At 43.8% G+C, this 144179-nt stretch overlaps 1 protein-coding gene across 1 annotated transcript; it reads right to left on the bottom strand.

Annotated features, from left to right (window-relative positions):
- Positions 1 to 47601: 47601 nt before the first annotated feature.
- Positions 47602 to 118091, bottom strand: LOC309555572 (uncharacterized protein). The gene is made up of 3 exons (XM_082257632.1): positions 118032 to 118091; positions 108667 to 113427; positions 47602 to 52482 (listed from the first exon to the last, which is right to left on the bottom strand). Exons 2-3 carry the CDS (start codon positions 113412 to 113414, stop codon positions 47718 to 47720), a joined length of 9513 nt encoding a protein of 3170 aa, XP_082113758.1. The 5' UTR covers positions 113415 to 113427; positions 118032 to 118091; the 3' UTR covers positions 47602 to 47717.
- Between the last annotated feature and the right edge of the window lie 26088 nt (positions 118092 to 144179).

Below are 144179 nucleotides of genomic sequence, written 5' to 3'. Positions count from 1 at the left end.
ACTCTCTTGAGTGCTAGGAGACAGAGCATGAATAAGACCTATGAGAGAATCTGGTCCAGGTTTACTTCTTTCCTTTGCGAGTGCAGGTTTCATCTATCTCCGCTTTCACGGGTGTTTCATGGGCTGTCCATCCTCTGATCCGGCAGTTCTTCAAGGGGGCAGTAAGGCTGAGGCCACAGAAGAAGTTGAGGTTCCCCAAGTGGGACCTCCCTTTGGTCCTTGACTTTCTTTCTTCAGTTGGCACAAATCCTGGGGAACCCATCTCGGTTAAACATCTCACCCTCAAGGTGGTCTTCCTGGTAGCTGTTACATCTGTGAAAAGAGTTTCAGAGATTCAAAGTCTCGGAAGTAAGGAACCTTCCCTGACATTTTTCCCGGATAGGGTAGTCCTTATCCCGATGCTCGGGTCAATACCTAAAGTCACCTCGGTCTTTCACGAGAACCAGGAAATTGTCCTTCCTACCTTCAACTCATCTTCCTAGTCTCTGGAGGTTCATCCGCTGGATGTGGGCAACACGCTCAAACAATATCTGGAAGTTACAGCTCCTTTCCGGAAGACGGATTACCTCTTTACCCTTTTTTCAGGGAAGAACAAGGGTATGCGTGCCTCTTCGAGATCAATTGCCTCCTGGATAGTAGAGGCCATCCAGTGGGCTTATAGAGAGAAGGGCTTTGCTCCTCCTAAAGCGGTGACTGCGCATTCGACTCGTGGTGTCGCTACTTCATGGGCAGTTTCAAGACATGTCACTCCGGTAGTGGTCTGCAGAGCAGCGTCTTGGTCGTCTATTCACACGTCTCCTCTCATTATTGTGTTGAGCCAGCGGCTCTTTCCTCTGTTAATTTTGGTACTCAAGTTTTGTCAGTTGCAGGTGTTAATTACATTTTTTGCTCAGTATCTGCCCAACCTGTTGTGTTTTGCGAGTTATTTCCCGAACGTATGCTTCCATGGAGTCTGTCAGGAAAACGGAATATTGTTATCAAATACTTACCGTAATTTTCCTTTCCTGATGGACTCCATGGCAGCATGAGCCCCCTCCCAGTTCCTGAGTAGGCTAGTTACAGAACACTGATGCTGAAAGGGAGCAAGGATTTATGGGGGTCCTATGGGGTAGGAGTGGAGCCGGGGATACCCCAAACGTATGCTGCCATGGAGTCCATCAGGAAAGGAAAATTACGGTAAGTATTTGATAACAATTTTCCGTTTTCCTTTGGTGGTATTCGATCACCTGTGCGATTTTTATTTTTTGCGCTATAAACAAAAAAAGTGCGACAATTCTGAAAAAAACAAAACAATATTTTTCACTTTTTAACATTTTAGGCCAATTTGTTTTCTACTACACATTTTTGTTAAAAAAAAATCGCAATAAGCGTATTTTGATTGGTTTACGCAAAAGTTATCGCATCTACAAACTAGGAGAAAGATTTATGTCCGTTTTATTGTTTTTTTTTTTTTTTTTTACTAGTAATGGTGGTGATCTGTGATTTAGTGGTGCTGCGACATTGCGGTGGACAGATCGGACCCCTGACTGAATTTATTACACTTTTGGGGGGACTAGTGACATTACTACAGTAATTAGAGCTAAAAATATGTACTGTTACTGTAATAATGACACTGGCAAGGAAGGGGTTAACACAGTGGGTGATCAAGGGGTTAAATGTAAGCCTAGGGGAGTGTTTCTAACTGTATGGGGGATGGGCTTTTGACATTATCACAAAGACCTGTGATCCTATACAGAAGGATCTCAGGCAGTCTATGATCATTCCAGAGAGAAGAATGGTCAACTGTGTTTACAACAGCTGACTGTCCATCTCTCTAAGCGGGGAACGATCGCGGGTGCCCGGCGGCAATCGAAGCCGCCGGCCCCGTGCATCGGAATCCCTGCTGCCGAGTGGGTGGCAGGAGCGCACCGCCGGCAGTGCATGCTCGCCCCCTAGCTGAAGGCGCGCGACCAACGTAGGGCTACGTCGGTTCGCGCAGGAGGGGCTGCCTGCCGCAGTAAATCTGCGGCGGGCAGTCCTCAAGTGGTTACGTCAATATGGGTCTTAGTGGATGGGCATCAATTGACGCTGCATTACTAATGTGGATATCAGAAGATACTTCAGGCACTTCTGCCTGTCACAAGCAATAAGCGTCCTCAGCCCGACCTCCAGCTCAGTCAAATGGATTGCTTATCTTATAAGTGGAACAGAGGAACCAACCATAGTGTAATGCCATTTAAAACGTTTAACAAAACATAAAATGTTGCATTTACATGATAAAACAGCATACAGGCATGTACAATCTAACTGGAACAAACAGATCATGTCGCAAGTGACCAAAATGGCCACGATTGGTCGCACATACCTTGTAAGTTTCCCGTTGCACGTCCTAGCTCCACTCTACGCATTTCGTCATAAAAGACATCAACGGGGAACTGGACTCATGATGCTGCCATGCAGTTAATATAGAAAAACCTACAGGGAGGGTCCAGACAGTCCCCAATGATCATCCAGATCAGACAAAAGAGGAGGAGATGTTCTCTCCTCCTAACTAAGCTGCCAAGATAGCTATACTTCTCTTATAGGGTTGCCATCTAGTGATTGCAACCATTATTGATGGTATTAGTTATTTGAGTGTCTACAATTATAATGGTTGGAAAAATTGGTAGCACGTAGTCCCAGAAAAACAAAACTAGTACAATAAATATACAATAACATGTTAAACTCACTCGGGATAACTACATGTACAAAGCCTGTATGTGTATATATATATATATATATATATATATAATATTGTACATGTTAATCCCATGTGACAATAAATAAAAAACATATTAAATTAGATCCATATATAAATCATGAAAGAAATATATAAAAAATGTAATAAGATAAATAGAAAAGATCATAAATTGTACTAAACTGTTAAGGAGCAATTAAAGTAATTACATATTCTATCTTTTCCAGCAGGGGGGAGTGTCTGGACAAGTCTGATCATTGGAGTGAGTGCTCTCATGCCTAGTGTGGTCAGCATTTGGATTTGTGAGTGAGCCCGGGGTGATGGGAGCACTAATTGTTTAAAGTATTATTTTAAAAATGTTTTTTTTTATTTTTTTTTACATTGTCTCTTTACATTTTTTATGTATCAACTTTATTGTTATTGCAAGGGATGAGCAACATCCCTTGTGATAGCTGGGCAGTGACGGATACTCTTTATGGAGAGATCTGGGGTCTAATAGACCTCAGATCTCCCCTCTGCCCTCAAAAGCATCTGATCAAACTGAGATTGGTTTAATCATATGCTTGCCTAGCCAGAAAACCCTATTTTCGCCCGATAATTTTCGGCAGCTGAAATTTCGGTACGTCACTAGACGTATACAAATTAGTGGTGCACCGAAATTTCGGCAACCAAAATTTTCGGCCGAAAATGGGCTTATTCCATTTCGACCGAAAATGGGTTAAAGATGCCGAAATTAATGATGGCCGCCGTGGGCGCAGCACAGGTTTAAAAAATCCCGCCTCTGGCCGGCCCCGGTGATGTCCCTACTACGACTATGTGTATGAATGAACTAACACACCGGGTGGGCGAGCAGCCGCTAATAGCTGTGACTAAGTGAGCCCTTCACTTCCCTGTCTGGCGGGTATCTCCGCTGACAGGGAAGGGCTCACTTAGTCACAGCTATTAGCTATTAGGTGGGCCGCCGGCCAGAGGTGGAATTTTTGAAAGGAAGGACACAGGAGGAGCGGAGAGTTTGCCTGCCTGTGACATGGATGTGTCCACGAGTAAGGAGATTGCCATCATTGGGGTGGGGTGGGGGCGCTGAGGCGAGGTTACCAATGGGATTTGTATTATGCAGCATGAGGGGGTTAATGTATTGCCACTGGTCACGGATGCATTAGTGACCGACCAGTGGCAGTTAATTAACCCCTTTGTGCTTCATTAGTGCAACCAGTATCAGTGTCAGTGCAGTGTTAATTAACACTGACACTGGTTGCACTAATGCAGCACAAAGGGGTTAATTAACTGCCACTGGTCGGTCACTAATGCATCAGTGACCAGCAGTGGCAATACATTAACCCCCTCATGCTGCATAATACTAATACCATTGGTAATTAAATTAACCACTTGCCAACCCGTCACAGTACATATACTGCCACAGGGTGGCAGCTACAGGTGTATGTCGCTGCCTGTTTCTGGTGTATGCCCCTCTTCTATCTATTTTAAAATCATTTGGGGGGAAAAAGACATTTTCGGTTTCGGTTTTCGGCCAAAGGCATCCTGCATTTTCAGTTTCGGTTTCGGCCCAGAATTTTCACTTTGGTGCATCCCTATTTAATGGGCATTAAACAAGCACTCTTGATGCCTTGGTAACGTTTTAAAAAACACAACAAAAATATGCCAAAACACATCATAAACGTAGTAGGTGCATTAGTAAGCATTGTGAACGAGGCCTAACAGTTACATTTTTAAGACAACAAAACAAAATGAGGAACATGGACCACTCTTCAGAGAGCATAGCTCCTGTGACCAAGCCCTAAAAACACTCAGCTGAGGAGCATTTTTACAGCCCCCCAACCTCTCCCCCTTAAGCTGCAAAGGAAGCATGGCAAAAATGATTCCCTCTGTTGCGCTTAGGTTAAGGCGACCAGATTTTTAAAAGTAAATCCGAAATCCGGGGACATATATATATATATATATATATATATATATATATTGTTTTTTTTTATTGGCAAATGGCATAGGACTGCATAATACACAGAGCGCTGGGCACAGGACTGCATAATACACAGAGTGCTGGTCACAGGACTGCATTATACACAGAGCGCTGGGTACAGGACTGCATAATACATGGAGCACTGGGCACAAGACTGCATAATACACAGAGCGCTGGGCACAGGACTACATAATACACAAAGCGCTGGGCACAGGACTACATATTACACAGAGCGCTGGGAACAGGACTGCATAATACTCAGAGCACTGGGCACAGGACTACATAATATACAGGAGGGTGTTGGGCATGGAGTACAGGGTTCAGAGGTTTGCTATGCACAGAGGACACTTCTTCCCCCACATCCATAGCTCACCTCTGCACCCTTCTCTCAAAGATTATGTTTGTAGCCACCTCTTAGCCCTTCCCCCACAACAGCTAAACTCTTCATCTCCTTCTGCAGCTGTATCAGCTCTGACTCCTGCTCCCCCACTGCCCTCACCTGTCTACAAACAGACCCCCCCCCCCTCCATCTGCTCACCTCCGGGTCTCAGCCCTCCACACAGTCATATTTTGGCTCTGCCTCTCCTCCACTGAACAGCAGCAGGGGTGGCAGTGAGATCGTCCAGCAGGGGGCGTTGGTATCCGAGCCACCAGGCTGTTTCTCAGCCAGCATGGGATGCCCTGTCTACATTAATCCGGGGACAAAACTGGGGACAGACTTGGACTGGGGACAGTGTCTTCGGTCCGGGGACTGTCCCCAGAAACCGGGGATGTCTGGTCACCCTAGCTTAGCTGGCAGTAAGCCCCACCAAATTCAACCCATTCACCTGAATGGCACTGCACCACAATGGCCCTGCAACCATGTGCAATGCAAGCGTTTACAGCACAGTGATACGGGTTTTCAGCGATAATCTGACAATTTAATAATAATAATATTGTTAAGAAGTTTTATCCCAATTAGACAAATCTTTACATGCATTGACTTTTCCTCTTCTGACGGTTTATATTCAATCCTTCATGTCTTCCGAGAATTGTGCTCAACCATCCTTCAGCCGGGAGCGGGACACGCTGTAGACTCATTAATACAGCTCATTACGTAATTCCAACCATTTTTCATAAAGAGTTCTGGAAAACGGCAATTAGCATCACAAAATCCCTTACAGGACTGTTATTATTGGAAGGCCGGCGGACACTTTTCTGGCGCAGATCTCTGCCTGGGGTTGAGGGGCTCCTAAAAGCTTTCTGCAAGCGTTCCCATCCTGACTGTCTCACCGGCTGGCGCTGAAAATACATGGCACCCCAGAGATAAAACCCTAAAAAAAGGGGGCGAAATTACAGGAAGACGGAGCCAGACCAAACATCTAAATATTTCCTTCTTTATGATATTAAAGTTCAACTCTAAGCCAAAAGTCAAAATCGGTCTCTGTACTGATATTGCCATCCAGGAAACACCAAATTGGTCAAAACACCTCTAAATCTGAGTTTTATGTAAATCGTATCAACCAGATTCACCAGGTTATGGTCGCTGGTCACATGACCCTGGCCTGTGCAAGCTCCCTTCTATTAACCCCTCCCCAAGCTTTAAGTGTCCCTTTAAGTAGGTCTTTATGCCCGGGTGGGTGGGGGCAAGGCGGGATAACCTGCCCAATCTGTTGCAGTGGTCACATGATTGGAAGCTGGTCCTGATGGCTTCTGATCATTACTAGAGACCAAAAGCTGTCTATAGCAGCTTGGGAATGGGCAATGAGTGTGTTCTGCCTCCCATAGGCACATATGCATTATGTGGTTGAAAACACAGTCATATACTGTATACCCAGTAAAGTGACTGGCCTCGGGTGATACAGAAAGATGAAACAATTCCTCCCACGTAGGTTGTACCTTTTTCATCTGCAACTTCTCTTCTCTACATCCATTCAAAGTGTAAAATGTATAATGCTTGTCTGGGATGTCAGAAAAAAAAAAGGGGGTGGAGATCTGAAATTACACTCTGCAGAGCTCAATGAGGAGAGCTCTGATAGCTGATTGGAGGGAAGGGACACACCCCTTCACACAGCACACAGGAACAGAACTGAGGCTGTCAATCAGCTGGAAGTCCCTCCCCCATCACCATTTTTCTCTTGGTGTCAGGAAAACTTGTCAGAAGTGATTCATGCTGATAGCAGAAGAACTAAGCAGCAGACAGAAATGACACCCCATGTCCTTAGGGCCAGTTCACACCAGAGAAACGCTATCCAGATGTGTTCCAGATTCTTTTCTGCATGCACATTTTTGATGCATTCTAGTGCATTTTTGACTCATTTTTTGGTGCGTTTTTGATACAGTCCAGTGTACCCCCCCCCCCTTTTTTTTTTTCTTAACCTTAAGGGCCAGTTCACACCATAGAAACACTGTCCGGATGCATTCCAGATGCTTTTCTTTATGCATGTTTTTGATGCATTCCAGTGCATTTTTCACACTTTTTTGGTGAATTTTTGATGCAGCCCAGTGTATCCCCCCCTCTCTCTTTTTTCTTAACCTTAAGAGCTAGTTAACACCATAGAAACGCAGCCTGGATGTGTTCCAGATGCTTTTCTGCATGCGTGTTTTTGATGCGTTCCTGATGCGTTCCAGTGCATTTTTTGCCCTCTTTTTTCTTAACTGTAAATAAACATGTGCATTCCAGTGCATTTTTGGTGCATTTAGGTGTGTTCTGGTGCGTTCCAGTGCATTTTTATGCTTTTTACTGCGTTCCAGTACAGTCCAGTGCAGGAAAAATGCAGCATGTTTTACTTTTTTTTCTGGAACTGGAACGCAGTGAAACTGCAAGCACTGGTGTGAACTATGCCATTTAAAACCATACAACCTACTTTCCATGTGTTTTGATGCAGAAAAAAAAACGCACTGGACTGCATGTGGTGTGAACTCTCAAAGCTGGATGGACAGAAATACAAATCTTTTGGCAGGTAAAACAGCTCCCATATACTGTATGTGTATTACATCTGTACAGTTAGCTGGAGTTGAGCTTTAACTTGTTCAGTAAAGCTGATACTTGGAGTAAATTTAGGAAAGGATTATGTAATTGGGATCCGTCCACTAAGCACATTCCACTCATCACTCCCACGGACGTGTCAGATCAGCACAAGCCATCAGTCGTCATTAGGGTTTCAATGGTTAACCAAAAAGAGACGGGCACAGGAAGACACAGAGCACATAAGAAAAGGAAAACATTCCTTGACTTGGCGGTGGGTCTGTGCCAGTCACACCCAGTGTGTGGGCTGAGGAATGTATCCATACTGGGACTGGCAAGAGATTGTCCTTACAGGAGACGGTTATAATTCTTCAAAGAGGAGCTGTCACTTTTCCTATTCAAAGCAGTCTCCTAAAAAGCCCATCTTATACATACTTCAGTCATGCACGGCTGACCCTCCATGGCTACCCTTGGGAAATCCCTTGTGGCAGGGGCGTAACTACAGGGGTTGCAGGGGTTGCAATTGCAACCGGGCCCCATGCTCCAGGGGGGCTCTGTGCAGCTCCCCTGTACACCTGGATAGGAGGGGCGGCGGGGGCAGCATATAGAGAAATCACTATCCTCCTTTTTCCTCCTGTAGCTGTAGGAGGACAATGGAAGAGACTGGTTCCTCTGTATGCTGCCCCCACCACTCCTCCTATAAAGTTCACTTGTCTTCTTCTGTCTTTGGGCCCCTGTATGCTCCCCTGGTTCCAATACCCCCCCCCCCCACCCACCCACTGTGCTCCCTCCCCTCTCCTGCCGGCTGTTGCAGGGGATGTGTCACAATAGAGAACCAGGAAGGGGACGGTAAATATGTAATTTACTAGCTCCTTCCTTTTCTGAATGGACAGAGTCATAGTCAGTGACATTGTAAAAAAATAAAATAAAATGATAAAAAATAATACAATTAAAATACTAAAAAATAAAAACTACTGACACCAGTGGGTGAACTTCCAGGATCGCAAAGGTCACACTTGCAACCGGGCCTTGGCATTCCACCACTGTGTGGAGGCCCCAAGATGGCAAGAAGGGGGCCCACTGCAGAACTTGTGAAAGGGTCCTACTGCGGGATCGTAATAAAGGGCCCCGCAATGAGAGTAAAGGGCCCCAGGATCAGTGGGAAGAGTCCCAGGCTTATAGGGAAGGGCCTCGGCCAGGGGTCCGGGGGGCCCTTCATGGTTTCTTGCACCAGGGCCCTGAAGGTTCTAGTTACGCCTCTGCCTTGTGGTTCCAGGTATAGAGGAGCATGTGACCTTCTCTTATGATGCAGTGCTAGTGTGAACAGCCAACTGGCAGATCTGAACACTGACACATGAGGGGTGGAGAATGATGTCTTCAATCCTGTGTGAGCTCTGACACCATCCAACAAAGAGCTTTGGACTAGGGATCGACCGATATAGTTTTTTTGTTGCCGATACCGATACCGATATTTTGGCCATCGCATATCGGTATCGGCCGATATGGGCCGATATTTTTGTACATCCTATGTCAGGGTCGGAGACTAGTCTTCTCCTTCTCCAACCATTAGGTGGTGATGCTCATGTAAGGGTAAAATGATGTCACATAACATAATTCCGTTTACAAATGTTATTGAATATGCCTCTCACATTTGTACAATTTAAAGCTACTGTATAAGCAATTCCACACTAGCAGATCTGCTGGCAGATCGGTATCTCTCACCCACTTGCCGTAAGTGATACCCAGGTGATACCGTTCCGTTCGGCATCCACTCAATACTGCTCTATCTCTCACCTGCTCCCACCTGGGTAGATGACATTGGCTTGTTGTATACATATTCCAGTTTTCCTGAGATGTCACGCACTATGTTTGCTGGTTATGTCACAAATTGTTTCTATTGTACATGTCTTTCTTGGCTTCAATAAACATATATTAAACAAAAAAAATCTCTCACCCGCTCCATCTCCCACCCACCCGATACCGCTTCGTCTCTCACCGACTTGCCGTAAGAGATACCTGGGTGATACCGCTCCGTCCGGCATACGATGACGATCTTGGAGGTCACGTGGTCGCGCCGGGCGGAGCGGTATCACCCGGGTGTCACTTACGGCAAGTGGGTGAGAGACGGATCGGTATCGGGTAGGTGGGAGATGGAGCGGGTGAGAGACAGAGCAGTATTGAGTGGATGCCTAATGGAGCGGGATCACCCGGGTGTCACTTACGGCAAGTGGGTGAGAGATACCGATCTGCCAGCAGATCTGCTAATGTGGAATTGCTTATATCTTTTGTACATATGTGAGTAGCATATTCAATAACATTTGTAAACAGAATTATGCTATGTGACATAATTTTACCCTTACATGAGCAATATTTGGAATATCGGCCAGTTCCCTGGCCGATACAGATATATCGGCCTTTCCGATAATCGGTCGATCCTACTTTGGACTGCTGGCTCCAATGTAGGGTGGAGAAGCATGGACAGCTTAGTATTGTTGAGAGTGAGGTGAGATTTCAAGACTTTTTTTTCCCTAAATAGTAAGATTACTATCCGTCTCCAATTCCCGGGGACAGTCCCTGTTTTCAGAGGTCTGTCCTCGAAAAATAGGTGTTGTTGGATCTCTCCTGAAACTGTAAATGTCACATTGCATGGGCTCCAACTCATCACACTGTGCAAGTGGCAGTTAAAAAATGTCAACAGAGCGCTCTCTGTGTGCGCGGCCATTAATGCTGCCACACACACACAGACCACTTTAGCTGTGCTGTTTTGGAATGATGCTTGCAAAGTGTGATGACTTGGAGCCCATGCACTGTGAAGTTTACAGTCTAGCCATCTCCCCAGAACAATGCTGGGCCACAGGGATGACAAATACAAGTCACAGTAACTGTATGATCCCTTTTCTCCTTATCCTGACCTCTGAACTCTCTGTGTTATTTAATCCTGATCCCTGTACTCCTGGCATTACTTAATCCTGACCCCTGAACTCCTGGCATTACTTAATCCTGATCTTTGAACTCCTGGCATTACTTAATCCTGATACCTGAACTCCTGGCATTACTTAATCCTGATACCTGAACTCCTGGCATTACTTAATCCTGACACCTTAACTCTGTAGATTATATAACTCCGACCCACAAACTCTGTTTGTTACTTAATTCTGACAACTGAAAACTGTGTATTACTTATTCCTACCCCCTGAACTGTGTGTGTTACCTAATTCTGACCCCTGAACTCTGGCCATTACATAATCCAGATCCATGATTTTTGTGCATTACATAATCATGACCACTGTACTCTATGCCTTACATAGTTCTGACCCCTGAGCTCCATGTGTTTCCTAATCCTGACCCCTGAGCTCTGTGTGTTCCTTAATTCTGTCTCCTGAGCTCTGTGTGATCCTTAATCCTGACCCCTGAGCTCTGTGCGTTTCTTAATCCTGACCCCTGAGCTCTGTGCGTTTCTTAATCCTGACCCCTGAGCTCTGTGTGTTCAATAATCCTGACCCCTGAGCTCTGTGCGTTTCTTAACCGGTTGCCGACCGCCGCACGACTATATACTGCGGCGGTCAGCCCCGGCCAGGCAGAGTGACGTATGGATACGTCACTTGCCTGTCACTGACTTGCGAGCCAATTGCGGGCGGGTGCGCGCCCGCCGCGGCTCGTTCACAGACAAGTCAGTGCGTGTGACCGGCGGACTCGATGTCCGCCGGTCACACTACGATCGCTCCGGTGAAGGGAGAAAGGCAGAGCGGCTTATGTAAACAAGCCGCCCGTCATTCTCCCTGGTGTAAAAATGAAGATCAGACGGTTCTACTATGTAGGACCGTTGATCTTTGTTTTTACACCAATAGCAATGTCCCTGCACAGTTAGAAGCACGCCCCTAGGACACACTTAACCCCTCCCTGTCCAATAAAGTTAACCCCTTCCCTGCCAGTGTCATTTTTGCAGTAACAGTGCATATGTATAGCACTGATTACTGCAGTAATGTCACTGGTACCCCCAAAAGTGTCAAAAATGTCAGTCAAGGGTCCAATCTGTCCGCCGCAATGTCGCAGTACCGAAAAAAAATCGCAGATCGCCGCCATTGCGCGTTAAAAAAAAAAACACCAAAAATGACAAAAATCTTTCCCTTTGTTAGTAAATGTGATAACTTTTGCGCAAACCAATCAACATATGCTTTTTGCGATTTTTTTTTTACCAAACATATGTAGCATAAAACAAATTGGCCGAAAATGTTAAAAAATTTAGATTTTTACATTTTTTTTTGGGGAATTTCATATAAAAAAAATGTGAAAAATATTGTTATTTTTGCAAAATTGACGCTCTTTTTTTGTTTATAGCGCATGATCAAAAAATCGCACAGGTGATCAAATACCACCAAAAGAAAGCTCTGTTTGTGGGAAAATAAGGACGTCAAATTCGTTTAGGTACAGCGTCGCACGACCGCGCAATTGTCCGTTAAAGTCACGCAGTAAAAAAATCGCAAAAAACCCCCTGGTCTTTTAGCAGCCAAATCCTCCGGGGCTTAAGTGGTTAATCCTGACCCCTGAGCTCTGTGCGTTTCTTAATCCTGACCCCTGAGCTCTGTGCGTTTCTTAATCCTGACCCCTGAGCTCTGGGCGTTTCCTAATCCTGACCCCTGAGCTCTGTGCGTTTCTTAATCCTGACCCCTGAGCTCTGTGTGTTTCCTAATCCTGACCCCTGAGCTTTGTGCATTACATCATGCTAAACACTTGACTCTGTACATTACATAATTCGGATCCCTGACCCCTAAATTCTGTTTGTTACATAATCCTGACTCCTGAACTCTCTGTGCTACTTAATCCTGACCACTGAATTGTGTGTTTTTTATTTCTGGACCCTGAGTACTCTGTGTTTCAGCGCTGTCACATTCTGAATGACAATTACAGCACTGTATTCAAAGGAAATCATTTTTTTGAGACAGATTGTATTTTTTGGGTGGTATTTAGTCACCACTGGGGTTTTTATTTTTTGCTATATAAACAAAAAAAGAACATTTTGAAAAAAATAATTATGTTTTGTCTAGTTTCTGTTATAAAATTTTGCAAATAAGTAATTTTTCTTCTTCGCTGATGTGCGCTGATGAGACTGCACCGATGGGCACTGATGAGGCTGCACCGATGGGCACTGATGAGGTGGCACTGATGGGCACTGATGAGGCGGCACTAATGGGCACTGATAAGCTGCATGTGTGGCTACTGATGAGCACTGGTAAGAAGGCACTGACGAGGCTACACTGATGAGGCAACACTGATGGCCACTGATAGGCAGCACTCATGGGCACTGATAAACTGCACTGATGGGGCTACACTGATAATCAGTGCCCTGATTAGCAGTGTAGATGCTGTACTCACTGTGCCCCGACAGATCGGCTCTCCTTTCCTCACACAGTGTCTGAGAGGCGATAGGAGCCGATAACTGGCAAAGGCTGTTTACAATGTGACATTGTGCTGTTATTGGACACAGCTGATCACATGGTAAAGAGCCTTGGTACTTTACCTCAGTCTGGGATCAGCTCTGTCCAAAGCACACAGCGGTCACAGAGCGCGCCTGATGTGTGCAGTGCACGTGGGAGGACGTCAATGGACGTTCTCCCAGAAATGGAGGCCTGCGCTGTAGCCGTCTAAAGTGGTCAAGTAAAGAAATAATTCTAGGTCCCTCAATTATAGTTAACTCTAAACTGACAAACTGTAAAAGCATTTAAAGTGTCACCTATTAATATTTTTGGGTACTGCAATTTTTCATCATTTTGTGTCCTGACTTGTACGGTATCTATTTACTCAACTCTACCTCTGGGGAAGAATTAGAACCCCAGTCAAGTTTTTACTGTTATTCAGGGCTTTGTTAACCACTTGCCGACCGCCGCACGACTATTTACGGCGGCGGTCAGCCCCTCACAGGCAAAGCGACGTAGGGCTACGTCGCTAGCCTGTGAGGCTCTAGGGAGCGAGTGCTTGCCGTCGGAGGCACGCTCCCGCTCCCCGCTCAGTCACGGACCCCCCCGCGCATGTGCCCGGCGGACCCGATGTCTGCCGGGCACACGCGATCGTCCGTTACACCGGGAGAAAGGCAGGCGGCTAATGTAAACAAAGCCACCTGTCATTCTCCCCTGTGTAAGAATGGAGATCAGACGGTTCTACTATGTAGGACAGTTGATCTCTGTTCTTACACCAGTAGCCACATCCAATCACAGTTAGAATCACGCCCCTAGGGACACACTCAAAAAAAGTTAACCCCTTCACTGCCAGTGTCGTTTTTACAGTAACAGTGCATATATAAAGCACTGATTACTGTAGTAATGTCACTGGTAACCCCAAAAGTGTCAAAAATGTCAGTCAAGGGTCCGATCTGTCCGCCGCAATGTCGCAGTCCCGCAAAAAAAATCGCAGATCGCCGCCATTACTCGTTAAAAAAAAAAACAACAAAAATGACAAAAATCTTTCCCTTAGTTATTAAATGCAATAACTTTTGCGCAAACCAATCAAAATACACTTTTTGCGATTTTTTTTTTTTTTTTTTTACCAAACATATGTAGCATAAAACAAATTGGCCTAAAATGTTAAAAAAATGTGATTTTTACTTTTTTTTTGGGGAATTTCATATAAAAAAAATGTGAAAAATATTGTTATTTTTGCAAAATCGACGCTCTTTTTTTGTTTATAGCGCATGATCAAAAAATCACACTGTTGATCAAATACCACCAAAGAAAGCTCTGTTTGTGGGAAAAAAAGGACGTCAAATTCGTTTAGGTACAGCGTCGCACGACCGCGCAATTGTCCGTTAAAGTCACGCAGTGCCGAATCGCAAAATAGGCCCTGTTCAGGAAGGGGGTAAAATCTTCCGGGGCTTAAGTGGTTAAAGGAGTTTACCCACACTTACCGAAGTTCGTAAGTGAGTGAAACTCTCCAACAGCAGCACAGACAGAAATATGAATGTTTTTTCTTAACGTGGATGCCTTGGATTCTATACAAAGACACCACAAGCCCAACTCAACAGAAAAACCATAACCACCCTGTAGGCAACCTCAATTCACTGCCAGCTCCTGCCAAGCTTACCAGGGGCACCACTTTTCCTTTCCAAATGCAGGACTTGGGAAGGGTACACACATAACTAAATTGGGAAGCCATTCTGCCATCTTGGTTGCTCATAATCTAAAGGCCTGAGGCCTGCACTCCATACACCTGAGGGTTTCTTGTAATAAATGATTGTCTACCATTACCTTTTCAGATGCTTTACTTGAATCACAATGATCCATTACAACTACACAGTACCAAGGCCTTATCCTTCTTCTCTATTACATTAACAAAACTTATAAGAACTAGGGAGTTCCATATAACAGAGGCAAAACTAGAACCTTCAGGGCCCTGGTGCAAGAAACCATGAAGGCCTCCCCAGACCCCTGGCCGGGGCCCTTCCCTTCAAGCCCAGGGCTCTTCCCACTGATCCTGGGGTCTTTACTCTCATTGCGGGGCCCTTTATTACGGTCCCGCAGCAGGACCCTTTCAAAGGTTCTGCAGTGAGCCCCCCTTCCTGCAATCTTGGGGCCTCCCCGCAGTGGTGGAATGCCAGGGCCCAGTCGCAAGTGTGACCTTTGTGATCCTGGAAGTTCACCCACTGGTGTCAGTAGTTTTTATTTTTTGGTATTTTAATTGTATTATTTTTTTTTATCATTTTATTTTATTTTTTTACAATGTCCTCTGTCCATTTAGAAAAGGAAGGAGCTGGTAAATTACATATTTACCGACCCCTTCCTGGTTCTCTATTGTGACACATCCGCTGCAGCAGCCGGCAGGAGAGGGAAGGGAGCACAGTGGTGGTGGGGGGGGGGGGGTGTGGCGGGGGGGGCAGCACAGTAGGGGGGGGGGGACCAGGGGAGCACACAGGGGCCCAGAGACAGCAGAACACAAGTGAACTGGATAGGAGTGGCGGGGACAGCATACAGAGGAACCAATCTTCTCCATTGTCCTCCTGCAGCTACAGGAAGAAAAAGGAGGACAGTGATTTCTCTACATGCTGCCCCCGCCGCCCCTCCTATCCAGGTGTACAGGGGAGCCGCACAGGCCCCCTGGAGCACGGGGCCCGGTAGCAATTGCAACCCCTGCAACCCCTGTAGTTACGTCCTTGCCATATAATAAAATTTGTACAGTAGCAGTCCTTAAAGCGGAGTTCCAGCCTAACCGCACACTCACCTGTCCCACGGTCCAGTGATGCCCCGTCTTCTCCCTCTCTGCTCTGCGGCGCCGGCATCACTGATGTGGGCACCCGGCTGTGACAGTTTGCGGCTTCACAGCCGGGTACGCACTGCGCATGCGCGAGTTGCGCTATGCGTCGTGATTGGCCGGCAATCTTCTGGGACCTCTGACATGTCCCAAAAGATTGCAGGGAGGGAGGGAGAGAGGAGAACTTCCGCTCGGGGCGGCGCGGCACTCCGAGCGGAAGTGGGAGTGGGTACCTGTCAAAACTAGGTACCCGCTCCCCCCCCAAAAAATGACTTGCCAAATGTGGCATGTCAGGGGGTTAGGACTATTTAAAGCGGAAGTTCCACTTTTGGGTGGAACTCCGCTTTAATGTAGGTCCCTTCTAACAGGAGTGCCCAATGGCCTACCCCAGAGGGGTTTTTTCTTAGCTTCCCTTCAGCCTACATCAAGACTGCATGAGACCAGTCCTTCCCACACATCTCATGGACTGTACCCTAAGAAGGTAATGTATATACAACAGGGGGATCCATCCCCAAGACATACCCCTAGGCAGGACTTAGACACTTACCCCCTGTCTACAACCCAGTCTCATAACTCCTGATGACCATCACCCACCATGGTGGGGACCTTCCAAGGGGAAGTGGAGAACCCTACCTTAACCCCCCCCCCCTTTTTTTCATCACCCCCACAACATTCTCTTTCTATATGGCCATCTTATACTTAGTCCTACTCATATCCCTCATACCTTATTTCCATAAAGCGACTCCCTTACCCCCATTATAAAAGGAACACATGAAAAACAGCCAGAATGTAGTTATAATTCTTTATTACTTATCCTCTTAGAATTATAGAAATGATACGTACCGTATATACATGTTAATCTCATGTAAACGGACTGTTAGGCTGATGTTAGGCTGATAGTACCCATGGAAACTGTATACACAGTTTAAAATACCTTAACTCTCATGTGTGCTATAGTTAACTAGAAATCATATGTATTCAAAACATATACGGTATGTATATAAAACATATTATATGTATACAAAGCATATCTAATTATATGTATAAAAAATATGTTGTCAATTTCTATTTTAACCTCCTAAAAGAACTTATAGAAAACAAAATATTAAAAAATAAATTCCTTTAAACAAATACATACCTGTGTGTGTGTGTGTGTGTGTGTATATATATATATATATATATATATATGTTTTATTTTATTTGTACTGTATGTTTTTTTGTGGCAGTTAGCAAAAATCTCTTCAAATCACAGGACTCTTGTGCGTTGTCCATTACATAAATAAGAAAAAACCAACACGTTTCTGGAGCTGCGTTTCTTGAGACCTTCCTCCAACCAGACCTGCGAATCAAGTAAGTACCCTAACTCGATATTTTCTTTTAATTTACAAATCTCCTTCTATGCCAAACCCCCTTTTTACCCAGTCATGTAGACTCTAAGGGCTCTTTCACACAGGCGATCCGATCAGATCCGCCTGTCAGTTTTTTAGGCGGATCTGATCGGATCCTCCATGCAGCTCTATGGGGCAGCGGATGTCAGCGGAGACACCTCCGCTGACACCCGCTGCCATCCGTATCCGATCCTGTCCGTGAAATCTGGACGGATGGAAACCCTATTTTTCCATCCTTTCAGGGATCGGATCAGATGAGAGCGGACAGGCGGTCCGCTCTCATCCGATTCCCCATAGAGAGCAGCGGGAGCTGTGACACCTCCCTCTCCGCACTGCAAGCGGAGACGGAGCTGTCATCCGCCGGCTCAGCGGGGATCGGCGGATCGATCCCCGCTGAGCAGCACGGATCCGCCTACGGAGGCGGACCGTGTGAAAGAGCCCTAAGGGGTTGATTTACTAAAGTCAAATAGACTGTGCACTTTGTAAAGTTCAGTTGCCCTCTGCAAGTGCAGTTGCTCCAGAGCTTAGTGTAGCACTGCCCCCTAGGGAGCTGTTGAGAATTACACTTCTTGGGTTCCCATGGGTTACCATTAGCAACTGATAGCAGATACACGGCATTAAAAGTTCTTGACTCAGACAATTAACAGTCCAGGGGATTTTTTTTTTTTTTTTTTTAGTTTTTATTGGAACTTGGATGGGAGAAGGGATGAGTGGGATACTCCAACTTGAACTATGCACAATGCTTGAGGACAACTGACTGTAGAATGCAACAAGGCCGCTGCTTCACCTTGCCACTAAAGTGAAGATAAAGAACATGTACTCTTGTTTAAGTTCCTCTTCAGGGTCTAACTTGGCACCCCCATTCTCACTGACCGTGTGCGCTGTCCACTGTCACCCTACTGGAGTGGTCCCCTTCTGGGCAGACCGCTGGCAAGCTCCCCGGTACTCATGGACACTGTTTTTCCCTGGGTCGCTCTGCCTCCAACTTCCTTGTCAGCATCCACTGGACCTCCTGGCTCAGCACCCCACTTCTGGCCCACAAGGCCGACCTCCTGTGACCACCTTCCTCCTGGGACCTGGCTTCCAAAGACACCCTGTCACATGTGCCCGTGGCTTTTATAACATATCCCAGGATACACCATTGATGTGCCGACCCACTGGGATAGTCATAAAAGCCTGTGTGTCACTGACTGGCAGATGGAGCAAACTATTCCTTTTCCTAGCGCCTACCTAAGAGGGTGCTACATTGGTAAATGAGTTAAAGCTTCACTTTGCAAAGAGTACCCAAATCATGTGCAAGGATAATAAAAAAAAAAAACAGCATTTTTGCTAGCACATGATTGGATGATGGAAGTCAGCAGAGTTTCTGCTAATTTACCAAGCTCTGAAACAACTGCTCTTTGCAAAGTGCACAGTCTATTTCCCTTTAGTAAATCAACCCCTTAGTCATTGTCACTCTTTTCCCCTGGGTCTAACTTTAAAATTCTTTATTTTATTTTTAAAGGAAACCATTGCTGACCATTCTGTTACAGAGATCCAATCCCTGTTTAACATTCATGCAATTAGGAGCCCTAATGACTTGGACCTTATTAACCTGTGGGATTGATTTATTAAAGGCAAATAGACTGAACACTTTTGCAAGTGCAGTTGCTTCAGAGCTTAGTAAATAAGCAGAATCTCTTCCATCACCCAATTAAGTACAAGCAAAAATGATATATATATTTTTTTTACTGGCATGTGACTGGGTGTTCTTTGCAAAGTAAACTTTGACCTCATTTACTAAGCTCTGGGGAAAATGAGTGCAACTGCATTTGCAAAAGTGCACAGTCTATTTGCCTTTGATAAATCAACCCCCATGCATCTTTATGTTTAACCTCTCTTTACTGGTTTTAGAGTGCAACAGAGGTTATGTTTTACCTCTCTTTATTGCAGGGGTGTCAAACTCAATATAATCAAAGGGCCGCATAAGCCGTATGATTGCCCTCAAAGGGCCAGTTGTATCTAGGGTTCGCTACATACAGAGTGCAGAGTTCAGGAGTACATTAGTTACAGAGTGTAGGGTTTAGAGGTGCACTATGCATAGTGTGCAACCCAATCCCCCAAAGCTTTCTTGTATCTCTCTTCTACCTGGCCTGGCTCTAGTACCTACCTGTGTAGGCGGCTCTGCCTCTCCTTTCAAAGAGGTTGTTCTCTCTCTCGGCTTCTGGAGATCTGTCCCTGCCATTTGTGTGTGCAGGGATCTGTTATTTCCGGAACTGCTGCGTTTGCAAGTGACAGCGGGGAGCGGAGCGCCAGAGATGGAGGTGGTAGAATAGAGTTTCACCATGTTTGGGCTGCAAAACTGGCTGCGAGGGCCACTTGATAAGACCTGGAGGGCCAGATTCGGCCCACTGGCCTTGTGTTTGACATGTGTGCTTTATTGGTTTCACAGTGCAACACATTACTGAACATCTAGCAAGACATTCCTCGGCAAAGAAAACATCCCAGATTATAGCTGTATACATTAAATAGAATATAATCATCACTAATTGTGGTAGCATTGCTAAAAATACTATTTATAGGAATTTTTTTTTTATAGAAAAAAGTGTTGGACAAATGTGAAAAGCGTTCGCCCATCCTTGACAAATTCTGACAGCATTTTTGCCTAATACAGTGATTTGCTATGATTGTTAGCGCCATCTAATGGCCATAATGAGGTATTTTTTCTCATTGTATTATTTCAGGAAAAATACAGCATTATGGCCACTAGATGGAACTGACAATCATAGGAAATCACTAAATTGAGAAAATACAATCAGAAATAGTCAAAGATGGGCAAATGCTTGTGACATTTGTCCAACAAATTTTATACAAATAGAGCCCTAAATTATGTGCTGATGTAAAAAATCGAAGTGTACGCTGTGACAATAGATTTCCCTGAACCCTTTTGCCACCACAGCCATAAACCTTATCTCGATGGCAGCTGAGGGTTTTACACACACTCATGCCGGGAATGTGTAAATCTGAAAGCCAACTGTTGGCTGAAATTGGAAGTGATCGGGCAGCTGTGCAGCTACCCGCTCGCTTCCACAGACCCTATAAATGCAGGTCATCCTCTTCACACCCACCATGTTTCCCGGGGCTCTGCACACCTATCGACAGACCCTTGACCAACATGGTGGGTGCTACTGGATAGGGAAGATCAGTGAATGTTCGTTTGCTGATCTCCCCTTCCTGCTAATAACCCAAAAGTGATGAGTATAACATTACTGCTAGGTCCTGGTGTCACTTTCCCCAGCCAAAATGGGCAGGGAAAAAGTTAATGGAGTTTGATCAACGCACCATTAGCTTCAGTTGAGGCAGGTCTTTTAGATTCTTGATGTCTCATTGAAGAACCTGTAACCAAAAAATGTCATGACATAGGGGACATTTTTTTCCACTATGTGATAAAAAGTAACTTTTAGTGAAAATAAAGTGTAAAAAAAATATAATAGTTACAACCAAGCACTTAAACCCCCCCCCCAAATATTTTGAGCCCCCACTCCACATACACATGGGTGCCTACGCACAAAAACATCACTTGTGATACATGTTAGGTATCGCTGCGAAAGCGTGAGTGAGTGCAATAATTCTATGCTCACTAAAGTACCGAATTTTTACACCGTTTTAATGATGGAAATTTAAGGCTTGGCACGTTGGGCATCTACTTACTTGCCACAACCTCATTTTTTATATTTTACCCCCCAAAAAAATTAGAATTTGATAATATATTGTGTTTGTGTGCCCTAAAATTTACTTGAGTGTATTTTTCACTGAAATGTTGTGTTTCATAAACCGTTACGCTAATATCATGTGGCATAAAAAATCAGAACTACCTTCTCTGGAAACAGGATATCTCCCCATCGCTCTCCATGTGGTTCAATAAATTAATAAAATTTATTCCATGGGAAATATCACGGCCTCGCTTTGGGGTAAAGAGGAAAAATTCAACTGCAAGTGGCGTTGTTCTATTGGACCCTATTTACTTTCTCAGGGGACTATGCTTCGGTCATGCTAGTGGGGGAATGAGATTTCCCATCCCCCCCTCTTTTTTTTTTTTCTTCATTTCTCTTTTAATTTCTGGTTATTTCTGAGTGATGCTATGTTGAATGTCTGTTTATATATTTTTTTTTTTTTGCTGTTAAAAATCACAGATGAGATGCATGCACTCTTTAATTTGCCATTTGGACTTTGGTCTTGGTGAGCAACTTTTCAATAGTCGGGATGGTTGGTTTTCTGTGTAGTTTTTTTTTTTATGTTATATGGCTTTTGTTTTTGCCTAGCAGAGTTCCGGCCTCGGGGGAGAAATTTTGATAAAAATACCCCCGGGACAGTCAGGGCTAGTACATTCCATAATGGGTAGCCTCTGTACTGTCCCGGGTCGCACTTACCTTTTAGAAGAAATACTTACCTTTAAAATTTCTTCTCCAGCGCTGACATCTTAGGTGTGGGCAGCTGAAGCCAGCGCGTCCTCTTCGGTGACGTCGGAGTCCCAGAATGCACTGCACCGGCCCCGCTCGTCACTTCCGGTGCAGGCGCGGCATCCCTGCACAGCTTCTGGGCATGCCCAGAAGCTGTTTAGCAGGGAATGGCATGCCTACACCGGAAGAGATGAGCGGGGCCGTTGCAGGTACATTGACTCCTGGGAGCGATGACGTTCAGCTCCCAGGAGTCACCGCAAGCTGGAAGAGACCGCAGAGGGAGGAAGTGGAAGGAAGGTGAGTATATTTTCTTCTATAATAAGGTAAGTGAACAAAAAATAAATAAATCGGGAGCATCCATTTCTTTTTCAGGTGACCCTCAGCAAGCGGATGGCCCAAAATCGATTTTTTTCGATTTTGAGGCCGGAATTCCGCTTTAAGTCTGTATACGATCATTCAGCATTCCTATCTGTATGAAAAATTTCCTAAATTAAAGAGTGTTAAAAAAAAAAATCAGAACTACCACTACTTTATTCTCCAGAGTGTCTTATTTCAGACAAGGTGCCACTGTGATCCACTGCTCTTTGCATCATTAAACTATGAGTGCAGCGTGGTGTGGTGACCCCAAAGACTGTGGCGACTCCTCTCAGTCTTCTAGGTAAAGTGACAAGGCGCAAATATCCTGGGCGACTGAGGGCATCTTGTGGTGGAGAAGAGGTACTGCGAAGGAGAGATCCATACTGAAGTTGAGTATTACAGGCTAAACTAATTTTTTTGTTCATTTTACACTGCCTGGGGGACTTTAAAAAAAAGTAGTGAGTTATGGGTATGAAAGTGCAGTAGGAAAGCCTGAACACTAACATATACATAGGTGTGTGCAGCCTATTGGATTAGGGTGTGCATCCCAGATACACACACACACACAACACACAAGCTTATAAATAAATGTAAACAAACATTTTAAAACGTATTAAACATGGACGGTGTCAGAAAGGCAGTGGTTGGTGTCATTATGACAGTGGTTGGTGTCAGTAGGGCAGTGGATGGTGTTAGTCAGTAGGGCAGTGGACAGCGTATTTTTTTCTATTATTTTTTACAACTTATTTTTTTTTTTTACATTATTATTATTATTTACAATTGTTATTAGGAGCCCTGTTGAGGGGCTTTGATTGAAATATCAAGGGTCTGAACTAGTGATCGACCATAATAGTTTTTTTATTGCCGATACCGATATTTTAGTCATCGCATATCGGTATCGGCCGATATTGGCCGATATTTTCGTACATTAAAAATGTATTTATTTATTTTTTTACAGGTACTCTTGTGGAGTGATATGGGGGTCTAAAATACCCCCAAACCCTCCACTGCACTTAAAAGCATTCAAAACGCCAAGTTTGGCTGTTTTGAATGCTGTAATTTTTTTGAATTTGGTGCAGAGTACCCGGTAGTGATGTCTTGACATCACTTTCGGGTTTTTACATGGAGACCCAATCACAGCCGAATGCGGCTTTGATCTGGTCTTCTCTTCGGCGGCCGTGCAGGCTGGTTGCCAGGGTCTCCCAGTGGGACGGGAGACCGGGGCGAGCCGCGGAAAGCTGCGGGAGTGGGGGGGGCGTCCCCTCCCGCTCCTGGAAATGACAGCCGAGCGGCTTCTAAGCCGCATCGGTTGTCATTACAAGACAGCCGACCGTCGGCTATGGACGCCGGTACCGGGGTGATGCCTCTAGCTGCAGGCATCACTCTGGTACATGCACTTTCCCAAAATATCGGCAATATCGGTAACCTCAGGGGCCGATTCCGATATATCGGGGAAAGTGCATATCGGCCCCCGATATATCAGGCTTTGCCAATAATCAGTCGATCCCTAATGACCAAGGTACGTGACATCTTAAAAGATGCAGCATACATGATTTTGATGCGCTTTCATGAAAATGCACTTTCTTTAACAACTGTGCACCTAAAAACTTGCTTAAAATGGACATAACTGCACTGATGTGATCAGGGCCTTACACCTATCTCATCCCCCTCCATCGGCAAGATCCGAGGATTAACATTGCCAGGAGGTATAGAACGCTCTATTGGAGATTCCACCATCCATCCCAAAGCATAAGGAGTTAGTGCTACATCTGAGGGAATCCGGGAACACCCTTATTTGAGTGTGCAAACATTTGCTGGATACAGGAGTAACACTGAATGTTTGTCAACAATACCACAGGGGATTTATATTTATTTTAGAAGTCACAGTTTTTGATCTTTCTGTCACGGATTGATTTTTGTGTTTTGTGGTGGATTTCACAAATTGACATTATTTGGACGTTTTTTATTTACTTTATTGGATTGGATGTTTTTTATCTAGTTGTTCATTCATTTATTTAGGAGCGCTGAATGCTTTTTTGGATTCACTGTATCTGCACTATTTAAGCACCAGTCATTTTCATTTAGACATATACATATTATTTGTTTGCTTGATTTACATTCACTTGCACTACTATATGAATTAGCGCCTATTTTCTTCCATCATTATCACTCCGGTACAAGCACTTTCCAGAAATATCGACAATATCGGTAACCTCAGGGGCCGATTCCAATATATCGGGGAAAGTGCATATCGGCCCCCGATATATCGGCTTTGCCAATAATCAGTCGATCCCTAATCTGAACAGACCTCTGATTTCCCTCTTTTGAGTCAGAGAAAGGGACTGAGGACAGAGATACCCCAGCTGCACTGGACAGTGAATGAATGGGAAGTGCTCTATGCTGAGCGAATTTCTGTTTATTCAGAGACACATTTTACTATGCTTCAGTTATGAATGAACAGAGTGAGTGATTGGTACCAGGGAGGGAAGAGGCGGTAAGCCGGCAGCGCTATGGGGGACCCATTCAGCAGGGAGAGTCAGCACTGCACAGGGTGATTAGGGTGTGCCTAGGCAGATCTGGCACACCCTGTGCGCATTATGCCTATGAACACATACAGTACAACTAACCTGGGACATGCGGTGATGTCAGTGGCGGGTGAAATGTGTGATTTTTGCTCCTAGAACACCAGACGGGGCTACTTGGATGTTGGGCCTCTGTATGTGACCAAGCTGTGTAATAGTCTCACACATGTGGTATTGCCATACTCAGGAGGAGTAGCAGAATCATTATGCCTCAAAGATTAAACGTTGGGATGTTTGCTTTCCAAAATGGGGTCATTTTGTGGGTGTTTCCATTGTCCTGGTGCTCCATGGCCTTCAAAAGTGTGATAGGTCGTCATGACATTAGATGTGTAATTCATGTCCCTAGAACATCTGATGGTGCTCCTTGGATGTTGGGTCTCTGTATGTGGCCAGGCTGTGAAAAAGTATCACACATGTGGTATTGCCATACTCGAGAGGAGTAGCAGAATGTGTTTTGGGGTGTAGTTGCAAGTATGCATATGCCATGTGAGAGAAATAACCTGTTAATGCGACAATTTTGTACAATTTCTACAGGAGGCCTTTGCTGGCCTCCTGTAGAAAATGCTAGTTGTCTGGCTTTGTCTGATTTAAGTATCTTTGAGCGAAAGACTTGCAACCAATGTGCTATAATTACATTTGAGAAAAGTGCCAGAATTCCTCAGAATACCTGTTTTGGGTCATTAAAGCAGAACTCCAGCTAAAAATAACAAGATAAAAAAAACAGTCCATCAGAAGCTAAAATAACAGCAAGTTTCTTCTGCTGCTATTTTCACCTTAAATTCAGAGATTTCCCCCACAGTACTTTTTTTGCTGCTAATAGATGTCCTCAGTCTGATGCCCAGCTTCCTTCAACTCATTTCCTCTGAGCCCAGGTTGACCTTAACTTGCCCCCCCCCCCCCCATGATGGGACAGTAAAAGAGAAAGCATCACAGAGATGAGCTCACCCCTCTGACATCCTGCTCTCTTCCTATCAGCACACTGATTGTCAGCAGAGCTATTTGTGCTGCCAGCCCTGCTGTACAGGGAGTGCAAAAGCCTTATACCAGGACACATTCAGGTACTTATGCTGATTGCATTTAAAAAATAATTTTAGTCAGACATTCCAAGTCTCCCACAGCTTGCGGGAGTCTCCCGCCTTTGGCTGGTGGCTCACGGACACCCGCAAGTGCCGTGCGATCTCCTGGCTGCCGCAGGAGACTTAGGATGTCTGCAGTCAGTGACAGAGCCGCTGTTTCCTGTATAGTTCCTGTATAGTTCCGGCTCTGTCACAGGGGGAGAGATATGAAATGCACTCCGCCTGTGACAGGAGCCATACAGGAAGCAGCGGCTCTGCTCTCTACTGCAGCCGCTGCTTCCTCCAGCAGTACCCGACGTCATGACCAGCAGTACCCGCATGACCAGCATTACCCGCCAGCAGTACCAGCATTACCCACCAGCAGTAACTGCCAGCATTACCTGCCAGCAGTACCCACCAGCATTACCCACCAGCAGTAACCACCGGCATTACCCACCAGCATTATCCACCAGCAGTACCCACCAGAATTACCAGCCAGCAGTAACCGCCAGAAGTACCCGCCAGCAATACCTGCTAGCACTACCTGCCAGCAGTAACCACCAGCACTACCGACCAGCAGTACCCACCAGCATTACCCGCCAGCAGTAACCACCAGCATTACCAGCCAGTAGTAACCGCAAGCAGTACTACCGCCAGCACTACCTGCCAGCAGTAACCACCAGCACTACCCACCAACAGTACTCACCAGCAGTAACCACAAGCATTACCAGCCAGCAGTAACCTGTCAGGGTTATTGGGTGATTAAATAATAGGAAAAAAATGGATTTAAAAAGCCATGTGTATTCCATCTTATGCATATAGATTTTGAACAGTGCAGCTTCCATTTTGTTTGGAGGTGGATGAAAGTTCATATATGTTCTTTTGCAAAATGTCTCTTACAAGAGACATCTAGAAATTCAACAGAGATCTTTGTATTTCTCTTAAATCGTAAATAAGTGATACATGGACAACTCATCAGATAAGACATAATGGTAGTGCCAGCCTGTCTGTAAGTATTGCAACAATGGACAATAGCTCAGTGTATTCATCAGACTCATTTAACCAATTAAGCCCCGAAAGATTTTACCCCCTTCCTGACCAGGGGGTATTGCGATTCGGCACTGCGTGACTTTAACGGACAATTGCGCGGTCGTGCGACGCTGTACCTAAACTAATTTGACGTCCTTTTTTCCCACAAACAGAGCTTTCTTTTGGTGGTATTTGATCACCTGTGCGATTTTTTGATCATGCGCTATAAACAAAAAAATAGCGACAATTTTGCAAAAATAACAATATTTTTCACATTTTTTTTATATGAAATTCCCCAAAAAAAATGTAAAAATCTTTTTTAACATTAACATTAAATTTTTTAACATTTTCGGCCAATTTGTTTTATGCTACATATGTTTGGTAAAAAAAAAAATCGCAAAAAGTGTATTTTGATTGGTTTGCGCAAAAGTTATCGCGTTTACTAACAAAGGGAAAGATTTTTGTAATTTTTGTTGTTTTTTTTTAACGCGTAATGGCGGCGATCTGCGTTTTTTTGCGGGACTGCGACATTGGGGCAGACAGATCGGACCCTTGGCTGACATTTTTGACACTTTTGGGGTTACCAGTGACATTTCTACAGTAATCAGTGCTATACATATGCACTGTTACTGTAAAATGACACTGGTAGTGAAGGGGTTAACTTTTTTGAGAGGGAGGGGTGGTGTGTGTCCCTAGGGGCGTGATTCTAACTGTGATTGGCTGTGGCTTGAGCTGTAGGAACAGTGATCAACGGTCCTACATAGTAGAACCGTATGATCACTGTTTCTACACAGTGGAGAATGACAGGCAGCTTGTTTACACTAGCCGCCTGCCTTTCTCCCTCTCCACCGACGATCGCCGAGTGACCGGCGGACATCGGGTCCGCCGGTCACACGCGCGGGGGGGACCGTGACCGCGCAGGAGCGCGCCTCCAGCGGCGCGCACTCGCTCCCCACAGCCTCACAGGCTAGTGACGTACCGGTACGTCACTTTGCCTGTGAGGGGCTGACCGCCGCAGTATATGTACTTGCGGCGGTCGGCAAGTGGTTAAACTATATTTTTAAAAGATACATTATTATGTGTGAGAAGATATTAGCAATAATTATGTCCTTATATTATGTAAGGCATATACATATTTAGAAATTATCTGTCTACCATATGTTGGGTTTATATTCTTGCTAAATAACAAATCTTAATAGGTAAAACTAATTCCACTTAAATTACTTCATTTTAAGGCATGTGGTAGGAGTGTTTATATAAGAATTGCTTTAGACTGAACTAAGTGATATAAATCCTACAAATGTCTGACAGCATATGGCATGGTCAAATAATTAATGGACTTTCACTTGCAAGAGGTCAAACTACATCCCTCGATATACTCATCTAGACATACTCCATCTTGCTCCATCATTTATCTGAAACTTTGAGGTAAGCCAAACGAAACTCCTCCCTCACTGCCCACCATCTTGGGAAGGCATCCATCTTAGGACTCTGGTAATGACCATTTGAAGCTAGCAGCCATCTTAAGTGTGGTAAATATACCTTGCGTTTATTTGAGTTTATTCAATTGTTTATTTCCTTCCTTATATGTTTTATATTGCATATTTAAGGGTAATAAGATTACAATCCCAGCCGTATAAACCATAGTAGATTTTTTTCTAAAAAGCTGATTTTTGTTTTTATACATTTTTATTAATATCAGATTTAGTGCATTATTAGCGATTTTAGTCTCCCATTTTGCATAGCTTATTTTCGCTCCATCTGCAGTGGAGTGACTGTCGGCAGTGCGATTCGCAGACAATTGTGGTCTGTTTATATAGAACACTTACCTATGGTTTATGCTATATCTGGAGAAAATTTGTTTGAAGTTAGTGCAGGGATGGGTGAGGGGGCGCGGGAAGGGTGCAGCGGGGCGCGCGAGGGGGGGGGGGTTTAGGGGTGGCGGCGACGCAGAGTGCCACCTCCGTGAAATGAGTTTTTGCAGGTTGGGATGCCTGTTTTATTTATGCAATAATATTTACAGAGCTGTTATTAATTGTTACCTTTATAAATGTGCTGGAAATTTAGCTTTGAAGCCAAAGCATCAGCATGACAGCCAGGGAACTGGGACCTCTGTTTGGCAGTTGGAGTGGAATTCCCCCCACTCCTTTTGCTGGTGGACATTTTGGACCCTTCCTGGGACAGTACATAAGATGCTGACCTGCTGAAGCTGAATCAGCTCACTTCCAACTGCTGGGTTTCAATAATTCCACATACTTGACAATACTGACCTCTTGTGGTTATCAAGTGTACAAGATTTGAGCCTAACTAATCACATACTGTAAAAAAACATATAAGTGTCAAGCATGGCCATTTGGTCCCAGTACTTCCCATAATAGTTCATGTGATAACTTGGAGATAATGATTGTTGTCCTAGACCTAAAAGAATCATGTTGCACCAGCTTCTGTGTCCCCAGCAGTCCCCCCTCCCCCCTCCAGGGATTGATTACATCCTTGTATGGTAGCCCATTTGCATATATGATGAAGAAATTCCAAATATTCCTTTAGGCCTGGTGCATACCAATGCAAGTTGCTGTTGATGCGTTTTTTTGCGTGTTTTGTGTTTTTTCCCTTGTGTTTTTTGATGCGTTTTGTGTTTTTGGAAGGTGTCCCTTTTATTGCAGGAAAAAAAAAAGAAAAATGCAGCAGAAACGCATCAAAAACAGAAGCACCGCATTTTTTATGTATTTTTGATGTGGTTCCGTTGCATTTCCATTGAAGTCTATGGAATAAAAAATACAGCCTGCTGTGGGAAAAACAAGTCCCTGACCCTTTAAAAAAACAAACACACTGGTGGGAAACGCACAGATGTGAAAATGACCCATAGGAAACCAAGTTAAAAGGACTGTATTTCGTTTCTGCAAAACTGAACACCCACGCATAGGTGTGAACCAGGCCTTATAGTCTGATGACGCAGAATGGGTCTGAGAAACGTGTAACCGCAAAGCCACCAATCTTGCAACCAGAACTTTGCTACATTCTGTGAGATAAGGCCTGATAACTTTTATGAGAAGGTGTTGATAGTGAGTTGTAAAGGGCAATTGTATGGGAATAATATGCTATTTATTCATAAAATGATGGTAGCATTGGTGGTGATAACAAAATATATATGTACTGTATTTTATGTAATTATATTTTTTTTATAAAATTGTAAATAAAGATGATCTGTTTTTCCCAGAAATATTGTTGATATGTATAGAAATGGTGCGACACCTTAAAATTATTTTTTAGTTACACCTTTCAAGGTCTTTAAAGCCAATGCATCAGCATCAAAAAGAAACTACAAAAGTGCAATCCCCTCACTTCTCCCGTGACAGGTGTCCTTTAAAACTTAACTAAACCAAAAAACAAAAATGTAATATATCATAGCCTACCAGTCCGGAACTGGATTGAACAGAAGAAACAAACTGGTTTCAGTGTTATCTGTGATGGCTTAGCATTTGAAATGATAAAAAAAAAAATGTAGTCACCTATACTGGAATAATAAACTATAATAAAAATGCTTAAAGCTACGGCAGACACATTACATATGGGATCGTTCACTTCCCTCTCTATCTAAATACCTGAGCCCTCTGACTCTGTTTTTTTCCACCAACTTTTCGTTCTTCTACCTTTGGTCCCTGGAATAAACAAGTTCACCGCCAAGTCTCCCAAGTCCTTCTTTCCGACCAGTCACTGCCCCCAGCTAGCTCCTTTAGCAGCTCCCCTCATACCCCCACCCCACTCAGTGTTTACAGAGACGACAGACCATATCATATACTGCACATGTGTCCAACACAAGGCCCGCGGGCCAAATCCGGCCCTCCAGGCCATTTCATGTTGCCCTTGCGCCCAGGGTTTTTTTTCAGCTGGAATGTGGTGGAAACTCTCAAAGATCCCTGCCTGCCCCGCACTCATGGCAGGGACTAGGAAGATTCAGATGGCAGGTGCAGTGTGGGATGGGGCACCACATTGCACAGATTAGAACCAATGATCCTCCTGCAAGTGAGAGAGAGGGGTGGAGCAGCCTACACTGGTACTAGAGCTGGGCCGGGTAGGTGAGATGCTAGGAAATTTTTTGGTGCGGGGGGGGGGGGGGTGAAGAGATGTGTGCATAAGTGGGGGATGGAGGAGATTGGTGCAGACGTCAGAGGCGAGGAGGGGTGGAAGTGAGATGTGGACAGCTAAGAAAGCTGAACTCTACACATTGTGCATAGCACATCCCTAAACTCTGCACTCTGTTTGTAGCACACTCCTCAACCCTGCACTCCGTACACAGCGCACCCCTTAACCCTGCACTTGTCACATAGCGCACCCCTGAACTCTGTACATAGGGCACCTTCAAACTCTGCACATAATGCACTCCTGGTATTTATTGCCCCTTTAAGATCCTCCCACTGTAATTTGGCCACACCCACCACTGGATGGGGTTCATCAGAGGAAGGTGTGTTTGAGTTCCTACATCTATTTTCTGAGACAAAAAGCCCTGGGTGAATTTATATAGGTTTACAGATACAACCGGCCCTTTAAAGGCAACCATAATGCTGATGCGGCCCTTGATGAAATTGAGTTTGACACCCCTGATATACAGTATGCGATCTTTTAGCCCACTTTTGGATATAACCTTTCAAATCTCTTCTTCTACGGAAGGACCCGCGGACACATGCTATTTCCCTGCTATACTCCATCATCTTAGCGCCACACATCTAGACCTCCCTGCCTATATTTGCCTTTTCATGCGAGTGAAAGGCAATTCCATCTGACCTTCTGGGGAAGCAAAGCTGACATAACATCTCCTGACTCCGGCTCCTTTTGTTTTCACATGTTACCATTGAGGCAAAGCAGGAAAAAGTTATAGAGGCATCCGTGGGGACATCTATAAACCGCTACTGAGAATGCGGGCAACCCCTTTAATGGGGAGATCCATCTGGTGAGTGCAACTGTGCAACCACACGTGGGGGAAGCACGAGTGTTACACGGACACAATAAATGTTGTCTTTTGGCCAAACATCCTTCAGTATGAGCTTTCCATTTGTTATATGGGTATGCTCCTTGTGATCGGTGAGTTCAATCGAGTGGCGGATTGGTAACAGTCATCTATCTTGGATCCACTCCTTTTTTACCTCTGATCCAGTGTGATTCTTAAACTGGCCGGCTAGAGTTTTGATTCGTCCTTCTGGTGTTGACTATTGAGAGACCCATGACATACTGCCTATGTTTTCCTGCCTTCTGGTAAGGAGATAATATTACCTCACGGTGGTGTGGTGTGCCTCTTTTCACACTGAAGATGATGGAGGAATTTCTTCTCTATGTAGCACTACTCCCTTGGGACCTGCTGGTTACGGATTCCCCTGGGTTACCCATAGCAACAACTTGACAAAATAGCATATTCTAAGAGCTCGGCTCAGGCAGAAAACAGTCCAGGGGTTTTGGTTTTGGCTGATTTATTTGAGAACTTGGATGGGAGAAGGGATGAGTGGGATACTCCAACTAAACAAACTTTGCACAATTGCAGGGACTTCTATGTAACGCTGAGTGCCGCAAGGCCGCTGCTTTACCTTGCCATTTTTGTGAAGAATTAACTGAACTGTACTGCACTGTGAATCACTCTTCAGGGTCCTACGTGGCACCCCCTTTGTCCCTACTCTTCAGGGTTATAAACGGCACCCCATTTACTCTGACACTCTGTGTGGGCTGGCCCCTTGATCCTCTGACTTCACTTGTGTGGTCCCCCTTCCTGGGCAGACCCTTTGGCAAGTCCCCTGGAACTCACGGACACTGCTTTTCCCGAAAGACTCTGCCAGCAGCTCCACTGTCAGCTCTACTAGATCCTCTGCAGCTCAGCTTCTCACCTGGTTCATTAGGCTGACTGCTTATGACCACCTTCCTCACACAGCAGGAGGAGAGACAGCCGTCAACCTCCTTCTGGGACTCTGCTTCCCGCCAAAAACGCCCTGTCACATGTCCCCCTGGCTTTTATGAGCAATCCCAGGATGCACTGTAGGAGTTCCCTCCCACTGAGACTCCCACAAAAGCCAATGTGTCACTGGCTGGGTTTCCTCCACTGTCCAACAAGCTTTCTTTTAGGATACAGTGGGGACACTCCCTTAGACCCAATGAATCACACCTGGAAACATGCAACAGGCAACCTATTTGATCAGGCTCCCCTGATAAACAGAAGGAGCATAAGATGCTTTTACCTAGCACCTACCTAGGAGGGTGCTACATCTAGATTTGGACTTTATACACCTAGCTTTAGTAAGTGCTGCATGTGGACTTTTTAATGCTATATACATTTTGTCATCAACAAAATTTATGCTGGCTGCTAACTGACCATTTATTTTTTAATTGCTATTAGCTTGAGTGCAGATATTTCCTTTGTATTTTTATATGTCATGTGTTCACAATATTCACCTGATGTTTTATCACTTGCCCAACTCAGGTCCCATTAATTAAGATTTAAACATTTCAGATCATGCCCATTTGATTATATTGTTTGGTTTTTGTATCTGATTTCACAATGATGTTTATGTTTTTTTTTTTTTTTTTCTGTTCAAACGGTTTTTATTAAGGCAGAATTTTTGGTGGTTTATGGCACACTGAAGGTACACACGCAACGATTATCGGCCGACTGATCGTCCAACTTTTGTCCAGAGTGCTGTTTTGTTGGTTGGAATGTGCCTAGACTGCACACAAATTTTCTCGGCCAAAAAAAATCTACTTCTGAAGTGATGTCATGTACTGGTTTACTTTCCGTGTGTTTTTTCTTCTCTGAGCATGCCCAGTCTTGCTCATCAGATTTTTGTCTGCCGAAATCTGTACTGACTGACGGAAAATCGCCCGTTGTGTTGACGGCCAACAAAAATTTTATAGCCTGCACACCAGATTTTTTTCGGCCGAAAAGTCGGAGTCGGTTGTCGAAAGCATCATACTAATCAGCCGAAAATCGGCCGATCGGACGTTGGCCGAAAATTCCCGGCCAATAATCGATGTGTGTGTACGAGGCATTACCATTACACATTTATAGGACATTTTTTAACAGTGCCACACCCACTCCCCATTACTACTCCCTGCATATACACAGGCTTGGGAAAGAGAACTCAAGTCACCAATGCAGATTGGGAAAAGAGATTTATCTTGACCCACAAACTATTGTTAGCAAGGAAGATACAGAAGAAGAGGTTCAAATTAATAACTACGTGTCATAATTGCCCTTCTGTTCTCCACCACTTCAACCGTGCAAGCTCATGGCCACTCAAATTCCGCTGTCTCCCACGGTGGCTCTCCACTCCATGATTCCTGGACCCCTCAGGTCCACTAACAAAGATGTCCTCAGGCATTTCCCAGCTGCAGCCAGGACTGTCATATGACACTACTGGAAAACAACCTCTATACATTCTCTTGTGGAATGGGCAAATTAACTTGACAGCATCAGAGACCTGGAACGTTTACTGGGGTGCGCGTGGGAGCGGATGGTGAAGGGATATTCATGAAATCTGTCCTCAGCCCCCCTTTACATCACAGTTCCTCCTTTAAAGCCATCCCACAGTGTCCTCAGTTCCCCTTCAAATCACAGCCCCCTTTTCATTGTGCCCCTTTACAGTGCAGTGCCCTTTACCTCATAGTGCCCCTCTACAGTGCAGTTCCATTTATGTTACAGTGCCCCTATACAGTGCAGTCATCTTTACATCAATATAACGCAGACTGCACTGTAAAAGGGGGGCTGTGATGGCAAGAAGACTGCACTGTAAAGGGGCACTGTGATTTAAAGGGTACTGCACTGTAATGTAAAGGGGGGCTGTAATGTGAAGGGGACTGCACTGTAATGTAAAGGGGGGCTGTAATGTGAAGGGGACTGTGCTGTAATGTAAAGGGGGGCTGTAATGTGAAGGGAACTGCACTGTAAAGGGGTACTGATTCATTACAGCACCCTATTACAGTGTAGTCCCCTCCCCTTCATATCACAGTGCCCCTCTACATCACAGCCCCCCCATCACAGTGCTCCTTGCAGTCACGCCCCCCCTTTCTCATGAATCACAGTCCCCCCTTTCACACTTTGCCTCCCCTGCTCAGTCCTACCTTTGGCAGGGCAGAGGCAGGATTCAGTCTGTGTGTCCTCTTCAGGGTCTCCTGTCCCGCCGACGATGTCATCCAATCAGCAGGGCTGGGAGCAGGAGGAGCTGCGGATCTGGATAGAGAGCGGACCTACCCAATTTATCATATTACCAAACAAGTGATTACCCGCTTGTTATTATGGGAAGACTCCCAATCTCTGTGCAGATCTCCGGCTCCTCTCATCCCCTGCCCTACTGATAGGATGACATCGTCAGCGGGATGAGAAAGTCGAGAGAGGAGACACAGTCATGGCCGCACAGTGGGAGGTGAGCGGTGACCACAGTTTGTGATAGTCCTGTCAGGACCTTCTATTCCCGCTCAGTCATTAACAGGCCATGGACCAGTACTGGTCCGTGGCCAGGGGGTTGAGGACCCCTGCCATAAGAGATACCACCCGGCTTCTCTAGTCAGGCCTTTTAAGTTACCTCCTAGATTATCCCAGAGGGTATTGCCTATCTTCTGATACTTTTTGACTGCTATTATCTGAATCGGAACCTGCCATTTTGTATGCTATAAATACTACAACCTCTTTACTTTTTATGTTCCTTGTACCTGTATCTCCTATTTGAAACAACTTTAATAAAAAAAGATTGAACTAAAAATCCTTAAACTGAACTCCAGAAATTCAGCCACCTTGTAAAATGTGATGGCATACTATGAGTTCAGTCCAATGTGGTGTATGCCACCTCATGGACTTATCTCTTTAATGTGCGACTGACATAATTTTGGGAGTGCAGCTGTCACTACAATCCCAGAGCTCTGGCAGGAGAGACACTGCCTTCTCACACACAGCATTTCTGCCTGCCCCTCCGCCCTCCCCCCTCTGCTGTTCATTCACAGAAGGGTATGTATTCTACATGTTTACTTAATACTTAGTGTTCTGTGATTGGACCAGAGGAGAGGAGGGGCAGGCACAGCAACTGCATGCAACTCTACGGCCTCCTGAGCTGCGACCAGAGGGTCCATTGTCCAAGCTCCAGAAGCATTAGAAAAGAACAGGCACCACTGTAGTAAGCCAAAGATTTATTGCACAACAAAACGATGTAGTAACTTACATTAAGATTAGCATCAATCCATATTCCATGATGTTTCCTAGCGTCTAGTCCACACTATTCCGGCCGGTGTTCCGTGAAAAATCCATACCCGTGAGAAAACCATACCCTCGTCACTTCCGGTTCCGCTACGGAGGGTATGGATTTCTCACGGTAGTTACACTTGCGGCGCTTACATTAAAACAGCTCATTTGAAACGTAAATCATCTCCGCTCTTCGCCCTGTCACTGCCCTCATCTCCGGTAATAAATATAAAAGCGGATCACGGAGCCACGATCGCCGTCACATTTACATCACATACACCCGCCACCGCTTTTATATTTATTACCGGAGATCAGGGCAGTGACAGGGCGAAGAGCGGAGATGATTTACGTTTCAGATGAGCTGTTTTAATGTAAGCGCCGCAAGTTTTACATTAGACACAGTGCCGTGAGAATTTCATGCCCACCGAGCATGCGCACTTGTCTAATTCTTTAATGTTCAATCACGTATCCGGGACTCTGAGCATGCGCACTGCTGCGCTGCTCAGCTGTTTCAGCCCGGAAGTGACGACGGTATGGTTTCTCCACGGGGTATGGTTTTTTAACGTTACACCGTCCTGCAGCCCGGAAGTGACGTTCTAGGAAGCTGGTCCACGGAGCTGGTTACACCGGAAGCCGCAATGGAACGCAGGCTAACCGGAAGTGACGTAATGCGTTTTGGAGCATGCGTACTCGGCTCCTTCTTCAGACGTAAGAGACCGCCATCTACAGTCAGGCTTATATAGGGCAGGCTCCAGGGGTAGTCATGGAGATGGTAAACACGGCGGAGCTTTACACAACGGAAATGGCTGCTGACTTAGTGATTCCGATGTGTATACAGCGGTCCTCATTATACGGATAAACTAATGGACTAAAGCTTTTTTTAAAAAAAACCTACTTAAGTGAATTACTATGACGAATATGATTATACTACATATCTAAAAATACATACGTATATATATATATATATATATATATATATAAAAAGAGGTGTCGCATCCCTAATAGGTGCATATGGAGTAGGTGAAACATAAATAAAAAATAATAAATAATAAATTAAAAAAAAAATGAAAAAAAATAAATAATAAAAAAATAAAAAATAAGAAATAAATAGGAAAAAAAAAAAATATATATATATATATATATATATATATATAATAAATATATAGAATAAAATAAATTAAAATAAAATGAAAATGAAAAATGAAAAACATAATAAATAAAACACTGTGTCCTTATACTGCTAAAAAGATCCATCATAGTACCATTAAATATATATATATATATATATATATATATATATATATATATATATATATATATCTCCATAAAACTATAAATATAAATGCATATATATATTGTGACGGAAGTGTAGGTAAGACAGAACGCACATGGAGAGCAGGAGTGCCAACAAAGCCTTTTATTGAACGGTAGCGGGTAGGTTCACAAAGAAAGGGGCCAAACAAAGGTGCCCAGGGTCAGACCCAACGTGGGTAGGACAGAGTTCCAGATAGCAGGGGTAGTCCATAACAGGGGGCTCCCGATAGAACGGGCAAAGTCCTGGCCAGCAAGGGATTTGGCCACACACGGATCAGGGCAAACAATCAAGTGACAAAGTCCAGTCAGAGTTCTGGTAGGCCCAGGGTTAATCCACTCACCAGCAGGAAGGTCCAGGGTTAATCCACACTCCAGATTGTAGAAAAGGACAAGGTAATTCCAAACTCCAGGTTGGCTGTAGGATTGAAGAGGCCCACAGGAACCAATAGGGGATTCTGTGTTATCTGGCCGCAGCTCAGAGACACACTCTTCCAAACAGCAAAGATGAACAACCCAGGAGAGACTCTCACTCAGCTAAATATGTTAGGACTTGTGTCCCAGCAGGTGGGCCAGGAAACTCCCAGCCAGGCGTCCAGTTGCCCCAGCAACCAGCCCCGCCTCCCCTCTATTTGAGCCCACACAAGGAATGTGTTCATTGTCCACAGTGAGCATGAAGGCGGAGAAGCAGACATTCAGGCACCTTGCTGGGGAGGGGAGAGGGACAGCACAGTGGGGGGGCAGGAAAAGGAGTGAGCAGCCAGGAGGGAGAGAAGAATCCCATGCTGGGGAAGATAGCAAAGTACTGGGGGTGCAGAAGAGAGAAAAAGAAGGGGGGGGAAAGTAGGGCCCGTGACAACCCCTCCCCCTTTTATTTTACAAGTGCCAACAGGGGGACCTCGGCAGGTCTCCTTGGAAGCACTTGTGGTAATAGGCTCACCTACTGAAGGTCCTGCTGCCGGGTATGGTGGGACAAGGGGATAAACACTGTAGACTCCCTGAGGAGGATTGGGTGCCATGGGGGTCAGCCAGTCACTGGGAGGCTGGGGTAGAGGTCCTTCCGCTGGGGCAAACTCTGGGTAGTTGACTGGGCGACTGTGGCTGGCGGATGTGGTGCGATGGTTCTGAGGGCAGCTGGCCTGAAGATGCCCAGGTTGGTTACACCTATAGCACCGGAATTTGCTCCATGTGGGTTCAGAGTCTAGTTCCTGTTTAAATTTCTCACGGTCCCAGGTCAGGGTGGTATTCTGGTCAGGGTTGGTAACACTCGCCGGATCCAGGGCAGAAGGGGAGTCCCGTTGGGTTTTCTCGGCGGGCAGGCCGTGGCTGGCTTGGCTCCTGGTCACAGCTCCGACGTATTGGCACTGTAGCTCTCCTAAATCATTTCCAAGCAAAATGTCCGCAGGTAGTCCAGCCATGATTCCAATTTGGCAGCGCTTTTCCTCAAACCCATAGTCAAGGCGAACCGACGCCTTGGGGATGTGTTTCGTAGTACCACCTGCCATTTCAATAAAGAACCCGGGGCCTGGCTTGATGGCTTCGGGTTTTACCACGCGGGGATCAGCAATGGTGAGGAAGGCCCCAGTGTCCCGAAATCCCGTAGTTCTCTCTCCATCAATCAGGACCTCCTGCAGGTGGCGCTGCCTCTGCTCTGGGTAGGACGGGACAAGGGGATGAACACCATAGACTCCCCGAGGAGGATTGGCAACAGTGGGGGTCAGCCAGTCACTGGGAGGTGGGGGTAGTGGTTCTTCCTCTGGGGTCAACTTTAGGTAGTTGACTGGGCGACTGTGGCTGGCAGACATGGTGCGACGGTACTGAGGGCAGCTGGCCTGAAGATGCCCGGGCTGGTTGCACCCATAGCACAGGCGGTCCAGAAACGGCCCAGAAGTACGAGGTCGGTAGGAAGGGGCTGTGGATGGTGTTGGGGCGACAGGGCGCTGAAGGAGTGGCAGGGGGTTGCTGGGAAGTGGTCTGCCTGTGTTCTGGGCTTTGGGCAGCTCGACTACCAGTCTCTTCCAATGGGGTTTAATGGCAAGGGCCTCGTCTGCCAGTGCAGCAGCCCGCTCAAGGGTGCCAGGGTCCCTCTCCTTCACCCACTCCCGCACCTCTGCTGGGCATTTGGCAAAGAATTGTTCCTTTAGAAAGGCCTGGACAACTTGTTCAATAGTAAAGGCCTGCTCCCCCTCCAGCCAGCGTCTGCAGGCCCGGGAGATTTTGTGTGCATACATCTTGAAGGAAGGCTCAGAATGACAGGAGAGGTAACGGCATTTGATCCGGTGGGTTTCTGGAGTTACCGCGTAGTGTTCTAGTACAGTCTGTTTGATCCTACTGTAATCTCGATTCCACTGTGCGTTCATTGTCCGGTAGGCAGCAGCCGCACCCCCTTCCAGGAGGCCCACTAGGTAGCGTACCCAGTCTCCACGGGGCACCTCCAGCAGCTGACATAAGTGTTCGAAGTCCTGGAAGAACCCTTCCACATCCCCTGTAGCTTCACAAAATGGCTTGAAGTCTTTACGAGTCACCCTTGGCCGATCAGGCCCACCGACTCGTGGGCTGGGGAGAGGGTCATATCCCCTGAGGCCTCTCATGGTTTCTCGCTCATGAGCCCTTCGGATAGCCTCCCGCTTGTCATCCAAGGTGGCTCCGGGCCCCAGGATAGCCATCTCCTCTTCGTACCATGTGATCCAAGGGCTCCTGGGACTTGAGATGGCGGATGCACTCTGTTCATTCTCTGACGGCGGAGCATTCAAGCTTTCGGTTCTCTGAAGGCCGGCTTCCTCAATGGCGGTGACCAGCTCTTCTTTGGACAGGCCCCTGTAGGTAAGGCTTAACTCCTGAGCCTTTTCTTGCAAACTTGCCACAGTCCAATTCCTGTACTCCCCAACCCGCATTAGGTCCAGTGTGGGGGGGCTGCTCTCCATCCTCTTCAGCGTTCTGATCCCGCCGCTGCCAACCAGTGTGACGGAAGTGTAGGTAAGACAGAACGCACATGGAGAGCAGGAGTGCCAACAAAGCCTTTTATTGAACGGTAGCGGGTAGGTTCACAAAGAAAGGGGCCAAACAAAGGTGCCCAGGGTCAGACCCAACGTGGGTAGGACAGAGTTCCAGATAGCAGGGGTAGTCCATAACAGGGGGCTCCCGATAGAACGGGCAAAGTCCTGGCCAGCAAGGGATTTGGCCACACACGGATCAGGGCAAACAATCAAGTGACAAAGTCCAGGCAGAGTTCTGGTAGGCCCAGGGTTAATCCACTCACCAGCAGGAAGGTCCAGGGTTAATCCACACTCCAGATTGTAGAAAAGGACAAGGTAATTCCAAACTCCAGGTTGGCTGTAGGATTGAAGAGGCCCACAGGAACCAATAGGGGATTCTGTGTTATCTGGCCGCAGCTCAGAGACACACTCTTCCAAACAGCAAAGATGAACAACCCAGGAGAGACTCTCACTCAGCTAAATATGTTAGGACTTGTGTCCCAGCAGGTGGGCCAGGCAACTCCCAGCCAGGCGTCCAGTTGCCCCAGCAACCAGCCCCGCCTCCCCTCTATTTGAGCCCACACAAGGAATGTGTTCATTGTCCACAGTGAGCATGAAGGCGGAGAAGCAGACATTCAGATACCTTGCTGGGGAGGGGAGAGGGACAGCACAGTGGGGGGGCAGGAAAAGGAGTGAGCAGCCAGGAGGGAGAGAAGAATCCCATGCTGGGGAAGATAGCAAAGTACTGGGGGTGCAGAAGAGAGAAAAAGAAGGGGGGGAAAGTAGGGCCCGTGACATATATAAAAGGAAGTACGTATATATAAATATATATACACATACATAAAGAAACATATACATGTAAAATTCCATAAAAAATATATAAAAAAGATTATATATACATATATACCCATACACACATGTATATATAATAAACTCCAGATAAAAAGGGGAGGGGGGGGAAAGAACAGTATATTAGTATGACGACCTACAGAATTGTGTTAACGTCTAATTCCTCATTAAGTCCCCCGGGCGAGAGGACATTCAAGGCATATATCCAGTAGGTTTCCCTACTACAAAGTCGCTTAAATCTCTCTGCCTCAGGGGGACCTTTGGGGATGGCTTCAATCACCCAGACATATAAACCTTCGGTCGACTTGGCATGGTGATGAAGGAAATGTCTGGGGACGCTATGATGGTCCTTGCCTTCCTGAATGTAGCTTTGGTGTTGGCCAAAACGTGCTCTTAGGGCCCGTATGGTCCTGCCAACATAGTGCAGACCATACGGGCATACCAAGCAATATACTACAAAATCTGAGGAACAGGTATGGAACTCATTTATCCCATACCTGTTCCCCCCCAACCACGAATTCCTTTTGGCCATGCTTCACATATTGGCAGGTCAGACATAGTGGTTTTCGACACTGATACATGCCGGTGATGTTAAAGAAGGTTAATGACGGGGAAGCATACTTTTTGGATTTTAGCTTGCTAGGAGCAATTTTGGTTTTAATGTTCGGGGCCTTTCTATATGAAAACCGAGGTTTATCAGGGAGTAGTGATTTCAGGTGGGGGTCTTGGAGCAAAAGTGGCCAATGTTTTTTGACCACCCGCTCCATTTGCCGATGATGGTTGTGAAATTGTGTGGGGAATCTCACCTGTGTGCCTTCAGCTCCAGTCCTAGTTCCCTTTGCAGTCTGTGGCACAATGTACTGGGAGTAAGCCTGCTCGACAATGTTCTCTGGGTAACCCTTTTCCAAGAACTTGTTTTTGAGGGCCACTCCCTGTTGTTCGTAGTCAGAGGTCTTAGTACAATTGTGCCTCAGTCTGCAAAATTGGCTTTTAGGAATGTTATCAAGCCAACGAGGATGATGACAGCTCCGATAATGCAGCAGAGAATTTCCTGCCGTTGGCTTCATATGATTTTTAGCCAACACTTGCTGGTTTTCATGATAAAGATCTAAATCAAGAAAAGCCAAATGATCCTGATCAACTACAGAAGTAAAATTCAAACCCATGTCGTTATCATTGCAATGGGTAACAAAATTTGCAACTTCTGAGACCTCACCATCCCAAATGATGACGATATCGTCAATATACAGACCGAAGAATACAATATGGGGAGTGTAGGGGTTGTTATTAAACACATAGCGGGTTTCCCAATGTCCCATCGTAAGGTTCGCATACGATGGAGCGAAATTGGCGCCCATAGCGGTACCCGTGGTTTGCAAATAGTACTCGTCATTGAACAAAAAATAATTGTGTGATAAGCAAAATAAGGGTGCTTTGCATGACAAACTCAGCCTGTTTTGGATGAATAGTGTCATCTTGACTAAGGTAAAACTCTAATGCCCTCATGCCAACAGGGTGTGGGATAGATGTATATAAGGATTGTACGTCAAGCGACACCCAAAGGTATGTGGGTTCCCAAACATAAGGGGCAAGTAGCTCTAACAAATGTATACCGTCTCTAATATACGACGGAAGATCATGCACTATAGGTTGTAAAAATACATCTATGTATTGGGAAAACCCACTCGTTACACTGTCCATGGCAGCCACAATTGGTCTGCCAGGGGGGTTTGAGGTGCATTTGTGCACCTTTGGCAGGTGGTAGAAGTAAGGAGTATCAAAGTAGTCCCTAATAAGGAAAGACATCTCTGATTTAGAGATGATTTTGTTTTTCAGAGCCGTACTAGCTAAGATGTTGGCTTCCACGGTGTATTCTGGTAGCGGGTCCCGTCTCAATTTAATATATGTTTTGCTGTCAGACAATAATCGATTGGCCTGATTAACATAGTCGGTTTTATTCTGAATTACAATACTCCCACCCTTATCAGCTGGTAAATGATAATATGGGAGTTGGACATGAGTTGTTTTAGGGCCATATTTTCAGCTTTGGTCAAATTACAGCCATATTTATGAGTGTTTTTGGCTTTATGGCACATCTCTAGAAAATCAGAATACACGATACGATAAAACGTTTCTATGCAGGGGCCCTTGGAATGTGTGGGGTAAAAATGTGACTTAGGTTTCAAGTGCGTATGCTTCATAGGAGGGGAACTAGTAAAATGTTGAGTGAGGAATGCCACCTCATCACCAGTCACATTCTGGCCATCCCAAAGTGTATTGCCCTCTGCATAGAGCTCTTCTAGCATGGCCAGTGCCACATCCATGTCCCTGCTGGGGGACTGGCGTGGAGGCTGGTCATCCTGAATACACCCAATGTCTGTATTAGGGGCTACTTTGGAGGATTTTATGGAAAAATTTCTTTTTAGCGTGAGGTTCCGTGTAAATTTATTGAGGTCCTTGAATAATAGAAATGGATTTGGTTTGGTGGTGGGGGCAAAGGTAAGACCACGACTAAGTATGGCGTGATCTTCAGTGGTGAGTTTACATGAAGATAAATTATAGATCCTTACTGTTGACATCGTACTTTCCTGACTTGAGTATTTATGTCGACCTCCTCTTCCCCTATGGCCTCTACGCCATATTTTCTTTTTCTTAGGCGTTTGGGAAGAGGTCCTGGCCCTAAAAAAGGCACAGCAGTATTTGATGTAGATGTACCGCCTGTAAGTGGAAGGGGGGCATTCCCCAATATGGGGTTGCCCGTAGATGGAATCGGGGACATAGGGTATGGTGTAGGCCTAGAGGTTTCGTGGTCAATAAGAACAACTGGGGGAGCATTATCCTGTGTACCAGTCGGCACCAGGGTATTCGAGACATGGCTTCTAAGCATAGGATGATTTTCCTTGGGTAGGGGACATGTTCCATTTGGCACAGGAGGAGGGGCCCCCATAGGGGGTACAGGTGTGATCCTGCTAGAACTAGTATTGGATTTATGTATAGAATTCGTAAATTTCTTAGGTTTATGACTCTTTTTCTTGTTTTTACCATTATTTTGTGATACGACATCAGTATTAGTGTTACTCTGGCCTAGACCTGATTTAAATAACTGGGATGAACAAGAATGTATCTGTTTTTGATGAGTGGAGTGATCTCCTTTTACCTTTTTTATAGAAGTACCGGATAAATATCGTGGAGGGGGTGGACAATGCATAGTCATGAGGGAAGGGAGGGGAGGAAGAGAAGGGGGCAAGGGTGGGGAGGCATGGTCAATCAATTCTGCATGGTTATCAAAATATCTATTCTTATTTTTATATCTGTCATTCCATGAGAAGACAATATTATTGTTGTAGTCGTCTAAATCACGTCGGAATTTTCCCAACTTCGTGCAGATCAGGAAATTCTCTTTCCTTTTAGTATTCTGCTTAAGGGTACGAAGCCATCTACTGGGCAGCATAGTGGTTAATTCCATGATTTCATTGCTTAAGATTTGTACTTGGTGGACCATTTGGTCATATTTGGCAACTCTTTGTTCTATGATTACTTGGATCCATTTGTTAGTACAGAACTCAGAGATGGCATGCCATTCCTTAATATGTGGAATGTCCAAAAAGGAGCATTCCTTCATGATCCTGAGTCCCCTGGGGGTAAGTTAAGTTAAGTTACTACATCGTTTTGTTGTGCAATAAATTTTTGGCTTACTACAGTGGCGCCTGTTCTTTTCTATTGTTGCCAGCGGGATTTCCTGAGTTTAACCGCCAGTGCTGCCCTGAATGTTGGCCACTTGGACAGTCCTAAAAAGCACCCATCGGTCATCTTTTGTGTCTTTTTGGTGGATATTCCTTCCGGTAATTAGCGCCCAACACCCATCTCCTTAAGCTCCAGAAGCATAGTGATAGTTATGCTCCTGGCACTCAGAAAAAATGTAATCTGTAAATTAAAAGAGAAAAGTCCATGAGGTGGTATGCACCTCATTGGACTTAACCCCAACTAATCCAGCACATTTTGCAAAGTATCTGAATTCTTGGCGTTCCACTTTAAAGTGTTTTTCTACTTTTGCTGACAAGTTGGGATAACACCTACTTTGCATTTGCTACGTTTCCAATAACATAGCATAAATGTAAAAAAAAAATGTTCAAATGTAGCTGGTTACCTTTTTTAAGGGCTTATTGTGTGCATATTGTGTGCATATTGTACAGAGTGCAAGGGACAGGAAAGTGTAACACACAGAATAGCAGCAGAGCATATCGCACAGCATCATCCCAGGCTGTTTACACGTAGCACCGAGCAGCTAACCATACCTTACTCTATCCAAAACGGGAAAAAATGTTTTGGCTTTAGATATATTTTAATCCTTTGACTGCCAAGTACTTGTCCTATATATAGTACATGTCATGACAATCAGTGGGTTGAAACAAGCTCTCTTGTACAGCTGGCTCTTTACTGTAATGTAAAAAATGATGAAACAGCTAAAAAAATCAGCTTCATCACTACTACAGGATGTTGATGTGCAGAACCCCCCACACAGTCTCTTGGCTTGCCTGCTGTTTACGGGAGAAAGAAATTTGCAAAAACCTGCATTGGAGGATGATTCAGGAAAATCCATTCCTCGGTTCTTCCTATGTGCAGAAAAACCAGAAGTGCTCAGTTTAGAGCACTTCCAGGTTCACAGTGGTCAGTTCTTGGCTGACTTTGGCCAGAGGCTCTAAGTCCCAGATCTCCTTGGCCTCAGTGGCCTATTTCTCCAATAGTTCCACTTAGCAAATAATGAGTTCAGCTCAGAAAGGGACAAATCTTCAGTGGTTCCTTTCTTTCTGAGTCACCTAGTTATCTGCTAAGTGAAACTTTTCGAGGAATCAGAAGACTTATCATGTTCATCAGAGATAAAATTGTCTGCGGCTCTTGGGCATCATGAACACTGGGTGTGCAATACTCACTGGTAAGTACGAATCCATATACTATATTATGGGGTGCAATGAATAGAAAAAGTGGATCTTTATGATCATGCTAACCAGAACTTTAAGCTGAACTCTAGTACAAAAGTGCTATAAAGCGAATCACATTTTAGATCAGGGTTTCTCAACCAGTGTGCCGCGGCACACAGGTGTGCTTCGGCAGAATGACCCCAATTTGCAGCAATCCTATTAAAAAAAAATTTTCCTTGCAGCAATCTTATAAGAAAACCATTTTCTATTTGATTATAGCAGAAGGGACGGCTAAATTCCCTTCCCGCTGCCACATGCGCTCAGAAAGCTGCGCGGGCCTCGCGACCATGTCGTGCCAACCGATGACGTCATCGGTTTCTATGGGAGGATCGGCAAGCGCTTGTTGGGAGGTGAGAGCTTCTGCTGGCTGGCACGCTTTTTGAGTTCCAGCAGAGAAGAGGAATAACAGGAGGCTCTTCAGTGACTCTGGCTTTGTGAGTTATGAAATGACATGAGAATTACATGGATGGACTGTCATTAACTGTACCTGTTATTGCTTTCACTGATTTTTTTTTTTAAAGTAATATAATTATACATGGGTTTTAAATACTGTATTATTGATAATGGAAACTGCACTTCTTTTTTTATGTTGTATTCCGCTTGCACATCTGCTTCTGTTTGACCGCAGTGCAGGTGAATGCTGAATACAACATACAAAAAAGTGCAGTTTCCATTAAAGCGGTAGTATCCCGCTTTTTTCACTTTTACCTACAGGTAAGCCTATAATAGGCACGGTTTTAGGAGATATTTACAGTGCATGCAGCCGCTCGCGCGAGCGGCGCATGCGCTCTGAGGGTCCGGGGGGACCTTCAATTAACTTGCCGGAAAAATCACTCCCGCGCGCATGCGCGGGAGTGACGTCATCACGGCTCCGGCCAATCAGCGCGCCGGAGCCGTCTCTTCCGGCCAATCAGCGCGCCGGAGCCGCCGAACCCGCCGAACCCGGAAGAGACGACGAGGGATCATGGCAGCGCCCGCATCGATGTCCGGGGGTCCGTGTCGGGGCTTCGTTTTAAGGTAAGTTACACATAATGGGCTAGTATGCGATGCATACTAGCTCATTATGCCTTTGTCTTGCAGGTTTTTTTTTTTTATTTTATTTTTTATAGGATTTACAACCGCTTTAACAATAATACAGCATTTTAAACCCACATATCTTACCTAAGTAACAACTACATTTTTTCGACATTTTTGGTTGGTGTGCCTCGAGATTCTGCCAGATTGTAAAGGGTGCCTTGGCTGAAAAAAAAAGTTGAAAAACACTGTTTTAGATAACAAAGAGTACACATTTTGCGTGTATTGGTAGAGGACTTTGTCTGCACTATAACAGAAGACATATTTCTCAACCACAGCTTTATGGACCATTGGAGGACAATGGACCAATTTCTGCCAGTTGCTGGTCACCGTCACCTAGCTTAGTTAAAAGGTTGAAAGGATATCTAAAAGGAGAAACTCTTTGTAAAGGATACATTTTGTGAAACACATGTACCACAAGACTTAATTCTCTCAGAAATAAAACATTTTATTTATTAACAAAGGTATACACAATTTAAAAGTGATCACAAAAAGTTAATGCTATGCAAGATTTAGATTCTATACTTAAGTTGGTGAAATATTTGACTGTAGATATTGATGGAAGTAGATTGTATATTGCATTCTATCAAGTTGTTTATATGCTTTCTATGTTATAAGCAATTAGGCCATCCATAGAGAACCCAAGGTAAAAGGACACCCGCTCTATGCTTTTCCCGCTTCTCAGCTGTCCGAGATAAACTGGTCTCACCGGAATCTTTATCCCACCTTTACACTCCACATAGATCATGTTATCTTCAGCTCTTCCATTTACAAGAAGTAACAATTCTTTTGTTGCTTTTTCCTTCCAGATATCTCCACTCTGCCACAGGGAATTTAGATCGGATGTTGGAACAGGAAAGTGCTGATCAATTTTGCCTTTGTGAACTAGTCTTCCTAAGCCAGCATGTTTTCCGAGATAGAAATGAGCTATGGGCTGTTTGGCATGGCACATGTGCCGATACTGACCTCTGAAAGTTTTTCTCATAGAGATGATGTATTCCGCTATGCGTTTAGAGTCAGAATCCAACTGGTGAATGTTGTTGGGCCAGAACAGTAGTGAGGCCAAGAAGTAAGGTTCTGGAAATTTGTAATCCAGGCCGGAAAGCTGCAGAACCTCTATGAGATACCTTTTCAGTGTTTCAAAGGGTGCAACCAGTGTAGATTTTGGAGAGATACAATGAAGCACTATATTTGCCAAGATAAAATTTTGCTTGTCTCTCATAATGAATTTGTCTGTGCGATTCTGGAGTAAATATTTGTAGGCTTTGACTATGGCTTCCATGTTTTTATCTTCCTTTACATGATCCGTGAGATATTCCAGAATACCTGAGAACCTGTCTGCCTTTAACGACTGAAGGCCAACCCTGTAATCCTCAATACATCTTAAAGTGCCTCCCCGTTGTGTGTACGTTTCATCTGTAATCTGCATTAGATCGGTGTTACAGAAATTCCGTCTGTATTTTGTATAGTATTCTGAAATTTTTTCCCTTATTTTAAACTCCGTGCTTTCCTTTAGTATGTTTCGCTGTTTCAGATACACAAAATAGTCTTGAAAAAAATCAAAAGCATCTTTTAGATAAGTGTTCAGCTTAATCAAAAAAGATCTAAAATCACTGAGAATGCTATAAAACTCTTCATAATCTTCACTGACATTGTCGACGGAAATGTCCCATTTACCGGACAAGTATTGCATCAGGTGTTTTCTAGATAAAAAGTCTTTTGAATTGAACCATGGTAACTGTAGAAGTATATCTACTGTATAAAGGCAGACTTCAATCTGGCCAAGGTACCCTGCTGTATTGTACACCCGGTAGCGTCTAGCCTTTGTTGGTTCATATTCTTCTCTTTCTCTCTCAGTTTTTTCTGTTTGTTCCTGGCACTCCCTGAAGGCAATCGATGCATTTTCAGCTGTTTCCAGAAGGTTTTTTAGTGCTGGACCAGATACAGGGTTATCTTTGCTTAAAGCGTCCATCATTGATTTCAGTTGGGTCTTGTATATCTGACCAAGAGTATCTAAAATAAAGGAATTTGTTGGTGCAATTCGTTTTGCCTCCTTTGCCCAATGAAATGCATCTGAAAAATTTCTCTCTCGAATGTAGAAGTGTCTTGCTAATGCTTGAGAGATATAAGGGTTTTGGTTGAATCTCAATGCCCCCTCTTTCAGAACTGTTTCAACATACAAATTGCCTTCATGTTCTTGTATTTCTTCAATTAATGGAGAGAACAAAGTGTCTGTTTCATCACCGTGCTCCTTTCGATGCCTTGTTACCAGCATGCTTTGCATGTTTTGACACAGAATCTCTCTGCCAATTCCATTGCTATGGAAAACATTGGTGTCCAGCAAACTACGCATGATACTACTTCGTTGAATTTGGTATGTGTTCATTAATTCCTCTATACATTGTTTTGCAATCAGTGGATGACTTATCCGTAGACCTTCGTATCGTCCATATTCTTCCACCTCTGTGCGGAGCATTATGTTAAAATAAGCCCCCATTGTGTCTTCAATACTCTCATAACCCCAATATGTTTTCTTTGCTGTTATGCCAAGGAATTCTTCACACATTGATGCAGAAATTGTGGAATCCTTTACATATTTGTTTAACAGGGCTAGAATGGAAATGAGTTGGGCCTGCTTGCTTGCATTGTTTAATCCTTTTAGCATATTGCGTACCACATTTTCAATATACCTCTTGTCAAAATTGCTTTTCATGATCATGAACGAATAAAAATCATGTGGCTTCTCATACTTCTCCTCAATCTCTGTTAACTTTTTTTCAAAGGCTCTTCTCTCTTGGTCAGAAAGCTTATACGTTAGGGGAACACTGTCTGTACAATTAGATTTTGAGCTTTGCTCTGGGTTCTGGGATCTCATGCAATTCAAGATGATCACAACTGGCTTCTCAAATTTCATGTACCGTTCCGCAATTACAGACCGGATACAGTTCTGTAAAATAAAAACATTTTCTTCATCTTCATAATCATCCACAAGAAGTAACACAGGGTAATAATCTGTGCGATTGGGTGAACCAGAGACAGCTAAATTGATAACTTCCCCTGCAATGTCTGTAAAGCTATCAGTTTTTCGCTTTAATGTCGCACATCGAAATGTGTCTCGCAGTTCCCAGAGGACATGCATTGCAGTAGTGGTACCTCCACAGCCAGGGTGGTGAAACAATTTAATAATTTTTACACTTATTTGCTTGTCACATTTAGACCACCATTCAATCTGTTCCTTTAACTTTTTATGGATATCTCTTTCAATGAATGGACCTGTGTACTTTTTCAGTGAAAAGTAGAAGTTCCACCATGTGGCTTTGCCTCCTTTGTAAAAATGTTCTTCCTGAGCCTTTATAAAATCTCTAAATTTGGGCTCATTACTCTCCATCTCAGTGTCATGACACTCATTGGCACAAAGAATATTTAAAGAAGTCATTAGATCTTCATCTTTCCTGTGTAGTATGGTTGAAGATCCATTATGTGATGGCAAAAATCTGCTTGATGATCGGGTATCAGATTTCAGTTTTAAAATGGTCCCATTTACATTTTCAATGTCCAAGCTGTAGATGCACCTTTCTTCCATTTCCTCCTCATTTACTAGTCTAGTTTGCAAACCTCTCCAGCTTTGAAAAGATTGTTCGCTTTCACAAATGCACAGAATGTCTGTCATACCATTAAGCCCCTGGTAAAAGGCACTGAAGACTTCATTCATGGGGTCAACTGGGTCTTCAACAGTTGAAAGCAAAAGAAACACAACAAGGAATTTTCCTCTTTCCAAAACATCTTTCCTGATAAGAAAGGATACCAATTGTCTCACATCTGCTGCTTTTTCTTTTTGCCATAACTTGTAACATAAGGGTTTGTAGTCTTGACTCTCCTCAAAGTCCATTCTCCCATTACAAAAAATCCAAGCAGTCTTCTGATACAGTTTAAGTTCTTCCAGCTTTTCATTTGTGACATTGTCCATATTTTTGTATTGGCTCGGATCATGTAAACTAGGTTTCCGTTTTTCCTGGAAAGCTTTGCATAAACCATTGGTAATCGACTCTGGATCAAAGTCCAAAACTGCAAACCAAGGCACTTCATGCATGAAGTCTAAGTTTTTTGTTTGGCTTTCCTGAGATTTGTTCACAACCAGAATATACCATTTATAGTATGAGTTATCCAGGGTATCTCTATTTCCTGTTAGTAAACTCACAAGTTTGGAACCCTGTTCTTTGCTTTTCTTTAGATTTTTTCTTTGATTGCCTTCAGCTGTTTTTCGGGCTTCATCCCTTTCTTTTGTTTGAGTGTAAAATGAATTCAGTTCAGCCACATTGTATTGTACATTTGCCAGCATATCTTTGGAGCTCGCTCCATCTCTTAGAAAACAACATTTTTCTCTACTCTTTTTCCAGTTGTTGTCTTTGAAAACCTGTTCAAATGTATGAAAGATTTGTGAGTGACAATACGCATATGCAGAAACAACATCAACTTCTATAACAAACAAATCAGACTTTGTGTTGTCTTGACACAGTACTCGGACAAAACGGGGTGGACGAATACATTGTTTTGCCAAGTCCAATTGCTTTTCCTCAAAGTATTTGTTCATCATTTGATCTATGTAATTGACATATGTTTCACTGTTCTCAATGTGAACACCAATAATTTCTCCATGTGGCTTATCCCGCACTCCGAAATGGATAGTGCCATTGGTGCGGCCGTTCATGCATGCAGCAGCAAACCTAAAGACTTCGTTGCAAAATTTCATCTTTTTATCTTCTTTTGTAGCATTTTCTGTGTTGGTGAACTCCTTGTACTCATGTACTGGGTCAATGTAATTAGATGTCCCAGATTCAGGTGGAAGAAAATGATGCTGTGTATAACATTTATTTACAGGAGTGGAGTCAAAAGAGCATGGCGTTGTCTTTGAGGGACTATGAGAACATTCAGCAGGGACTGTGTTTGGATTTCCCAATTCTTTGGATGTATTCTCTGACTCTTCTTCTGTGGTATTTTTCCTTTCTTCTGGTGTGACATGTGTGCTCTTTTTGGATTTGGATTTTTTTGGCTTTGCCTCTGAACCTTGTTCTTTAACCCCTAGATTGCTCTGCTTGCCATCTTTGCAAATTTCATTGAGTTTTTTAAAGTGATGAACTATAAATGTAGCCGGACCATGCTTGATTCCCATCTCAATTAAGTCTTTTTTTGTTAATACTTTTAGGATCTCCCCTGTTACCTCTTGATTGTAAATAATGTCTCCAACAGATGAGTCCTGTTTCAGTTGTTTGGTGACCCAGAGCTTTACATGATCCTTTGTCCAGTCGTCCACATTTGGAGGCAGATTTAATGGTTTGTCCATTTTCAGATCTGTCATTTTCCTGGAAATTAAAATATTTGTTGTCAGAAAATATTCCATAACAGAGTATATGTTCTTTAAATGTATTTAAACTTTCATGTATTATATTTACTATGTGGTCAAGATCTGCACAACACACCCCAATTAAATTACTGTAGGTAAAACTGTGGCTGAGGAGAATCCCCTTCCTCTTTTGACCTATATTTTAGGCCTAACTCTAGGGATTTCCAACACTAATTCCTTCCGTTTGTTCCTCCTTATCCTCTTCCTTGGACATTTATCATTTGTTTATATGCCTCAAATTTAAATCTGGATTCTGCAAGATGGTTATATCCAGTGGATTGATATTCTCATGTGTATTATAGATGGTTTGAAACAATATTTTATCTGTATTATTATAGATTTCATGGTCAACAACTCATAATAGACCGAAGAGTATCTAGGCTATGTCTATGTGAAAGGATAATTTTTTACTCGCGCCTAGGTATTTTGTTTATTTAATATGACAAGGAAGCAGCAAGTATCAAAAGCACTAACTGGTATAGTTTGTGATCTCAAAATTGTGAAGGATGTAAGTACTGCGCTAACCTGGTGAATAACTTAAAGGAATAAAGTGCACGTGCAAACGTGTACCAATGCTTAATGTTAACTTATGCTGATATAATAAATAAAATATATAAATAGATATGATATAAAATATGCTGTGATAAATCACTAAAGAGCACGTGCAAACGTGTAAACAATCATAATATTGTTGCTGATGCTTTAAATTATGCTATAAAGTGTAGAATGCAAGAATAAATACACAAAAACGGTTCAAATATAAATAGTCCGTGAAGTGAACACAACTTAATAAAGTGCAGAAAAACGTGCTCAAAAAGTCTCTGGTGCAAGGATGGGGTCGTGCGTGACGGTGATCCTTTGGGTTCTATCACTCTGTGCCCAGGGGTAAGGTAGCACACTTACCAGAAGGTGTGGATTCCAATGGCGTACGCCAAAAGGAATCTAATACGCTTAAGCTGCTGCTCCCATGTATAGATAGGTGGGTGGACGATCTCCTTATGGATAGGGATGGACACTCGGCATGGAAGAAAAAAGGTAGAAGCTCCTCATAGTGTAAAAAGGTTTTCCTTTTATTGAACTCCAAAAAATGCACAAAACAATCTTCACATACAACGTCCTTAAAAAGTATCCATAAAATCCCCCGATTGGTACTGCAGCTGAACTTTAAAAACACTCCAAGGTGATAAAACCACTCCAAGTAAAACGTAGGTGACACAACAAAACCGAACTTGACCCAAAATAAGTGAGGTCAATGTAATAGAAGACCGCTGTTGAGCTCCTATGTTGCCTCGCGGCTGGATAGGACGCTGGCTCTCTCCGCTGTTTTCGCCGAACCCGGAAGTGTGAGTCTCGGCGTGCGGTCCAGCTACTGACTCAAAGCGAGGCAACGTGCGTGCCAACTTGACGCGTTTCGTCAGAGTGTGACGTCTTCGGAAGTGGCACGTACGTTGCGTTTCAGCTTGGTTATATACAGGAATGGTGACTCATTTCCGCTCCTTTTCCACCCGCTCATAATCCCCTTTCTTAACATATGAACCGGAAGCAATTCACTAAGTTCATAGTCTATACTTTAATTACTATTCTCTTTATACAATTGTGTTTTAAACATGTGTTGTATAGCAGGTGGAAATTGTTATTTATTAAATGAGGACTCGGCTAAAAGAAAATAAGTTAATTTGTATGCCGGCCACTATCAAGCTAGTTTTGATCCCCAGTGCAAATTTATATATGTACTATTGTGTAAGTTGCATACTATGCAGTATTGCAATAATAAGGTGCAAATGATTCAAAAAAATGTGCAAAACGGCTATGTTTCCGATATTCCAATATTGTGCAAAAAAACTAGTTATTTTCTGTGCAATGTGACAATATTATACACTTGTCCAGATCTGTGACAATATTAATACTATCCAGATCTATGAACCAATGTTTAGCTTCCGTTTACATTCATACCCTAAGTATTTCATATATACCCCAATATATAGGAAGATATATAACAATGAAGTGTGTGGACAAAAAACAAAAAACAAAACACAAAAATTGCATAAAGTACATGGTCATTTAGAGGAGTGTTCACCCCCCTGAATCAACATCTATTGACAATATCTGCTACATCCCATAAATCATAGTAAATGCTTATAAATACTACAGATCAATATATTAAAATCAATATTTTAAAATCAATAATTAGATAAAAAACAGTTAATGTCCAAATCTTTGTTCATTCCCCTCGGCTGTAAAGTATCTAGTTCACATATCCAAAAAGTTTCATTCTTTGATATGGCTATTTTTCTGTCTCCCCCTCTCCAGTGTGATTAAACTGTATCTATACCACCAAATTTTGCTAATGTGGGGTCTCTGTTGTGATGGGTTCTAAAATGCATGGAGAGACTATGTTTTTTGAAACCCTTTCTAATATTATTTAAGTGTTCCCCTATTCTAATGCTCAATTTTCTGGTTGTGCGTCCCACATATTGGAGGCCGCATGGACAGGTGACTATATAAGTTACATGAGTGGTAGCACATGTGATGAGTTTTTTAATTTGGTACTCTTTGGATGTAGTGTAGGATTTAAAGGAAGTTTGTTTCCTATTCTTTGCTTTAACTGTATTACATGCTTTACATTTTCTGCAAGCATAAAAACCTTTAAAATCTAGGAAGGTTGACCCCAACTTCTTGGGAGGGTCTGGGATGTTATGGACCAGTTTATCTCTCAAATTAGGTACTCTACGATATATGAATGCTGGTTTCGGGGGTAATATTGTTTTGAGAGTATTATCTCTCATCAATATGTGCCAATGACGTTTGATTACTTTCTCTAGTTGTTTATGATTTCTATGGTATTGTGTGATGAATGCTAGGTTAAAGTGGCTGGTGCTAGGTTGAATATTCTTGTCCTTATCTATTAGTAATGTTGTTCTATCCATCTTTCCAATGTCATCTCTCAATGTAACTAAAGCTTTCTCATTGTACCCCTTATCTATAAATCTGTTTATTATTGTGTTAGCTTGTTGCACATAGTCATTATCGTCTCTACAGTTCCTCCGCATTCTCAGCAGTTGTCCCTTGGGAATGGCTTTGATCCATCTCGGATGGTGACAACTGTGGGTGGGTATATACCCATTGCGGTCTGTACCTTTAAAAAAACTTTTGGTATAAAATTTCCCCTGTTTAAAATTGATAGTCAGATCTAAAAAATTAACTTCGTTTTTATCATATATACCGTAAAATTTATTTTATAGTTGTTAATATTCATGTCATGCATAAAAACTTTTAAAGCTTCCTCCGTTCCTGACCAAATAATAAAAATATCATCAATGTACCTTTTGTAGATTACAAGATCATTGATTTTTTTTTGAAAAATTTCCTCCTCCTCCCATTTACTGAGGAATATATTGGCTACACTGGGGGCATATTTAGCCCCCATGGCTACGCCTCTGTGTTGCCTATAGTATTGGCCCTCATGCCAGAAGTAATTGCTACCCATGGCGAGGTCCAGCATTTCACCTAGTAGAATTTGTTGGTCGTGTTTTAGGTCCGTTTTTTCTTTTAGAGCCCACATGACTGCTCCTAGGGCATCTGTTTGGTCAATATTGGTATACAACGACTCAACGTCTATTGTAGCCATAATTATATTGGAGGTGCCTTGTATTTCATTTAAGATATTAGTTAGTTGTTTACTGTCCCTCAAGTAAGCCGGGTAAGTCTGTGCTAGGGGCTGTAGGTGGAAGTCTAGGTATTCCCCTATTCTAGAAAAAATGGAATCTATTCCATTAATGATGGGTCTACCTGGTGGTGCTATAGTACTCTTATGTATTTTGGGGACTTGGTAGATGACGGGAAGTCTGGGGTGGTCCGGAATGAGGTATCTATATTCCTTTTTGGTCAATATGCCTCTTTTATGTGCCTTTTTCAATAATAATTTACATTTGCTTCTGTATTTATTGGTGGGGTTGTTTTTTAGTTTCTCATATGTAGCTATATCCTGCACCAGTCTATTTAGTTCTTGTTTGTACATATCCTTGGTTAAAATAACAATACCGCCCCCCTTATCAGCAGGGCGGATAACTATGTTTTTCCTTTTTTCTATTTGCTTGATGCCTTCCCATATGTCTTTCTTGGCCCTACCTTTATTCTTATTCACATCCTTTAAATCTTGGGCTACCATATTTTTAAAAGTTTCCGTAAAATGATTATTTGGGGGTTTGGGGTTAAAAGTTGATTTATTTTTAAGATGACTATGTTTAAAATCACTGTGGGGGGTTTTGGGAGGGTTTATATCTGGAGCCACATCATTTTCTTTCAAATGGTAATGTTTTTTAATGTTGACTTTCCTTATAAACTTTTGCAAGTCTATAAAGGTTTGGAACTCATTAAATTTATTATCTGGGGCGAATTTTAGTCCTTGGTCAAGGACCATGAGCTCTGTTTCAGTGAAGGTTTCACTGGTCAGGTTAAAAATCCCCTGACCTAGTGTTCCCTTTTTCTTTTTGAGGCGGCCCCCCCTGCATCCTCTCCTTCTCTGTCCCCCCTTCCATATTCTGGGTGTGGGGGTGGGGGTGGGGGTGGGTATTGTGAATGGGGGTAGGGTTGGTACCAGGGTTTCCCCCTTCCTCCCCTGCCCCTTCCTCAGTAGTTGGGATTCCAACCCCTGTTTCCTCTGTAATACTGGGGAGGACCTGGTGGGTTGCCATATCCCCTGTGTTGAAAATCCCGTGGGCCAGATTGAGTGGGATATTGCGGTTGCTGATAATTTTCCTGTCTCTCATTCCTATAAGGGCTATTGTGATACATGTTAGTTAATTGTTTCGGGGTTCTCACTAATTTTGGACCCCTTGGGGTATTGTTTTTCCTCTGGAGGCTCAGTGTTGTTGGTCTTATTGGGGAATTTCTGTTTTCCTCTTGTGGATCCTGTTGGTCCCTAGCTGGGGATGAGTCTCTGGAGGTAGCCTGTGGTTCCTCCAGTAATTCCTGCCATTTATAGACTAATTTACTCTGATAGTCTTTAATGTCTCTTTGATATTTTTTTATCTTTTTGTTTTGTGTGTCCCTGTCTAATTTGTCTAAAAATTCTTTAAGATGTTTATATCTCTCTTTATATTCCGTTGATTGTGCGTGTGGTTCTAATTGTCCTTTTATGTTTTTAATTTTTTCTTTTATAACTCCCAATTTATTCTTGCGTCTAGTTACTATTAATTCCAGAAGTTTGGTTTCACTAGCTTTAAAAAAGTTATACCAATCTTCTTCTAACTTTTTATCTTCAATGCCATCATTGGGAGCTAAGTCCCACCTCAAGCGTCTGGGTGTGATATCCTCCTTTATGTATTTTTCTAAAGTAGTGATATCCCACCAGGTGCGAATCTGTTTGTCCATATTGTTTTTTAACGTTTTAAACAGTTGTTCCAAATTAGGAATTTTTGTTTCGACTTGTCCTCCTGAGAACAACAAGTCCACATCTATTTTTTTGGTGTCAGCATATTCAAAAATACAATACGTATCCATGGCTGCGTGTATCAAATAGTCCCCCTGTGTTGGACGGGGGTCTAATGTATAGATGAAAGGATAATTTTTTACTCGCGCCTAGGTATTTTGTTTATTTAATATGACAAGGAAGCAGCAAGTATCAAAAGCACTAACTGGTATAGTTTGTGATCTCAAAATTGTGAAGGATGTAAGTACTGCGCTAACCTGGTGAATAACTTAAAGGAATAAAGTGCACATGCAAACGTGTACCAATGCTAAATATGCCCCCAGTGTAGCCAATATATTCCTCAGTAAATGGGAGGAGGAGGAAATTTTTCAAAAAAACATCAATGATCTTGTAATCTACAAAAGGTACATTGATGATATTTTTATTATTTGGTCAGGAACGGAGGAAGCTTTAAAAGTTTTTATGCATGACATGAATATTAACAACTATAAAATAAATTTTACGGGTATATATGATAAAAACGAAGTTAATTTTTTAGATCTGACTATCAATTTTAAACAGGGAAAATTTTATACCAAAAGTTTTTTTTAAGGTACAGACCGCAATGGGTATATACCCACCCACAGTTGTCACCATCCGAGATGGATCAAAGCCATTCCCAAGGGACAACTGCTGAGAATGCGGAGGAACTGTAGAGACGATAATGACTATGTGCAACAAGCTAACACAATAATAAACAGATTTATAGATAAGGGGTACAATGAGAAAGCTTTAGTTACATTGAGAGATGACATTGGAAAGATGGATAGAACAACATTACTAATAGATAAGGACAAGAATATTCAACCTAGCACCAGCCACTTTAACCTAGCATTCATCACACAATACCATAGAAATCATAAACAACTAGAGAAAGTAATCAAACGTCATTGGCACATATTGATGAGAGATAATACTCTCAAAACAATATTACCCCCGAAACCAGCGTTCATATATCGTAGAGTACCTAATTTGAGAGATAAACTGGTCCATAACATCCCAGACCCTCCCAAGAAGTTGGGGTCAACCTTCCTAGATTTTAAAGGTTTTTATGCTTGCAGAAAATGTAAAGCATGTAATACAGTTAAAGCAAAGAATAGGAAACAAACTTCCTTTAAATCCTACACTACATCCAAAGAGTACCAAATTAAAAAACTCATCACATGTGCTACCACTCATGTAACTTATATAGTCACCTGTCCATGCGGCCTCCAATATGTGGGACGCACGACCAGAAAATTGAGCATTAGAATAGGGGAACACTTAAATAATATTAGAAAGGGTTTCAAAAAACATAGTCTCTCCATGCATTTTAGAACCCATCACAACAGAGACCCCACATTAGCAAAATTTTGTGGCATAGATACAGTTGAATCACACTGGAGAGGGGGGAGACAGAAAAATAGCCATATCAAAGAATGAAACTTTTTGGATATGTGAACTAAATACTTTACAGCCGAGGGGAATGAACAAAGATTTGGACATTAACTGTTTTTTATCTAATTATTGATTTTAAAATATTGATTTTAATATATTGATCTGTAGTATTTATAAGCATTTACTATGATTTATGGGATGTAGCAGATATTGTCAATAGATGGTGATTCAGGGGGGTGAACACCCCTCTAAATGACCATGTACTTTATGCAATTTTTGTGTTTTGTTTTTTGTCCACACACTTTATTGTTATATATCTTCCTATATATTGGGGTATATATGAAATACTTAGGGTATGAATGTAAACGGAAGCTAAACATTGGTTCATAGATCTGGATAGTATTAATATTGTCACAGATCTGGACAAGTGTATAATATTGTCACATTGCACAGAAAATAACTAGTTTTTTTGCACAATATTGGAATATCGGAAACATAGCCGTTTTGCACATTTTTTGAATCATTTGCACCTTATTATTGCAATACTGCATAGTATGCAACTTACACAATAGTACATATATAAATTTGCACTGGGGATCAAAACTAGCTTGATAGTGGCCGGCATACAAATTAACTTATTTTCTTTTATCCGAGTCCTCATTTAATAAATAACAATTTCCACCTGCTATACAACACATGTTTAAAACACAATTGTATAAAGAGAATAGTAATAAAGTATAGACTATGAACTTAGTGAATTGCTTCCGGTTCATATGTTAAGAAAGGGGATTATGAGCGGGTGAAAAAGGAGCGGAAATGAGTCACCATTCCTGTATATAACCAAGCTGAAACGCAACGTACGTGCCACTTCCGAAGACGTCACACTCTGACGAAACGCGTCAAGTTGGCACGCACGTTGCCTCGCTTTGAGTCAGTAGCTGGACCGCACGCCGAGACTCACACTTCCGGCTTCGGCGAAAACAGCGGAGAGAGCCAGTGTCCTATCCAGCCGCGAGGCAACATAGGAGCTCAACAGCAGTCTTCTATTACATTGACCCCACTTATTTTGGGTCAAGTTCGGTTTTGTTGTGTCACCCACGTTTTACTTGGAGTGGTTTTATCACCTTGGAGTGTTTTTAAAGTTCAGCTGCAGTACCGATCGGGGGATTTTATGGATACTTTTTAAGGACGTTGTATGTGAAGATTGTTTTGTGCATTTTTTGGAGTTCAATAAAAGGAAAACCTTTTTACACTATGAGGAGCTTCTACCTTTTTTCTTCCATGCCGAGTGTCCATCCCTATCCATAAGGAGATCGTCCACCCACCTATCTATACATGGGAGCAGCAGCTTAAGCGTATTAGATTCCTTTTGGCGTACGCCTTTGGAATCCACACCTTCTGGTAAGTGTGCTACCTTACCCCTGGGCACAGAGTGATATGTCTATGTAATAAGACTTGAGTAGAAAATTCCTTCCACAGCTAGTAATTTGCATCTGTCTCCTAATTTTTGTAATCTTTTTAAATTGTAGAAATAAAAAGTTTAAAAAAATGTGGTGGAAATTAAAAGTTAATATGTTTTGGATAGGAATGTAATTTGTTTTTATTTTTGACATCCAATAAGCCTTTCTATTTACATCCACTTAAAAAAAAGTAAAATACCAAATTAAATTGTATCTGTACTGTTGACTAATATAACATATAAAAGACATCTATATATAGGTATAGACAATAAGATCTTAGTTGGATTAAACAATAACTCCTAGCAATTTTTTTAAAATTGTCTTTAATTTTTAAAGTTAATGTTTTTGAATGGGGAAATTAACTTGGCATATGACAAAGGCAAAATAAGACATCAAAGGATTGTTCATGTTTAGTGTTTTAAATAAAAATTCCAGACAAAATGTATTTTTAATTTTGCCTGTTTTTTTTTTTTTTTTTGTCTATGACCTCTTTCGGTAGATTTTCCCTCACTTTCATGCAGCCCTATGGACAGGCGGGTGTGAACGGGCTTAGGTCAGTTTTCCAATTTAGTGAACTGGATCGGAGGTAACCTGATGTAAACGAACAGCAGAGCCCATTTTCACCTGGCCGCCCATGTCACAGATCTCCCGCTGATCAGAGTGGGCTTAGCTCCGTGTGAAAGGGCCCTCAGGCCCCCAACTCATAGATGATATGAGTGCAAATCAGGGTGCTGGACTACAAGGGCGTTTAGCCTGACAACAGGTCAGACAAAATGAATAGATTACCTGCTTCAAAGAAACCTCTAATTAAAAATTGAGATGCCTAAAGAAATCATACCATACCTATAAAGTACTTCAGTTTGTCATGCAGACATTGCTGTTCTGAAACTCCTCTTTTGTGGGTAATGTGACGATTCTGGAACACAACTGCTTGTGATGCTGGACCTCCACTGTAGATTCTGCCATCTCCCACTTACAGAAAACCTGATGGTGAAAAAAAAAAAAAAAAGTAGCAGTTAGAAGTTTCTATTTTCAAGATAGAAATATAGAGACAAGAGGCAGACAGTACTTCAGGGTGTAAATTCCCACTGTCCTCCTACCGGCACATTGTGGATCAGTGTGTCCTTATGGATGAAATGTAATACTGTGAACCTAAAAGGTGGTATGGGTGTTTATCATAGCTAGAGGATCTGGTAGACTGTATTAGCTTACTGACTTATTTCACTTGTTTTTGGAATTGCTCAGACCTGTGTAGCTCCCCCCTAGATAGGTGCTACGAATAGGTGGATTTGGTTCAGGTTCACTGTGTTCAGTCGAGCTGTACTTTTGTTGTTAGGTCAATTGAGTTTGTCTCACTATAGTCAGTGGGGCTATATTGACTATATCTTCTGGGTTAGGCAAATTTAGTTCTAGCTCACTGTAATCGGGGGAAGCTGCACGTGATTAGTTTGGTTTGTTCAGTGTTTCAGCTGCTGCTGGTTTGATTGCTTCCTCTGCTTTCCAGAGAACTATACTGTAGAGCTCTCTGGAAGCAATGCAAATAGTGGCATGAATTTTTTTACAGCCCTGGCCAATCCCAGGGAGGGTAGCATAGAGGCTCGTGGGAGTCTGTATACTGTAAATACTCTGAGACACAGAGCTTCCAGGTCCTGGATAGGAGAAGTCCAGCCTGGTGGGCTTGCTGCCCTCTGGGCAGCCCTGTCATGTACTTGCTGTTAGTGAAACCCCAGCTGGGCTAGCTAAGGGGTCTGGATGCTGAAGTTACAGAGAGCTGTCTAAGGGGCTGTCATCTGAAGATCTAGTCTGGTATCACTGGGAAAAAAGGTGTTGCATGGATATTGGAAGGAGGCAACCAACTTTCCAAGGACATTTTGTGAGCACAGACTGCTGTGAGAGATCTTAGAGACTTTTGGGCTGCTCCCACCTCCCTGGTGCTAGAGAGTCAGCTGCGTGTTTGTGTCTAGACATTGACTGGTGTCCTGAAGAGCTCTGTCTATCCAGTTCTTTGTGAAGTGACTCTGTTCTTATTGCTCTAAAGAAGACGTTATTTTGCTTTTAACTTCTTCTACTACAAAGCCAAGTCCACAGTTTGCTTTTGCAAGGATGTTTGTTTCAGTTCTACAGAAGGAAGTTTACTGTCCTCATCTTCTACATAGTTCCCATAGTTTTCCACTCAATTTCCCAACCCTATTTAAGTTACCCTAAAAACATTAAAAAGAACACCCCTGGACTTGTTATTTAGCCTGAGAGTGACAGAAATCATGTGCCTGGCTGCGAGCAACTATTGGGAAAAAGAACCTGGGCAAATTCCAGCAGCTCCCTTGGGGTAGCACTACACCTGTAACTTTACCATGTAATCTCAGTGGGTTTGTTGTATAGTAGATATCTCCCAGTGCTTGCGCATGTTTTAGGTGTTACACTTGGATCAAGATTCTTCAGTAGCTATGCATGTAATCCAATGCACCTGCCATGTGTATAATCCCACTGCAGTTCTAGAACAGTGTTTCCTAAACTCTGGGTTGGTACCAAAACTATTTGAGATGGGTTGCCACTTGACTTTATGTCCAAGCATGAAATCAGCACATTAATAAGGAAATAAATAAATACAATAAAGATTTGATTTTTCTTGGCTTTCCTAAAGCTTACATACATGAACAGTGTGTCTGGAATTTGTTAGGATGTTTTTAGTAATGAATGCCCTAATGTAAACCAGCTAAAAAAGGCAGTTTTGTTTTTTAACAATACACCCACAACTCCAACTATTTTTTCAATAAGAAGGTAGAAAGCCTCACTGTAAAAAATGTCTGTAAAATTCTGTGAAATCATGACATCAAAATGTTGTAAATTAAAAAAACAATACAATTGTGTTAAATTTACATAAATATTCTGTAAATACTAAAAATACAATTGTAACACCCTTAACCAAAACAACTGTTAATTTTATAATAAAAATGTGTTTAAAAAAACAGGAAGTGACGCACAACAGGAAATGACTCAGAACAGGAAGTACAATCACCCTGTAGGGCACTGGTGTGCTTTCTCCACATCCCTCTGGCCCATATCTCTTCAGCTCTTTGCCTTTGCATAACTGTAAGCTTTAGTTTGTTTTTGATTTTCCTGCAATTCTGCCTCTTTTATATCCTTAGTTCAGACTGTAGCAGAAATGTGCTACATCATCCTTCGCATTTGTGCTTTTTATAAATCCAGTCTATTAGTATTTATAATTTCTTTATAGTTGTATAGTGTCACAGTTACTTGAATGAGGAAATATTTTGCAGTCATAATAATAATAATAATGATGATGAGTGGCCAGGATAATTATCCTGGTGGGTTTATGATTAATGGTGAGCTCTTTCAGTTTGTTGCTTTGCTAATGTTATGCAGTGGTTTTTGCAATCATCCAAAAAGGGTAACACTTACAAAAGAGGCTGTTTTGTTAGTTTGCAAAAATAATTGTCTGTCTCTTTTTGCAGTAAAACACTAGAGATGTCGAGGGGTTATGTGCTGCACCATAGTAGGGTTGCCAGCCACCTGTAAATTTATATACTTTTCCATCTGTCCATCCATGAATAACCACTGAAAAGTCATTATTCGCATTGCGCATGTGCAGTGTTGAAGATGGATGATGATATTCGCCTATCTCCGGCGCACGTGCACTTTCTGGTGGCAAATCGGGTCTGTGCACAGGTTGAGACTAACTGGGACACTACTACTTCACTCTATACCACCTCGCATGGTGAACTTCAGTTATTTCATCTCCACACTTTAAAGGATAAGTTCACCTTTTACCAAAAAATGTTAAATGCACATTTTTTTGCAGCTAAAGAGGGGGAATGGCTGCAGCTGCTGGAACATATTACATGCAGGGCCGTCTTTTCCACTGGGCATGCCCGGCGGTTGCCCGGGGGGCCCCATTTGCCAAGGGGCCCCATATGGATGGTGGCACTGGCAATTGCTGTCCCTGGTGGTATAGGGCCCCCCGTTCCGTTGTCCGCCGGCCCGGCCCCCCCCCCTTGTTGTTGTCCGCCCGCTGGCGGCGGCCGTGGCTCGAATCTGCACTGCACAGACACTGGTTGCTAAGGCCAGCCCGGTTGGCATCTAGCAACCAGTGACGTTAGCAGAGCAGACCCATGATGCACAGCGGAGGAGGATCCTCCTCCTCGTCGGCTCGTCATCCTCTCCTCCGTCTCCGTGCCTAGAAGACTGCCTCCACCCACCTTCTCCCATGTGCAGCCGTTGTGAAAAAGGTAAGGCAGCCAGCCCAGCTGCCAGGCTGCTTGATATTCTTTTTTTACCTCTCTCCATGGTATGATGATGATCGACACAAGAGACAACTACCTGTCCTGGACGATATACCTTACTATATATTGGTCCCTGTAATATGTATATAGTAAGGTATATACTCCAGGTAGTAGTTGTACTCTCTTGTAGTATATAGTGTTCCCTGTAATATGTATATAGACTATATACACATTACAGGGAACACTACATACTACAAGAGAGTACAACTACTGCCTGGAGTATATACCTTACTATATACATATTACAGGGACCAATATATACTACAAGAGACAACTACCTGGAGGATATACCTTACTATATACATATTACAGGGAACACTATATACTACAAGAGAGTACAACTACTACCTGGAGTATATACCTTACTATATACATATTACAGGGGCCAATATATACTACAAGAGAGTACAACTAGGCTCAGGCTGGAGTATATACCTTACTATATACATATTACAGGGAAAAATATATACTACAAGAGACAACTACCTGGAGGATATACCTTACTATATAAATATTACAGGGAACACTATATACTATAAGAGACTCTTGTAGTATATAGTGTTCCCTGTAAAATGTATATAGTAAGGTATATACTCCAGGTAGTTGTGCTCTCTTGCCATGATGAATGTGTAGTGATGTGATAATTTTGTTGCCCATCTTTCAAATGTGTATTCCTGTTATGCAGTGTTTGTTTTGCCCTTTGTCAAAATGGTTGCTGTGCTTTCTTTGTCTCTCTGCAAGAAGGATGAGGTCATCAAAAAGGGCAGAGCAAGGATTGCTGGGTAAGACTGGAGAAAAAGAGAGATATGAGAAGACACAGACATTTTCTTGCTGGAGAACAGAGACTGTAAGTGCTGTAACATCCCCTCACTTAGACACACAGAGACACTGCTGATGATTTCATGTTCCTGAGGAAAATATCTTATGTTGTATGGTTCACTGAATGTTATTTCTTCAATACATGGACATTTAAACTCTCTGCTGTGTGGATTACTGTTTATATGGATATGTTTTCTCAATTGGGATTTCACTTGCGAATCACAAGCCCTTATTGAGTGGAGGCACTGGCGCTTACTATAAATCCTGTCCTGATCACACAGATTATATACTCTGCTCCTAAATACTACACAGGTGGCGTCATCATACACCAGTAGCCGCCAAGAGTGGTCAAAATAGCGCTACAAATGCATGTCTTCGCTCACCTCCTCCGGACTCCTCTCCGCCCTGCCATTTTTATTCTCGTGAGTGATTGTGTAGGCAGGAGGCCCCAGTGCACTGCATTGCCCAGGGGCCTATAAGGCTCTTAAGATGGCACTGATTACATGTTCCATCCTAAATACAGATGAAACATGTAACACGGTGAACTTATCCTTTAGGAAAAATGCACACACTGAGCATGCAACTTTATGTGCTGCCCCTGCTGCTCTTAGCGGCACACTCAGTATGTCAAAAAACAAGGACATTTAATGGCACATCCTGCAGTAAATGGGCTAATAGCTGCGTGGTATTCCTAATTCAGCAGAAAAGGCTTATTGGATTTACCATTTTAAAAACTTATTTTTTTTTTTCTAAATTACAACATTTTTATATTGTAAAAGTGTATAGTTTAAAACTGTTGTGAACTAAATTTTTAATTTTTTTACAGAATTTTTTTGGCATTGGCAACCACAAGTGCCATTTTTATCTTGGAAAAACAGAAAAAAAAAGATGTTGGATTTACAGGTGTAGCACTACTCCCATGGGAGCTGCTGTGTGTGGGTTCCCCTGGGTTTTCATTAGCAACAATTCTGACATGTTTCCAAGTGTTTTTACCTCAGATAAGGACCAGTCCAGTTTCTTTGTTTTTTTATGTTTCATTAGGAACTTGGATAGGAGAAGGGATGAGTTGGATACTCCAATTAAACTGAACTATGCACAATAGGCTGGGACGATATAGAAAAATGCTGATTGACACTGGTTAACGCTGACTGATGATGGTTAACGCTGTTTGAGCTAGTCATGGCTAGGCCGCTTTCTTTACTTTGTCTGTAAAAAGAGTCCTTTTAACTTCCTAAGGCACTCCTTTCCTGAGGTAACTGTCCTTTACAGTAGACTGCACTTCTGAGAAACTTCAGGGCCCTTCCTGGCGCACCCTTTACCCTCTAATCTTCAGGGTTTAACAACTTGGCACCCCCTTTAGTGTATCATTCTGGATTAGCCGACTTCTAGATCCCCTTGACCCCTCTGGAGTGGTCCCCTCTTAGGCAGGCCCCTGTGCAGATTCTTGAGTACTCACAATACTGTTTTTCCAGAAGTATTCTGCCCAGCAGCTCCACTTGGTCAGCACACTGGATCCTTCTGTGGCACAGCTCAACCCCTGGTCCCTAGGCTGACTGCTTGAACCACCTTCCTCACATCAGCAGGAGGAGAAACAGCCCTCCAACTCCTCCTGGGACTTTGCTACTGCCAAAAGACACCCTGTCACATGTCCTCTCCGGATTTATTCCCAATCCCAGAATGCATTGCAACAATGCCCACCCACTGGGACAGTCATAAACCCGGGGGTTATTGGCTAGGTTTCCTCCACTGTCCAACAAGGTCCCTCATTGGATACAGTGGGGAGACTCCCCAGACTCAACGGGTCACACCTGGAAGCATGTGACAGGCTAACTAACAGATCAGACCCTCCTGATAAGCAGAACAGGGTCAAACATATGCTTTGCCTAGCACCTACCTGGGAGGGTGTTACACAGGTTTGAAATGTATTTCTTTTTATAAATTAAAACAGTTTGGAACTGTAAAATATACAGTTTATAACTGTAAAGTTGTTTACAGTTTTACTGTATTTTTTACAGAATTGTTCTGGCAACCACAGCTGCCAGACTATTTTTGTAAAAAGAACAGGATTTTTTTTTTGGACAGTGCTCCAATAAAATAGTGATGTGAACATGGAAGGGTGATTCGTTTGTGGGAGAAACAACTTGTAAGACAGTAGTTGTGTGTAACTTGCTAACATTAGATTGTAAGCTCTAATGAGCAGGGGTCCTCTGATTCCTCTTGAATCAAATTGTATTGTAACTGTAATGTCTGCCTTCATTTTGTAAAGCACTGTGCAAATTGTTGGCACTATATAAATCCTGTATAATAATAATAATAATAATCATCATACTGCCAGTTTAGGAAATGTTCTGCAGTGGTTCTCATGTACAGTCCTTGCCCCACCTCCCATATGATGTATAACATAGAGCTGAATTAAAGTGGAAGTAATAAGGCTTACCTGTAGGTACTGTGAATATCTCCTAAACCTGCACGGTATAGGAGATGTTCACACTGCATGCAGCCGGTGATGTCACCGGCGCATGCTCTATGAAGGGACGTGCCGCCTCTTCAAAGCTCCGTTCCGTGGTCTGTGACTCTTGCACACATGCGGAGGAGTGACGTCATCGCGGTGCAGCAAATCAGATGGGCGGAGGATGAAAACCCAGAAGGAAGACTGGGTGAAGATGGAAGCGCCTCTCAGTGCTGACAGCGAGGCGCTGCAGGGCTTCCTTCTAAGGAAAGTATTTCATAATGTGCTAGTTTGCAATGCATACTAACACATTATGCCTTTTCTTTTCAGGGTTTAAAGAAAATAAAAATAAATCGGTTTGGTTTTCTAGCGGTTTAAGTACTGGTTGTGTGTTTTTAGTTATTATTATACACTCATTGTTGTTTTTTCTATGGCTGTGCAATTTTTTTTTTGTAAAAATTATCTTCTTGGGACCTAGTACAATAACAATTTCCCTATTTGAGTTCTTAGATTAAGGTCTCTTGCTCATGGGGAGATTGGCCCCTCTGCATTAAATCTTGGCATTTTTAGGCACCTGGATGGCACAGGTGCAGCATCAAGCCTGCTGCTAGCAGCCTTTGAAAATATTTAATGGGCTGAGATATGAAGGGGCTGGACATTGTACCGAGCGATATTCTCATTTATAGTGGTATGCATTCAGGGACCTATGCCCGGAATTTAGGATGGCCGAAAACAGCGTATTTCAACTGCCCATTTTTACAGGCTGCTGGCAGCAGAGCTGGATGCTGCACCTCTGACTTCTGTGTGCCCGAAATGGCTAGGACACTGACGGGCCAAACCATCTGTGTGCATGTAGCCTAAAAAATGTATGGACCCCCAGTTTAGAGGGTATTTTTAGCCACCAAATACACTTAAAAAGCCTTATAACAGGACTGAGTTTATTTTCTCTGCTGCCTAGGCTCCTTGTCTTGTGCATCCTGCCCGTTCACTTTTCCCTCATCTACTGCTTTGCATGCAGCCAGCATAACACAAATTAATGGGTGCAGTGAATGAATGCAAATCAGGATACTTGGCTTAAAATCTTCATTTGCAGATTGTCCAGGTTGAATGCGTGTGTGCAAAAATAAAATCGGTCCAAGAGAGGAATGGAGAATTGGGCTCACGTGCTGCAACTTTTTTTTTGTACATAACAAACTGTCCTAAAAGCTAAATTGTTCATTTAAGTCTGGCCAATCCAGATGTGTGGCCAATGCCGAAAAAGTGGCCAAGTCAAGCAGGCAAGAAATGTATTTTGTAACTACTGCAAACAAAAGTTTACCTTACAGTTTATTTTAACACATGAGAATGGATTGGAACCAGGGAATGGATGTGACAAATGCTAATTCACTGACTGATCAAACATATGATGACAGCAATAAATAAAAGCTTAACACCAGTCAAAACATTTTTCTTTATGTGAGTGTAGCCAATCTGGGACTACTGTATATATACATATAGTATGAATATACAGTATTTATATGTATCCGAGTTGCTACTTTACCATGATTAGGGTGCCCCTTTAGGAATTTACGAGAAGGATCGGCTTCCCTCCGGAAATGGATGAATTGGATTGTGGGGAATGTAGTCTGGAAGAGATTGTGAATTGTGTCCTGGATAAGTGGGCAGTACTATACTCCCAGGGAGCATTGGGGCCCGTGGAGGATCATGGGGAAGAGTATATACTTGGGGTGGCGTCAAGTGCGCACTCTCTTGCTTCTGGGACTCGTGTTGATCAAAGAGGGAGAGCTGCCGCTGGAGAACAGTCAGTGATGGAGGCCTGGGAGTGCGGCCTAGAGCGAGTGGAGCCCGTCCTCAATGGAGTGGATGTCGGTGGTCACGGGGAAGTGACAGATCCAGAGAGCTAAGAAGGAGAGCGGATGGTGCAAGACTGACTGTCCAAAACAGTGAGAGCTGAGTATTCCCTGTGACGCAGCATCGGAAGGAGAGGTTCTGTCTGTGGATGAGACAGTCACATGTGGACACTGCCATTACACAAAAGTGCCTGGTGACACCTGCAAACGCAAGTATAACTCTGCATCCAGAATACACTGACAGCAGTTAGCATTGCATAAACACTTCTATATCTGGATTACAAATATCATATAGAAGAGTAATAAAGAGCTCCAACTGTCGGCGAAGAATTGCGAAGGCCTTGCTAGGGTAGAAACTGCACTTCCCATATTTCCTAAAGGGGGCACCCTGGTATAGGATACAATCTTTTTAGTCATATTTAGCATACCTCCCAACTTGAGTTCAGAGAGACAGAGCACATTTTGTGGTTATTTTACCTGTGTCATAATTATAAAACAGTTATACCTGATGATCATTTTAGTCACTTTCATTTGCTTCATGTACTAATTGTAATCAAGCATTTGCTTCTTGGGTGTCAGCTTTCCAAACTCCTTCCCTATTATTGGGGTCTGGAGGAGTGACACCATATTCACAGTTATTTAAACATTTTGTCAGTTCTTATGCAATTGTTTGCCTTACCTTTTCCATTCCAGTAAACAGTTAAACTGGTACTTACTGTGTCAAGTGTATTCTTAAAGGATCTTACAAAAAATGACTGAACCTATGGTGTCTAGTGGTTTGGACGGTTCCCAGGGTCAAGGGAGTGCAGAGGATGTTCCACTAACCAGCAACCCCCAAGGGGGTCATGCTACATGAGTGAATAATGGTTAGACCAGCCTTTCTTAACCTTTTTGCCCTGGTGGAACCCTTAAAATGACCTCCAATCTCAGGGAGCCCCTGTTAATAAATGCTATATCTAAAGCTCATGGTACATTAGTGTGATGGTCACAGGGGAGAATGCTGCTTACATTTGTGGCCGTTGGGGAGAATCTCCCCCTTACATATAGCTTAAAAGAACATTAGTTGGAACTTATCTGAGAGGAACACATAGAAAGCTCTGGTGGAACCTTATTGTTCCATGGAACCTTGGCTAAGAATGGCTGATTTAGAACTTCTGTTGGGTTTTAAAATGCGGTTTCTGTCCCCACAGAGTTGATTTCTATTTACTTCTTTCTCTGTCTGAAACCAGTAACCTGGATAGAAAGTGAGGGAACATTTGCCTAATTGGGTCACCAACAGCAAAAATATTCCAACACAGGATCTAATCCTTTTGTGATGTTTGTGTCCTTGATGCAGTGATTTCCCCTCTTTCTGTTTTGCCTATCTCCTCTCAAAATAGAAAGGAAGTAGAAGATTTTCCTTCACTTCCTGTTTAGCTGGAAACCCTTCAATAAGATTGGAATTGAGAGGAAATCTCCTAAAGGGGGACACAGTAAGCAATAAAATGTCTACAAAGCTTCTAACCTTCCGCTACCCTGGCCAAAACAAAAATAAAAAAATGGCTTTGGCTAGATTTCGGTTTTTAAGCCATTTACTCTTCTTTTTTGTCACTCATGGCTCCATCTGCAGTAAGTTCACTGGTCACTATTATTATAAAACAACTTAGTGCTTCAATTCTCCAAACCCTTACTCCTTTTAAAAACCTATGTAAACCCGACCCTACAACAAATTGACTTATCTCAATAAAATATGTAGCTTTCCTTAAACACTGGGCCCCTTTCCCACGTTCATATATGACTAAGTGGGAAACTGGGCTCGGAAAATCTATAGCAGAAAAAGAATGGCACCATATCTGGCACACCACAGTCCATTGTTCCATCAATACTATTTACTATTGAATCCAACTACAAATTATTAATGAGATGGTATAAAACTCTCCAAAGTTTAGTCAAAATTAAGGCTAAAGTTTCCCATAAATGTTTTTGAAGATGCAAAAAATACGTGTACCTTCTTACATACGTATTTGGTGGGAGTGTCCAAAAATCAAACAGTTTTGGACTGACATATCAAATGATACATATATTGTTAAGAAAAAAGCTTTACCAAAACCCCAAAGACGCTTTATTTGAACTTCAAACCAAAAGATTGCACGAAAAATCAATCCTGTCTACTAACAATCTTGTTTACAACAGCCAAACAAACTCTGGCAAAGGCTTGGTGGCCCTCTCTACCTAACTCCAACTTGGTTAAAATTAAAAAGATGTACTGTATGTCTAATGAAAAACTTGCTGCCATTTTTTTTTTTTACAATACTCACAAATATGAAAAAACGTTGTCACCTCGGATCAAACCTTTCCTTCCTTCTGACTTTGAAAATTCGCTGCTACTCTTATGACTTACTCCTACATTCCATTCATTTCCACTGTTTTAAACCCCAACTTGGTATTCTTCTCTAACTTTACCCCCTATCTATATAGTATTCTATTGTATTCTATCTTGTAACTTATTATCCGTTACGCAACCTTTATGTTACTAATACTAATTACCTATTTGTTATGTAATTTGTTCTTTCTTATCATATGCATATAATATTGTATTTTTTTCTTTTATTTCTCTTCTATATTTTAATCCTAATAAAAATTTTATTTGAAAAAAAAAAAAAAAGTAACTGTTCAGCATGACCTTAAAACAGGACTACATAATACACAGAGAGCTGGGCACAGAACTACATAATACACAGAGAGCTGAGCACAGGACTACATAATACACAGAGCACTGGGCACAGGACTGCATAATACACAGAGCGCTAGGCACGGGACTACATAATACATAGCGCTCTGGGCACAGGATTACATAATACACAGAGCGCTGGGTACAGGACTGCATAATACACAGAGCGCTGGGCACAGGACTGCATAATACATAGCGCTGAACAGCAGCAGGAGTGGCAGTGAGATTGTCCAGCAGGGGGCATTGCCATCCGAGCCACCAGGCTGTTTCTCAGCCAGCATAAGATGCCCTGTCTATGTTAATCCGGCTCTTAGTCCCGGGACAAAACCGGGGACGGACTTGGTTCGGGGACAGTGTCCCCAGTCTGGGGACTGTCCCTGGGAACTTGGGGTGTCTAGTCACCCTAATCTAGAGTCCACTTCTCTCCTGACCTGCTACACCACCTGTCTATAAACAGGTTAACATGTTCTTGTTAGCTGCTGCCCAGCCTTTCTCTCCCTGTGCTGTAAATAAAGGGTGTGTGTGTGGGGGGGGGGGGGGCTCTGCACAAAACCAGTCTGCATGGGAGACAGGTCCAGACAAGCCACAGAATGTGAGTTCCAGCTGCTTACAGAAGAGGAGAGAAGGGGGATTACTGGGACCTGCAGTCCTCCATAAAGACTCAAACAGCAAAATGTGACCTTCAGCTGCTGCTCCTGCCAAGGGAGTCCCTGTTTCTGCTGGACACCTGTGTTTTAGAGCCTTCCATATACAGGGGATTGCTGGGAGGTGCAGTCATCCCTGAAGATACCAACTGTCGACTCTGCCAAGAATGGGGCAGCCACAAGCCTGTAGTTAGGGATTAGGGATGTTAGGATAAGACTGTGCTATATGTTGAACCGTTATCTTGTGATTCTTATAATGCTGCACTTGTAAAGCTTTTGAAAGTTTGCCTTTGCCTGGTCCGAAGTTACTAAATGGGTGTAATGCAAGTAACCGACACATGTAGTCTACAGCTTGGGTCACTAGCACACTTGGGTATGAAGACATCAGTATAAAGAGTTCATCCAGTGTGAAGCTACAGTGGTTACCAAGGGTAACAGAGGTCTGGCAGGTGACCTGTTGTTAAGCTTGTTTATGTGATAGGTGAGATGTTGTCCGCACTCCTCCTACAATGATTTGTCTCCCATAGCAATTGGGGGCAGATCTGTACCACCGAGGCCTCAGCCTGTACACGGGTAAAAAAGTGCATGTTTGGAGACAATTTTCTTTGTTCAAGCGTATATGATGCTCGGCACAAGTAAAGCTACCTCCTGGGCCAGGCAGTGACCCTGTTTCAGGTGCCAGAGTTTAGCACCCACCCCTCCTACATACCCTCTGCCATGTTGTAAACCTGGATAGGTGTCACGACAGCCCCAGCAGTAGCAAGTGTAACCCCTGGTCCAAGAGGGTGGGGGCTTCTGATGTTAAAAGGGGAACTCTGGGTGAGGGGCTTCTGATGTGTAGTGGGGGCTGTGAATGTTAAAGAAGCCTTCTGATGTGAAAGAGGAGACTATGGTGTGAAAGGGGCCACTGATATGAAAAGGGGGATTTCCAATGTGAAAGGAAGGCTTTTTCGTGAAGCAGAGGCTTCTGATATGACAGAGGTGGGGGGGGGGGGGGGGGCTCTGATGTATAGTGGGAGGCTTTAGATGTTAAGGGAGCCTTTTGATATAAAAGGGGGACATCCAACGTGAAAGGGTTTTTTTTTTTTTGCGAAGTAGAGGCTTCTGATGTGAAAGGGGGTGCTCTAGTGTGAAGGGAGCCCTCGTATGTGAAAGTGGGCTCTATCTGCCTTGCTGCCACGCTATAAACTCACAGTGGTCCCAGGAGCAATAAGTGCACCCCCTAGCCTGGGAACGAATTTTGATGTATACTGAGACTTCTGATGTGCAGGGGGGACACTAATGTATAAAGGGGGGGGAGGTTAATGTGAAGATAGGGGACTATGATGTAAATGGGAAGGATTTTGATATAAAGCAGGGACTTATATCTTTATCCTTCTACCACCCTTTCTCACTCTTCTTCCTTCTATTTCTCTTCTGTGTCTGTGAGACTTTAAGGCCCCTTTCACACATGTGGACCGTTCAGATCCATCTCAGTTTTTCAGGCAGATCTGAACGGATGCTCCATGCATCTCTATGGGGCAGTGGACGTCAGCGGAGACATGTCCACTGACATCCTATCCGATCCGATCCTGTCCGTCAAATCCAGATGGATGGAAACCCTATTTTCCATCCGTCTGGCCGATCGGATGAGAAGGGACAGGCGGTCCATTCTCATCCGATTCCCCCATAGAGGAGAGTGGGGATCTGACAGCTCCGTCTCTGCACACAGAGCGGAGACGGAGCTGTCATCCACCTGCTCAGCGGGGGATCGGTGGATCGATCCCCCACGGAGCAGCACGGCTCCGTCGATGGAACAGAGCCATGTGAAAGGGGCCTTAATTGTGGCACCGTAAATAGGAATATTTTGTGTACACAAGGATTTCATTTTTAATATTTTTACTTTTTCTTATTTTTTCACGGGTGATGTGATAATTATCTGTGTCTATTCATAAGGACTGATCCTTTTCTGGGACAATTCAATCATTGGGACTTTATTTTCACAAATGTTTTATATTTATTAATTTTTTAAGTTTAACGCTATTTACATGTGTTTTTAGCACAGCTCTTTATGTAATTGTTTACTTTTTTCACTGTGCCTATCTCACAGGTGAGTTGTTGCTTTTAGGTTATGTAGTTTATTATTTTAGCACAGTTTTTTCTCTTTTCACAAGGATTGTGGCATGAACAAAATGTGAATGAATTAGAATGGCAAGTTTCTCACTGAAGCTAAAAAAAGGTAGGATAAGTTTATATTTTTATGGTGAAGTCTATATTAGCTTTTTTCTAAAATGTCTTCTAACCTTCCATACTTTTAGAGCTTTTCTAGGTTATCTTCTTAGAGGGAGAACAAAAAAAAAAAAAAGCATGCTGCACCTTGGTGATGTTTTATCTGTTATTTTCCATGTAGTTCAGGTAGATCTCCACCTCCTCTTCAGAGTTACCAATTCCCGACAAATGGAATGCAGACTGCTCCCTTCTCTGGGTGTGTGATAGAAGTGACGTTTGTATTATCTGCTAGGATGACTGTCTGAGCCTGGATGGAGATTCGTGACTTTAATGTTGATTTACTAAAGGAGTATAGGCTGTTTACCTGGCCAAATTAACGTTTACTAGCTTAGTGAAACAGTGAAGAAAGTCTCTTCCACCTACTTTGAAGTGCTTGCATGTATATAATATATTCTGTATATATTTACTACATGAAAGTGTATCTATAGGCAACATTTTTTTTTAACTTAAAGCGGAACTTTGCCAATAACAACTTGGGACATACATTCCACATTAACCACTTGCCGACCAGTCAGGTTGACTGTACTGCGGCAAAGTGGTTCGTTATCGTCTGGCGACGTAGACCTATGTCACCAGACATTCCCCTCTCTCAGCGGCGGCGGGAGTCGGGCCAGGGGAGGAGCGGTGGTGATTACCGCCGCTCTTCCCCGATCGTCGGGGAATCGAGTGTGGAGATCCGCCCGCTTGTGTAAACAAAGCGGGCGGATCTCCTAAGTGACAGGCAGGGACAGATTGCAGGATTCAGCATAGCTGAACATCCGATCTGTCCCTGTGTCACTCAGTCACCTCCCCCCACACACGTCAGTAAGCACCAGGCATACATTAACCCCTTGATCACCAATAAAAATTAACCCCTTCCCTGCCAGTGTCATTTTTACAGTAACAGTGCATATGTATAGCACTGATTACTGTAGTAATGTCACTGGTACCCGCAAAAGTGTCAAAAATGTCAGTTAAGGGTCTGATCTGTCTGCCGCAATGTCGCAGTCCCACAAAAAAAATCGCAGATCGCCGCCATTACTCGTTAAAAAAAAAACACCAAAAATGACAGAAATCTTTCCCTTAGTTACTAAACACAATAACTTTTGCGCAAACCAATCAAAATACGCTTATTGCGATTTTTTTTTACCAAAAATATGTAGCAGAAAGCAAATTGGCCTAAAATTATAAAAAATTTAGATTTTTACATTTTTTGGGGGGGAATTTCATATAAAAATATGTGAAAAATATTATTTTTTCAAAATTGTCGCATTTTTTTGTTTATAGCACAAAAAGTAAAAATCGCACAGGTGATCAAATACCACCAGAAGAAAGCTCTGTTTGTGGGGAAAAAAAGGACGTAAATTTCGTTTGGGTACGGCATTGCATGTCCGCGCAATTGTCAGTTAAAAATCACACAGTGCCGAATCGCAAAAAGTGGCCTGGACGCAAGACAGCAAAGTCCTCCAGTGGTAAAGTGGTTAATAATTATGCTGCCAATATTAGTGTGTGCTGTAAATTGCCTCCAGCATGACTCCTGTTTCTTCTTGCTGGAGGCTGCCATTTAGCTGAAGCCCAGAGCCCCTAAACAGCAGTAAATCTTAAGGCTGTCAGCAGATCGGCCTCTACAAATTGGTCACAGTGCCTAAAAATAGAGAGCAACTGAGCATGTGCAGAGCAGGGTGTGACAGTGTATTACTGTTTTTTAACGTGATACTAAAGTCTCAATTTTTTTTGCTTACAAATAACAAACATATTATACTTACCTGCTCTGTGCTGTGAAGTGGTTTTGCACAGAGAAGCCCAGATCCTCCTCTTCTTGGGTCCCTCTTTGGGGCTCCTGGCCCCTCCCTCCTGTTAAGTGCCTCCACAGCAAGTAGCTTGCTATGGGGGCACCCGAGCCAAGCCGCAGCTCTGTATGTCCTTTCAGACACAGAGCTGAGGAATAGCCCCGCCCCGCCCCGCCCTCTTCCCATTGGCTCACTGAGTTTGAGTGACAGCAGTGGGAGCCAATGGCGCTTTGCTGCTGTTTCAGCCAATGAGGAGGGAGAGTCTCAGAAGACAGTCAAGTCTCTCGTGCAACATCGCTGGATCGAGATTGGGCTCACGTAAGTATTAGGGGGGCTGAGGGCAGCTGCTGCACACAGAAGGCTTTTTATCCTAATGCATAGAATGCACTGAGATTTAAAAAAAAAAAAAAAAAAAAAAAACCTTCTGCCTTTACAAACACTTTAAACAGTGTAGACACTTATTTTAAATGTTTTACATACTGTAGCTATACCTTAAAAAGGGGCCAGCATGAAGGGGTCTAGCGGGACTTTCTGACTAAAGTTCCACTTTATGTTCAAGTTTTCTAGCTGTCTGCGTGTCTCCATGGAGGAGAAAACTTTCTTTTTCTACTGTGACAATTTCACTAAAAGAGAAAAAAAGTGAGGGGAAATCTATAATTTTACAGATGTCCCTAGAACAGCGGTGGGGAACCTTTTTTCTGCCAAGGGCCATTTGGGTATTTATAAAATCCTTCGGGGGCTGTACAAAATTATCAACTTAAAAATGTGCCTGTTATATTTGGTCAAACATTTAATTAACTCACCCCTAATGTGATGCCTGCAACTGCTTCTGTTTGTTGAGGTGTGTGATGTTAGCTGGTATTGATGATGTTGCTACTCGCAACTGGTTTTCCAGGTTTGCGTCGGTCAGTCTGGAGCGCAGTCGACTCTTTGTGATGGTAAGTTTTGAAAAGAACTGCTGATGGGTACTGCTGGTTGGTATAGCTGGCTGGTACTGCTGGTGGCTACAGCTGGCTGGCACTGCTGGCTGGTACTGCTGTGGGTACTGCTGGCTGGTACTGTACTGTGGGTACTGCTGGCTGGTACTGCTGGCTCAGGCTGGTACTACTGGCTAGTACTGCTGGCTGGTACTGCTGGCTCAGGCTGTTACTGCTGGCTGGTACTGTGCTGTAGGTATTGCTGGCTGGTACTGCTGGCTGGTTGTGGGTACTACTGACTATGGCTGGTACTGCTGGGGGTACCGCTGAGGGTGCTGCTGGCTTTGGCTGGTACTGCTGGCTCTGGCTGGTACTGCTGTGGGTACTGCTGGCTCTGGTTGGTACTGCTGGTTCTGGTGTGGGTACTTCTGGCTCTGGCTGGTACTGCTGTGTGTGCTGCTGGTGGGAAAAGCTGTCTAGGAGAAGTGTAGTGTGCAGCGGCCCCGCGCTGGAGGAAGAGGCGATGTTTCCTGTATTGGTCACAGGCAGAGTGCATTTGATATCACTCCACCTGCGACTCACTCAGACTGTCAGAATGGAGCCGGAACTATACAGAAAGCATCAGCTCCATTCTGACAGATCAGCGGAGAGACACAGACTCAGCTGCACGGGGGCCGGACCAGATGACTTTGCAGGCCGCATACGGCCCTCGGGCCGTAGGTTCCCCACCCCTGCCCTAGAACAAGGGGTGAGGAAAAATCTTCCAATGGGGCACCTGTTGTGGGAACAACTGTAGTGCAATTCTAATCACTTTGGGAAATTTAGTCTAACTTTCTGTTGAGTCTCTGGGACAGGAAATGAAGGGGAATTTCCCCTATTACAACTGCTTTGTAGGTGCCTCCAGGAGTGCACACACTGCTTCTGATGGAACCCTAAAACTTGGGTGATATGCAACATGGATGCAGATGACCATTTTCCTGATCACTGGTTGTGGTCCACCACTTCAGTCTCACAAGCATTTCCATTGACCTGTAGCTGTCCATCACTGTAATGGACAGCTGCAACAACCAATAGTAAGGTGCATTATTTGTCTTGCCCAGCAACCAGGAAGCTGGTTAGCATTTGTGTTACCCTGGGGGGCCATTGTGGCCCTACAAGAGAGCAGAGGTAGTGTTAGGAAACCCAGAGCTAATAAAGGTTCGGAACTTTATATTTATTCTCCTCCAGAACTTAGCTTTAAACCATTTAATACAATTACCAACCAAACTATCTGGTTCCTGATGGTAGCATTTTCTCTTTCATCCTCTGATTATTACTGACCCATTACTCTGAATTGTGAAACTAGCTACCACAGCACAGTGACCGAGACAGCTCCCAGTTTCTTGTAATGATTAGGAGAACAGTGATCATGTGATTCGGCAGCCCCTCCTGCCCCCCCCCCCAGGCATAAGACCCTAATAAAGGAACATCAAGCCTGGGCAGGAAGGAGTTAGGAAAACGACACATTTTATATTTCAGGAAAGGAAGCCGTTTTATTGGAAGCACTGCATCTTTCTACACAAAAATCCTTTAGATACTACAACATCAAATAACAAGCTTTGTTTTCTATTAGAAAATTAGAAAGAGAAGGAAAGTATCAGGAAGAAAGAACGTATAACTTACATTATGTTTCCCCCATTATCTGGAGCTGGTTTGCCATCACATTTTCTGCACAGAGCTTCCTCTCCTTGCAAGAGAATTTCTATAACAAGCAACAAGTCTCATTCTTTGTAGAAGGAGGAAATCTGGAGGGTGTGGAAATCATCAGGGCTCTGCCTGGAGGTGTAGCGGATGCTGCAGTGTTCTCTGTATAGATAATTCACTGTTATCTCTAAAGCATGAGCTGTTTTCTTTTAATTTCTTGTTATATATTTGATCCCCTGCAGATTTTGTAAGTTTGCCCACTTACAAAGAAATAAAGGGTCTATAATTTTTATTATAGGATTATTTTAAATGATAGAGACAGAAATCAACCAAAAATCCAGAAGAAACACATGATACAAATTTTATGAATTGAGTTGCAGTTTAGTGAGTAAAATAAGTATTTGATCCCCAACTTCTTTGTTGCCTTGGCGGTATGTTTTGGGTCATTGTCGTGCTGGAACATCCATCCATGACCCATCTCCAATGTTCTGGCTGAGGGAAAAAGGTTCTCATCCAAGATTTTACAATACATAGTTACATATAGTTACATAGTTAGTGAGGTTGAAAAAAGACACCAGTCCATCCAGTTCAACCTATGATGTGTGTGTTTTTGCTGTTAACCGTACATTGTATACCCCTGTATGTTGTGGTCTTTAAGGTGCCCATCTAATAGTTTTTTGAAACTATCAATGTTTGCGGAAGAGAATTCCACATCCTTACTGCTCTCACAGTGAAGAACCCCCTGCGTATTTTAAGGTTAAACCGCCTTTCCTCTAGTTTTAGTGAGTGGCCACGTGTCTTATTGTATTTCCTTTCTCTGAATAGGTTTTTCCACATGCTAGGGTTGCCAGTACAATATTTGTACATTGATATCATATCCCCCCTCAATCGTCTCTTCTCCAGAGAGAATAGGTTCAGTGCTTGTAGTCTTTCCTCATAGCTGATGTCCTCCATTCCCCTAATTATTTGTGTTGCCCTTCTCTGGACTTTCTCCAGTTCCAGCACATCCTTCCTGAGGACCGGTGCCCAGAACTGGACAGCATACTCCAGATGTGGCCAGACCAGAGTCTTGTAGAGCGGGAGAATAATCTCTTTATTTCTGGAGTGAATCCCCTTTTTTATACATGCCAGTATTCTGTTGGCTTTGCTTGCAGCGGCTTGGCATTGCATGCCACTGCCAAGCCTGTTGTCTACCAGTACCCCCAGGTCCTTTTCCATCCTAGACTCACCCAGAGGTTCCCCCCTAGTGAGTAACTTGCTTTCTGGTTTCTGGCACCCAGGTGCATTACTTTACATTTTTCAACATTAAACCTCATCTGCCATGTAGTTGCCCACCCCATAATTTTGTTCAGGTCCGCTTGTAAGGTTTCCACATCCTGCCCAGAAGATATTGGCATGCTTAATTTGGTATCATCCGCAAATACTGAGATTTTACTCGATATCCCCTCCTCTAGATCATTTATGAATAAATTAAACAGGATTGGCCCCAGGACAGAACCCCGGGGGACCCCGCTTTCCACACCCGCCCAATCTGAGTACTCCCCATTAATCACCACCCTTTGCAACCTCCACTGGAGCCAGTTCTCTAGCCAGGTACTCACCTTATGGTCCATACCTACCTCCCTTAGTTTGAACAGTAAGCGTTTGTGGGGAACGGTGTCAAAGGCTTTTGCGAAGTCCAGGTACACCACATCCACAGGCTTACCTTTATCTAGGTGGCAGCTCACTTCATCATAGAAGGTTAATAGATTGGTTTGGCAAGAACGATTTTTCATGAATCCATGCTGATTACTACTAATAATACAGTTTTCATTACTAAAGTCTTGTATGTGGTCCCTTAACATCCCCTCCAAAATCTTGCAAACTACTGATGTTAGGCTGACCGGCCTATAGTTACCCGGGATATATCTCGGCCCCCAATACATGGCCCCATTCCTTGGCCCCTTCACAGTGGCAAAGTCGGCCTGTACCTTTAGCAGGGAAACAGCCCCAAAGCATCATGTTTCAACTTGCGTGCATAACTGTAGGGATGGCGTTCTTAGGGTCATAGTCAGCATTTTTCTTCCTCCAAACATGGCAAGATGAGTTAATGCCAAAGCGTTCAGTTTTGGACTCATTTGACCACAGCACTTTCTCTCAATCCTTTTCTGAATCATTTAGATGTTCATTGGCATGACTGTAAACGAGCTTTCTTGAGGAGGGGAACTTGCCTTGTTTGGAGGAAGAAAAATGCTGACTACGACCCTAAGAAAACCATCCCCACAATTAAGCATGGAGGTGAAAACATTATGCTTTGGGGATGTTTCTCTGCTAAAGGTACAGGCCAACTTTGCCACATTGCCAATGGAATGGGCCATGCATTGTAAAATCTTAGATAAGAACCTTCTTCCCTACCCAGAACACTGAAGATGGGTCATGTATGGGTCTTTCAGCATGACAATGACCCAAAACATAACAACAAGGCAACAAAGGAGTGATTTAAGAAACACAATAAGGTCATGGAGTGGCCTAGTCAGTCTCCAGACCTTAATCTCATAGAAACTTTACGGAGGGAGCTGAAAACTTCGAGTTGTCAAGCGACAGCCAAGAAACCTTAAGGATTTATAGGAGATCTGTAAACAAGAGTTGACCAAAATCCCTCTTGAGATGTGTGCAGACCTGGTCATTAACTACAAGAAACGTCTTACCTCTGTGCTTGCCAACAAGGGTTTCTCCACCAAGTACTAAGTCTTGTTTTGGTTGGGGATCAAATACTTATTTTACTCACTAAACTGCAACTTCATTTACAGCATTTGTTTTATGTGTTTTTCTTGATTTTTGGTTGATATTCTTTGTGTATGACCCAGCTTGCCTTCGGACTTTGCCTCTGCTCGTGCTCTAGCTCTGTTACCCACAACTCCGACCTTGGCTTGTTTACTGGATCTGATCTGCCTGCTGAATTTGTACCACACTGCCCGGCTGTTGACAACCTTGGCCTATCTCCTGGACTTGCTTGCCTGCTGATTTGCTACCTCACTGCCCGGTTGCCACTGACTGCTGCTCATCTCCTGGTTCTACTTCCATCCCATGCTCTGGTGCCAAGCTGCTACTGCATCCAGTTCCGAGGATTGTGACTACCAGCTCTACCCATCTGGCAGAGTGTACATCACCAGCTAGCTGCTACGGCACTCGTGCCACTCCTTGCCTTTACATTCTCTGTTTCCACTTTCAGGCATGTTAGGTGGGGGATGCAAGAGAGGCCTCCACAACATTCCAGTCTTTACCAGGTACGTGATAGCTATAAAAAGAGATGTTCTCAAGTAGTCAACCTTCGACCACTGTCTAAAAGTTCCCAAAGCAAAGAAACCAATTTAAACCAAACTTTGGCAGATGTTAACACTAATTTGGATTTGCTTAATCCACCTCAACATATGACCTGTGTGTACGATATGTCGCACACGTCATTTTGACCAAGAGCAATGTGTTTATGAGCAACAACAGAGTAAGAGGTTCTACCAGACACAGCTAGAACATTGTGAAATCTTAGAGGGTTGTTTAAAGACCATTGAAGTAGAAATTAAGGGCATGAAGGCATGTATGCAGGAATTCGTTATAAGTACAGCAGAGTATTGACAAAAGAAACTTGACCTACACAGACAGTGGATTAACAAGTCTTCTCGCATGAATCCACCACCTGATTTAGCCTCTCCCTCTGCTTATACCTTTTTAAAAGGTTAATCTCTAACTACCAGTTTTTTGCCTAATGTGACTTTTGTGTTGCACTGCAAGAAAGTATAACTGAAGGTGACATGTTTTGTTCTGGATACAACAGAGAGGGGTTAGAACATCTGTCCTTTGTTTCTTGCTGTCTGTGTCTTGTTAGGGAGATCCCCTCCCTCTATTTCTACTGTTTGTGTTTATTAGTTACCTTTGGGACAATCATTTTAGCAAAGTAATTGCTATATCTTGGCATATGTGTGCTTTTTGAATATGGAGAATAGCCATTGGGTGATCTTTACTAAAACTGGAGCACCGAGAATCAGGTACAGCTGGTCATACTAATCAATCAGCTTCTACATTCAGCTTGTTCTATGAAACTTGGACAATAACGCCTAGTAGCTGACTGGTTACTAGGCCCAGCTTCGCAAAATTGTATGTGATGCAGTTTTAGTACATCTCCACCATTGTCATTCCAGACAATGTTGAGCCTAGTTCTTCGAACCTAAACATCTCATTGTTATGATGAGGAGATATTTAGCAGTGTGTACCGAAGTGGGATGTGACACCTACATTCCTTGGGCATATACCTCAAGACTTGTAAATACAGTGGTTGTTTGTCCTAATAATAATATTACTGGCCAACTTTTTGGTTTTATGATTTTATTTATTTGTACCAATGAAGGTTTTAGTAAGCAAACGTACAAAAATGGTTTTGTGTTGCATAAATACTCACCTAAGATATCTCCAAAGACCTTGGAGTAAAATGAATGTATTGCCAGTACCTATGTTCGCATAAAGTGTACAGAAGCTGCTAAATGAGGAGCTTGTGTTGAAGTGAGAGGGTTAAAGACAGCCTGATATGGGGCCACTTCATGTGTTCCTGATATGGGGCCACTTCATGTGTTCCTGATATGGGACCACTTCATGTGTTCCTGATATGGGGCCATTTCATGTGTTCCTTTGTAACAACCACAGTCTTTTCACCAACAACAGAGTAAACTACCTGGTGATATGTACAGAGTATGAGTTGACGTATACCTTGAACAATAGCTTTGATTAAGAACTGTCAGACTTGATGGCCACGCACATCATGATGGGATTCAGGGATTGGTGGAATTCTGCAGATGTTGAGCACCTCAAGAGTAGTGTTAGCAGCCAGAGCAAACAAGGATAGCCAGAATCACCTACAATACAGTTTGAAAATGCCATTTTTATAACAGCAATAGTATATGCTGATGAGTGGGTAATAACAGGAACATTTCCTCCCTACATGTTGATTTTCATTGCTGAACATGATTGTATTGTGAAGGCCTTTTAGGCCATATGTAAAGTGGCTTAAGTTGGAAATGATTGGTGATGGGCTGAACACCCCCCTGTTTGGTTCGCACAAGAACATCATGAACAGGGGAAAAGTTCTCGCGAACATGCAAACTCTATTAAAGTCTATGGGACACGAACAGGAAAAATTGAAAGGCGTCATTTTAATGCTTATATGCAAGTTATTGCCATAAAAAGTGTATGGGGACCTTGGTGGACATGTATCAATGCAAAATATTTTTTTTTTTAAACAATAGTTTTTACAGGAGCAGTGATTTTAATGATGCTTAAAGTGAAACAAAAAAAACAAAAAAAAAAAAAAGAAAAATTCCTTTAAGTATAGTGCCTGGGGGGTCCCCTTAAAGTAAAGTGGTGCATCTGTACGATGTATGTAGCCTGCTGCAGCAATACTGACATTTCTAAAGGAAAAAATGTAATTTAAACTTGCTCACGGCTTTAATGTATTGTCGGCTCCCGGCAATACAGATACCATGCCAATCTGTCCAATATTTACCATAGATGCCAATGTTAAAGACAGGGAGCAGTGCCATGTCAAGCTGAGCAATATTTCCCGTAGATGCCAATGGAGCACTGAAAGCTGAAAATTCGTCTGGGCAGGAAGGGGGTGAAAGTGCCCTGTATTTAAGTGGTTAAGGGGAACCCTATGACAGAATTTTAAAAAAGTGGCATGGGGGTCCCCCCAAAATCTATACCAGGCCCTTTGGGTCGGGTATAGATTTTAAAGGGAAGTCCACGCCAAAATGTAAAAACAAAAACGGCGCGGGGTCCCCCCAAAATCCATACCATCCGAGCATGCAGCCTGGCAGCCAGGAAAGGGGGGGAAGCGAGAGCCCCCCCCCTCCGGAACCATACCAAACCGCTTACCCTCAACATTGGGAGGATGCTTTTGTGTGCCCCCCAAAGCACCTTGTCCCTATGTTGATGGGGACAGGGGCCTCTTCCCGACAACCCTGGGCTGTGGTTGAGGGGGTCTGTAGTGGGGGGCTTATTGGAATCTGGAAGCCCCTTTTAACAAAGAGGCCCCCAGATCTCGGCCCTCCCCTATGTAAATCTACCCATTCACCAAAAAAGTATACTAAGGGCTGGTATAGATTTTGGGGAGGACCCCATGCTGTTTTTTTTTTAATTCTGTCATAGCGTTCCCTTTAACCACTTAAATACAGGGCACTTTCACCCCCTTCTGGCCCAGGCCAATTTTTAGCTTTCAGTGCTCATTGGCGTCTATGGAAAATCTTGGTCAGCTTCACATGGCACTGCTCCCTGTCTTTAACATTGGCGTCTATAGGAAATATTGGTCAGCTTGACATGGCACTGGTCACAAACTATAAGTGAAATGGACACAGAACTTGGGGAGCACTGAGAGGGGACCCAGGACTACAACATATCCATACATTATAAAAGTGGGGTATGACCTGTACACTACATTGACTGCACTAAACTAACTCAACTCACTGTCCACTAACTACATGCCTAATCTCTATTATAACACACTATACACGGATGGCATGTAAGCAGCAGCCTTATATAGTGTGGGGGGTGGACTTAGCCCCTGAGCCATGATTGGCTAAAGGCACCCTGTCTTTGGCCAATCATGGCTCTGACAGGACATTGTGCAGTGATTGGCCAAAGCACACAGGTCAGGTGCATGCTTTGGCCAATCATCAGTAATTAATTCACTGCACCAGCGCAGTGCATTATGGGGTGCTCATCGGCAGTTGAACTTCCCGCCGAGTGCCCCATTTTTTCAAACAGCTGATGTTTGACTCGAGCTTACGTTTGACTCGAACATCAAGCCCATCCCTAGAAATGATTACACCAGGTTAAGGATCGGGTTTAGCCTTTTCTTTAGGAGCCAAGGCTGTAAATGTGCTGTGTATATTTGGTGTGCAAGGTATGAGAAGGGAACACAGGAGTGTAACATATGGACACAGACTTCCATGCATGATGTATGTGGCATGCATTGAGACATATGTGCTAAAAATAAATTTTTTACCAAGAATCCAGCCTCAGATTATTATTTTCTGTGTCAAAATGGTGGTAGAGCTGTGATTGCCTTAAAATGTGGGTATCATGGACAGATCCTAGGATCCAGTGAGACATTTCTGATAAACATCTTTGTATTGCAGACAAACTGTATGTTTACTTATGTGTACTTTATCAGAGAGGGTAAAAAAAGGCAAATGGGTACAGTGAATGATACCCATGACATTAGGAATCCCAGCTACAGCATAGCAATTGTTCCTGATTTGATCCCACTTCTGATGTGTGTTAGGCAGGTAGATATATTTGGGGGCAATTTGGCAGTAACCCTGCAGGGCTTTAGCAAGCAAATGTGAGAAAGATGGCTGGAAAACCCCCACCACCTCTCCCACTATCATCTGAAAGGAGGCCTTGCCCAGAAAGTGCTGGACAGCCAGTAACTTGGTCATGGATGGTATGGCCTCACTATGCAGTGTGGGACTGCAGAAAATGTCTCAATTCCCCAAGGAAAAGAATATTGAGGTCCTTAGTTAGATGAAATTTATAGAGCAATTGCTCTTCAGGGAAATGATCCAGCAAGGTGTGCTGCCTAAAGGAACGTAAATGCATGACAACCATGCTTTTTCTTCTCCTCTCCCTCCTTAGAATGTCCGGAAACTCCAACACCTTAGCCTCAAATAGCTCCATTAGGGGGAGAGCAATGCAATGTCCCTCTGAAAAATTAGATTAGAAAAGCCAAATGCTCATTAGATTGTGATGAGGTGCTCTTTTTTAAAGTAGTTGTAAACCCCATTCATGAAATTTGACCAAGGCACATACACTCACCGGCCACTTTATTAGGTACATCTGTTCAATTGCTTGGTAACACAATCCAATCACATGGCTGGAACGTAATGCATTTAGGCATCTAGACGTGCTGAAGACGGCTTGCCGAAGTTTAAACTGAGCATCAAAAAGGGGAAGAAAGGGGATTTAAGTGACTTTAAATGTGGCATGGTTGTTGGTGCCAGACATGCTGGTCTGAGTATTTTAAAAACTGCTGATCTAATGGAATTTTAATGCATAACCATCTCTAGGGTTTACATAGAATGGTCCAAAAAAGAGAAAATATTCAGTGAGCGGAAGTTGTGTGGAGGAAAATGCATTGCTGATGTCAGAGGTCAGAAGAGAATGGGCAGACTGGTTCCAGATGATAGAAAGGCAACAGTAACTCAAATAACCACTCATTACAACCAAGGTATGCAAAATGCCCCCTCCAACCACAAACCACATCCAACTTGAAGCAGATGGGTTAAAACAGCAGAAGACCACACCGGGCGCCACTCCTGTAAGCTAAGAACAGGAAACTGAGGCTACAATTCGCACAGGATCACCAAAACTGGACAATAGAAGATTGGAAAAATGTTGCCCGGTCTGACGAGTCTCGATTTCAGCTGCGATATTCAGTTGGTAGGGTCAGAATTTGGCGTAAACATTAAAGCATGGATCTGTTCTGCCTTGTATCAACAGTTCAGGCTGGGGACGTAATGTTGTGGGGGATATTTTTTTGGCACACTTTGGGCCCCTTAGTACCAATTGAGCATCGTTTAAATGCCATGGCCCAAATCATCTCACCACTGGTTTCTTGAACAAGACAATTAGTTAACTGTACTCCAATGGCTTCCAAAGTCACCAGATCTCAATCCAACAGAGCACCTTTGGGATGTGGTGGAACAGTAGATTCGCATCATGGATGTGCAGCCAACTCTTCTGCAGCAACTGTGTGATGCTATCATGTCCATATGGACCAAAATCTCTGAGGAATGTTTCCAACACCTCATTGAATCTATGCCACAAAGAATGAAGGTAGTTCTAAAGACAAAAGGGGGTCTAACTCAGTGCTAGCCAGGTGTACCTGTCACAGAATTAGGAGGCTAGACTCCTGGCCACTGTCTGTGTGAAGCAATTCTTTGTGGTAGTCTCATCAACTCAAGCCATCTGTCTTTCACACAGCAACCCATTGTCTGCTGTGGGGATGTGTTATACTTTAACCACTGTACCGCTGCTCACTAGAGCTCTACTGCGGCAAAGTGGCTCGATAACGTCTCGCGACGTAGACCTACGTCGCCAGACATTCCCCTCTCTCGGCGGCGCGCGCGCGGCGCCGGACGCTCGCTCCCGCTGTATTCAGTCACAGCGGGAGTCGGGCCAGGGGAGGAGCGGCGGCGATTGCCACTGCTCTTCCCCGATCGTCGGGGAATCGAGTGTGAAGATCCGCCCGCTTGTGTAAACAAAGCGGGCGGATCTCCTAAGTGACAGACGGGGTCAGATTGCAGGGTTCAGCATAGCTGAACCTGCGATCTGTCCCTGTGTCACATAGTCCCCTCCCCCCACACATGTCAGTAAGCACCAGGCATACATTAACCCCTCCCTCTCCAATAAAATTAACCCCTTCACTGCCAGTGTCATTTTTACAGTAACAGTGCATATGTATAGCACTGATTACTGTAGTAATGTCACTGGTATCCCCAAAAGTGTCAAAAATGTCAGTCAAGGGTCCGATCTGTCCACCGCAATGTCGCAGTCCCGCAAAAAAATCGCAGATCGCCGCCATTACTCGTTAAAAAAAAAACACCAAAAACGACAGAAATCTTTCCCTTAGTTGGTAAACGCAATAACTTTTGCGCAAACCAATCAAAATAGGCTTATTGCGATTTTTTTTACCAAAAATATGTAGCAGAAAACAAATTGGCCTAAAATGATAAAAAATTTAGATTTTTACATTTTTTGGGGGGGGAATTTCATATAAAAAAATTTGAAAAATATTGTTATTTTTTCAAAATTGTCGCTCTTTTTTTGTTTATAGCGCAAAAAGTAAAAATTGCACAGGTGATCAAATACCACCAAAAGAAAGCTCTATTTATGGGAAAAAAAGGATGTAAATTTCGTTTGGGTACGGCGTTGCATGACTGCGCAATTGTCAGTTAAATTCGCACAGTGCTGAATCGCAAAAAGTGGCCCAGACGTAAGACAGCAAAATCCTCCGGTGGTAAAGTGGTTAATGCTGTCTATTGTTCTTTGGGATCTCGATGCCCGTGTGTCTGGCCTGGAATGAGATCCCTGATTGTTCAGGTGGTTAATTGTGTCAACTATTGTTTGCCTGCTAGCATTCTGTGCATCCCGCCTAGGCTGATTTAAGTGCTCAGTTAATTGGTATGTTAATGATATCATGGTCCGCCCTACCTCGTTATCGTAACTAGTGTGTGATGTTTTGTGTAAATATTTGACTGGCCAATGACATACTTCTCAAATGTATAAAAGTCTGTGAGTGGTTTTAATAGACAGTTAATTCTGGTTTCACTCCAAAACTGTTGAGTTATTGGGGTAACTGTAGCCAGAATCACGGATCCCGTGTTCCAGATTGCTTAGGAAGCAGCTTCTTGGAGGAGATATCCAGTCCGGGTGTCCTGTTCCGTCACAGTACCTAATAAAGTAGCTGATGAGAGTATATCTGTTGTGTTTACTTATCTCTCTCCAAAGCTCTAAGTGTCATTTGTCTCTGGTGCTCCATTCCCCTGTTATCAGCAGAGACACGTCTGACAAGTTCTTTGACACACCAGATAACAGCATCTTAAAATCTGTGTCGAGGAGAGAAGATTAGCAGAGAGCTTGTCTATTCAATCTGAAGCTCAGCATGCTCCTTCTTTCCCTGCCTATGTGGAAAGGGTGTGTGTGTGTGGGGGGGGGGGGGGGGTTGTGCCTTTCCTCCAATCAGCTCTCACACAGTGTAAGTGGAGACTCCAGACTCACTGCTGAGGTAAAAAGAGTTCTAACACAATGTGCACTTTCCAGAGGGTGTAGAAAGAGAAAGACAGCAGGTATACAAGTAAAACCTATGTAGGAGGATTTGTTTCATCTCTGTTTATCATCTGAGGCTATTCACTTCACTGGGTATATGTGAGGGTTAACATCCACTTTAAACGTTTCTATGCCCTTCCCATTCAGGCGTGACGACAAAGTCATGACTTCCATCATTACCGCATTATAACCACAATAAAGAAAAGAGGGCGCACCGGCCTAGTGCATTATACTAAAACCAGAACTTTATTGATATAAAGTGGTAAGTATTATACTCAGAGGATGACAAATGTATAAAAGCTCATCACAGAACACAGCATGATTTAATCCACAGTATGTGACAGGGTAAAGTGCAGATCCAATAGGCTAATGTGTTTTCAGGACTAGCCTCTTCCTCAGAGCCAGCATGACTGTTTCCTGCACCCCTCTGTGTCCTTGTGGATACTGCAGGAACGTACGCCAGCACCACCAATCTGGACTTCCATCATTACCACATGCCTGGATCACTTCTTAATTTCCACATGCATTTATTATTTATTTCCTACTGTGAATGAATTTTAATGCTTTTTCATGAGGTAATTACCATGCGTTTTCAGCGTTTTGCAGTAACTACCGCAAAACAGTCTAGTAAAGTTTCAGGGCAGCCGCCTGCTCCTTACCAACCAGTACACATTTCATAAATACCGAATGTCTCGATCACTACTTAATTACCGCATGCATTTAATTATTTATTTACCTCGGTGAATTGAGTTTGTCTGTTCATGCGGTATTTACTGAATGTTTTTCGTGTTTTATGGTAAATACCACAGAATGGTATAGTGAATTGGTAGTTTTAGGATCGCATGCGATATTTAGGGAAAATGTGTCTGGACACCTACATACTGCATACGAGATGCTCAGTGAATGGAACCCACTAACTCAAAAAAAAGACATCCCAAACCAAAACACAGCTTTATATGGTTCCTAATAATGGCGTCACTCCCACATCTGTCCGCTATTTGGCACGAGCAGTGACTTCATCACGCACGCCGCGCTGTTGTGACGTCATGATGCGACAGCCATATTAGTGAACCACAAATCAAATGGAGGACACAGGAAGTCACCAAATAGGAATATAGTAATGTATATGGGCACAGCAATATAACCACCCACTTGTTATACCAAGCTGCCCACAGATTGACCTAATCAGAAATGATTTGCACAGTGGCAAGAGAATACTGGCAATTGACTCCATATAGTGAGCTGATTTGGGAGTGACACCATTTTTAGGGGTCATATACATTTAGTCAGGTTGCTCACTGCCCTTAGCAACAACACTCAACTTTTGCCCACTGCTGGAGAAATTCAATGAGGGATTAACAGCAGAGTGCATTTTTATTGCCTATACAGCTATTTCCTTATTCCTTTATGTCAATAAGGTATCTTGTTTTTATATCAGTTTGAAAAAACTCTCCTGTGAATGCAGAGCTTGGTAACTAAAATGGAGGGATGTATGTATATATATATATATATATATGTATGTATGTATGTATATATATATATATATATATATATATATATATACACACACACACAGTATCTCACAAAAGTGAGTACACCCCTCACATTTTTATAAATATTTTATTATATCTTTTCATGTGACATCACTGAAGAAATGACACCTTTGCTACAATGTAAAGTAGTGAGTGTACAGCTTGTATAACAGTGTAAATTTTCTGTCCCCTCAAAATAACTCAACACACAGCCATTAATGTCTAAACTTCTGGCAACAAAAGTGAGTACACCCCTAAGTGAACATGTGTTAATATTTTGTGTGGACACCATTATTTTCCAGTACTGCCTTAACCCTCTTTGGCATGAAGTTCACCAGAGCTTCACAGGTTTGCCACTGGAGTCCTCTTCCACTCCTCCATGACGACATCACGGAGCTGGTGGATGTTAGAGACCTTGTGCTCCTCCACCTTCCGTTTGAGGATGCCCCACAGATGCTCAATAGGGTTTAGGTCTGGAGACATGCTTGGCCAGTCCACCACCTTTACCCTCAGCAGTGGTTGTCTTGGAGATGTGTTTGGGGTCGTTATGTTGGAACATTGCCCTGCGGCCCTGTCTCCAAAGGGAGGGGATAATGCTCTGCTTCAGTATGTCACAGTACATGTTGACCCCTGAACTCTGCACCACTTGCTTCTGACCCATGAACTCTGCACCACTTACTCCTGACCCATGAAGTCTGCACTACTTACTACTGACCCATAAACTCTGCACCACTTACTCCCGACCCCTGAACTCTGCACCAGTTACTACTGAAAACAGAACTCTGCATCATATACTCCTGACCCATGAATGCTTCACCACTTACTACTGAACCCGGAACTCTGCTTCACTTTCTACTGAACCTTGAACTCTGCATCACTTTCTACTGACCCTTGACATCACTTACTCCTGACCGCTGAACTCTGCACCACTTACTACTGACCCCTGAACTCTGCACCACTTACTCCTGACCCTTGACATCACTTACTCCTGACCCATGACATCACTTACTCCTGACCCTTGACATCACTTACTCCTGACCCATGACATCACTTACTCCTGACCCATGAACTCTGCCCCATTTACTCCTGACCCTTGACATCACTTACTCCTGACCCTTGACATCACTTACTCCTGACCCATGACATCACTTACTCCTGACCCATGAACTCTGCACCATTTACTCCTGACCATGGGCGTCTGCAGAACTTTTATCAGGGGGGGGGCATAATTTTAAGGTCACCCATGCTCTGCCCCTTTTCAACAATGTCATGAAGGGGAGGGGCTTAGTCATTATACTTATTTTGAGTATTTATTTTTAAAGAGCAAATAGCAGAATTTATTTTTAAAGCATTTGTTAACCTAAAAAAAAAAAAAATTGATCATGTTCCCTTAAAGCACAGGTGTCAAACACAAGGCCCGCGGGCCGAATGCGGCCCTCCAGGCCATTTCATGTGGCCCTCGCACCCCTACCGCAGCTGCGGCACCCCCTTGTCTCTGCCCCCACTTTGTCTCTGTAGCCGGCAGCAGAGACGACAGAACTCCTTTGCCAAATCCTGCACTTCTCTGTGCTGCTGCAGAAAAGCTTGTCTTTGCCCACCCCCTTATCAGCAGTCTGCAGCAGAGAGGGGAGGGCAGAACTCTTCCTACAGATCCTGCACCTCTCTGTGCAGCTGCAACACCACCTTGTCTCTGCCTCCCCTGGTCTCAGCATTCAGCAGACTCTGTAAGCTGACTCCAGTCCTCCTCTGGTCCTCCCCCAGACCTTGCACTTTTTTCTTCCCATATCCACCTTCTTCTTCTTCCTGGCAGTAGCACAAGGTATGGGGTGCATTGTTATGTAAGGAAGGGTTGGTGACTCTTGACTTATGATGATGGGGGGGCTTTTGACATCTCATGTAAGGGTGTAAGAGGGCGTGGGGTGCTCTGGACATCTAATCCTACAGATATTACTGGCCCTTTGAGGGCAACCATAACGCTGATGCGGCCCGCAATGAAATTGAGTTTGACACCCCTGCCTTAAAGCATGATATGCAGAACAGTGCTTTGCTGTGTAATTTGGCCCCTTCTATCACCTAAAATACCTGGCTGATCCTGCCTGGCTATGTCCTCCCCTCTGTAAACTGACCACGATATACCATGGCTGCTGAGCCCTGACACTGTGGTCAGTTTACGTGCCTCTGTCATCCGCAGCTCTCCTGTCCTCCTCTGTACTCTCTCCTCCCTCCCCTCCCCTCCCTGTCTGTCTGCTCCTTTGTCAGTGCCCACCCCCTCCCCTCCTCCTGCTGTAGTTTCATTTAATGTTTCATATCCTGTCTACAGTCTGTTTAATAATCCTGTGTACCCCTGTGTCTGTGTTTTATAAAGATAAGCCATTCTTTACAAGTTTTCAGAGCGCCAATCACCACTCACGTGACCCGCCGCCTCTCTTCTACTCTCCACCTCCCCTCCTCCTCTCCTCCTGACTAACATCAGTGAGGAATCCTTGGCCCTGCCCGCTGCAGGCAGCTGTCAGACGGGGAGAAGAGAGAGCTGACGGGTCACGTGAGCGGTGCTCGGCCTTCTGAAAACTGGTAAAGAACGGCTTATTTTTCTTAAAACACATACGCAGACACAGGGGCAAACAGGATTATTAACCACTTAAGGACCACCTGCCAAAGTTATACTGCGGCAGGGTGGCCCTCCTGCGTGAACCGATGTAGGTATACGTTTGGACACGCGCCTGCAGCTAGGGGGCGAGCTCGCCGCCACTCGGCAGCGCGGACTCCGATGCACGGGGCAGGCAGCTCTGATTGCTGCCTGACGCCCACGATCGTTCTCTGCTAAACAAAGCTGACCGTTCTCTGTGGAATGATCACAGAGCGCCTGTGATCCTTCTATATAGGATCACAGGTCTCTGTGATCATTTCACAAGCCCAACCCCCATACAGTTAGAAACACGCCCATAGGTACACATTTATCCCTTTGATCACCCCCAGTCTTAACCCCTTCCCTGCTAGTATCATTATTACAGTAACAGTACATATTTTTAGCACTGATTACTGTAGTAATGTCACTGGTCCCCCCAAAAGTGTCAAAAATGTCAGTTAGGGGTCCGATCTGTCCGCCGCAATGTCGCAGTCCCGCTAAAAATCGCAAATTGCCGCCATTACTAGTAAAAAAAACAATAAAAATGACATAAATCTTTTCCGTCGTTTTTAGACGCGATAACTTTTGCGCAAACCAATCATAATACGCTTATTGCGATTTTTTTTTACCAAAAATATGTAGCAGAAAACAAATTTGCCTAAAATTTTAAAAAATGTTGATTTTTTATTTTTTTTTTGGGAATGTTATATAGCAGAAAGTGAAACATATTGTTTTTTTTCTTTTCAGAATTGTCGCTCTTTTTTTATTTATAGCGCAAAAAATAAAAATCGCAGAGGTGATCAAATACCACCAAAAGAAAGCTCTATTTGTGGGAAAAAAAGGACATTAATTTTATTTGGGTACAGTGTCGCACGACTGCGCAATTGTCCAACAAGGAATGTAATATCTTTTAATTGCACAATCCTTGCTAAACTACTGGGCCTCTTCAATATGCCCAAAGACATCTCACATTAAACAAAATCTCATGTTGCTTCTATACAGACAAGCTCAACACAGACTTCAAACAAAGTAAAGCCTCGTACACACGCAATGATTATTGGCCGACCGATCGGCCGTCTTTTGTCCAGTGTTGTTGTGTTGGTTGAAATGTGCTCTAGACTGCACACGAATTTTATCGGCCAACAAAAACCAACTTCAGAAGTGATGTCATGTGCTGGTTTACTTTCCGTGTGTTTTTTCTTCTCTGAGCATGCCCAGTCTTGCTTATCAGATTTTTGTCGGCCGAAATCTGTACTGACTAACGAACAATCGGCCGTTCTGTTGACGGCCAACAAAAATTTTATAGCATGCACACCAGATTTTGTTCGGCCGAAAAGTCGCAGTCGGTTGTCGGAAGCATCATACTAACAAGCCAAAAATCGGCCGATCGAACGTTGGCCGAAAATTCACGGCCAACAATCATTGCGTGTGTACAAGGCATAAAGCCTCGTACACACGCATCGATAGTTGGCCGCGAATTTTCGCCCAACGTCCGAACGGCCGATTTTTGGCTTGTTAGTATGATGCTTCCGACAACCGACTGCGACTTTTCGGCCGAACAAAATCTGGTGTGCATGCTATAAAATTTTAGTTGGCCGTCACCAGAACGGCCGATTGTTCGTCAGTCAGTACAGATTTCGGCAGACATAAATGTGATGAGCAAGACTGGGCATGCTCAGAGAAGAAAAAACACACGGAAAGTAAACCAGCACATGACATCACTTCTGAAGTTGTTGTTTTTTGGCCGATAAAATTCGTGTGCAGTCTAGAGCACATTTCAACCAACACAACAACACTGGACAAAAGACGGCCGATCGTTCGGCCGATAATCGTTGCGTGTGTACGAGGCATTAGTCTAAAAAGCGCTTAGTTGACAGGTGGCAAGCCTTCATACATTTCACATTATCTCCTAAAGAACAAGAGGACCTTTATAAAGACCCCTCCTATTAGAGACTACCTACTGCATTATGGAAAGGAGGATTCCCCGTTCACCTAAGAGTCCACATACAACTTCTACTAAGTACTGTTTCTCTTGGTTGATGACTGGTTCAACTACAACTCACCCCCCACCCCCCCTTCTCGCATCTAATTTTTGTACTTTCTTATCACAAGATATATCCATCCAGTTATTTCACCTTTATTAGGTTACTACCTACCCTCCATCCCTACCCTCTACACCCAGCTACACCCCCCTTTCTCTTCTCTCTCTTCTTCTCTACTTCTTTTCTTTCACCCCCCCCCCCCATTACCTCTTATTGCCTTTCTGCTGTAATCTTGGTCGTTATTATTACTGCCTATCAACATGTTCAATACAAGATGTTAACTATGCAAATCTCGACCCCTGTCAAAGCTTTCCTCTTTCTATTTGTGAATTCTTCAATAAAATTTATTAAAAAAAAAAAAAAAAAAAAAAAGAAAGAAAGCCGTAAGAAGTCCCATTTGCAGTTTGCGAGAAGCCATGTGGGGGACACAGCAAACATGTGGAAGAAGGTGCTCTGGTCAGATGAGACCAAAATTTAACTTTTTGGCCTAAAAGCAAAATGCTATGTGTGGTGGAAAACTAACACTATCACCCTGAACACACCATACCCACCGTGAAACATGGTGGTGGCAGCATCATGCTGTGGAGATGCTTTTCTTTAGCAGGGAAAGAGAAGCTGGTCAGAGTTGATGGGAAGATGAATGGAGCCAAATACAGGGCAATCTTATAAGAAAACCTGTTAGAGTCTGCAACAGACTTGAGACTGGGGCGGAAGTTCACCTTCCAGCAGGACAACGACCCTAAACATACAGCCAGAGCTACAATGGAATGGCTTAGATCAAAGCATATTCATGTGTTAGAATGGATCAGTCAAAGTCCAGACCTAAATCCAGTTAAGAATATGTGGCAAGACTTGAAAATTGCTGTTCACAGACGCTTTCCATCCAATATGACAGAGCTTGAGCTATTTTGCAAGGAAGAATGGGCAAAAATGTCACTCTCTCTATGTGCAAAGCTGGTAGAGACATCCTCAAAAAGACTTGCAGTTGTAATTGTAGCGAAAGGTGGTTCTTCAAAGTAGGGACCGATTGATATCGGTTTTTCGTTGCCGATATTTTGGCCATCGCATATTGGTATCGACCGATATGGGCCGATATTTTGTACATTTAAAGTTTTGAAAAATAAAGACAATTTTTGACACAAATCTGGTACTGAACATGTTAATTTTTGTTTAATGCTTAATAGGTGGCTTACTGGCACCCTGTGGTTGGTGGATGGCTGGCTGGCACCCTGTGGTGGGTGGCTGGCTTTCTGGCACCCTGTTGTGGGTGGCTGGCTTGCTGGCACCCTGTGGTGGATGGCTGGCTGGCTGTCTGGCACCCTGTGGTGGGTGGCTGGCTGTCTGGCACCCTGTGGTGGGTGGCTGGCTGTCTGGCACCCTGTGGTGGGTGGCTGGCTGTCTGGCATGCTGTGGTGGGTGGCTGGCTGTCTGGCACCCTGTGGTGGGTGAGTGGCTGGCTTTCTGGCACCCTGTAGTGGGTGGCTGGCTGTCTGGCATGCTGTGGTGGGTGGCTGGCTGTCTGGCACCCTGTGGTGGCTGGCTGGCTGGCACCCTGTGGTGGGTGGCTGGCTGTCTGGCATGCTGTGGTGGGTGGCTGGCTGTCTGGCACCCTGTGGTGGGTGGCTGGCTGGCACCCTGTGATGGGTGGATGGCTGGCTGGCACCCTGTGGTGGCTGGGTGGCTTGCACAGGGGCTGTGGGTGGCTGGCTGGTACAGGGCCTGTGGCAGCTGGCTGGTACAGTGCCTGTGGCTGGCTATTACAGGGCCTGTGGGTGGCTGGCTGGTAGAGGGCCTGTGGGTGGCTGGCTGTCTGGCACCCTCTGGTGGGTGGCTGGTTGTCTGGCACCCTGTGGAGGGTGGATGGCTGGCTGGCACTTGTGGTGGGTGGCTGGCACAGGGGATGTGGGTGGCTGGCTTGTACAGGGACTGTGGGTGGCTGGCTGGTACAGTACCTGTGGCTGGCTGGTACTGGGCCTGTGGGTGGCTGGCACAGGGCCTGTGGGTGGCTGGCTGGCTGGTACACGGCCTGTGGGTGGCTGGCTGGCTCGCTGGTACAGGGCCTGTGACTGGCTGGCTGGTACAGGGCCTGTGGGTGTGGGTGGCTGGCTGGCACCGGGCTGCTGTGGGTGTATGGCTGTGATACACTCCTGCGAGACTAGACCCGACTCCAGATGAGGCTGTCCAAGGCAAGGGAGGTGGCCTAAGAAGGCAGAATGACGTCACGAAAATATCGGCAATATCGGCCAGTCCCAGGGCTGATACCGAATATATCTGGGAAAGTGCATATCGGCCCTCGATATATCGGCCTTGCTGATAATCGTTCGATCCCTACTACAAAGTATTGACTCAGGGGAGCTGAATAAAAATACATGCCACACTTTTCACATATTTATTTGTAAAAAATTTTGAAAACCATTTTTCATGTTCCTTCCACTTCACAATTATGTGTCACTTTGTGTTGCTCTATCACATAAAATCCCAATAAAATCCATTAATGTTTTTGGTTGTAACATGACAACATGTGGAAAATTTCAAGGGGTATGAATACTTTTTCAAGGCACTGTATCTGTTTTTTAGTTATGAATAGAGTAGGGGACAGTAAAATTCCTGCCGGGTTATTTTTTTTACTCTCTGTGTCCCATTGGGGAATTTTCCTTTACTTCCTGTCCCAGAGATGCAACAGAAAGTTAGAGGAAATCTCCCAATGGGAGCAGAATTTCTCTCTTAGACAGTGGTCCCCGGAAAAAGGTGATCCTATTGGACAATTTCCCCTCACCTCTTGTTATGGGGAGAACTCTAAAATCTTGGATTCCCCATCACTTTTTTCTAGATGACAATGATTACCATTAGAAATAGAGAGGGTGTACCTCCCCAGTGGAAACCGCAATAAAAACTTGACAGTGGGTTTAATCCTTCCTCGCTCTATCCAAAAAAAAGTTTTGCCTAAACATACCAAAAAATAATAATAATAACACACATATACTGTATACATACTGTACATACTGTATCAATGTTCAATGTCATTAGTGATGTAACTAGACTGGTATTTATTTATCAACCTGGATTAAATGGTTCACGGGTGTGTCTTTCATGTCCACATGGAGGAGTAAACATGCAGGAACCGTGTTGTTGCATCGTCACTGTAACTATGCAGAGCTCAAAGTTAAGTTTCGTTTCTCCAGTTCTTTGGCAGAGTGACAAATAGTTTGCACATGACTCGACTAGGAAATACCCTTAGTCAAAAACGAAACTTTGAATGTCGTTAGGAAAGAAAAACAACAAGGCTCCTCTAGGGCAGCTATATATACTGTATATATACAGTATCTCACAAAAGTGAGTACACCCCTCACATTTTTGTAAATATTTTATTATATCTTTTCATGTGACTACTCTTAAGAAATGACACTTTGCTACAATGTAAAGTAGTGAGTGTACAGCTTGTATAACAGTGTAAATTTGCTGTCCCCTCAAAATAACTCAACACACAGCCATTAATGTCTAAACTGCTGGCAACAAAAGCGAGTACACCCCTAAGTGGAAATGTCCAAATTGGGCCCAAAGTGTCAATATTTTGTGTGGCCACCATTATTTTCCAGCACTGCCTTAACCCTCTTGGGCATGGAGTTTACCACAGCTTCACAGGTTGCCACTGGGGTTCTCTTCCATTTCTCCATGATGACATCACAGAGCTGGTGTGGTTAGAGACCTTGCGCTCCTCCACCTTCCATTTGAGGATGCCCCACAGATGCTCAATAGGGTTTAGGTCTGGAGACATGCTTGGCCAGTCCATCACCTTTACCCTCAGCTTTATTAGCAAGGCAGTGGTCGTCTTGGAGGTGTGTTTGGGGTCGTTATCATGTTGTAATACTGCCCTGCAGCCCAGTCTCTGAAGAGAGGGGATCATGCTCTGCTTCGGTATGTCACAGTACATGTTGGCATTCATGGTTCCCTCAATAAACTGTAGCTCCCCAGTGCCAGACCATGACACTCCCACCACCATGCTTGACAAACTTGTCTTTGTAATCCTTACCTGGTTGTTGCCACTCACGCTTGGCACCATCTGTACCAAATAAAAGTTTATTTTGGTCTCATCAGTCCACAGGACATGGTTCCAGTAATCCATGTCCTTAGTCTGCTTGACTTCAGCAAACTGTTTGCTGGCTTTCTTGTGCATCATCTTTAGAAGAGGCTTCCTTCTGGGACGACAGCCATGCAGACCAATTTGATGCAGTGTGCGGCGTATGGTCTGAGCACTGACAGGCTGACCCCTCACCCCTTTAACCTCTGCAGCAATGCTGGCAGCACTCCTACGTCTATTTTCCAAAGACAACCTCTGGATATGACACTGAGCACGTGCACTCAACTTCTTTGGTCGACCATGGGGTGGCCTGTTCTGAGTGAAACCTGTGCTGTTTAACACTGAATGGTCTTGGCCACTGTGCTGCAGCTCAGTTGCAGGGTCTTGGCAATCTTCTTATAGCCTAGGTCATCTATATGTAGAGCAACAATTCTTTTTTTCAGATACTCAGAGAGTTCTTTGCCATGCGGTCTCATGTTGATTTTCCAGTGACCAGTATGAGAGAGTGAGAGGGATAACACCAAATTTAACACACCTGCTCCCCATTCACACCCAAGACCTTGTAACACTAACAAATCACATGACACCTGGGGGAGAAAATGGCTAATTGGGCCCAATTTGCACATGTACTCACTTTTGTTGCCAGCGGTTTAGACATTAATGGCTGTGTGTTGAGTTATTTTGAGGTGACAGCAAAGTTGCACTGTTATACAAGCTGTACACTCACTACTTTACATTGTAGCAAAGTGTAATTTCTTCAGTGTTGTCACATGAAAAGATATAATAACATATTTACAAATATGTGAGGGGTGTACTCACTTTTGTGAGATACTGAGATACTGTATATTGCATGGTCCCTAGCAACTTTAACCCACTTAAGGACCAAGCCTATTTCTGACACTTGTTGTTTACAAGTTAAAATCTGTATTTTTTGCTAGAAAATTGCTTAGAACACCCAAACATTATAAAATGTTTTTTAGCAGAGACCCTAGAGAATAAAATGGAGATCATTGCAATACTTTATGTCACACCGTATTTGCACAGCGGTCTTACAAACGCAATTTGTTTGGAAAAAAAAAACACTTTTTAAAAAAATAAGAAAACAGTAAAGTTAGCCCATTTATTTTGTATAATGTGAAAGATGATGTCACGCTGAGTAAATTGATACCTAACATGTCATGCTTCAAAATTGTGCACCTTCATGGAATGGCGACAAACTACGGTACTTAAAAATCTCCATAGGCGACGGTTTCAACATTTTTACAGGTTACCTGTTTAGAGTTACAGAAGAGGACTCTGTGCAGGCCAGTTAACTTCCTCCACCCAAATTCACTCATTCATGTCTTTATGCACCTTGCTTTGTGTTCTTTTCACTCCTCTGTCAGAAATATTGCGAGGAGCACCTGGTTGTGGCAGATTTATGGTGAAATGCTGTTCTTTACACTTCTGTATTATGGCCCCAACAGTGCTCACTGGAACATCCAGAAGTTTGGAAATCCTTCTGTAACCAATGCCATTAGTCTATTTTGCAACAATAAGGTTGGAAAGGTCTTGAGAGATCTCTTTGCTTTTACTCATCATGAGATGTTTCTTGTGTGACACCTTGGTAATGAGAAACCTTTTTATAGGCCATCAGTTGACATTGAACAAGCTGATATTAATTTGCACTGACAAGGGGCAGGATTGCTTTCTAATTACTGATAAATTTCAGCTCGTGTCTTGGCTTACCATGCATGGTGTCTTGGCTTACCATGCCTTTTTGCACCTCCCCTTCTTCATGTGTTCAATACTTTTTCCCTGTGCACCTTTACAAATATATTTACCTAGAAAAATGGTGATGTGTTGGTGACTTATTTTACCCGCTGTGTGTGTGTGTATATATATATATATATATATATATATATATATATACACACACACACACTGTATAATGTAGCACTGCCCCCCAGAGGACTGCTGAGAATTGTACTTTCTGTATTCCCCTGGGTTACCCGTAGCAACAGTCTGTGGAAACATATCACTTTAGACACTTGGCTCAGACAATGAACAGTCCAGGGGATTTGGTTTTTGTGTTTTATTTAGAACTGGGATGGGAGAAGGGATGAGTGGGATACTCCAACTATGAACTATGCACAAATCTTGAGGACAACTAGCAGTAGCCTGCTTCACCTTGCCACTGAAGTGAAGATAAAGAATATGATCCTGATTTAGTTTCTCTTCAGGGTCCTAACTTGGCACCCCCTTTCTCACTTCCCGTGCATGCTAGCCCCTGTCCACTGGAGTGGTCCCCTTCCTGGGCAGACCCCTGGCAAGCTTCCTGGTACTCACTGACACTGTTTTTCCCAAGGTTGCTCTGCCTTCAGCTCTACTTGTCAGCATCCACTGGACCTCCTGGCTCAGCACCACACTTTTGGCTCACTAGGCCGACCGCCTGTGACCACTTTCCATATAGACAGGAGGAGAGACAGCAGTCACCCTCCTCCTGGGACCTGGCTTCCCGCCCAAAGACCCCTGTCACATGTGCCCTTGGCTTTTATAACATATCCCGGGATGCACCAGTGTTTATGCCAACCCACTGGGATAGTTACAAAAGCCTGTGTGTCACTGGCTTGGTTTCCTCCACTGCCCAATAGGCTCCCCTATTGGATACAGTGGGGACACTCCCTTAGCCAAGATGAGTCACACATGGACATGCAACAGGCATAACTACTGATCAGGCTCCCCTGATAAGCAGATGGAGCAGGCTATATTTTACCTGCTACTCTCCTGAGCAAACTATTCTCCTTCCTACCACCTATCTAGGAGGGTGCTTTATATATATATATATATATATATATATATATATATATATATATATACACACACACATGTATATATATATATACACACACACATGTATATATATATATATATATATATATATATATATATATATATACATACACATACATACATATATATATATATATATATATATATATATATATATATATATATATATATATATATGCTTTTTAATTAAAAAGAAATCCAGAAAACAAGTCAATAAGTTTATATACAAGTATTTATTTTTAATTCATATTAATTATATTCATTTACAACAAATTTTGAAAATATCTATTCATAGTGAAACAGTCCATTTATTCCTTTTTACATATTAATTATTAACTATTTGTACTGAATGCCTATTCATCTCCATATTCACGTTAGTTTATGTACTTTTTTGTTTTAAAGAGAATATGGGAGGTTTAAAAGCTCTTACATGATTTTATAGTTGTCCCCTCTAGGTAGGGTAACCTCTCTGTTTTCCTTGGTGATCTTTATTATCAAGACAGGTCATAAGCAGGCCCGTTGCTACAAGGCAGGCAAACCAAGCAATTGCTTGGGGCCCCGAGCTGGCCTGGGGCCCCAAGACAACGACTGGTTAAGAATAAATGCAACGACACTGTGTAAGACTGTGAGCGCCCCTTTGATCGTCAATGCAGTAAAGTGCAATGACACTGTTATCGGGATCTCCCTCAAGGGGGCCCCTCTCTGCCTCAACAGGTTTGTAAAAAGTCTGATAAGATCTGCAGACACCAGAGAGATCCCTGGCCTACCAGCTAGACTTTATGCAGAGCATGGTGTATGGACCAGCCCATGGACAGTGCAGACTGACAGCTCCTATAGCAGGGCTCTAAATGCAATTAAAATTCCTGCAGCAGGTGTGGATGAGTGAGGAGCAGATAGCATCAGGGTGAGTAGCTGCTAGGACCCTCTGCTTCTACATCTGCCGAGTGCTGACAGGTCTGAAAACGTCTTTCTTTTTTTTTCTATCTCCCTTCTAATCTTAGTCTTCCTTTGTCTCTTTTTGTTTATCTGTCCCCCTCCTCTCTCTCTCTCTCTCCTTTCCTTATTATATCTATCTATCTATCTATCTATCTATCTATCTATCTATCTATCTATCTATCTATCTATCTATCTATCTATCTATCTATCTATCTATCTATCTATCTATCTATCTATATCATATATATATAGATAGATAGATAGATAGATAGATAGATAGATAGATAGATAGATAGATAGATAGATAGATAGATAGATAGATAGATAGATAGATAGATAGATAGATAGATAGATAGATACTTAAACTGTATGGCTATGCTGTGGTTCCTGTAGACTTTGCGTGTGTGCGGGGGGTCGGGGGGCCTCCATGTCCATTTTGCTTGGGGCCCCCAAATTCCTTCAAACGGCCCTGGTCATAAGTAATCCAAAATCTTCCAATGGGGACACCTGTTTCAGTGACAACAGTCTAAATATGAAATTCCCCTAGTTTTGTAAAGATTTTGGATCACTTCCTGTTGTGTGAGTGAAAATCTCCCCAACATGACAGACAGCAAAAATAAGCTGTAACCCTTTTCTGATTTACCAAAAACGAAATAGAAAGTTTAGACTATGCATACACTTTAATTATTTCAGTTCCACGGTAATAATAAACATGAGAGCATTATACTTTTAGTTGCTTGCAGTGGCGGCCCGTCCATATGGGGCGAAGGGGTGCCGCCCCCTAATCCATGCACCCGGCCCCTAATCGACATGCAGGGCGCCGGACACATGGATTTCAATGGGGTTTTTTCTAATTGACTTCAAAAAAGGGTGGGCTCAGGGCGCAGAGCCCACCCAATTGTGTGACAATAGCAAATTATTTGCTATTGTCTTCCTGATTCTCCTCCTGGCCAATCAGGAAGCGGGTCTTGAGACCCGATTGACCAAGGAGTCTTAGGTCTCCCAGCCAATTGGGTCTTAGGACTCACTTCCTGTTCAGCCGGGAGGAGAAGCAACGTCCCCAGAGCAAGGACTACCTGGAGCGCGGAGCAGCAGGCCTACCCCCAATCCTTGTCATCTGTCTTCTCTCTGATCCCCGCTGTCCCATCTGTCTACTGCGGGGGGAGGGGGGGTGTCACTGGTTTCCTGTCCCCCCCCCAAAATATTGAGTACCAGCCGCCACTGGTTGCTTGATTGCTATTTACAGTTAGATATTGACTATGATTTTAGAAAATTAAAGCCGTTTGAAGGTCCTTATCATTCAAAGGCACAGCTTTGACTTGTGGCAGTACATAAACCCATCATTCTGGCACAAAGGGTCACCAAAATTAAGGAATGATGTTTTGAATATTTTTGTGACATTGCACCTCGGTGTTCAAACCATCTTAATGTCAAATCTACTGAACCAACATTTTGCATGCAGTTATATCACATTTGCTGGACGTGTCAAATCTGTGTAGGACAGTGGTTCAGGAGTTTACAATTTACTAGGTACTTAGTACTGAAATAATTTCGGAGTTAACGATTGTATATGTTTTATGTTATTCTTGCACATATAATATATGAACATACATAAAACGTTGTGTGCGAAAAATGACCAGTAGTAGTTAATAAAATCCAACTGGATTTATTCTATAATGATCACATCATTTCCCGACTCATTTAAATGGCTTTTTTGGTTCAAAATAGATCACCAGAGCTAAAGTGGCTGTAAAGGCAGAAGTTTTTTTTTCCTTACTGTATTTCATGTAGTAAGAAAAATAACCTTCTGTATGTAGCTTCCCGCGCAACCCCACAAATACCTACCTGAGTCCGATCTCGATCCAGCGATGTGCACTAGAGCGGAGGCTCTCTAGGAACTCTTGCTTCTCATTGGCTTAGATACAGAAGTGGGAGCCATTGGCTCTCGCTGCTGTCAATCACAGCCAGTGACGAAGGAGCAGAGGGTGGGGCCGAGCCCTGCTTATGGACACACATAGCAGGGCTTGGGAGCAAGCAAACATGAGTACCCCCTTAGAAAGCGGCATGCTATAGGGGCACTCGATGGGAGGAGATGATGAGGATCAGAGCTACCCTATTTTTTTTAAAAAACCATTGCACAGAGCAGGTAAGTATTACATGTTTGCTATTTTAATAAAATTATTTTAAAATCACTTTAAAAGCACTCTTCAGCATTAGAGCAAAAACCCAGTTAAATTTGGTTAACTACTACAAAGATATAGATACCATGAGGTGAGTAAAGAAGAACCTTCGCAGACATATGGGACATTTCTGAAATAGCGTGACATTAAAAAAAGGGGTGCATCGAGAAAAACCCCAATTAAAATGTATTACTCTAGGTCTAGGATCTTAGAGAGTAACTGTGTAAAACGAGATTAATGCAAGATTGGGTGCTTTTTTATGGTGCGGCTCCTCAGCAGCTCTTAAGCTCATTGACTATGACTTTATTTCTAATAAATTGGTGCCTGTCATTTAAAAAAAAAAAAAACGCCTTTGAAGCCCCCTTACAGTATATAATCTTAGCTGGCCATTGATGGAGATAAACAGAGGAATATCACAAATCCCAATTCTGTCACAAAAAAAGATGATTTAATTGCTGAAATGTCATCAAACTTTGCTAATATTATTATATATATATATATATATATATATATATAAAAATTAGCTTACAAAAAGTTACCTTTCAAAGCTAGGAGCATGTAGTACACCAAGCTGTGAGAGGCTGATGCTGTGTGAAATTTATAGTTTAGGTTTATTTATACTTTGTAAACAAAGTCATGTGAACATCATGACAATACCATCATGACAATGCTTACATGACAATAACATTGGAATTAGGGTAACCTTGGCCATCCATTATAGGTGAAATGAGCTTCCTTAATCCTCCTTTTTAAACCTATAGATATCCCTTAAGTGATTGTAAAGTCTAGTTTTTTTTCAATAAAAATAACAAACATGTCATACTTACCTGCTCTGTGTAGTGGTTTTGCACAGAGCAGCCTGGATCCTCCTCTTCTCGGGTCCTTCTTTGGCTCTCCTGGCCCCTATCTCCCTTTAAATGCCCCCACAGCAAGCAGCTTGCTATGGGGGCATCCGAGTCGAGGTACAGCTCCATATATCCATTCAGACAGGGAGCTGCGGTTCGGCCCCGCCCCCTCACCTCATTGGCTAACTGACTTTGACAGCAGCAGAAGTCAATGGCGCTGCTGCCAATGAGTAGGGGAGTCCTGGACGGCTGAGAAAGTCGCTAGATCGAGAGGGGGCTCAGGTAGGTTTTAGGGGGTTGCTGCCCACAGAAGGTTTTTTATCTTGATGCATAAAATGCATTAAGATAAAAAAAACCTTCTGACTTTACAACTCTTTTAAACCATCAAAAGCCACCATAATATCTCCTTCCTCCAGAAATAGTAAATATTCAGCAAAATGTCCAGATTTTTGTTGAAATTTGTTCAAGGTGAAAACACCCAATTTCATTCATGCCTATTTTGAGATCCTTTCAATGTTATAGGCTATTGGGCCACCGATTGAAAACCCCAGATAAAAAGAAACTAGTTCAATACTCCTACCACTTCTAAGTTCTCCAAGGTGAGCAGCTCTTACTGGGATTGTAACTCTTTCATCATCACTACCATACTCCACAATGATAGAGTCATCCTCAACTCTACCTTGGACGTGGGAAAGCAAGACATTTGTTTCAGATTCTTTCCATATTTCTCCTCCTTGCCAGAGGGAATTTAAATGGGATGGTGGCACAGCAGAAAAAAATTGCTCGATCCTTCCTTTGTGAACAAGTCTTTTCAAGCCCTTATTATTAGCTAAGTAGAAATGGGCAATTGGGTACTTGGTGTGGTGCATGTGTCGATACTGGCCCCTAGATGATTTTCTCATTGACTTGATACACTTGGCGATGAGTTTAGAATCAGAATCCAGCTGATACTTGTCATGAGGCCAGAAAAGTAACGAGGCTAAAAAGTATGGATCTGAAGACTTGTGGTCAAAGCCGATGGTCTGCAGAACCTCTCTGAGATACTCTTTCAGTTTTTCAAATGGTGCAGTTTTGTAAGATTTTGGAGAAATGCAATGAAGCACAATATTTGCCAATATGAAGTTTTGTTTGTCTTTGTGAGTGCAAGTGTCTGGGCTTTTCTCCAAAAGGTACCTGTATGCATCTACAATAGATTCCATTTTTCCCACATCTTTTTTTGGATTATTAAGATACTGCAAAATTCCGGAAAACCTATCAGCCTTGTAAGACTCTAGTTGCAATCTAATGTCCTGTACAAGCAATGGCATACTCTTTTTTTGGTCAGGGATGCCACCTGCAAACCGTTCAACTTTACAGAATAATCGCTTGTATTTTTTGTAGTAATCGTCAATGTTTTCTCGTATTTTGAATTCAGAGGATTCCTTTGTGATGCTCTTTTGTTTAAAAAATGTAAAATAGTCATCAAAAAAGTCAAAAGTTTCCTTTAAGCACGATTTTAACTTGGTTAAAAAGTGTCTGAAGTCTTGTAACACACCACAGAATTCCTCATGGCTTTTACTTGCGTTGTCGACTGATATGTCCCATTTTCCAGATAGGTACTGCCTCAAGTGTTTTCTTGATATGCCGTCTTTTGTGTTGAACCATGGTAGCAGCAGGAGTATATCCACTGTGCAAAGACAAACTTCTATCTGTCCCAAGTATCCTACAGTGTTGTAGACATGATGACCTTTGAGTTTTGTTGGCGCATACTCATCTCTATCAGACTCTATCTTTTCTGTTTGTTCTTGGCATGCTTTAAAGGCTTTTGATGCATTTTCAGCTATTTCCAGAAGTTGTCTCAGATCTGGTGCACTTAAGCACATTTTGCTTTGCTTAGCCATCATCATTTTTAACTGAGTCTTGTGTATCTGACCCAGCGTATCTAAAATGTAAGAATTTGTTGGTGACATTTGTTTTGCTTTCTTTGCCCATTGGAAGGCAGTATCGATGTCTTTCTCTCTTATGTAAAAATATCTTGCCAGTGCTTGTAATATGTATGGATTCTGGTCAAATCGCTCAGTTCCTTCTTTAAGAACAGTTTCCACACATTTGTGACCCTCGTCTTTCTGTATTTCTTCAATCAAAGGGGAAAATAGTGTGTCTATTTCATCTCCATGTTCTTTTCGTTGTCTTGTTACCAGCAAGCTTTGCATATTCTTTGCAAATAGATCTCTTCCAATCAAAGTTTCATAGAATAAATTGGTTTTTAACATGTTTAACATGATGCTACTCTGCTGCATGTTATATGTGTTCTTTAATTCCTCTATGCATTGTTTTGCTATAAGTGGGTGAATTATGCGTAGCCCTTGGTAGCCTCCATATTCTTCAACTTCAGTTCGAAGTAAGAGAGCAAAATATCCACCCAATTTTTCTTCTATGCTTTCAGGGCCCCAGAAGGTCTGTTTTGCTGTTATTCCAAGGAACTCCTCACACATAGAAACAGAAATTGTGGAGTCATTCACATACTTGTTTAGAAGGGCCAGAATCGAGATCAGCTGTGCTTCTTTGCTTGCATCGTTTAAACCTTTTAATACGTTCCTTACTACATTTTCTATGTATTTAACATCAAAATCTCTTTTCATAATCATAAAGGAATAAAAGTCTTCAGGCTTCTCATGGCGTTGTTCAATTTCCTTTAATTTTGTATTAAAGGCTCTCTTCTCTTGTTCAGAAAGTTTATGAATCAGAGGAACACTTTTTGTGCAGTAAGTCTTGGAGCTTTCTTCTGGGTTCTGTGATCTCATACAGTGTAAAATAATCACCGCTGGTTTCTTATATCTTATGGCTCTTTCTACAATGGTTGCCCTGATGCAACTCTCCAAACTAAATACATTTTCTTCTTCTTCAAAATCATCAACTAGAAGCAGAACTGGATAATGGTCTGCGGTGTTAGATGATCCATGAGTTGCTAACATTATCACTTCTTTTGCAATATCTGTAAAGCTATCGGTCTTTCTCTTTAAAATTGCACATCGGAATGTGTCTCTGAGTTCCCAAAGTACATGCATTGCTGTAGTAGTTCCTCCACAGCCAGGATGATGATAGAGAGTTATTGTTTTTACACTGCTTTTCTCACTATTTGAGGATTCTATTAAATATCTTAACTTTTCATAAGTGTCTCTTTTAATGAAGGGTCCAGTGTATTTTTCTGATGAAAAGTAAAAATTCCAGCAAGTGGCTTTGTCTCCTTTATAAAACTTCTCTTCTTGAACCTTAATGAACTCTTGAAATTTAGACTCATTTTTCTCTATTTCTGTATCACGACATTCATTAATACAAAGGATGTCTAGAAAAGTCATACGATCTTCATCTTTCCTCTGTAGAATGATTGATGATCCACCATGAGATGGCAGGAATCGGCTAGAAGATCGAGTATTGGATTTCAATTTCAGGAGAGTCCCATTTACATTCTCAAGGTCTAAGGTGTAAATACACCTGTCTTCCATTTCTTCCTCGTTTATTATTTTAGATTGTAGGTCTCTCCATCTGTGAAAGATTTGTTCATTTTCGCAAATACACAGAATGTCAGTCATGCCACTGAGTTCCTGGTAAAATGCACTGAAAACTTCATTTATGGGATCCACTTGGTCATCAACAGTGGAAAGCAACAAAAACACAACAAGAAATTTACCAGGTTGCATCAGATCTCTTCTGCAGAGAAAAGAAACCATGCGTCTAACTTCTGCCGCTTTCTCTTTATGCCACAATTTATTATTTAAGGGTTTATATTCTTGGCTGTTAAGATCTAGCCTCCCATTACAGAAGATCCAACTGGTTTGTTGGGACAGTTTGTGCTCTTCAAGCTTTTCAACTGTGACGCTATCCATATTTTGATATTGACGTGGAGAATGCAAATTTGCTCCCCTTTTTTCTCTGTAAACTTTGCATAAACCATTTGTGCAAGAGTCGGGATCAAAATCCAGAACAGCAAACCATGGAATTTCATGCAGAAACTCCAGATGTTTTGTATGACTTTCATGACATTTATTTGCTACCAAAATGTACCACTTGAAATATGAATTGTCCAGTGTATCTCGATTTCCTGTTATTAAACTTACAAGTTTGTGGCCCTGTTCCACCTTTAAGTCTTGTTTTCTTTTTTGGTTGTCTTCTGCTTCTTTCCTGGCCTCATCCCTCTCTATCATCTTGGAGTAAAACATTTTGAAGTCTGCATCCCTTTGTTTCACATTTGCTAAAATGTCTTTAGAGCTCTCCCCATCTCTTACAAAGCAACAGATATCCTTATTTTTTGACCATTTCTGGTCATTGTAACTGAATTGGTAAGTATGAAATATTTCTGAACTACAATAGGTGTGTTCAGGAACTATATCTACTTCTATAACAACTAGATCAGATTGTGTGTTTTCTTGATGTAGTACATCAACAAAACGAGGTGGACGGATGCACTGCTCGGCTATAGAAATTTGCTTTTCCTCAAAATACTTGTTTATCATTTGGTAAAAATACTTGCCATAAAGTTCTCTGTCAACAATGTGAACACCAATAATTTCCCCATGAGGTTTGTCCCGTACTCCGAAATGGATGGTTCCATTGGTGCGGACATTCATGCATGCAGCTGCAAATCTGAAAACTTCATTGCAAAACTTCATCTTTTTATTCTCATCTGTCGCTGTTTCTGTGTTGGTATATTCCTTGTACTCGTGCACTGGGTCAATATAATTAGAGGTTCCAGCTTCTGGCATTAGAAAATGGTGTTGAGTATACCGTTTGCTGTCATGAATGGTATTAAAAGGGTAGGGTGTACATGTCACTTTTCGACAACTGAGATCAACCTCTGAAGACTTCAGTGTCACTTCAGTAGCACTCAACATTTCTCTTGGCTGATCTTCACCTTCATTGACAGTTGACTCATCTGCTCTTTTTTGCTTCTCATTTTTTTTCTTTGGCAGATTCATTGTTGGATCCTTCTTTACATTTATACATTTTTTATCAAGATCTGCTGGTCCTTGTTTTTTTTCCTTGGTCATCTGGGTCCATTGGTGCATTATTAACTTGGCTGAACCATAAGTAATTTTAATATTTGAAAAGTCTTCTTTTGAAAATAGGTTTAGTGCTCTTCCAGTCACATTCTCTCTGTACAAAATATCTCCTTCATCTTTGCAAATTTTTAGACATTCTGTAACCCAATACCTCACATCTTCTTTAGTCCAGTCAGTGATATCTGAAGGCAAATTAAACGGCGTGTCCATTTTTCCTTGAATCCTTGAAGATAGAAAAAAAGAAAATTGTTATTTAAAAAAAATATTTATGTCAGAACTGAGGCTTGTCTAATGTAACAATTTCACCTTAATCATAGAGACAATTGAGTACTGTCCGTGATACTTTTTTTATTTGCACTAACATACAATTTTTCAGGACAAGCTTTTGGGGTATGTCCCCTTCATCAAGATCCAAGCAAGGATCACTAATACGGCTACAATTACCTCAACCTTAATCATACAAATTTTACGCAGCCATATACAGCGCCTTGAAAAATTATTCATACCCCTTGAAATTTTCCACATTTTGTCATGTTACAACCAAAAACGTAAATGTATTTTATTGGGATTTTATGTGATAGAGTCGGATAGACCAACACAAAGTGGCACATAATTGTGAAGTGGAAGGAAAATGATAAATGTTTTTCAATTTTTTTTTACAAATAAATATCTGAAAAGTGTGGCGTGCATTTTTATTCAGCCCCCTTTACTCTGATAGCCCTAACTAAAATCTAGTGGAACCAATTGCCGTCAGAAGTCACCTAATCAGTAAATAGTCCATCTGTGTGTAATTTCTCAGTATAAATACAGCTGTTTTGTAAAGCCCTCAGAGGTTTGCTAGAGAACCTTACAAACAGCATCACGTAGGCCAAGGAACACACCAGACAGGTCAGGGATAAAGATGTAGAGAAGTTTAAAGCAGAGATAGGTTATAAAATAAAATACCCCAAGGTTTAATCACTTCTGGACTGGAAGGTTTTACCCCTTAATGACCAGGCCATTTTTTGCGATACAGCACTGCATTATTTTAACTGACAATTGCGCGGTCGTGTGACACTGTAGCCAAAATATACTATAAACTATAGTATATACTATAAACAAAAATAGTGACATTTTTGAAAATATTTTTTACTTTCTGCTATAAAACACAGCCAATAAAAAAATCAAGTTTTTTTCATCAATTTAGGCAAATATGTATTCTACTACATATTTTTGGTGAAAAAATCCCAATAAGTGAATATTGATTGGTTTGCGCAAAAGCTATAGCGTCTACATATTGTTATGGAATAATTTTTTTTTTTTACTAGTAATGGTGGTGATCAGCGATTTTTAGCGGGACTGCGACATTGCGGTGGACAGATCGGACATCTAACTGACACTTTTGACACTTTTTGAGGACCAGTGACACTAATACAGTGATCAGTGCTAAAAAAAAAAAAAATGCACTGATACCATACTAATGACAATGGCAGGGAAGGGAATAACATCAGGGGCGATCAAAGGGTTAAGTGTGTCCATAAGAGGTGATTACAATCTGTGGGGAGGGGGGGGGGGGGTGCGCTGATTGGGTGAAGACAGGGATCAGGAACACAGGATCTCCATCTTGTCCCCTTACAGAACAGCGGACTGCCTTGTTTACATAGACAGATTGCCATTCTGCTATTCCCAGGGATTATCCCTGGTGGCCAGTGGACATCGGGTCTGCCGGACCTATTGATTGACATCCCCACTAGCCAACCACAGTGAGATTGCACCTCCGGCGGTGCGACGGAGCCATCTAGTGACTATTGAATAAAACAACGTACAGGTACGTCGTTTCACGCAATAGCAACACTTTGCCACAGTAATTACATGGTGGATGGTCAGCAAGTTGTTAAAGATCTCATGGAGCACTGTTCGAACCATCATACGAAAATGGAAAGAGTATGGCACAACTGCAAACCTACCAAGACATGGCCGTCCACCTAAACTGACAGGCCGGGCAAGGAGAACATTAATCAGAGAAGCAGCCAAGAGGCCCATGGTAACTCTGGAGGAGCTGCAGAGATCCACAGCTCAGGTGGGAGAATCTGTCCACAGGAGGACAACAATAAGTCATGCACTCCACAAATCTGGCCTTTATGGAAGAGTGGCTATAGTATTTTAAAATGAATATAGTGCTGCTTGTACCAATATATGCCTCATGGGAATTTATGTGCAAATAAGTGAAAATACTTCAGAAAACTTTGTATATACAATATTAATATGCAGTATCTAGAATTGATATAATAAATAAACATTGTCTCCAATCACATACATATTTCATTCAAATGTTTGTGCAAATAACATTTGAAAAGTGACCAGTGCTGCTTATAATAAGTCCAATAATCCTTTGTTAATTCAACCAAATCAGAAAATGAAAGTGATAAGTGTTGTAAATAGTGTTCCAAAACACATGTGAGCAATTAACCGCTCCTTGTTATAGCACTGCTGAACAAAAGCTTAATCTGGTGTAGCAGAAAAAACAATGAGGTGTGCCCGGTGTCTCCACACATTCTCCCCCTCTTGTTGCTCCACTCACCAGAAATCTCTCCCCATATAGGGGTAACCCACATTCACAGCCCTTCCTGGCTGTATCTAGACATCCAGGTCCACAGCAAAAGCTGCCTCATTAAATCCAGGGTCAACAGAAAAGCTGCTTCCCCTCTCCTTTGTATCCACTGTCCCAGCAGGCTCACATATATATAAGAACATCAAAGACAGGCTTCATAGTGTAATTCCGTTAAAAATGAATTATTATAAAATATTGGAGGTATTACACTTACATTTAGGTAAGATCACATAAGCATATGAAAAACTGGTAATCCTGGACGCAATGCATTCCATGGACCCGAAACCGTAAGGAGCGGCCGCACCTGATGACATCGATGTGATGAAACGCATAGGGAGGAGCTACAGCGTCATTGCATCACTTCCGGTTGTGGGTCTATAGAACCGTGGAATAACCTTGTAGACTACATCTCCATGGTGAAAGTCCATTCTGCACAATGTATTCATCTCTGTTCTTCCTCTGCATTCCAGAATACAATTAGAAGGTTTCATACTGGTAATGGGTCTGAGAGAACAATCTAATAAAAGTCTCATAAGAAGGTAAATGGGAAGAGAACAAACAGCTCCCCACTGTCCAAATGCAGTATAAGCAACTATTCATCCTAACTGAGGTGCACAGGAGTGACCCTGGTCATTGTGAATTCTGCTCTGCTTCAATATACTACTAGGACATACCAAGGTCTTGAGGTTTTAGGGTGTACCTCTGGCATGTATAAACCAGGTAAATTGGCTCCTTTTCTGCACTGCAGGTACACTACCTACAGGTCGCATCTCTGTTGTATTCCAGGGAGCTCATGTAGCTTACACAATGTATTTGATTGGAGACACTGTTTATTTATTTTATCAATTTTACATACTGCATAATATTATTGTATATAAACAGTTTTCTAAAGTATTTTTCTCTTATTTGCACATAAATTCCCACAAGGCATATATTGGTACAAGCAGCGCCATATCAACTTTAAAATACTATATCCATTTCTGACGTGGTAGCAATCACAGTGGAGGCAGCAGCCACACATACACATTATTCTCTGTCCATAGCATGGATTCACCCATCTAATATCATCCTTTATGGAAGAGTGACAAGAAGAAAGCCATTGTTGAAAGAAAGCCATAAGAATTCACCTTTGCAGTTTGCGAGAAGCCATGTGGGGGACACAGCAAACATGTGGAAGAAGGTGCTCTGGTCAGATAAGACCAAAATTCAACTTTTTGACCTAAAAGCAAAATGCTATGTGTGGCGGAAAACTAACACTGTACATCACCCTGAACACACCATCCCACTGTGAAACATGGTGGTGGTAGCATCATGTTGCGGGGATGCTCTTCTAGAGCAGGGACAGGTAAGCTTGCCAGAGTGGATGGAAAGATAGATGGAGTCAAATACAGGGCAATCTTAGAAGAAAACCTGTTAGAGTCTGCAAAAAACTTGACACTGAGGCCAAGGTATGGCTTGTATGTATAAGCAGGTGAGCTAGAAATACATAGCTTGGAATACAGATCTAGAATGTGTTTATGTCTCACCTTTAACCAAGATGAATGCACTTTAGCGAGGTTGGTCTTTTAGTGTCAATAGCACCATCCACTAAAACATTGCAGCTCCGAGTCCTGCATTCTGCTTAGTGTGTCTATTCCAAAATAAAAAGTAAGGTTTAAATAATTTTAAGTTAATTACTGCTGGGAAGGTTTTATCCTACTACAACATAGTAAATAACTGTACACAGCAATACAAGTTATGCCTGTCTTCAGAGTTTACTTTTATTGTAAGTATGACTGTGAGCTACTAGAGTGAAAAAACAATAACAAACTGCTCCATTATATTAACAAATTTCAAATCAGCCTGCAAACAATGTATGGTTGAGAAGAGAGGACCCCCAGTTTCCCCCAAGCCAGCTTTTTTCCCATTGTCCTTGCCAAAGGGGAGAATCACTATTCAGGCATCAGTTTTCTTGCTCTACCCTTTTTTTTAAGCACGGGTACACAATTTTAGAGCAGCGTTTCCAATATATTACATATAAGATTTTTTTTTTATATATAGCTTGCAGTATATGTCTGCTTTATGGGTTTATCATATACACACGTATGCCCTGTAAATGCAGAACAAGCGGCGAATTGTGCAACTTCCACAAAACCATGTTAAAAAACAAATAAGAAATATTGTTTATTAATGCACTATAAAAGAGTATATATATATATATATATATATATAAGAGTATAGTAAAAAACAAAACTTACGTTTTTGTTGATTAAAAGCCCTTTTCCTGTTTAAATGTTATTTTATCTTCACCATTGTTCTTGACAGTATAACAGCTGTGTGGAATCCTTGTCGTGTACAAGGAAATAGGAAAGGTGGGTGTGGATCAGCTGTGTTCACGTGTTGTGACATATTTTGTTAGTAAAATGTCAAAGGTTGCATGTCTAGAACAAACAGCTAAACGTTCTCCCATCGCACTTACCAGCTATTCTGTAAAAAAAAAAAAATTGCGATTTCTAACAATGTACATTAAAAACAAAGGTTTTAGTGTGACACATTTGCAAATAAATATGGAAGCAATACTGCCTCATCAAGGCTCCTCTGAAAAGTGCGGTCCTAACTCTTATATTTGAAAGTCTGCATATTAGGACACTGTATACAGTTAGGTCCATATATATTTGGACACAGGCACAATTTTAGATTTTTCAGGTATTTATCAAATCATATTCAAGCTATAGTTATTGTGAAATAGTGAAAGACAGATACTTAAGGATTTGGATTGCTTCAAATGGGACCGTAATATTTGTCAGCAATATCTCTCAAGAAATGTGAAGATTTAATCCCACTTTACACTGTGAGACCTATAGTCTGTTGCCTTGAAGTCTGACTCCTAAAAAATCATAGCAATACGTAAATGTGTATTCCATGTACTTCAATGTAGGAGATGGACAGACTGTCATTGGCAGTCTTGTCCTATTGTCTATCTATTGAGGTGGAATGTGGATTGTGTTAAGTCTGCCTGTCCCATTGTTAAATGTTAATGAGCCCATATTGTTCTGTCCAGATGGCTAGATAATTAGTTCAGGTTAATTCTGTTTCTGTATACAATTTCCCCTGCATATGATAATGTAATCAGGCAACCCCTGACCTGTGTGTGGTAATATGATCAGGAGGGGGAGGTCCATGCTGTATATAAATTCTGTATGACTGTTCAATAAAGAGAGATTCCAGTACAAGCTAAGTTGTTGGCTAGCTTTGTATGAGGGCGGCTGGGAAAATCTGGCATATATGTTCATGACTGCAAGGAAGCCGTATACTGACGGAAGTCTAGAAGTACAGTGTGGGTCGGCGGTTCCGTTACAGTTATATAATAGATATGGACTGAAAATGCACACTGGCAGGTTCCCTTTCAGGGTATGTACATCCAAATCGGAGGAAGGGTTTAGGAATTACAGCTTTTAAGAATAGCCAACCCCCTTTTCCAAGGGACCAAAAGTGGGATAATTGAATCAAAAGCTGTTTCATGGCCAGGTGTGGGCTACTCCTTCGTTAGTTCCTCATCAGATAAGTAGGTAAAAGGTCTGCAAATAATAAGGGTACAGCGCTAAAGTGAATAGTGCTATAAAGGTGCTTATATAAATCAAAGTGGCATTGTGCTAATAAAGTGCCACCTTATTTGTTGATTTTGCACAGTGGATCATTTGGATGGACTTTTTTCCACAGCACCTATTTTATCCACAACAACTGTCTTGCACTTTATTTTACTTATTTGCACATAGTGATGATAACTGTTGGATATTGATATATATTGTGGATTGATTTATTTATATATTGATTCTCACCTGATTACTATACAACATTGTTGGCACTATTAGCACGATGTCACTTTGATTTATATTAGCACCTTTATAGCACTATTCACATAAGCGCTGTACCCTTATTATTTGCAAATATTTATTTACTTTTGAGTGAAAAAGTTTTGGTATAGCAGCTGTATTGTAATATATATTATCATCGGTTGCGCTAATTTCTATATATATCTTTTTTACATTATAGGTAAAAGGTCTGGGGTTGATTCTAAGTGTGGTATTTGCATTTGAAATCTATTGCTGTGACCCCTACATCATGCATTCAAAGGCGATGTCCATGCAAGTGAAACAGGCCATTGTAAGGCTTCAAAAATTAAACAAATCCATCAGAAAGATAGCAGCAACATTGGAAGTGGCCAAATCAACAGTTTGGTGCATTCTGAGGGAATAAGAACACACTGGTGAGCTCAGCAACATAAAAAGGCCTGGACATCCACAGAAGACAAAAGTGGTGGATGATCACAGTATCCTCTCTATGGTAAAGAAAAACCCATTTACAACATACAGACAAGTGAAGGATACTCTCCAGGAGGTGGGTGTATCATTGTCAAAGTCTACAATCAAGAGAAGACTTCACGAGAGCAAATACAGAGGAGTCACCACAAGGTGCAAACCATTCATAATCCTGAAGAATAGAAAAGCCAGATTAGTCTTTGCCAAAAAAAACATCTAAAAAAAGCCAGACCGGCATTCTTTGGATGGATGACACTAGGATAAATCTGTACCAGAATGACAGGAAGAAAAAAGTGTGGAGAAGGCTTGGAACAGCTCATGAGCCAAAGCACACAACGTCATCTGTAAAACATGGTGGAGGCAGTGTGATGGCATGGGCATCCATGGCTTCCAATAGCACTGGGTCATTGGTTTTTATTGATGATGTGACAAAAGATAGAAGCAGCCGGATGAATTCTGCAGTGTTTAGAGATATATGGTCAGCCCAGATTCAGCCAAATGCAGCAAAGTTGATTGGACAGCGCTTCACATTACAGATTGACAATGATCCAAAACACACTGCTAGAGCAACCCAGGAGTCAATCACCTGATCTCAACCCAATTGAGCATGCATTTCACTTGATAAAGGCAAATCTAAAGGCAGAAAGACCCACAAACAAAGAACAATTAAAGACAGCTGCAGTTAGAGCCCGGCACAGCTTTAGAAATGAGGAAACCCAGTCTTTGATAATGTCTAGGGGTTCCAGACTTCAGGCAGTCATTACCAGTAAAGGATTCTCAACAAAATATTAAAAATTAACATTTTTTTTTATGATTATAGCCATTTGTCCAATTACATTTGAGCCCCTAAAAATGGGGGGACTGTGCATAAAAATGGTTGCAGTTCCTAAAATTGTACTGGATATCTATATTCAACCCCTTGAATTAAAGCTGAAAGTCTGCACTTCAAATTAATTTGGATTGTTTCGTTTTAATTTTATTCTAGAGGCATAGAGCCAAAAGTATGAAAATTGTGCCTGTGTCCAAATATATATGGACCTAACTGTATGTAGCAATGGATAAATTAAGGACAGGTATGCCTGGAGGAAGTCCATTCCTCCCTAAAGGTGCAGGGGAACATTAGAAGCCCAGCAGGAGTATGGGAATGGCAGTTGAAGGTATCAGGTGTCTAATATGTCTTTACGGCAATTGCAGCGAGCAGGCTATACAAAAATGGCAGCTCTTGCATGTGCACCTTACTTCAAAGGCTAGTGTAGCACTCACCCCTAAAGGGGCCGCTGGAAACACCTCAGGTCTCCCTTACCTGTTCAGAGGCTGCCAGGCCCTGGTACCAGTTCCAAAACACATCGATAAGCACAGGCTTAGTCAAGGGGATGATTTTTTGTAGATTTATTTGCAATAATCAAACAGGAGAGAGCTGTTGCATACATCACCATGGTCACTTGTGCATTTAGGAGAGACATGCAGAGCCCTTGCCCTCTCCACCTGTCCAGCAAATCACCACTACCTCACTCCCAGTAAGGGTATGGGGTCCCGCTAGGCACCTATCACTGACTACATGTGTGCACTTCACTTAACTTTTCTTCTTTGGTTTCTGTGTACAGACTGAGGGCCCCGGTGGTGCAGATCTCCTCCCTTTGCTATGGGGGATCGATCACTGCAGAAGGAGTGCCAACAATATCTCACTCGCTGCAGGAGGCTTTCTCACCTGTCACATGTACATGCTTACAACAGGCTGCTAGAGAAAGCTTTGTTACCCTTGGTAACCACTTGCTTTTACTTCACACTGTTTTAGTCCTTGTAATGTTATCTTCATACCCCAATGTGTGTAGTGACCCTAGCTGTATATGCACCGGTTAATAACTTCAGACCAGGGGCAAAGTTTCAAACATTTTACATAAATAATTTAGCATGATGACATTCCTAGGTAACAGTTCAACATAAAGTTCAGTCTTTTCCCTAACTTTCTTAGTCCTTAACTTCAGGCTTGTGGCTGCCCCAGCATACCTGCACAGGATGAAAGTTCACATTTGGTAGTGTCCATAGGATGTTTCTTCAAAGAGAACTGCAAATCCCAGCAGTCTCCCCTAATAGCAGGATTTCCGATCCCAGCATGGCACTGGTGATCCAGACTTGGGCAATAGCGACAAGTGGCACATCAAAGCTTTTCCATTGACGTCTATTATGTCCCGTGGTTTTGGTGCACTTTCTGAAAGTGCACCAAAGTCCTGCATGCAGGAGTTTTGGTGTGCTGTGGCAAAAAAAGAAGACCACTACAATTAGTTAGTGAAGGAGCAGATGCTGCATCTGCCTTGGCTGAACAATACAGGACAAGCTCTGCCTGGGGTAGGAAGCTGTTGTGATAGTAGGAGCGGCTAGAGGTGTGTCAAGATATCCTCTAAGGCAGGGCTCAAAATTTCAAGTTATGGGCTACTAGCCAGGCCTTAAGAGTTACTCGCCACTTGTTGCCCCACCCAAATCCTACCCTGCTCCGCCCCTACACACACCCTCGCCAGAGTGACCACAGCGTGCCCCTTTCAATGTAGAGTGACCACAGCGTGCCCCATTAAATGCAGAGTGCCCACAGCTTGCCCCCTTAAATGCAGAGTGACCACAGCGTGCCCCCTTAAATGCAGAGTGCCCACAGCGTGCACCCTTAAATGCAAAGTGCCCACAGGGTGCTCCCTTAAATGCAGAGTGCCTACAGCATGCCCCCTTAAATGTACAGTGACCACAGCATGCCCCCTTAAATGCAGAGTGTCCACAGCATGCCCCCTTAAATGTAGAGTGCCCACAGCATGCCCCCTTAAATGTAGAGTGCCCACTTAAATGCAGAGTGCCCACAGCGTGCCCCCTTAAATGTAGAGTGACCATAGTGTGCAGAGAGACCAGCGTTCACTTACCTGATGCAGCGGCGGCTTCTCCTCAATCCTCCGCATCTCCCAAGTCCTCCTCCTCCTTGGCCAAAGGCAATTGTTCGCCTTTCAGCCAATCAGGCAACAGGTCTCGGACCTGCTTCCTGATTGGCCAGGAGGAGGATCAGGAGAAGAATCCGTGTGACAATAGTGAATATTCTGTAGTATGAAAAATCCGCGATTAGGATATTCTTAAAAACTTTATGCTAATGATGGCTGCAGCCCACCTTTAAAACTATATTCCAGAGGAATATAATAAAAAATGGAGGATAAAGGAAGGTGTGTGGCGCTGCCAATATATAGTTAATAATCCATACACATCTCAAAGGTGCTAAACATATAAACTGTGATAAATCCGGTGTGTATCTCTGCAGTGATTTATAAAAATAAATATTATGTAAAAGAATGTAAAATTGAGTGACGATTTACTAGATAATAAATTGTTCATAAAGTGCCAAGTGCAGCAATACTGTATTCTGGGTGATGGATAAATCAATAATTGAATAAACCAATAATACGTGACCCAACTGAATGTAAAATACACCAAATTAATTAGACTGGATAATAAAATGTTCATAAAGTGCCAAGTGCAACAATCCTATATTCTAGGTAGGAAATAGATCAATAATTAAATAAACCCGATAATATGTGACCCAGCTCAGTGAAAAATAAACTAAATTGATTGTGCCAATACAAAACACAAATGTGATACAGAGATATAAATACTAATTGGTGATGGCTGTGTTAAATGGTGATATCGCAACCTATAAGGAATAAATAAATAAATAAACTAACAACAGTGATAACATATACTGATGAAAGATGAGCCACTGTGTATATCCTTGGGCGTGTCAAATGAATACAACAATATATATCATATGTTGGCAGAGAACTATATATAACTATATATGACACTTAAAGCAGGTAAATGGGACAGTATATATCCACCAAAAAATAGCAGCAATAATCAAAGTTCCAGAGAAAATTAATAGTTCATAAATAGCCTAAAAAAGGAGGATAATCCCACAATTAAAATTAGCCCATAGGATTATAGTATAAACAAAGGTGACTTCAGTGCAGGTGCTTCTAATTAAGATTTTGAGGGTGCCCGGACTCAGGTGATCACTCTGTGCTCCCCGCACCCCCAGGACCGCACTCACCAGAGTTGATCACCCCTGCAGGGGTATCAAGCCTTGGGTATACAATCTTTAAATCCCCCTCTCTGGTCTTTATGGATAGGAGCGTTAGCCAATGCCCTGCCCGAGTCCTTCGTCACACTTTCCTTGGAAATGGGGTGTCCACGGGTATGTATAGGGAATAAAGGCTCACATAGGGCAATACCGTTTAACAACACTTTATTAGATTTAAAAATGGTACTCACAAGCGGATATATATCAATTGGCAGGTAAAATCAATTGCGGTCGCGCACTTCTGGGACGTTCGTTCCACAAACCGGATGTGCGTTCCAGCCAGGCGGATGTGACGCGATGACGCTCTACGCGTTTCGTCGGAGTGACGTCTTCAGGAGTCCTGAAGTGCGCGACCGCAATTGATTTTACCTGCCGATTGATATATATCCGCTTGTGAGTACCATTTTAAAATCTAACAAAGTGTTGTTAAACGGTACTGCCCTATGTGAGCCTTTATTCCCTATACATACCCGTGGACACCCCATTTCCAAGGAAAGTGTGACGAAGGACTCGGGCAGGGCATTGGATAACGCTCCTATCCATAAAGACCAGAGAGGGGGATTTAAAGATTGTATACCCAAGGCTTGATACCCCTGCAGGGGTGATCAACTCTGGTGAGTGCGGTCCTGGGGGTGCGGGGAGCACAGAGTGATCACCTGAGTCCGGGCACCCTCAAAATCTTAATTAGAAGCACCTGCACTGAAGTCACCTTTGTTTATACTATAATCCTATGGACTAATTTTAATTGTGGGATTACCCTCCTTTTTTAGGCTATTTATGGACTATTAATTTTCTCTGGAACCTTGATTATTGCTGCTATTTTTTATGGTGGATATATACTGTCCCATTTACCTGCATTAAGTGTCATATATAGTTATATATAGTTCTCTGCCAACATATGATATATATTGTTGTATTCATTTGACACACCCAAGGATATACACAGTGGCTCATCTTTCATCAGTATATGTTATCACTGTTGTTAGTTTATTTATTTATTTATTTATTCCTTATAGGTTGCGATATCACCATACACTTAACACAGCCATCACCAATTAGAATTTATATCTCTGTATCACATTTGTGTTTTGTATTGGCACAATCAATTTAGTTTATTTTTCACTGAGCTGGGTCACATATTATTGGTTTATTTAATTATTGATCTATTTCTTACCTAGAATATAGGATTGCTGCACTTGGCACTTTATGAACATTTTATTATCCAGTCTAATTAATTTGGTGTATTTTACATTCAGTTGGGTCACGTATTATTGGTTTATTCAATTATTGATTTATCCATCACCCAGAATACAGTATTGCTGCACTTGGCACTTTATGAACAATTTATTATCTAGTAAATCGTCACTCAATTTTACATTCTTTTACATAATATTTATTTTTATAAATCACTGCAGAGATACACACCGGATTTATCACAGTTTATATGTTTAGCACCTTTGAGATGTGTATGGATTATTAACTATATATTGGCAGCACCACACACCTTCCTTTATCCTCAATAGTGAATATTCATTCGCTATTGTCACACAATGGGTGGGCTCAGGGCGCACTGCTCTGCGCCCCGGGTCCACCCTTTTTTGAAGAACAATACAGGCTGCGATGTGAACAGCGGCGACGGAGGTAAGCACTACATTCCTCATACAGCACAGCCCTTACTCGCCATCCTCATCATTCCACTCGCAAAATACCTTTTGAGGGCTGCTCTAAGGTATTCTCTGCTGGGTCACTACAGCCCGACTGGCAAGTGTTGGTCCCAGGGGTACAGGCTCAACTGCTACTGGATCACCAACATACATGTGTGGGGCCTTTTGGAGCAGACTTGGTAGTTTGCCCAAAGATATTACTACTGTAGAGATGTCCCGAACTGTTCGCCGGCAGACAGTTCCCGGCGAACATCGCTTGTTCGCGTCCGCCGCTGCGGGCGAACATATGAGATGTTCGGTCCGCCCCCTATAATTCATCATTGAGGCAAACTTTGACTCTGTACCTCACAGTCAGCAGACACATTCCAGCCAATCAGCATACCCTCCCTCCCACCTCCTATAAAAAAGCAAGGGCAGCATCCATCTTAGATCATTCTGAAGCAGTGTGTTAGTGAGAGCAGGGAGAGTGCTGCTGCTGTTAATAGGGACAGTTGTTAGTCAGTGTTCTCGGTCCACTCCTGCTGTAAGGACAGCATCCTAACAGCACCCCAAAAAGCCCTTTTTAGGAATGGTATTTGAGTAATTTTTATATATATATATATATATATATATATATATATATATATATATATACACATATTGTTATTATTATTATTATACAGGATTTATATAGCGCCAACAGTTTGCGCAGCGCTTTACAATGTGAAGGAAGACAATACAGTTACAATACAGTTCAAAACAGGAGGAACTAGAGGGCCCTGCTCGTTAGAGCTTACAATCTAGAAGGGAGGGTCAAGTGAAACAAAAGGCAATAACCGTGGGGGATGGGTTGATGGAGAAAAAGGAGGTACATTTGTTAGGGGTTGGTAGGATAGGCTTCTCTGAAAAGGAAGTCAGGTAAATCTGGGGATGTAGTCACAGAGCGGAGACACATTCAGACCTGCTTTGGAAAGTTCAATAATTACTATAGGGTGTCGGCTGCCAAAGGCAGCAGGAAGGTGTAAAGAAGTTGAAAGGCCTTCAGCTGTTCGGAATGAGGAAATGAAGGCCTCTATAATTTGTCCAGAGGAAGTCTATGGATTGCTGCCTCCTGTCGCCGTGTGGGCTGGGAGAGGAAGGCAGACAAACGTGTGCCTCCTGTCGCCGTGTGGGCATGGGAGAAGGAATGCTGCCTCCTGTCGCCGTGTGGGCTGGGAGAGGAGGACAGACAGATGAGTGCCTTCCGACAAGCTGGTGAGCATGGGAGAAGACCCCCTAAAGTGATGTGCGCTAAGGAGGGTAACAAGCGGGATGTGAAAGGAAACCAATGGACATTTTCTGAGGGAAGCCTTCTCAAGGTGAGGAGATGGATTGTTGTTCTATGTGAAGAGAAAACAAAGGGACATGTTAAATGAACTATGTTATATGAAGATAAAAATGGACTATTGAGTGCCTGCTGTGGGATCAGCAAAGTTTGCTCCAACAGTAGGTTGGAGACAGACTTCATTAGATAGGTTCCAGTGTGTGAGAAGGTAGCTGCCCACAGTGGCAAGGATTTATTTTATTTTATTTTGGCTGTTTTGAGGCTTGCAATTGTTTGAAGTAAATTGCATGAATAAAACAGTGTTGTTTGCAACCACTGCTCGGCTATCTCTCTGTGAAAACGCACCCCCAAAGGGGTCACCCGCGCCTACCACCGAGCTGAGTCCCCACAATATATATATATCTATTGTGCACTGCAGTTGCCTGCCCGCCGTGTGTGAGAGGCCACAGACCCACCACAGACTGTACTGTGTGCACACCACACTCATATCGGGTGGCACAGTACCTTGCAGTTTTAAAAATAATTTTTTTTTCCCCTGTCATAATTGCAGTGTGTGTCAGGTCCACAGAGTGTACTGTGCCCACTGCAGTGCCCACCACTCATATATATGGTGGCACAGCAGCTTGCAAATTAAAAAAATATATATTTTTTTTATAATTGCAGTTACCAGGCCTGCCAGTGACTGTCAGGTCCACAGAGTGTACTGTGCCCACTGCAGTGCCCACCACTCATATATACGGTGGCACAGCAGCTTGCAAATTAAAAAAATATATATTTTTTTATAATTGCAGTTGCCTTGCCTGCCAGTGACTGTCAGGCCCACAGAGTGTACTGTGCCCACTGCAGTGCCCACCACTCATATACATGGCACAGCAGCTTGCAAATTAAAAAAATATATATTTTTTTTATAATTGCAGTTGCCTGGCCTGCCAGTGACTGTCAGATCCACAGAGTGTACTGTGCCCACTGCAGTGCCCACCACTCATATATACGGTGGCACAGAAGCTTTCAAATTAAAAATATATATATTTTTTTATAATTGCAGTTGCCTGGCCTGCCAGTGACTGTCAGGTCCACAGAGTGTACTGTGCCCACTGCAGTGCCCACCACTCATATATACAGTGGCACAGCAGCTTGAAAATTAAAAAAATATATATTTTTTTTATAATTGCAGTTGCCTGGCCTGCCAGTGACTGTCAGGTCCACAGAGTGTACTGTGCCCACTGCAGTGCCCACCACTCATATATACGGTGGCACAGCAGCTTGCAAATTAAAAAAATATATATTTTTTTTTATAATTGCAGTTGCCTGGCCTGCCAGTGACTGTCAGGTCCACAGAGTGTACTGTGCCCACTGCAGTGCCCACCACTCATATATACGATGGCACAGCAGCTTGCAAATTAAAAATATATATTTTTTTTATAAGTGCAGTTGCCTGGCCTGCCAGTGACTGTCAGGTCCACAGAGTGTACTGTGCCCACTGCAGTGCCCACCACTCATATATACGGTGGCACAGCAGCTTGCAGGCATAGTACCACAAATCTAAAAAAAAATGACAGGCAGAGGCAGGCCACCCCGCAGGGGCCGTCGTGGTCGTGGTGCTGTGATTTCCTTTGGCCCTAGAATAATGCCCAGTGTTCAGAAGCCACGTACCCTGAACTCAAAAAATTCTGAGGACATAGTTGACTGGCTTGCACAGGACACCCAATCTTCTACAGCTTCCGCTCGGAACGTTAATGCACCATCCTCCTCCAGCTCAGCTTCGGGCACCTCTCAATTTACCACTCGCCCGCCCGCCGTCACCACCACCAACACTAGCACCACAGCCGCTTCACTTGATCTGTCAGAGGAGTTATTTACACATCAGTTTGAAGAAATAAGTGATGCGCAACCATTAGTGCCAGAGGATGTAGATAACGGGCATATGTCTCAGTCAGGCAGCATTATACACATGGACGTACATTGTGATGATGATGATGATGATGTTGTACCTGCTGCTGCTGCCTTTGCTGAGTTGTCAAGTGAAGCGGCTGATGATGACGATGTGTCTGTGCATGTCACCTGGGTGCCTGCTCGAAGAGCAGAAGAAGAGGGGGAAAGTTCAGATGGGGAGACAGAGAGGAGGAGGAGACGAGTTGGAAGCAGGGGGAGGTCATCCCAGGGAGCAAGTGGCACAGTCAGACAGCATGTATCGGCACCTGGGGTCAGCCAGACAGCACGCCAATCAACGCAAGCTGTTGCAACCACCAGAATGCCGTCATTGCAAAGCTCAGCAGTGTGGCATTTTTTTTGTGTGTCTGCCTCTGATAGCAGCGATGCCATTTGCAACCTGTGCCAAAAGAAACTGAGTCGTGGGAAGTCCAACACCCACCTAGGTACAACTGCTTTGCGAAGGCACATGATCTCACATCACAAACGCCTATGGGATCAACACATGAGTAAAAGCAGCACACAAACTCAAAGCCACCATCCTCCTCCTGGTCCAGCATCTTCAGCCACGTCAACCACTGCTGTCCTCCTTGCCCCCTATCAACAACCCGCCACTCTGCCTCTCACCTTCAGCAGTTCCTGCTCATCTGCCCACAGTCAGGTGTCTATCAAGGAAATGTTTGAGCACAAGAAGCCAATGTCACAGAGTCACCCCCTTGCCCGGCGTCTGACAGCTGGCTTGTCGGAACTCTTAGCCTGTCAGCTTTTACCATACAAGCTGGTGGAGTCTGAGGCCTTCAAAAAATTTGTCGCTATTGGGACACGGCAGTGGAAGGTACCCGGCCGAAATTCTTTTTCACAAAAGGCAATCCCCAACCTGTACTCTATTGTGGAAAAGGAAGTCTTGTCATGTCTGGCACACAGTGTTGGGGCAAGGGTCCATCTGACCACTGATAGCTGGTCTGCAAAGCACGGTCAGGGCAGGTATATCACTTACACTGCGCATTGGGTAAACCTGCTGGCGGCTGCCAAGCATGGAATGCGTGGCTCTGCAGAGGAGTTGGTGACACCGCCACGACTTGCAGGCAGGCCTGCTGCCACCTCCTCTACTCCTCCTACTCCATCCTCTTTGCTAACCTCCTCGGCTGAGTCCTCTTCTGCTGTTGCGTCTTGCTCCACACCAACTGCACCCCCCAGCTCCCCAGGGGCTATTCCACATGCCGGATATGACAGTGTCACGCTGTCTTGGGGTTGACTTGCCTGAAAGCAGAGAGTCACACCGGACCAGCACTACTGTCCGCCCTGAACGCACAGGTGGATCAGTGGCTGACCCCGCACCAACTGGAGATCGGCAAAGTGGTGTGTGACAACGGAAGCAATTTGTTGGCGGCATTGAATTTGGGCAAGTTGACACATGTGCCGTGCATGGCACATGTGTTGCATCTGATTGTACAACGCTTTGTGCATAAGTACTCAGGCTTACAGGACGTCCTCAAGCAGACCAGGAAGGTGTGTGGCCATTTCAGGCGTTCCTACACGGCCATGGCGCACTTTTCAGATATTCAGCGGCGAAACAACATGCCAGTGAGGCGCTTTATTTGCGACAGCCCGACACGTTGGAATTCAACACTCCAAATGTTCGACCGCCTGCTCCAACAAGAAAAAGCCGTCAACTAATATTTGTATGACCGGGGTGCTAGGACAGCCTCTGCGGAGCTGGGTATTTTTTTGCCACGTTACTGGACGCTCATGCGCAATGCCTGTAGGCTCATGCGTCCTTTTGAGGAGGTGACAAACCTAGTCAGTCGCACCGAAGGCACCATCAGCGACATCAACCCATATGTTTTCTTCCTGGAGCGTGTCCTGCGAAAAGTGCTGGATCAGGCCGTAGATGAGCGTGAAGAGGAAGAAGAAGAGTTGTTGTCACCATCACCACCAGAAACAGCCTTACCATCGCTTGCTGGACCTGCGGCAACGCTGGAAGAGGAGTCTGAGGAAGAGGAGTCAGAGGAGGAATGTGACTTTGAGGAGAAGGAACACCAACCACAGCAGGCATCCCAGGGTGCTCGTTGTCACCTATCTGGTACCCATGGTGTTGTACGTGGCTGGGGGGAAGAACACACCTTCAATGAAATCAGTGAGGACGAGGAATTGGACATGAGTAGCTCGGCATCCAACCTTGTGCAAATGGGGTCTTTCATGCTGTCATGCCAGTTGAGGGACCCTCGTATAAAAAGGCTGAAGGAGAACGACCTGTACTGGGTGGCCACTCTACTAGACCCCCGGTATAAGCAGAAAGTGTCTGATATGTTACCGAATTACCGGCAGTCAGAAAGGATGCAGCAGTTACAAAACAAGTTAAAAACTGAATTTTTGTAAAATCTTACCTGTAAAATTCCTTTCTCTGAGTCCTCCGACAGTCGCCGCCTCTTCATATTCGTCACTAATGGGGGTTATTGACCTTTGCTCCGTAGGAGTGCTAGGCAACAGAATATATTAATATCAAAGCTTTTAGCATATCCCACCCCCAGGGGGTGGTCCCCTCAGTCAAAACCTCCTTGCTTCCTGCATACCAACTCAGTTTCAGTAGAATAGCAGTAGAGTATCCAAACAAACCCCAAAAGAGGGGCGGGGGCGGTGACTGTCGGAGGACTCAGAGAAAGGAATTTTACAGGTAAGATTTTACAAAAATTCCGTTTTCTCTTACGTCCTCCGACAGTCGCCGCCTCTTCATATTCGTCACTAATGGGGACGTCCCATAGCAGTGTAGACATGAGGGGTGGGAAAACAGCAGCCGCGCCTAAAGCAACGCAATACCCACATCAGAGAAAGGAACCTTACCAAAGTAAGAGAACCAACTGGGCAAAAGGAAAACGTGCTCAACAGGAGCAACAACCCAGGAAAAAACAAGTAACTCAGGGGTAAAAACACCCCAACAACCAAGGGCCCAAACAAGGGACCCTAAGGTACCGCCGCACTAAGGACTTTACGGCCAAAAGAAGCATCTGCCGATGCCTGAACATCCACTTTGTAAAATGTGGAGAAGGTGTGAACGGACGACCAAGTCGCCGCCTTACACACCTGGGCCACAGAAGCCCGATGATGACAGGCCCAAGACGTACTCAGAGATCTGGTAGAGTGCGCCTTCACAGGCACGGGAGGAACCTTCCCCTTCAAAGCATAGGCCTGCTCAATGGTCTGTCTGATCCATTTGGCGATGGTAGAAGCCGATGCCGCCATGCCCTTCCGAGGTCCCTCAGGAAGGACAAAGAGAAAGAGAGAATCCGACTTGCGAAAGGATTTAGTCGACGACAGGTAAACCCTGATCGCCCTAACAACATCCAAGGAATGTAAAGCCACCTCCTTCGGATGCTTAGGCTTCACGCAAAGCGAAGGCAAGACAATGTCTTCATTGAGGTGAAATTCAGAAATTCTCTTCGGAAGAAAAGATGGGTTAGGTCGCAAGACCACCTTATCCAAGTGAATCACCAAATACGGAGACTTGCAAGACAAGGCCGCCAGCTCCGACACCCTGCGAGCCGAAGTAATCACCACTAAGAAGGCAACCTTCTTGGACAACAAAGACAACGAGATCTCCCTGATATTTTCAAAAGGCGCATGTTGCAACACGGACAGAACAAGGTTCAAATCCCATGGAGGCAAAGGCTCCCTCCTAGGAGGGACCAAATGTCGCACCCCTTGAACAAAGGTGCTAACCAAAGAGTTAGACGCCACAGGACGTTGAAAAAGAACGGCCAGCGCAGGAATCTGACCCTTAATCGTGGCCAACGCCAAACGCTGGTCCACGCCCGTTTGAAGGAAAGCCAATACTCTCGACACCGAGTATGAGCGAGGGGAATACCCCCTGGACTCACACCAGGCAAAATACGCCTTCCAAGTACGGTAGTAAATCTTCCCTGAAGAGGCCTTCCTGGCCTTGATCAAAGTGGGAATGACCTCAGGGGAGAGACCCCTATCCTTCAAGACCTGGCTTTCAACAGCCAGGCCGTTAAATCCAGCGACTGTAAAGCAGGATGGAATATCGGTCCTTGAGACAAAAGGTCTGCTCGAAGAGGCAGACGCCACGGAGCGTTGACCGCCAGATTCACGAGGTCTGCGTACCAAGACCGGCGAGGCCAGTCCGGTGCCACCAGAATCACCGTTTTCGGTTCCGAGGCCACCCTGCGAAGGAACCTGGACAGCAGCTGAATCGGTGGAAAGGCATACATCAGACGATACTGATGCCAGGGCGTCACTAACGCGTCCGAGGCGTCTGCCCGAGGATCGCGCGTCCTTGCCACGAACTTTTCCACCTTGTGATTTAGACGAGACACGAACAGGTCCACATCTGGGGACCCCCACTTCGCGCACAACATCTGGAAGACATCCGGGTGAAGGGACCATTCCCCCTGGTCCAGGGTCTGGCGGCTCAGATAATCCGCCTGCCAGTTTTCCACCCCCGGAATGTGAACAGCAGAGATCGCCGGGACGTGCGTCTCGGCCCAAGACAGAATGTCGGCTACTTCCCGAGCCGCCCGGGCACTCCTGGTGCCCCCTTGGTGGTTGATGTAGGCCACCGCCATGGCATTGTCCGTCTGCACCCGAACTGGACGGCCCTGAAGCCTGTCTGTCCAATGCAGAAGACAGAGATTTATCGCTCGCAATTCCAGAATGTTGATCGGAAGGGAGGATTCCTCCTCCGACCAAGTTCCCTGGGCGGACAAAACGCCCAGAACACCACCCCAGCCCGACAGGCTGGCATCCGTGGTGATCACCGTCCATGACAAGGGACGAAAGGACTTGCCCCCCGACACCGCCGGGGACTGGAGCCACCACAAAAGACCCCTTCGGGTGTGGTGGCCCAACGAAATCCGCAGATCCAGGGATTGCGGACGCCCGTCCCATACGGCCAGAACCTCCGCCTGAAGCTCCCGTGTGTGAAACTGGGCGAAGGGAATCGCCTCGAAAGCCGAAACCATCAATCCCAGACACCTCATACACGTCCGGAGGGACGAGCACTGATTGTCCCTGAGGGACCTGACTTCGCACTGAAGTGTCCAAAGCCTGTCTTCCGGCAGGAAGACCTTCGCCTGAACAGAGTCCAGAATCATCCCCAGGTAGGGAAGACGAACCGACGGACTCAACGTTGATTTTGGAAAATGTATCGTCCAGCCGAACTCCTGCAGAGTCTGCATCGTGATGGACAGGTCGTTCACCAGACCCTGATTGGTCGCGGACCGAATCAGGATATCGTCCAGATACCCCAAGACAGAGATGCCCTGGGCTCTCAGTAAAGCCAGAACCGGCGCAAGCACCTTGGTGAAAACCCGCGGAGCCGAGGCGAAACCGAAGGGTAACGCCACGAATTGATAATGATCCTCCGCAATGGCAAATCGAAGGTACCTCTGGTGACCCTCGAAAATGGGGATGTGTAGGTACGCATCCTTCAAGTAGATGGAGGCCATGAATTCCCCCGGAACCAGGGCAGCCACCACTGATCGCAGGGATTCCATGCGAAACTTGCAAACCCGCACAAAGCGGTTCAGAGCTTTCAAGTCCAGAATCGGACGTACTTTGCCCTCCTTTCTGGGCACAGTGAACAGATTGGAATAGAACCCCCGAAATCTGTCCCGATGAGGCACCGGAACCACCACTCCCTGGGCCCGCAGGTCCCGCACCGCCAGGTGCAGATCCCGCAAACGGAGGCAGCTGAAGGTTTGAGGGGAAAAATCTGCCCGCCGGCCGAGAGAGAAACTCGATCTTGTATCCAGATCGAACGATTTCCTGAACCCACCTGTCCCGAATGCGGTCCAGCCAGGGTTGAAGAAAACCGAGCAAACGTCCCCCCACCCCAGAAACGGGTGAGGGCGCCCCTTCAGGCCGCATTGTTATCCGGACTGGCAGGACTTCTGCTTACCCGCCCACGGCTTCTTCTGGGAGCCATGGCCTTTGAAGGGCTTGCCCTTATAGTGCGACCGAAAGGCACGAAAGGACCCCTGAGAGGGCCTAAACGAAGCATTCTTCTTACCACGAACAAACTTATTCTTGTGAGATTGGGGCAAGAGAGTGCTCTTACCCCCAGAAATACCCTTTATCAGAGTATCCAAAGATTCGCCAAAAAGGCGGGATCCCGCGTAGGGCAAATTAGCCAGAGTCTTGCGAGAAGATTGGTCAACAGACCAACATTTCAACCATATCAGGCGACGGTTCAAGACCGCCACACTAGAAAGGCGTGCCGCCAAAGGGACTAAATCCAAGTCCGCATCACACAAATACATGACACCCTGATGAATCTGATCCACCATAGCCAAAGTTGTCGGCGGGGCAGAGTCAGCCACCAGAGTGCGCCTGAGCACCTGCGTCCAATCCGCAATAGCCTGGGCTGCCATAATGGAAGCAAAAATAGGCTTCAGCATAGAGCCAGCAACTGTATAGGCATGACGGGCCAGAGATTCCAATCTCCTGTCCGTCGGGTCCCGGAACACCGGGGTATCCTCAGCAGGGATCGCAGTTGATTTATTCAAAATCGCCACCGTGTGATCCACCTGAGGCGGTACACACCAACGCTCACCAGTAGCCAGTGTAAAGGGATAACGCAGCTTGAACCTACTCGGCACAGCAAAAGGCCTTTTTAAATTGCGCCATTGCTCGTCAACCGCGCGCTGAAATTCCGTAGAGCAAGGAAAAACCTGCGATGTTTTGCGTTGTCTCTGCGTCCCATAAGAGGACATCAAAGCAGGAGGACAGGGTTCATCCTGCAAATGCAGCGTTTGCTTGATAGAAGCAACTAACTCATCCATGAGTGCAAGCTCTTCAGATGAGCCAGGGGGAGAATTATCAACCCCTTCCACCTCAGCCTCCCCGTCAGACCCCACCAGGTCTAGGGATGAGTGAGACCCTGAGAAGGGCACTCCAGCCATAGCAGCCCCATCGCCCTCTGAATCAGAGGAAATAGACACCCTGGGCCGTTTTGTGGATCGATCAGCCACCAGCATCTGCACCTGAGCAGCTAAATTTGCCACAATAGTGGCCAGATCAGCCCCCTCGGGGGAAGCAGCAGCCCCTTGGCCCCCCACCAGGGTGGGAGGAAACTTGCAATCCTGAGAATCCATGCCCCAGCAAAATAAGTAATAAAGGGTACTGCCCCTTTAAGATTGCGGCGAGCGCTGCCCACCGCACCCACTGAACACACTGACCCCCACAGGGATAAGAAACTGTGCAAGGAATACAGGATAAAAGGAGATATAAAACCTGGAGAGCTCACACAGGCTGCTGCACCGATCGCTGTCCCAGAGGAAAAGGAAGTGATGCAAGACTGACCGCCCCTATGAAGCCTCTGCAAGGCTCCACAAACATGGCCGCTCGACTGAGGACAAAACCCTGGGCAAAGAGATCGCCGCTCAAAATGGCGGCGTTTGGCGCCAAAAACGTGTGCAGTACCTCACAGGACCTGCCACCATCATTTTTGCCCCAGAAAAATGGCGGATCGCCGCAGCGATCGCCGCACAGCATGTCTAAAATCTAACTGCTTCATATGACACCCAGCAGAGCGGGAGAGCCCCCCCTCTCACAGCCCACACACAGGCAGCAAGTGCACACAGGAGCTGACAGGGAGCACAGCAGCCACACAGACATGCAGGGTCACACAGTCCCAGACTGACACCCAAAAAAGACAGGTCCCCACATAGATATACACTTACCAGTCCAGATGGCGTGGGGAGCCCGCTCCAGCGACCAAACCGCAGTACTGAGGACAGGGAGTGCAGCAAGCATGACGCAGTGGAGTTGCGGTGCGAAACAGCAATGGCGTCCAGTGAGGTAGCCACCTCACCGATAGCATCCCTGCAGCGAACAGGGATGGGTCGTTCAATGTGCCAGGGCAAAACCTAAGCTGAACGCTCGATGGCAGGCTGGGAAACCCCTGGCCCTGAGCCCTGGGATCCAGGGTGGCCAGACTGAGACCCAGCTCCGCACGATCATCTTCATCAGAAGAACTAACTAAAGCTGGAAATAAACAGCTAAGTAAAAGAAAGAGAAAAAACTTCAAATAAAACCAAAAAAGAGAAAAGTGGCTGAGACTAAGAGCCCCAGCACAGTAACAGCCTGCACTCCTGAGCTAGGCATATGAAACTGAGTTGGTATGCAGGAAGCAAGGAGGTATTGACTGAGGGGACCACCCCCTGGGGGTGGGATATGCTAAAAGCTTTGATATTAATGTATTCTGTTGCCTAGCACTCCTACGGAGCAAAGGTCAATAACCCCCATTAGTGACGAATATGAAGAGGCGGCGACTGTCGGAGGACGTAAGAGAAAAGTATGCTTTACACAGCGTATAAGGGTGATGTCACAGCACAACGGGAATCTAACAGGGGAAGAGGTGAAAGTAATCCTCCTCCTACCACAACCACGCCGGCAAGGACAGGACGCTTTACAGACGTGTTGTTGATGGAGGACATGCGGAGCTTTTTAAGTCCTATGCATCGCCACAGCCCTTCGGGATCCACCCTCAGAGAACGACTCGACCGACAGGTAGCAGACTACCTTGCCTTAACTGCAGATATCGACACTCTGAGGAGCGATGAACCCCTTGACTACTGGGTGTGCAGGCTTGACCTGTGGCCTGAGCTATCCCAATTTGCAATAGAACTTCTGGCCTGCCCCGCTTCAAGTGTCCTGTCAGAAAGGACCTTCAGCACTGCAGGAGGTATTGTCACTGAGAAGAGAAGTCGCCTAGGTCAAAAAAGTCTAGATTACCTCACCTTTATTAAAATGAATGAGGCATGGATCCCGAAGGGACTGACAGTGGGGGATGCATTTGACTAAGAAAGGCCTGATGAGATGCCTTGGGCTAAAAATGGTCCACACGCTGCTGTATTTAATCTCTGCATGTCGGATGACTTACGTGACTTCTCCGCCACCAACTAGGGTTCAAGCCGCAATGTTTTTGTGAACTTTCTGCCTGGAAAACCTAAATTTTTACGCCCGCTGCTACAGCAGCGGCTGCAACAATACCTACTTTTTCAGGCATACATGCCTAATTTTTCTGGCCTCTGGTGCTACACTGTGGCTGCAAAAAACAAAACACAAAAAAAAGGCACATACATGTGTCAATTCCCCTTCGTGATCGTTACCTTGTTGTGGTGAAGGGGCTTGCATATCACAATGAAGCGATCACCTCTAGGAGTGTGTTGGCAATGTTGGCACACCCCAGATGATAAGGTCGTTGCTTCATTGTGAACAGACCAAAAGCGATCCGCTGGATAATTTTTCATAGAAAAAACATTAATTTTCTTTATGATCATCTTGGGTGATCATTAAAGCCTACTAGGCCAACAATGGGCCCACACTGCAGAATCATTGTTTTCTGGGTCACTTAATTGTCACTGAACTACCTCAGCACGACCATAGGCTTTGAAAAACGGCCATCGCCTGCAATCTCCCAAACGTGCGCATGAGCACAGTCATCACTACAGCAAGATTGACGCATAGAGGAATAAAATTTATGTCATGAGTGTGTCAACTATTGACAACTCTTTGCGGGTGTCTAAAATCTATTCGATACACGTCCCCTGATAGGGGACGTAACAGGGATTAAACTGATAAGAATAGTACCACTTAACACACCACTCATATAGGATGGCACAGTACATTGCACGGTGCACGCGCAGTGCCCAAAATTGGAAGTAAGAGGACAGACCAACCATCTTTTTCCATCTCCCGGTTCCTAAAATCTATTCCGTACACCGGCCCTTGATAGGGGACGTAACGTAACAGGGATTAAACTGATAAGAACAGATTTTTTTAATTTAAAAAAAAGAGGACAGCCTCTGCGGAGCTGGGTATTTTTTGGTCGTGTTACTGAATGCTCATGCACAATGGCTGTAGGCTCATGCGTCCTTTTGCGGAGGTGACAAACCTGGTCAGTCAAACCCAAGGCAACATCATCGACCTCATCCCATATGCGTTTTTTCTGGAGCGTGCCCTGCGAAGAGTGCTGGATCAGGCTGTAGATGAGCATGAAGAGGAAGAGTTGTGGTCCCCATCACCACCAGAAGCAGCCTTGTCGTTGTCGATTGCTGGACCTGTGGCAACGCAGAGAGAGGAGTCTGAAGAAGAGAAGTCAGAGGAGGAAGGTGGCTTTGAGGAGGTGGAAGACCAACCACAGCAGGCGTCCCAGGGGGCTTGTTGTCACCTTTTGGGGACCCTTGGTGTTGTACGTGGCTGGGCTGAGGAAGAGACCTTTAATGACGTCAGTGAGGACAAGGAACGGGACATGGCTAGCTTGGTATCCAACCTTGTGCAAATGGGGAGTTTGCGGTTGTGCAATGTGCAAATGGACTGACTGATTGACTGACTGTTAAACGGGGAGTTTGGTCTGTCAGAGTTTGGTCTGTCACTGTGAAGCGGGCGTAAACCTTACACTATCTGATCGATACAACATCATACCTGATCGTATACACACACTGGATGTTTTAAAGCACGTTATTCCAAACAATTTAGGAATGTTAGGTGATTTATGCCCTTTATGGATTAAACCCCGACTCTGCGTCAACTACGTAATTTTCCATGGGAGTTTTGCCATGGATCCCCCTCCGGCATGCCACAGTCCAGGTGTTTGTCCCCTTGAAACAACTTTTCCATCACTATTGTGGCCAGAAAGAGTCCCTGTGGGTTTTAAAATTCATCTGCCTATTAAAGTCTATGGCGGTTCGCCCGGTTCGCCGGTTCGCGAACATTCGCGGAGGTTCGCGTTCGACGTTCGCGAACGGCAAATTTTAGGTTCGCGACATCACTATACTACTGCCTTTCACTCATGGAGATTGTATGAGTCATATGTTACTATACTAAGAAGAGTGCCTTTGTGAAACCAGGAGAACATCAAGCTTCATTACAAACTATACTCTCCCTCTTCCTTCAGGATATACTATTGATGGACTACCTAATGGTTGAGGAGGCGGTGTCAGGATATGACTCTATGCTTGTAATTAGGAACCATTTCACCAGGAACTGTACCCATTCATGATCAGACAGCAGGAATTACATCTTCCCTGTAAAGAGAGAGGAATTTTTATAAAGTGGGCATCATAACACAGAACTCCTGGGTGCCTGTCAAAGACCTCATTCAGACAGGTGCTGACACCCAAAGTCCATAAATGGGTGCCTTTTGCGGCTATAGCTGCCAGGCGCCAGGTGCAGACAACCCATTCATGCCTTTGAGGACTCAGCGGCTGCACAGACATGGCTCCTCATTAAATTTTTACAGCTGTGCTGGTGTGCTCTGTGAATCATCTGAGGCCAGTCATTTCACTGGATATACAATGCAAGGGTTTACAACCACTATAGATCTTCTGTTATATGAGCAGAGCCTGCTCTGACCAGCATAGGGGCTGTGAGCAGATCCCTTTGTGATCAGAACCGAATGAGACGCATGTGGATATGGGTGGATTCCTGTTAGCTCTATGGGTGGCCAGGTGTAAATGGACTCTGAAGAGGAGGCAGTTGTTGTTAAGCACAGTTGCTCCTGAGTAATACAGTGTAAAAAAATGTTATTTGCCATTTAATCTATAAACAAAAGGATGTATGTAATTTTTAAATTTTGACCACTACTGTTTTTTGTTTTCTTTTAGTTATACTGTAAATAAAAAGTATACATGTTATTCTATAATGACACAAAAATTATGTTTCTGGTATAAAACGTGGCAAATATGTTTGAAAACAAGAAACATATTACAAACTGCAAACTTTAATTGTGGAATAAAATAAAAATGTTAATAGTAAAAAATAGTAAATAGTAAAAAAGAAATAGAAAAAAAATATCATCAGTAAACAAAAAATTACAGGGTAGGCATGAGCCAAATATCTGGGTTTGGTTTGAGATGAGTTCAGCTTCAACTTCTCCTTTAATTGTCAATAAGGGACCTAGAATTATTTATCCTGCTCCAGCGTGCAGGGCATTCCGGCCTGGACTGGCCATAGGGCACACCGGGCCCTGGCCCAGTGGGCCAGGGCAGAAAGTCCTTGCGGGGCCCAAGGCTGCTCTTTGAGCCCAAGTCGCTCACCCGGCCTCTCCGCAGCTGCCCGGCTGCCAATTTACTTTGGCCATCAGCACTGGGGGGATGCAAACATGAAGGGGGAGGAGCTAGAGGAGACACCTTCAGCCTCTCCATGGCCATACACTCACCAGTATAGTTCAGCAGTCAGTGCCGAAGCGGGGAGCCTGACCATGCAGGGGGGAGGTAGAGGAGACACCTATGGCCATACGGCAGCCAGTATAGCTCAGCCATCGGTGCCAGGGGCGTGACCATGAATGAGTGAGGAGCTTGAGGACTCACCTGCTGCACACACTATGGAGCTATATCAGGGAGAATGTGAGTGCAGCTCCCCTGTAATCTGGAAAGGAGGAGTGGTGGCTGCATATAGAAAGATCATTATCTCCATTTCCTCCTACAGCCTCTGAAAGCCTGCAGTAGGGAGAGGAGGAGAAGCAGGTATTCAGAGGCTGCAGGAGGAAATGGAGAGAATGATCCTTCTATATGCAGACACCCCACTGCTCCTCCTATCCTGCTTCTTTCTGTTGCACCCCCCTGTGCTCTCGGCCCCCCTGTGTTCTTTGCCCTCCCCCGTGCTCTCTGCTTTGCCCCCCTGTGCTCTGTAGCTCCCCCTGTGTTCTCTGACATCCCCCCAGTGCTCTCCATCTCCCCCCGTGCCCTCCGGCTTCCCCTCAGTGCTCTCCAGCCCCCCCTGTGCTTTCCACCTCCTATTAATGCTCTCCAGCCCCCCCCCCCGTGCCCTCTACCTCCCTCCAATGCTCTCCACCTCCCCCGTGCTCTCCTGTTCCCCCTCAGTGCTTTCTAGCCCCCCCCCAGTGCCCTCTACCGCCCTTCAGTGCTCTCCATCTTCCTCCAAGGCCCTCCACCTTTTCCCCGTGCTCTCCGCCTCTCCCCGTGCTCTCCACCTTCCTTCAGTGCTCTCCACCTCCCTCCAGTGTTCTCCACCTCCCCCCGTGGTCTCCGCCTCCCCCTATGCTCTCCACCTTCCCTGTGCTCTCCGCCTCTTCCCCAGCGCTCTTCAGCCCCTCCATGCTCTCTGCCTCCCCCCATGCTCCCACCTCCCCCAGTACTCTCCAGCCCTTCTGTGATCTCCGCCCCACCCCGTGTTCGTGCTTCCCCCTGTGCTCTTTGACCCCCCCCCCTGCTCTCCAGACCTCTTCTGTGCTCTCCAGCCATCTGTGCTTTACACCTCCCTATGCTCCCTAGCCCCCTCCCCCTCAGTGCGATCCGATTCCCCCCTGTGCTCTCCCCCTCCCCCATTGCTCCCCAGCCCACCCAGTGCTCTCTGCTTCCCCCGTGCTTTCTGGCCTCCCTCACCCTCCACACCTCTGATGGGTTACCCCCTCTCCCGGGGGATCCGTCAGGATGGAGAGTGGGGAAGGAGCTGGTTAACATGTCATGAGCTGCTTAGTCTAAAATGCCTGGGCTTTTTTTTTTTTGTCCCAGTCCGGGCCTGATGGCAATTTATATTATGTGTGGTCCTTTTTACAATTTCCTTTATTGCTATTACAAGAGCTAACGCTTTGAGCAGGTGACAGGTTCTCTTTGTGGCAACATCGGGAGGCTATTATACTTCTGCAAAGGTGATTGGGGAATGGATGCTATAGCATACTTCCAAAGGGGTGAACTAGGTAATGGTGCCACTTCCAATCTGTACACTGAGTTGACATACAGCAGCCAAAAAAATTGTAAATTTATTTTTTTAGTGCGTCAAAGGACGTTGCAGGTCTATTAATGGCAATGGTAGTGGAAAAAATATATGTAACATGGGTTTCGATGTGTAACATGGTAACCAGTCCCGACTCCCTCCTATAGCAAACTTACAGTGTTACTAAACCCAGGAGCCTGCATTCACTATATCTGGTCTCCCACAGTACACAGAACATGGAAATGCAATTATTTAAGTAAATATAAACTGCTAAATATCTTTTCTCATCAGCAGTATATAGCAGTCTTGTGACTTCTATCAGTGTCTGGTTACCTCTTTAGCCCTGGAAGATTTACCCCCCTTCATCACCAGGCCATACAGCACTGCATTACTTTAACTGACAATTACGCGGTTGTGCGACACTGTACACAAAATAAGATCAATGTCTTTGTTCCCCCACAAATAGAGATTTCTGGTCACCTCTGCAGTTTTTATTTTTTGCGCTATAAACAAAAAAAAGGCCGAGAATTTTAAAAAAAGAAAACATGTTTTACTTTATCCTATAAAACATCCAATAAAATTTTTTTAAAAAAATCGAATTTCTTTATCAATTTAGGCCAATATGTATTCTGCTACATGTTTTTAGTAATAAAAATCCCAAAAAGCGTATATTGATTGGTTTGCGCAAAAGTTATAGCGTCTACAAATTATGGGATACTTTTATGGAGTTTTTTTTTTTATACTAGTGATCGCGGCGATTAGCAATTTTTTAGCGGGACCCCGACACTGCGGTGGGCAAATCGGACACTAACTTGACACTTTTTTGGGGACCAGTGACACTAATACAGTGATCAGTGCTAAAAATATGCACTGTCACTGTACTAATGACACTGGCTGGGAAGGGGTTAACATCAGGGGCGAGCAAAGCAGGGCCGGACTGACCATCGGGCGGACCGGGCATAATCCCGGTGGGCCGCGGTGCCAGCTCTCACTTAGTCCGACTCCTCACAGTAGAATGTAAAGAAGCCAGACTTTCATTTTCCCTCACTGCGGCGGCCGCGGCTGGTGTTCTTGCCAGCTACACCCCCTGAGCAGGAGGCTGATTGGCTAGGGAGCCGGAAGTGAAGAAAAGTTCGTCTGTGTGTTCCTTCCCGCCGCAGCCGGTGTCCTGCCCGGCGCGGCCAGCAGCACAGCCCGCACTCGCAGGATCGGCCATGGAAGCAAGCAGCTGCAGATGGCAGCTCCTTCACTCTGACTCCGGGCTGCTCGCGGGGGCGGCGACGGGCCGGAGAGAGAAGGTAAGTGCGGCTCCTCACGACGCCAGTGTCTTCAGTGCTGTGCAGCCCTGGTGTCACCGGCCGTGTGTACTGTCTGCTACTGAATAGGAG

The sequence above is a fragment of the Pelophylax lessonae genome (genome assembly GCF_965119305.1).
Source record: "Pelophylax lessonae genome assembly, chromosome: 5".
NCBI lineage: Eukaryota > Metazoa > Chordata > Amphibia > Anura > Ranidae > Pelophylax > Pelophylax lessonae.
This window is presented reverse-complemented; position numbering and strand designations above follow the sequence as displayed.

Excerpts from the sequence above, each read along its gene's own strand:
- LOC309555572 (XM_082257632.1), bottom strand. The coding sequence starts at position 113,414 with ATGGACACGCCGTTTAATTTGCCTTCAGATATCACTGACTGGACTAAA. Across the intron at positions 52,483-108,666 it reads TATAACATTGAAAGGATCTC|GAAAATGACAGATCTGAAAA; the intron begins AAAATAGGCATG and ends TTTAATTTCCAG.